We start from the raw sequence: 142,537 nt of genomic DNA, 5'->3' as shown, positions 1-142,537 counted from the left end.
GGAGACACAGAATCGGAAACAGGCTCCAGGCTCTGAGCCATCAGCCCAGAGCCCGACGCGGGGCTCGAACTCACGGACCGCGAGATCGTGACCTGGCTGAAGTCGGACGCTTCACCGACTGCGCCACCCAGGCGCCCCATATGGCTGCCATTTTTTGAAAGAAGTCCAACTGCATGCCTTTGGGACTTTGCTTTAAACACTGGGGGAAAAAAATCAACGAAATGCACCCAAGATACCCATCTTGCCAGTCACCATCCCTCTTGGTCCTGTCTGATCCCCAGGCACGTCATCATAACCCGCCGCGTGCATCACAGTGGCATCTGGTTGGTCCCTCTGCCCCTGGACTTCAAGCCCAGGATCAGGGAGAGGGAACCTTCCTCGCACTTCTGCTCTGGAAGCTTCTGGAAAGCTCTCTAGAGATTCCCAGAAGTCAGCCCAATGAATGCTGAGTCTAGAAGAACGGGGGCAGGTCTGCTTGCTCAGAGAAGGACTTCACTTTCCAGCTGAGGGTTCATCCTGATTCGGAGAATCCCCTCCTCGCCATCCGCGGAAGGTTGTTCTGGGTCTTGAGCGCCCTTCTTGTCCATTCACTCATCCATTCACCCACTCATTATTCATGGAGCGGGTTCTCTGTGCAGAGACGCACTGGGGGTACAGCCTTGCGTTCCTCCATGCACCTACTTTCTTAGAGGGAGAGGCAGACAATGTACAAGGTAAAAAATGGGTAATTTCGGGCCGTGATAAGTGCCGTGATGAACGTGAGCAGGGATGAGGTGGGGGAGGCTGGGATCCAGGTCCGAGAGGCCTGGGGAGGAGGAAGGACCGGGAAGCAGGAAAGGGCCCCAAGAGGGTTTGCTGTCAGGGAGCACAGGTGTGTCCACAGAATTTCCTTCACCAGTTGCAAAACCTGCATGTTTCCTGGCCTGGGATCGCTCCCAGGGCCGGTGGTGAGGCATGAAGAGCAGCCTACCCCACTGAGGAGGGGCTGCCTGGAGGTCCCTCTGGAGCACGAGCCCCCCTCACCCCTGCCCAGCCTGCCGGGACGCACACCGTCTCTCACGTGCAAGCCTTGGCTGGAGAGAGAGGGCAGTCCTCCCCCGAATCAAGCTCTTGGCTGGGACGCCAGTGCCGCTCGTCACTGGGGATGGGACCCGGGGGACCGGCCATCCGAGGAGGCCCTGGGCCTTTGGGAAACAAACTACCGATTTCCTTCTTTCGTCCAACCTTGGCGACATTTCGTAGGTGCAGGGCCTTCCCGGGCCGGCGTCCCTGGGGTCTCCAGGCTTGCTACTGCGCTGGGTACGACCGGTGGGAAAGTTGGTGAGGGCTGGTGCTCGGCTGCAGCTCCCAGGCCCGGCTGGGCTGCTGCCGGGGCCCCCCGAGGAGCATGTGAACCTACGAGGCCCTTGCAGAACCGTCTTAGGCTCAGAGAACGAGGCGCGGAGTGCACAGGACGGACCGACTGTTGTTCCCATCCCACAGGGGAGGAAGCAGAGGCTCACAGAGAGGGCATAGAGGCCCTGGCCGGACACCTAGCAGGCATTAGGGCTGAGCCCAGAGCCCTGGCCTGACTCTCCATACGAGTTCCCTATGGTGGCTGTGACAAAGCGCCACAGACGAGGTGGCTCAACAGAGCAGAGTTTATTCTCTTACGGTTCTTGGGGCCAGAAGTTTGAAATCAGTGTAGCTGGGCCCAAACCAAGGTGCGGTCGGGACCATTTTCCAAGCTCTAGGGGGGAGTTCTGTTCCTTGCCCGTCCAGCTTCGGGTGGCTGTCACCATTGTCTGGCTTGTGGTCACATCCCTCCCATCTTCAAGGCCAACATCTCTGCTCTGTCTTCATACTGCCTTCTCCTCTGTGTGGAAAATCCCCCTGTCTCCCTCTTATAAGAATACACGTAATTGTATTTAGGGCCTACTGAAATAATCTCCCTATCTCAAGATCACATCTGCAAAGACCCTTTCTCCTTACAACGAAACTTTGCAATTTCTGAGACTGGGACCCGATCCATTCGGGGGCGATTATCCAGCCCACCATACTCGCCCCCACCACGGAGGCTGCTGTGTCAGCAGAGAGGACCCAAAACATCTTCCAACACGACCTCGGCTTTGAGCTTAGATGGATGTTCCCAGCGGCCATCCAGTCATATTGGATTAGGGCGCACCTCCATGACCTCATTTAAAGTTAAACTTAGACCTATCTCCAAATACAGTCACATTCTGAGGTCCTGAGAGTTGGGACTTCAACATATGAATTTGAGGGGACACAATTCAGCCCATAACGTGACCTAGCCCACCCTTCCCTGTCCCGTGTGGCATTGTCCCACCAGTCCTTCAAGGCTCAATTCCGTTAGGGCGACTCCTCTGTGAGGCGTCCCTAGAATTCCTTTCCCTCAGTTGAGGTCTTCACAGCTGGGCACATGCGGGCCTGTTCTCCCCTAAAGCTCAGGGGCCCGGGCCACTTCACCTCGGCCTTACCTCCGTGCTCCTTGGCTCGGGGTCTGGCATGGAAGCCAAGCTCACTAGACATTTGCCAAACCAAATTAAATGCCAGAATCCTCTCTTCTGGACTCCAAGCTCTGAAGTCTTTCTCCTTGTGGCCCAGGGTTCTGGGTGGGCGTTCTGTCCGCACATCTCCTGGTCTCTGGTGTATCCCTGAGTACCTCCAGCTTATGCACAGATCATGGGGTATCTGAGGACTAATGGACAGGGCATTTAGAGGAACTTACCATCTTCTCTATTGCCTGCTTCCATATTGGGGGCATTCTGATTTATTGATGATTCTGCTTAACTCAGAATTAATGACCACAGTGCTTCAGTCTAGTTTTCTGAAAGAGGGGACACGGTGACGTGCCCTTATGTGGAACAAAGCACCAACCAGACCCAATCCCAACAATGTGGTGTTTCAGAAGTTTCTTTAGGGCATGACAGCCCTGCAGGGCCACGGCGATGCTCCCTGGTTATCACCAAAGCCAAGAAGAGCGGGCTTTGGTACCCGTGGTCATACCTGCCAGGCAGAATGCCTGCTGAGTCTCATTTCCCTTCAGCACTTAGACTTTCCGCCCACAGCCTTCCTCCACCTCTTCTCCCCACATTTAGGGGACAGTGACCTGGCTCCGTGCCTACATCCTGAGTGACCAGCCTCACCTCTCTGTGCCTGGAACATCTTCTAAACAGAGATCATCCAACTTGTCCTGAGGCTCTCCCGGGCTTCTTGGGAGGGCCCGATGAGCTAACACATGCAAAAGAGCTTGGAAAACAGCTGTTTGAGTACGTGATTAAAAATCATCTTGGTGGTAGGGGCGCCTGGATGGCTCAGTCGGTTGAGCGTCCGACTTCGACTCAGGTCACGATCTCAGGGTTCGAGCCCTGCGTCAGGCTCTGTGCTGATGGCTCAGAGCCTGGAGCCTGCTTTGGATTCTGTGTCTCCCTCTCTCTCTCTCTCTCTCTGCCCCTCCCCTGCTCACGCTCTGTCTCTCTCTCTCTCTCAAAAATGAATCAATGTTAAAAAAAATTTTTTTTTTAAATCGTCTTGGTTGTGAGAAAGCCCGTCATAGTCTGTGCCCACACCCCACGCACACGCAGACTGCCGCAGAGAATCCTGCCCTCTGAGCCAGGGGACCAGGCTGCAGGAAGACACATTTCAGGCTCACAGCTCTCTGTGGCCACTTGCTCTGTCCATCCCAAGACAAGGGCTGGACCAGGCAAGCAGAGACTGACCGTCACTCACCTGCGGGCCTGGATCCGAGCCCTCGGGTGAGGCTGTTTGCATGCAAGCCCGAGGACGGATGAGACATTTAAATTTTACCAGCTCTCAGTTACGGGCTTGACATAGAGAAATGGCTGCAATCCTTTTTATCAGCCCAGAGAACAGGCACTAAATGACAAAATATTAGCCAGGGCCTGGATTCACAAAGCCTCCAAGTCCTAGAGCCGCTTCTTGGAATCTGAACGGCAGGCGAGGCCAGAGACAGCGGGCTGGGCCTCGCCTTCCCGCTCCTTGTCCTGTATCTGCTGTTTCTCCCAATCAGTTTCTTCATCTGTCTGTTGATTGGTGTCAACCCCTTTTTTAAAAATTTTAATTCTTATTTATAGACTGACCTTAATAAACTCTCTTCAAGTACCACGGGTTTGTCACTGTCACGGATGAAAACGTTATTAATGGCGGGCTTGGTGACCGAGGACGACAGCTGCCCTTTAAACTCTCTGCAGCTGACCGGACCGCAGAGGCTCGTCTGGGGAGAAGGCCGCGGTCGATGGGGTCGGGGTCAGCCAAGGGGGCCCATCATTAACCAGTGCCCTTCCCATCAGTGTGTCAACCATGCCTGCAGGTGGAGCCTTCTGACCCCGTACTCAGGACCTGTCCCCAGCGCTCGAATGCATCGGAAAATCCACAGCAGTGGCCCTGGCCTACTTGTTTAAAATACAGACGGATAAACAGGAGGCGGAGGCAGCCAGTGAAGAAGAATGCATCTGATGTCATCGCCCGAGGTGGGGAGCCGTAGGAAGCAGGGGGAACAATCCGGGCCAGGCTTGGGGACGTGAGATCCCGGTCACCTAAGCCTTCTCCTGTGAGCTGCCACAGCCAGGCTGTTCTGGCCTTAAAAGAAAGAAACTCCTAGAGAAAGATTGGAGGCTTGGGTCCTGTAGCCTAGGTCAGGGCTCACGTACCCATCAGGCACAGCGCCTAGGGCCACTGGAAAGGTCTCACTTCACATCAGAAGCAGAAACAAAAAACGTTAATATAGCAGTTGAGACTATATAATAATGGGTCCAGCCTAGATTTTGTTCTCGATACCAATGCAGTCATAAAATATAATTTCAAAATATATAATACATATTTATATATTTTTATATATTTGAAAGTGTATATATAGGAAAATGGGGGAAGCATTCCACAAAGGCAACAAACCCGTAGGACCCACGAAAGTCCAAATGCAGCCACTGGTCCAAGCCCCAGGAGTTTTCAAACTACATCCGATACTCTTCCCGTATGGACAACCCGTAATCTCATTAAAAGGCATATATACCCTGGCTTTGTGCCTTGTCTTGTTACCTGAGATAAACGCTCCAAAGATGCTGGCTTGGCAGGGTGGAAAAAGATGGCATCAAACTGTAAATCAAGGCTGCTCCCTCTAGCCTAAAAATTAGACAGACGTGTCTATGCGAAGTCTGGGGCACGTTCTTAACAGGCCAGCCACCAGCCTGACTGCATGCGAAACGGGCTAAGTCCTCTCTGCTTGAAATACACATTTTTCCCCAGCCATTTAAGGCAAGTCAACAATGACTTGGCGGAGTTGTCTCACACAGCACTTACTTTCCTCTTAGGAGGGGCCGGCCCCGCTCGGTGACACGGTTTGGGTGTTAAAGACAGAGCCGAAGGGCTGAGGCGGCCAAGGCTTCCCCAAGCACATGGCCGCTGGGACGTGGGGAGTCCTCCCTGGCCAGCGGGCTCCGAGCGGCCGAGGTAAATCATGCCACGTCCCCATTAACGTCTCATGTTGTTGCAGGGTGGTAATTTTGACAGCAAAATAAGCCACAAAACTGCATATGCTATTGGGTGACATGTAATTTTAACTTCATTCAGGAGCAAGACTTTTGAGACATTGTTACCTGCGGGAGCAAGCAATAAAACAAGGATGTACGGGAATGTGTCAAATAGAGGACCTTCCTAAATTACGCCGGGAGGCACAGATTAATACATTTAATATATTCTGGTCATGAGTGAAGTGCTCGTAGCAGAACAACTGCTCCTTCAGCGATATCATTCACGGGAATGAACTACAGTCACACTGACAGCCTGGAAAAATGCCCCCACTTTTCAAACTGTACAAATGGTGGTTGGACACAGTAACTCAAAACTGGACACTTCATTTCAAGTTTAAAGCTAGTGGCCCAGCCACAAACTATTACTCCATCTTCTTTATTTGTGGTCCATGGTTTTGTACTCTTTAAGAATCAAATAAATACTGGTGTAATGGTTAGCAACTGCCAGTTGAACGAAAAATACTGCTAAATTCACCAATAAGTCTTTTTTCCACACACACAAATTTATGCCCCAAGAACAGAGCCCATTCCTGCCACGGGGTCTGGATAGTTTTTTAATGTAGAGGGAGACTCACTTTAGTGATAAGAGTTTAAACCTGAACTCCTTTTTCCTTTCCTCTCGCTCATAGATCTAGCGCTGGGAACAGAGGGAGGTACACAATCAATATATGTAAGTGGAGGCACGTTAACTCGACCATTCGCGGCTCGGCCTGGGCAGCCAGGGCTCCTGCCCCCCCACCCCGCCATATCCAGTGCCACTTGGCTTCTAGAATTCAAATCGATGCTGGGAATCTTCCAGAGAGGATGGCATCCTGGGCGTCCACAATGCACTGAGTCCTGGCCAGCGTCAACATTTAAAAAAAAATTTTTTTTTAACATTGATTCATTTTTGAGAGAGAGACAGAGACAGAGCGTGAATAGGGGAGGGGCAGAGGGAGAGGGAGACACAGAATCCGAAGCAGGCTCCAGGCTCCGAGCTGTCAGCGCAGAGCTCGACGCAGGGCTGGAACTCACAAACTGTGAGATGATGACCTGAGCTGAAGTTGGACGCTCAACCGACTGAGCCACCCAGGCACCCCCAGCGTCAACATTTGACATTACTGCTGTTTTTCAGAAGGTCTTTTTATTTATTTTTGTTTTGTTTTAAAAATATCTCCTGTTTTTCAGAAGGTCTTTTTATTTTTTTGTTTTAAAAACAGCTTTATTGAGATATAATTCACGTAGCATACAATTCACCCATTTAAAGTGTGCAATTCAATGGGTTTTAAATTTTTTTAAATGTTTATTTATTTTTGAGAGAGAGAGAAAGAGAGAGAGACAGAGCACGAGTGGGGGAGGAGCAGAGAGAGAGGGAGACACAGAATCGGAAGCAGGCTCCAGGCTCTGAGCCATCAGCACAGAGCCCGATGCAGGGCTTGAACTCACAAACCGGGAGATCACGACCTGAGCTGAAGCTGGATGCTCAACCAACTGAGCCACCCAGGCGCCCCCAATTCAATGGCTTTTAATACCACTGCAGATATGCACAGCCATCCCCACAGTCCATTTTAAAACATTTTATCACCCCCCCCCAAAACACATGGGCTGTCACTCCCCAGTTCCCCTTAACCCTCAGCCCTAGGAAGCCACGAATCTACTTTTTGTCTCTGAAGATTTGCAGGTTCCAGATACTTCACATGAACGGAATCAAACAATATGTGGTCCTTTGTGACTGGCTTCTTTCACTTAGCATAATCTTCTCAAGGTTCACCTATGTTGTAGCGTTTATCAGTAGTTTGTTCCTTTTCATGGCTGAATAATATTCCATCGCACCGATAGACCACATTGTGTTCACCCATTCATTAGCTGATGGACCAGAATGCCCCCCAAGCTTCCCCCCTCAAGCCCTCATAGCAGGCCTACTATGTGCCAAATATGTAGAGCGCAGCACAGCCTGTGTTTATCCATGGCTTTGAGTTCTTGAGATATACGCGAGCACTACACCAAGGGCCATTAGCTCCTGGTTTGTTGACAGATGGAGACGCAGAGGCAGAAAGCCAAACAAACCGCCTAATCATCTTACCTGGGGCATAGCTCTGAATGTGGCCTTCTGTTCAAGGATCTTTCTTCCGCACATGATTGGTACATCCCCCGTGGGGGCAGCCCAGGGCCCCGGGAAATGTCAACTCCTCTTGGTGCAGGAGGGAAGGAGCTGGGCTCCATTTTCTTCAGGAAGGCAGCCTCAGGGGTCCCTGAAAAGATAATGCAGGGTGAAAAAGCTGCAGAATGCACAGATGTGGGGTTCAGCAGGGCTCCTGTGAATCCCCACCCATGGGTGAGCGGTTGGCTGTGACTTAGTTACCCTTCTAAGGGTAGAAATCACATCGGGAGGCTGAGTAAGACCAGAAAGGGCTGGTTCCAACAAGGAAGCCAAAGCAGGGATTTGGGTACTGTGGTCCTCGCTTCTCCGCGTGCCCTACAGGGGGAGCTGAGGAATTGTGCCCTGGGCAGAGACTGTCCATTCTCCCCTTTGTCCTCAATGGCAAAAAAACCTGATTAGATCCAGGCATCAGTATGACAGCTCAAAGACTACTTTTCCCAGCCTTCTCTTTGCGAGACTTGGGCAGTGAGAAAACACAAAAGTTAGGCAAGGACCACCCAAAATAAATTTTCATTATGAAAATTTTCCAGCATAAAGAAAGGTAGAGGGGGGTGCCTGGCTGGCTCAGTCAGTGGAGCGTGCAACTCTTGATCTTGGGATGGTGAGTTCGAGCCCCACGCTGGGTATAGGGATCACTTAGCAAAATATCCTAAAATCTATGACCAAAAAAAAAAAAAAGAGAAAAGAAAGGTAGAGGTACTAGGATAATGGGCACCCATACATACCCATCACCCAGATTCAACAGTTGTTAACAGTTTGCTTATTTGCTTCTTTTATCCCCCCAGAGTAATTAATTACAGACACAATGACACTTTACATGTAAATATTTTAGGATGCATCTCCAGAAAAGAAGGACATTTTCTTATATATCCACAATACCCTTCATACCTAGTAAAATAAACAATGACTCCTTGTTATCGTCAAAGAATCAGCCCATATTTAAGTTAGGATATCCATTTAAAAGTGGCTGACTCCAGGGGCGCCTGGGTGGCTCAGTCTGTTAAGCGTGTGACTTTGGCTCAGGTCACGATCTCACAGTTTGTGGGTTCGAGCCCTGCTTCGGGCTCTGTGCTCACAGCTGGGGGCCTGGCGCCTGCTTCAGATTCTGTGTCTCCCTTCCCTCTTTGCCCCTCCCCTGCTCACTCTGTCTCTCAAAAATAAATAAACATTAAAAAAAAAAAAAAAAAAAAAGAGGCTGACTCCGATGGGAGACAGGTGTTCTTTAGATCTTTCTCCCTTTATCCTTCTGCTTTCCTAAATCGCAAACATGGAGGCTGGTGCTCCAGCAACCATCTTGTGACTCTGAGGTCAACTGGAGGACAAAACCAGAGAGCAGTACAGTAAAGCGGAAAGAGGGAAGGGTGGGCTGCCAGATTAGCAAAACTGAAACGAAACAACAAAAACAAGCAAGCAGATCCACAAGCAAAAACCCACACAATACCAGTTTAATTGCATTTCAGCTAAACCGTAAATAATTAGTTGAGTATAAGTATGTCTCATGCCACATTTGGGACATCCTTATATCTAAAAATGATTCATTATTTATCTGAGATTCAAATCTAAGTGGGCGTTCTGCATTTTGTATAGCTACCTTGCAATGGACTTGGGTTCTTGGTGCCTGCAGGCCTGCAAAGCACTGTCTACCTTCTTGCCCTCCCCCCAGATCTAAGTAATTCATTTAATGAGCTCTGTTTAAGCACCTAAGATGTGCCAGGTCTCAGGCAAAAGCCTGTGTGGACACTGTCAAATGTGTCCATGAGATTCACAGTGTAGTGCGTGATACAGAAATTAATCCAGGTACCGGTGAGACGAACAATAAAAAGCAAGAGTAGGTTCTCTCCACCCCCATACTCATCCATCCCCATCACTCCCAGGTCCCTGAACTCTGGTTTGTTTCCCACCTCTGGCTTCTGCCCCTCATCCTGGGATGTTCTCATCCCGTACATCTGCTCCTTTCGCTTTTTCCATTCATTCCTTCATTCCGCAAACTCCGGTTAAGCACATGCTGTGCCACATCCCAGGGCACGGAAGGCCCTGCCCTCCAGGGGCTTACAGCCTGACTGCCCATCGCCAAAGTCTTCCTGCCAGCGCGGAGGCAGGACTGTGATGATGGTGGTACAGGCACAGGGAGCGGAGGAGAAGGCAAGCCCACGATAGCCTGGGGTTTGGAGGAACACATAAAAGCTCGCCAAGCAAGTGCCATGTGATTGCAGCTGTGAATGGAAGGGAAATTGCATGACGTCAACCGTCAACCAAGCAGATGAGACAGCCCCCGCCCTGTGACTGGCCCCCGCCAAGGCCCCTCCTTTTCTCCCCACGGGGAGCAGGCCAGATCCAGGGAGGTTTCCAGGTCCCTCCAGGGCTGACAGATCCCTGTGAGGGAGCCAGATGGCATCTGTCTGCCTCTGGTTACACCGCAGTCACATCCCGAACCTGCTTGGGCAGACGCCCGAACTTGGGCGTGTGAGTCACATGGTTCAGTGTCCTCGGCCATAACTTAATACTTTGCAAAATGAGGGGGCGCCTGGGTGGCTCAGTCAGTTAAGCCTCCGACTTTGGCTCGGGTCACCATCTCCTGGTTCCTGGGTTTGAGCCCCACATCAGGTTCTGTGCTGACAGCTCAGAGCCTGGACCCTGCTTTGGACTCTGTGTCTCCCTCTTTCTCTGCCCCTCCCCTGCTCGCCCTCTGTCTCTCTCTGTCTCTGTCGCTCTCAAAAATAATAAACATTAAAAAAATTTTTTTTAAATACACATTCTCCAGTCCCCTCTGCCATTTTTGCAGCCTTCCAGGTCAAGGCTGGTTCAACCATGGTTAGCCATGATCTGGTTCAACCATCTATTTAACTGATGAATAAACCAAACTGCAAAGAGGGAAAAAAAAAATTTTTCCCAAGGTCACACCCAGCTCAGCTCTGCTGGAGCCCAGTTTCCCTGTCGTCTTGGCCCACACAGGTCCTTCCTATGCAGTCGATGACAGAAATTACACCCAGTGAGAGTTATAAATAACACCTTGCAACCAACTGTTTGGGGCACCCCATCGATGGTCAAATCCCCTGACACACAGCCAGCCCTCCCTCAGCGTGGTGGTTACCCAGAAGCACCATAGGATGCGCATTGTGGCTCCAGGAGCTGGCTGACCTTAGGAGAAGCAGACAGTGGGGGCATCCTGGAGACCCCGCTTTGGGGGGCATGGGGGGAGGCCTCTCCCAGCCTTATCTTCCTTTTCTTCCCCCAGGGACTCTGTCCTCCAACCCAGCTCGTGGCTTTGAGCAGAGGCAAACACAAGGAGGGAGCCAGGGCCAGATCTCCTGCTGAGTTAAGGGGGAGGCTGCCTAGAGGGAGCGAATTTGGGATTGCAGTCTCCTAGGGATAGAGTATTCAGTTGCCATGGGATTGCCATGGGAACAATGGCAGACTATGGGAGTGGGGGGTGGGCAGGTTTGGGGCTGGGTCTCCGGGTTAAGGGGAAAGGTGAGGGCAAGGTAGGAAAAGATTTTCTGGGAGGGAAGCCAGAAAATCAGGGTTTAGAAGACCTCTAAAGACCTGCTCTGACAACCCCTGATTGACTGATGAGGCCAGAGACGACCAGCAACCCACAGACGGCACACAGCAGAGAGGCCAGGCGTCCCAACTCCAAAGCCAGAGCTCCTCGCTCGCCCCTGTCTCGTCTGGGTGAGCCCGGAGCCCTCAGTAAACACCAGCACCCCCAGAGGTAGATGTGACCTACACGGCAGGCTGAGGATGCTCTGGAGTCCCACGATGTGGCCAGTGGAGACGAGCACGTCTTCTCAGGAGTGTGGGGCATTACCCTTCATGGACTCAAAGGTCAGGTGCTGGTTCCACCTTGCCGCGGGTGATGAAGAGCACAGAAGACAGATGGAGGCTGTTCCCACTCACAGTATGCTAATTCCGCTAACCAGTGGACCAGGAAATGGCTGGTCATTTGCACCGCCATCAAGACTCGGAGATGCTGCCTCAAAGCTCCCTTGTCTTTAACGCTGTCCCCCTGTTGAGGGTCCTCAGAAACAGTTGTTCCAGCCTGTCTCCAGGGGTGCGGGCAGCAGGAGGGACGGGACAGGTGACCGATGTATGGACCTTCGAGGGGACCCTTCTTGCTCTCAGGCTGCCCTGCGCCCCGGCACCTCCACCTCTGCCCCTGTGCTCACTGGGTCCCCCTCCCAGGGCTGTGGCCGGGACTAGGATTCTGGCAGGCTGCCCCCAGGGCCATCAGTCTCCTGGAAAAGAACAGAATTGCTGTCGTGGTGAAGTAAGGGCCATCTCTGCGCTGTCTGCCTGCTCTCAGCCCAGTGCTGGCCCTTTTCCATTGCTCCTGGGGTGGCAGGGGAGGGTGGGGCCAGAAGGCTGCCTGTTGTTTGCAGAGCGGTTTTCAGGTTGTGTAAGGTGCCTGAGGCCAAGGCCGAGCCTCTGTGGCTACCCTTCAATCCCTCGTAAGTCCAAGCCTCGTAGCCCCAGCGCTGTGCACTTGAGTCCAGTCCGGCTGGGCTCCTTCCCCTCTGACCACAGTCACAGAGATTTGTGCTGACAGGTGCCATGGGAGGCCATCCAGACTGGGGAAGCCTTCCCTGCCGGGATAGCACAGACCTGGAGAGCCCGCCCCACCCGGCCCCGGAGTGAAATCTCAGGGGTACCATTTCCTCCGTGTGAGAGTGTTTCCCCATCACTCCGGGCAGAGGTAGGTAAAGAAAGGAGCTGCGCAGCTCTGAGCTCCTCATATTGGAACGTATGCCTTTTGTCCTAGGGATCCCGAGATATCACCTGGGCCGCACAAGGTCCACGTCATTCTAGGAACATTGGTGCTCGACAGAGGTAATGTAATAAAACCGGGAACTCCTTTCTTAGCAAATGGTGATGAGAAAAGAGGCTTGATGTAGAATTAGCCTTAAAACTTAACTTTGTCTTACCACTTAAAATTTGTATTATGACTTATTCAAACAAACATATCTTGCTTTTTTTTTTTTTTTTTTAATTAAGGATATAATTGCATCTATAATCTTGGCCTGAGAGAAGAATGAAGCGAATGTTGATTTGGGGAAGCACGCTTTTCAGCACAAAACTGTGTGATGGCTCACTCTGTGGGCCACTCTGGGCGGGTGATTCTCACAGCACAGTCTTACAGAGGGTCATTTTTGTGAAATTATCCGGAGGCGCCATACATCTTCATGAGCGCACGTCTTAATCCCCGGCACTCAGATCGTTCTCTCCGGGGTGTCTGCTGTGCCCACGCCCTTGCCCGTGTTTCTCTTCAAATTAAGAATGGCTAGATCCTCCTTCGCCAAGAGCTTTGCACACGAACGCTTCCCCGGCACCATTTTCACGACACCATGAAATCTGCAAGGTTGGTGCAATTTGCAGTTTCCCTTTGTAATCGATTTATTCCTTGCAATCGATAGATGCGGGTTTGCACAGGTGAGCAAAGATGGACGCTGGAGCTCCGCAGGAAGGGACATGCGGTGCTGGTGGGCACGACTTTTACGGATGGTGAGTTCCTTGGTGAACAGAGTGATGATCCCTTTCACTGCCCTAAGGAAGCCACGTGACCCAAGGACTCAGGTACCGGGTCCTAGCATAGTGATGATCTATGCGTGGTGGCTCTCCTTTTATGTATCCAGATCCTTCTCCGGACAAGACGCGGCTTCATCCTGTGTTGTCCCTGCTGGTCCTTTATGGACCATGTCTGAGACTCATCCTGATAAGGGCTCCTGACCATGCCTCTGAAAAGGGTCAGGCCAGTTCTAGACAGCAGAGCTGTAGCAAAAGAGAGCTCCACACCTAACTGGGATGGCCTCGAACTGGTTCTGGCAGTCTTGTCTTCCCTGGACAGAGCACAGGATTCCCGTCTGAGATGACACCTCCTGTACCATTTTCCCAGGGGGTAGCAGGCAGCCGGATTTAAGGACTCAAGGAGGCGATGGACAGTACTTTGGGAAACCCAAACACGAACCGAATGTTTCATTAAACACCAGTGATCTTCCAGGTTGTAAGAATATCAACAAGTAAAATTTATTGAGTGCATACTATGTGCCAGGAACTGCACTAAGCATGTCACAAGTATTACCTTAGTTAACGCTAACTGCACTTTCAGTCTTACCCCTGTTTGGCAGTTGAGGAAATAAAGGCACAGATGATTTTTTTTTTCCATGTCACACGAGTGGTAAATGGCGAATGGAGGTTTGAACCCAGACGATCCGACTCTAGAACTCATACTCCTGGCTAACATCGTGTTGGAAAGCAACTCGCCTTTTTTCTTCTGGGTCTGAAAAATGCTGGCGGGCAGAACTGAGGTGTTACGGGATTGTCCAGCCCCTCTCCCACATTTGATAAATGTGGCCTCCAACATCCATAGCAAAGTGCCATAAAAACCCAGAGCCTCCTAAACTAGTAAGCGTACATTATGTGTAGTCATGAATCCGCTTAGAAAAGTCTATGCACAAGTCGAGAAACAGTCTGTCTGTTAGGAAAGGTGACCCCAGAAAAGCTGTTGTCGCCCAGTCTCAGCAGGCATGGGAAATATTTTCTCAAAGATGCCTCATTTCTTGGAACTAATAAAATAATTAGGTTGAACATGCTTAATGCAGACTTTCCCCTACCAGCGAGCTCTTTCACAGCCACTGAAAAGTCACTTTTTGGGGGGCTCATTATCCCTCAAGATCTCGTGCTGCTCATTTGCATATGAAAGAGGAAGTTCATAAAAGCCCTTTCTTATTTTCTAACACGAGTTCAAATCAGGGGCCATTATCACCCTATAGAAAGACCCAAATGGCATATGGATCATTCTGGAGAAGGGTGAGCTCCTTTTAAGAGAATTGTTTTAGTTTTTGCAGGAAATTAATCAGAGGGATGGGCTTTGTGGAGCGGGAGCAAATCTAATCTGTCCTTTGTTCGAATTTGCCTTGCTCCAATTCCTAGCAATTGTAGACAACATGCTCTTTTGTTCGGGAGACACTTGTTACATGCATAATTAGAGACTGCAGTAGCTGTGTTTAAAGAAAAACTGTTTTCCAATGTAATGTGTGATCTTGATAATAGTATTTTCATCAAAGGTAGCAATTACATTCATTAAGCTGGGACTGGCGTGGCGGCAAGGAAATTAAGTGGAAAGTGAATAAAAAGCTCCCCTCCCCCTTTTGTTATCTCCTTCTCTTTATAAGTTGAAATGCACCATGGTGAGCTGGGACTGAGGAATACATAGTGAATATAAAAAAATAAAGTCCTCCTTAACCTTTCTGAATAATGACCCTGCAGATATCCTAGGGATGGCAACTATAGATGCACTTTTCAAATTAAAGGGCTTTATTCTACCTTAATTTCCTATGCAAGTTTTAAACGAGCTCAACATATGATTCAGGTCTTCAAAGGCTGCAGGGCTCTTTAGGATTAATTCCCTGTTCTTTGCACCCATAAATTAATAGTTTTGTGTTCTCAAAAAACCCACAACAGGGCACACATCAACCAGTTTAGGAAAGAAATAAGGCCATTTGCCTATTTTTAATTAACTATTCATTTAGGCTTCCTTGTACTTTACTTTTTAAAGATTGCTGTAAATGAAGTCCACACATTGTGTGTGTGTGGGGGGGGGAAACATAGCACAGGAAGAGAGCCCCCCCCCAGGTTCCTGAATCTCACTGTGTTGCTGTGAGAAATTTATTCTGGAAAAGACCAAAAAAAAAAAATATATATATATATATGTGTGTGTGTGTGTGTGTGTGTGTGAGTGTGTGTATGTGTGTGTGTCTCCACAGATGTTCTGTGTCCTTCCCCCCCTCCCCCGCCCCGCCCCCATTCCCGATTAAAAGTCCTGCTTGAAAAATGTCCTTGCAATGCCTCAAAGGGCTTTGATGATTTCAATTTTATTCAACAGAGCACAATGATAGCCAGACATTTCTGGGCAAAAGTAGATGGAAATATGCCACCTCCTATCAGCACCCTAGCTCTGGCCAATGTTTGACCTGAAAAGCTTTCCGAGAAAATGAAACCAGTCCACAAAAATCAATTGGGGACCCCTATTTCTTGTGATTGGACACGCACAGCTCAGCGGCAAGAATCATTATCTCTAAATTGATTGACCCAAATGTCATGCAGATCATCTTGGAGCGGAAGCCAAAGTGCTTGAACAGGCTCCGCATTTTCTGCTGGCTGCACCGCCAGATGCGGCAGTGGCCTTGATGCCTGCTCTAACCAAGCGGGTCAGGGTATTTCACCCTTGGCTAAGGGACTTGCTATAATTTGAGGGGGAAAAAAATGGGACTTCAGAAGTTTTCAACGTTACTTTCCGACCTGTTCGTTAGCAGTTGGTTTGACTTTATGAGTCAGGAGGAGCCAGGAAACTAGGCGGTAGAGTAAAAGCTAACATCTACAGAGTGGCTTACTGGATACCAGGTTCTCTGCTAAGGGGCTTGGAATACACGCATTGTATACCTTCTTCATAATGGTGAGCTGTCGAGCGCAATTTCCATTTCACAGTTCAGAAAATAAAGCACCAGAGAGGTCAACTGAGCCACCCAAGCTGTACAATTAAGTTGGGGAGCAGACAGCCACACCCCGGCAGTCTGACATCCGGGTCCAAGCCCTTGGTCATCCATTGCACCATCATGGGAGCAAAGGCCCTCACCCTTCCGGGCTCTGGTTCTCTCAAGGTGAGTAAGAGGGTAGCTGACAAGTCCCTAGCGTCCCAAGCAACAGCTTACGACTCTGAGATTTTTCAGAAGACTTTTCAGGCTATCTTGTCCCACCAGCTAGTTTGCTTTGGGGGGTCTCCTATGTAGTCTCCATTGCAGAGAGAGGATGAGGCCAGGGACCCAGGGATCACAGCGGCTGAAGATCTCAGGAAGTGGTCCAATGACAGGGGGTGGTTGGTGTGGATCCCTGTGCCCCAACACAGGTGAGCAAGAAGGAAATCACGTGTTCCTTTAGGTTTGCTTGTACAAGCTTATTGAGTCAGAGTGTTGAGGATCTCTGCGAATAATCATCCCCAATTACCCTGGACCCAGTCCCTGGCTCCTGCTAGGGGGACAAGTCCCTTGACGACAGTCGATCTCAGCTCACTACAATAGCTTAGTTACTGCAGTCTCGTGTCTATTTTGAAGCTGTGCCCTGAATGTCAGCACTGGCCATGCCTGTCTGGGGCTCTAACAGCGTGTGTGTGTGTGTGTGTGTGTGTGTGTGTGTGGCAGGGTGGGGAGAGTGCAGGGTCTCTCTTGACTTTTTCCTTTCCTCATCTGGGGCTGGGGTTGGTTGTGGAGTCGGGGAGCGAGGAGGGAGAGCAAAGAGAACTCTGCCTCCTCCGATGGCCAGGCGGGGTGCGGTCCCTCGCGGACCGCGTTGTGCCGGCTCCTTCTCTACGCACAGGATGCCGGAGTGTTGGCGACACCAAGTCCTGCTGTCAAGGACTTGCTCTCTGGGCCCTGGGGGTCTCTTGTAGCAAGAGTGGCTATATTCTACTGCTGGCTCCAACCTCTTCTGTGCATACCTCTTTGTCCTCAACATAAAGGATTCCAGAAGGATCGGGTAACACGATCTCATTTGCCTCCTGAGCCAACTCTCAGGCCTGCCGGTATGTGCAGAACCCACGTGCTTTCACTTTTTGGAACCAGGGACTCAAATTAGGGTGGTCTGGGCCTCTCTCTGGGGGTCTTTTCATCATGTCATTGCTTCCCGGGTCTTTCCTCTCCTGCTCTTATGCAAAGCATCAATCTACGGGCCAAGTAAGGCATCCACCTGTGAACAAGATGCCAGGCTGCCTTCCTTGTAAGACCCTCAACCACCTTGACTTCGGGGAAGTAAAGCACCCTCTCCTCCCTCTCAGCCTCTGCTCCTCTCACGTGGACCATGGCTCGTGGCACCTCTCTGAGGCCTGTGAGGAGGTAGGTGGTCCTACCCCTAGTGGCTTTCTGAACTTACAACATGAGGTACTTAGGTAGGCCGACCTTATCATTTATTGCCCAAACTGGGAAGCCCTTCTGAAAGTGAAAGATGGCCCTGTTGACAATTATTCTGAGGCAACAGGCATAAACGGGGACTGTCTGGGCACCTCCTTGCTTGGCTCCTCTGCTTCGTCTGGGACATGTCTGAGATCAAGGCCAGAGGGCTAGGCCTGCAATCCAGCCTCCTGGTGTCCCCTACACCATTCCCTCTGGCTCACATTCCCAGGATGCTAGTCTAGGCTACACGTAAGGCATGAAGGCCTCTCTCTCCTCTCCTGACCTGGGAAACCCCTCTTTAATTTGGGAGACATTCATCTCTCCTCAAGCCTTATCTTCCACATTGGACTTAGGTGTCTCCTCTCCTTCAAACTCTGTTTCCACCGAAAATAGGAACAGAAGTCAGGAAGGGCTGCTGCCAGCCTTGTGTGAGGCAAGGATCACAGAGCCTCCTTGCATGGGGAGAAGGGAAAGGAGAAAATACCAAAATAACACCAAAACAATCCTTGAAAATTAATCTTGCCACGCTGCTTCAAAGCCAAAAGTTCTTGGAGAACGATGATGTTTGCTTAGTCAGGCACCTCCTTCTTTGGAGGAAGCAACTGCTGCGTCCTCTAGCGCAGCCCAGACCTACGGAACTTTCCGCGATAACAGAAATGCTCTATAGCTGTGCTGCCCAATGCGGTGGCCACCAGCCAAACGTGGCCAGTGAGCGCTCTGGAACATGGCTAGTGCTCCTGAGGAATCGAATGTCACATTTTATTTATTTTTAACTAACTTAAATTGAAATGGTCACACGGGGCTAGTCAGTAGCTATCATAGTGGACAGCACGGGTCTAGAAAAATCATTGAAGAGGAGAGATAGAATCCAACTGACATTTAAAAGACTGTCATCGGCGGATAGGTGGCAAATGGGTTGGATCCTGGGAAGAGAGGAAGCTGGGAGCTAATTAGGGGATACTGTCCCCAGACTGAGATCACACCTTGGATTGGACTAAAGTGCCAGTAGGGATGGAAAGACGTACAGATGAAGAATTATTTTGGAGGCAGAACCAGCCAAGGCAGCCCACTGGCGACTGGGCTTTCCATGTGCCACTACCAAGACCACACTGGCCTCTAAACAGATCCACCCTCTGTAGGAACCCATTCTGAATCATTCATTGCGTTTCACAGAGACCCCTGACCCGGGACATGTCTTCTTTCGGTGGTGGGCACAGCTGGTTACCATATGTACAGTTTCGAACGGTGTCTCCCAAAATTCATGCCCACACTATGAGTGTGACCTTACTAGGAAATAAGACCTTTGCAAGTGTCATCAAGTGAAGATGAGGTCACACCGCATTAGGGTGGGCCCCAAATCCAATAGGGCTGGTGTCCTTAGAAGACACGGGAAATGCGGATACTTCACACGGAAGGAAGACGGCCATGTGATGATGAGGTTGAGTTGGGGCCCGTGCTGCCATGAGCCAAGGACCCCAAGGGTGACTGGCAGCCCCCGGAAGCTAGAAGAGGCAAGGAAGGATCCTCTCCTAGAGCCTCCAGAGGGTATATGAGCCCACCAACACCTTGATTTCAGACTCCCGGCCTCCAGAACTGTGAGACAACACCTTCCTGTCGTTTTCAGCCACCTCATTTGTGGTATTTTGTTCCGGCAGCTCTGGAACATAGATGCACTGGGCCAGCATCCACTCCCTGTTGCCTTCCTAGCAGATCTAGATTTTGTTTTGGTAACTACCCCTTCCCCGGTAGCCGTGGATGTCAGGGAGCCGATCTTTCCTGGGAGGGTGCTGTTGATCTGGAGACAATCCTACCTTCCTTCCAAGGGAGGATTTTGGAGTGCGCACGTGACCCGAAATTGGCCAGGAGGGTCCGAAGAGTAGTCTGTGGAGGCCATCTGTTTCCACGGCTTCTACAATGTTCTTCTCTCCTTGGACATGATTGTGTCGGTGGGTAACACCTCCAGCGGCTGCAGCCACCTAGGCCCCCGGCTCAGGATGATGTCCGGGAAGAATGGCGGAGCACAGAGATGGAAAGAGCCTAAGCCTGTTGGCCTTGGTAAGCTGTTGCTTCAACTGGCTCTGGGGCCTCGGGCCTCTGGGCTTTCCAAGCTATGTGACGTAACAGAGACAAGGCTCATTCCTCCTCCATCCAAGTGGCTTAACAAAGAACAAACCCAAAGAGAGCCGTGTTGGCAAACACCATTGGCCCCGTCCAGCTGCTTTTCCAAATGATATTTCAGCTCCTGTGGCAACTCCTGCTTGATTAGCAATGATGAGTAAAAGAAAGGGGAAACAGTTATTAAGATGCTACTCTGACCAATTCGCTCTTCCTACCTGGCCATCCATCCCATGGATGGTTTCTCAACACCTGGTCTCAGCTCTTTTGGAGGCTGGGGCAGGAGCAGTATCTTTTTTTTTTTTTTTTTTTTTTTAATTTTTTAAAATGTTTTTATTTATATTTGAGAGAGAGAGAGAGAGAGAGAGAGAGAGAGACAGGGTGCAGCGGGGGAGGGGCAGAGAGCGGGAGACACAGAATGCGAAGCAGGCTCCAGGTTCTGAGCTGTCAGCACAGAGCCCGACGCAGGGCTCAAACCCACGAACTTTGAGATCATGACCTGAGCCAAAGTCAGACGCTTCACTGACTGAGCCACCCAGGTGCCCCAGGGAGCAGGGTCTTATAAGCAAATTTATTTCTCACAGAGACTGGGAAGCCCCAGATCATGGCACAGATTCGGTGTCAGATGAGGTTCGTCTTATTGGTGTGTCCTCACATGGCCCGAAGGGTCAGGGCTCCCTCTGGGGTCCCGCTTATAAGGGCACTAATCTCATTCTTCCCCACCCCACCCAAAGGCCACACCTCCGACGCTATCACCTTGTGGGGTAGGATTTAAACGTGCGAATTTACGAGGACCAATATCAGACGGGCAAGATTCTTTCACTCGTCCCTCAAATTGGGCGATTCCACCAAAGCTTTTCATGGTTCTGGCCGGCGTCTCCCTTCTGTCCCTGGCTATCCCAAAAGTTTCTCTCATCCAGAAAAGAAAATGCATCCCCTAATTTCAGAAGACCTCACAAACCACCTTTTAATCCCTCCAACTTAGTTTGATGTATTTCTCCATCTTTTTTCCCTTACTAATAAGAGGCACCCAGAGCGCCAGGGGGGCTCAGTTGGCTAAGCGTCCCACTTGGGCTCAGGTCATGATCTCACAGTTCGTGGGTTCGAGCCCCGCCTCAGGCTCTCTGCTGTCAGCACAGAGCCCACGTTGGATCCTCTGTCTCCCTCTCTCACTGCCTCTCCCCTGCTAGTACTCTCTCTCAAAAAGAAATAAACATTAGAAAAAAAAAAAAAGGCCCTCAGTCATCCTTGGGTCTACCTGTGCTCAGCATCCTCATGAACTCAGGCTCAGTTGCAAACCTTCAGATCCTTGCCTGGACTCTCCCTCTGAACCCCCCACCCCCCACCCCCACCCCTGGGGCCATGGTACCTCCCCAGGGTCAGGACTGCTGGAGGCCTTTCCTCTGCATAGGCTTCTCCCTGCCACCCCCATCAGCACCCCCGGGGGTTCCCCAGGCTGCCTCCTTGCTGTTCTTAAGATACAGGAACCCTTTCACCCCTGCCCCTGAAAGCCAGGACCTGATGACCCCTGGCTCCCAGCCTCTTCTCAGATACTGCTCTGGGGGGAAGGAGGATTTGCTCAGGAAACAGACAAATTCACTGACTTGTTAAATCCTTCCCCTCAGAGAACAAGAATGCAGTACATTCTTGCAGAGTCGATGGTCATTTCCCAAAGTGATGAGCTTCCTCTTTCTGGCTCCTCTGTGTTCCAGTGGGCACTACCAGAACTTTCCATGAATTGGTATGGTTTCCCAACAGTTTTACGTGGTGGCTGACATGATGCGATATTCATAATTCACATGACTTTTAACTTGGATTATTTATGTGACCTACATGTAACGTGCACGGCACATGATACCCACTCGATGGTAACTGGATGCTAGATTTGTGAATGGTCTTTTTTGTAAAAAGTATTTAATAAATAGTTCAAATTTCCAAAATGAAAATGTCTTATAGCTAGAGTGTTATTTTGCTTTTTTACATCAATGATTTTAAGTACTCTAAAAATAACTTTGGAAAACGGGTAAAAATAATTTTCAAATTTTTCATTAACTTTAATTTGCATTTTTAATGAAAATACATTCCAGTTTTGTACATTATGAATAAAATTAGTTTTAAAACTCCCGTGGCTCAGGAGCATGTATATGATCTTAACAGAAATAGAACACACAAATATAAAAGTTAGAAAACACAAAAACTCGAACTAAATAAGAAAGAGAAAAGCTTCATAGAGGGGCACCTGGGTGGCTCAGTCAGTTTAGTGTTTGACTCTTGACTTTGGCTCAGATCATGATCTCACGGTTCATGGGATCAAGTCCCAAGTCAGGCTCTGCACTGTTGCCTCAGAGCCTGCTTAGGATATTCTCTCCCTCTCTCTCAGCCCCTCCCCTGCTTGCACTCTCTCAAAAAAAAAAAAAAAATCCTCATAGAGGTGATCCACTCACATTTTTAAAACTCATGGGGCGCCTGGGTGGCACAGTCGGTTAGGCGTCCGACTTCAGCCAGGTCACGATCTCGCGGTCCGTGAGTTCGAGCCCCGCGTCGGGCTCTGGGCTGATGGCTCAGAGCCTGGAGCCTGTTTCCGATTCTGTGTCTCCCTCTCTCTCTGCCCCTCCCCCGTTCATGCTCTGTCTCTCTCTGTCCCAAAAATAAATAAACGTTGAAAAAAAAAATTAAAAAAAAAAAAACATAATAATCAAGTGATCACAAACAGGACATTACACATTCTTTTTTGTTGTTTTCAGATCTAATTTTAAGTAACGTTTCCACCCAACGTGGGGCTCCAACTCACAACTCTGAAATCAAGAGTTGCACACTCTATGGACTGAGCCAGTCAAGTAAGTGCCCCTACGCGTTCTTTACTGAGTGAAGATTTCCTTACCAATCAGAACAATGAAAATGTATGTGAAAACGTTTTCAGTGGATCCACATCAAATTAACATCCCTGCAATTGTACCCCTTTTCATTAAAGATGTTATCACTGACAAAACAATAAGACTGCGGGTCGGTCCCCAGTTGAAGGCTAGCTCCAGGCTCACGAACACGCAGGACCAGCCTGTTCAACCCTCAGAGGGCATTTGCAGAGATGCTGGGGGATCCTGTGTTCTTTCCCCAGGACGTGCTGACATTGCCACAGGTCTCAGAGGAAACCCACTGACTGAAATAGTAGCAAAAATGACAGAGGAATTAGGGGCCAAAAAACCGTTAGGAGTTAAGGCCCTAGGACAATAACAGGACTACAAGAGAAATGAGTCTTGAGAGAAGTCACACAAGAGACTCAAAACTAACCAACCAACCAAAGAACCCACCCTGAGAGCACGCTCTTCCGCTGGTTGTTAACAACTATGAGGGTTTTCTCTCAAGAGATACTCCTTTCAGATGCCTGTGGAACATTCTGGCATTTGCATCATCATGTGCGACCCTTTCCCCCAAGGGGCCAGTGGTGAATGTTGCAGTCTTTGAGTCGGATTCAGGTTCTTCACCATCTATTAGTCAGAGGTGATGAAGCAACATTTTTTTTTTGAAATTTTGATTCTTCTGGAAAACTGCCCTTACGTGCTGAGGCCCAGAATGAATTCCAGGCCAAAAAAATCAGCTGGCCTGTGTCGAACATCTATACAAACTTGGGGTCCACTGAGGTCGAGAAGTGCTTTAACTCAAAGACCGCACAAATGTCGGCACCAAATGACGACCTGGTTTGTGAGAACATGACAGGTTGACAGAGCCTAATTGCTTTTTTTTCTTTTTTTGAATCTTAAACAAAACAAAACAAAAACAAAACACACCTTTCTGTATCCAGCAACTGTTTTCACATTAGTACATTTCAATCTGAGTAATTCCCAAGACTTGCCCACGGGAGAAGTACAGGGCTGTCTTAGTTTCAAAATGCTCTTTATTAAAATACGCTTAAAATGAGCTTAGCAGCAATCAATAAGCATATCCTTAGCCTTTGTCTACTTGGAAAAATCAATTGCGTTGATAAGAAGGAGTATTAATGTGCAAAGGAACTGCGCATACGTTACACAGTGATAGGTTTCTGTCATATGACCACGTGCAAAATAAAGCCACTCAACCAGATGTATTCCCTCCAGCCTCCCTGACCCTCCAAAGGTACAAAACCTTAAGACTCTGGAATTACTTGTTAGTTTACATCGCCAAGAGAGAGAGAGAAAAAAAATCCATTTCTCTCTAAGAAAAATTATTAGGTTTAAAACGCTGCATCTAAGGTAATTTATCCGTAGTTTCTTCATTAACTCTCTTGCTAATAAAGGTAAGTTTTCATTAAACAAGCCCCACCGAGCCTCCTGTTTTGGTGTGGGAGAAATGCAATGAACACATTGCCCTAAATTGCTTTTGGTTCCACAGAACTAGGAAAACAGCTGGTGCATAGCTTCTCAGTACGACATGAGGAGAGAAACAGGGTAATCTGTAATGAGCTAGTCACCTCTGAATTCAGTAGGATGAAGGGGAAGGTGTCCTGCCCCTTCCACCTGCTGCCTCTCTGGCCCTCTAAACAGGTGGGTATTTAAGGAAGGTCTGGGGTTTTGTTAGCTGGTCCTGCTATATTGGGGTGCTGGAAAGTTGAAAAGGAATGTGGACTCTGGGGCTGGAATCCCTGGAACACTCAAGTCTCAGTGTGCAATGAAAAATCCCCCGAGGGATTCTGAAACGGATTCCAGGCCCAGTGATTTGACCCGTAGAGCAGGATCTCAGGTGAGTTAGGGGCAGAAGGTCTGTGACAGGGCTGTTCCACTCTCCTGAGGACTTCATCAGTCTTTACACCATCAGTAATTACGGAAGACCGCCAAGTCTCTCCCTCCCACCCTAATCCTTCCAGGCATTTTAGACATAAATTTCCAAGACCCTGCTGGACATCCTGCCAGGGCAGATCTGAAAATAAGCATCGGACCTAATGACCAGCAAATTCTGGGGATGGCATTCCACAGTCTGCCTTTTTTGGACTCAGTTATTCTAGAGCTCAGTGAAGGCTTTGAACAGAGGACCGTAAGAGGTACAATGGTAGAATCTTGATAAATGGTAGAATTTCCATTTAAAAGAAAAGAAACCAGTAGCGTCAGCCAACAGTTGGGTGTTTTGTCAAAAACAAAACAAAACAAAACAAAACAAAACAAAAAACAAAAAACGAAGGAAGCAGAGAGCCTTAGGAAGAAGAGGGTGGCCAAAAGTATAGTTTGGAATGGATATAATAGGTTACCAATTAAAGGTAAAAAGATAGGGGCGCCTGGGTGGTGCAGTCGGTTAAGCGTCCAACTTCAGCCAGGTCACGATCTTGCGGTCTGTGAGTTCGAGCCCCGCGTCAGGCTCTGGGCTGATGGCTCAGAGCCTGGAGCCTGTTTCCGATTCTGTGTCTCCCTCTCTCTCTGCCCTCCCCTGTTCATGCTCTGTCTCTCTCTGTCCCCCCCCCCAAAAAAAATAAACGTTGAAAAAAAAATAATAAAGGTAAAAAGATAATTTTTGAGAGTATTGTTTAAGCCCACTGACAAAAGTGAATGTCCGCTAAGATGAGATTAAAGGAGCAGGCCCTGAGCTGAGGCCTATGGCCATGTGACCACCTGTCAGTGCTATGGGGCAGTGCCCCACAGGGAAGTTTTATTTTTTTAAAGACGGGAGACTTGAACGCTGTTAGAGATTGAAGGAGGGAGCCAATGGGGCCAGATAGGCTACAAATAAAATTAAGGGAATAATGACCCAAGGTCTCAGGGAACATGGTGTCTTCCTTTATTATTATTATTATTTTTTGGTGTTTTCCAAACAGACTAGCTTTGACCTTTTCCGTAGAATCTGATTTAAGAGGCAATAATTTAATCAGGGGTTGGCAAACTTTTCCCTAAGGGCCAGACGGTAAATATTTTGTGGGCAAGAGGCAAAACTGAGGATATTATGAACATATTTATATGCCATCTAAAATGTAAAAAAAAGTTTTCCTTCGCAGGTCATAAATACTAGGTTTGGAGATCTCAGGTCCGATCACATAAAATCAAACTACGACAAGAGGCAAGATGCTAACATCAAGGCCAGTGCAGGTGGCCCAGTTTGCAGCTGAGTGTGAGAAACCTCCCTGGGAAAGTCCTGCTCAGCAAAGCAAGACGTACAAGGCTTTGTGCGGGACAGCTGTTTACACTGGGCCAGTGCGACTTACCCACAGAGGCCAACCCTTCAAGGGACTAGGTTTCAGATCCCTTTCGGTCCTGTCAGCCTAGTGTCCTGTGTGGCTGGACAGAGCTGCCTACTTGGCTGTGGCTCGTTGAGAAAAGCAGAAAAGTCCGTGAAAGGTAAAATGATGCACCAAAGTGAAAATTCTCAGCAACCCTACAGGTAGCTTTATTTTCGAATCACAATTATTCTTACATTATTTAATTTAATACAAGTACTATTACACCCCATTATAAAACTTCCAACAGTATAGACGATGCCAATGACCCCCAGGGCTACCTTCTCACGTGCCAGCACAGGCCCTCGGTGCAGTTATCAGCGTGGCCACCACACTTCCCGAGCTCATTCTAAAAACTTCTATGCCTGCTTGGACTTACCGAAATAGATCTGTACCATTCTGGGCAAATATTCGAGGTTACGTGGCTCTTAAACTGCCACGTGGGATGCACAATGTGTAATTCCATCGTTTATTTATTCTCTCGCTACGTTTCTACTACTACAAACTCTGCTGTCCTAAGAGTCTGGGACGCGCCTTCTTGGCTGTCCTCCCTTAGGCACCCGACCAAGACAGCTGGGCTTCCCACGCCTCTGTCCACAATCGTAACCTGTATTTTCATGTTGTAATTAACCAAAGTTATTTAAAGCTATGGTTCCCGGGGCGCCTGGGTGGCGCAGTCGGTTAAGCGTCCGACTTCAGCCAGGTCACGATCTCGCGGTCCGTGAGTTCGAGCCCCGCGTCGGGCTCTGGGCTGATGGCTCAGAGCCTGGAGCCTGTTTCCGATTCTGTGTCTCCCTCTCTCTCTGCCCCTCCCCCGTTCATGCTCTGTCTCTCTCTGTCCCAAAAATAAATAAACGTTGAAAAAAAAAAATAAAAAAAAAAATAAAAAAAAAATAAAGCTATGGTTCCCTTTTTTGTATTCTTTTTGTTATTTACTTACTTACCATCGTGTATGGTGAAGGTTGCCTGTAAAATTTGGGTTTTTTTTTTTTTTTCCCCAGAATTTGTAGCAATTTCCTGGAGAAGGGCCGTTCTTTTGCATTTCAAAAGGACAGTCCTGCCCCCGTTGACACCAATTGTAACTTCTGCTATCCCAATCCTCTGTTATCTGTTCTTACCTTTTTCTACTAGGCTGGTTGATTTCTGAGTCAGCGCCCAGGATGATGGTTTTGTCGATGGTTTTCATTGTATTTCCATTTGTTTTGCTCTATATAGTTCCCAGTTATGTTGTTAGAGACATAAAGTTCACGACTATTGGGCCTTCTTGGTGAAATCTTCCTATTTTCTCATGGATATTCTTTACGACTATTTGTGCCTTTAATTCGGTGCTGGTACTTCTTGAAGCAGTTGCGCGGTCTTTTCCCTTCAACTTTCCTGTTTTTTGGCGTTTCTAACTGTAGGTAGCTGGGAGTTCTATTTTCCTTTTGTCCCATCTTAACATCCTTTCTTTTTCATGGGTAAGTTTAACCCATGTATACCTATTATGTTTGGCTGTACCCCTACCTTATTTTGTTTCCTACTTACCACGCTTTCTTTAAAAACAAGTAACTTGCAAAGTTAGCTTTTCCCCTTTATATTGTAGCTGTCCATACAGATAACTGCACATCAAACATCCTATACCACCACTCAGCTTTTTATCCTGCTCTCTCATTCTTCCTGTCTCAGGGAAACTTCCAGATCACTCTGGAGGGCAGGACATTTTCTGGTATTGCCTTAGTGCCCTTTTTGGTACTTTGCTCTCCTTCCAGCCACATCTCTCCATCACCCTATCCACCCCACTCCCCAGTCTTTCTCCCAAAACACACAGGCTCCCACCACCCCTAATGATTTCTTTTGCAGGCCTGCTAGCTACCTTCCCTGTTTGAAAAGATCATCCTGGCATTTTACTGGAAGCCTCCTGAAGATGAGCAAACCCGTAAGACCGGAGGAACGAATCTGGGGTGGCCTTCATCAGCCAGACTGCCTGAGTTTGAATCATTTCTGTCATGTACCAATAAGCATCTTATTGAACCTCTCCATGCCTCAGTCTCCTTGCCCGTAAAATGGGCTAACAGGAGCACCTACTGTAAAGGGTTGTTGTGAGTTAACATGTATCACGAGCACAGAATAGCAGGTGGCACATGGGAAGAGCTCAAGAGACGTTAGCGCTTAGTGTTATCATTCTAAAGGATCTAAAGAAGTACTTTTGCATAGGGTTGGGCTTGGTAGTTTCCCACTCAATCTCTGTATGAGGAGGCACCAACGAGGACAGAAAAACGACCCCTGAGATCAGCACACGTTTCACTAAGTATCTACACTCTCATCCCCGTGGGGCACTTTCGACCCTTGGACACAGTGAATGCTCAGCACAGGTCGGCATAGGAGGGAACGGGGAACAGGTAGGCTGAAACCTGCGGCTTCGGGCTATAGAAGATCACTGAGTAAAAGGCACAACGATATAAAATTTCCAGAAGTAGTACGAGAAAGCACAGGTATAAATATCAGCTAGACGAGATCTATCCTGTGAAGGTGTGCTCAAAACAGGTGACCTCTCAAACTGAAGAGTTCCTTATTTTGCTGAAAAAAAAAAAAAAGGCAAAAAGAAAAAAAAAAAAAGAAAAAAGAGTCCTCCAGTAAAATTTTCTTTAGCATCAGAATTTAAACTTGGTCTACATCGTAGGACCTCTTCTCTGAAAACGAAATTGGCTTACAGGAGAGGCAAGCTATCAGGCTGGCAAACAAAAGTGTTATGTATTTTGCAGGAAGATTACACCATTTTGTTACTTCATCTGTATGTGGAATGAACGATTTTGCTTTGTCAGAGCGGCAAAAATCTCCAGTTAACCTAGTGCCGTAGTTCTTCATTCTCCATAGAATACGGACTTTGTGACACTGAGTAGTCTGATTGACATACACCGTTCCCTTCATGAAGGATCAGCAAAATACAACAGTGAGGATAGAACTAGCACATTTGCTAACATATGTCATAAACATTAAACCAAATCATACACAATAATCTTCACATGTGACATGCCAGCTTCCACTGATGGCAGCTGGTGTCTTTGGCAGGAGATTAATGTATGTAAGTCATGACACTGATCAATCACAACACTTCTGAAACGCTCTTGGTCAGTTAAAAGAAATAAATCAACAATCATACTGAAATATAATAAGAATGAAATCCAAAATCTGCTGAACAGAGATGATGTCAGGTAGGAGGAAGAACACTGTATCGGGAGCCAGTACACTTGGATTCTTGTCTTGTTTTGTCCTTGGTGGGATGACCTTGGGCAAACATTCTGGGTCATGAATCTTTCGCGTTTAAAATGAAGAGTTGGCCTGATAGTTCTCTAAGGTCTTTCCAGGTTTATCTTTCCGTGGTTCTAAAATCTTTTGACACTGATTCATTTTCGTGTTGTAAAATGAAATCTCTAACAATACTGACTTGGCAGTTGGGTTGAGTCCGGCTCCTTCCACACAAATACTGCCAAGACGTATTTGGTGTTTGGGTTCAAGTCTGAAACTCCTGAGAGCCACGAAGGCCCAATCCTCAAACTCACAAAGAATAATGACAGCCTTCAGGAGGTGAACAAGCTCATTCTCCATTAGACACAAACTCGGGATAGACCGTTTTAAAGCCCCTAAAGTCATGGTTCTTAAGAAAAGGTATAAGGGAAGAACTACAGGGAAAACCCACGACATCCTTTTTGGTAAAAGGCAAAATAACACAATAATTCCCTAATACAAGAAGGTAGATACATTAACTAGATTACAGAATTAACTTGCAACTGGTTTTTGTGAACATGGACAAAGGTACACATCATTAGAACTTTGTCAACACTCAATATACATTCAAGGTCTGGACGTACACAGGAGTTTCTCCAATGCTGCTAATTCCAACACGAGGTTTCTTGAAGTTTCACATCTTTACAATTCCACAGGAACCAGTGGGGTGTTTTTTTTTTTTTTTTTTTTGGTACTAATGTTGGCTTCTGCATTATTTGTGAAGTCCACCTTTTACATAATCACAGAAATTAAAGACTAGACGTCTAGCCTTGTTTTAGGGCATTTCATCCATTCCCCTATTTTTTTTTTTTATCAGATTACACTGCCTTTTTGTTCCGAAAGACTGAATGAAGGAATTTCTATCATCTTCCTATTTGAAAGTCACGTAGACGTAATCTCTTTTGATCCAAGATCTGTATTTGTCTTTATTTCTTTCTGATATTTTAAAGTAATTCCTATCTCAATTGTATTTACCAATTCTGAGTATTTAACTATGATTTGCATCACAGAAATTAATCCAATTCAAGAAACATGAAGGTGCAAAAGCAAAATTACTTTAAAAATGTCAGGTTTTCTTAATAAGCATGATCCTCTCATTTATGGACTAAAATGCTTCCCATACAGCAGCAGTATGAACCCGGAAGCATTTTTCAACATCTCTGACCCATCCCACCTTTTCAGAAGAGACAAAACTCTAATCCATCTGTCATCTACTTCGCTGAGGGGACTCAGGATATGTATCCTGGCCTGGGGGAGGGGGAGGAGAGTCCTTTTCTCCTGATTGAGAATCCCCAATACTGAAGAGATGGCATCACCAGCTCTATATTTTGTAGAGCTTTGCTTTTCTGTAATTTGTATTGTGAAACAGATAGATTTTTGCCTTCCAAGATATAAAATTATTTTTATATTATTTTCCATATCACTGAATATGCTTTTTCAAACTCTACAGGCCCCTTCTAACTCATTCCTTATAAGATTTTGATATACTTCTTTACAGGGACAAGACTTCTCCCTCTTGAGAACCACTGAACCAAAACACAGCATCTGCATTACTATTCATGGTCAAGCCCAATAACTTTAAGTTTGAGGAAATACTATTCAGTTCAAATACAGAAAGAAATGATGTTGCTGAAAAACAGTGTGTGATAAAATGAATATTATAATACTGAATATATTCTGATTATTAAATCAAACTATTTAAACTTTATGCTTGAAAACTAATAGAAGGACTTGTTCTTTGTTTTTTTTAACGTTTATTTATTTATTTATTTTATTTTATTTTATTTTTTTTTAACGTTTATTTATTTTTGAGACAGAGACAGAGCATGAACGGGGGAGGGTCAGAGAGAGGGAGACACAGAATCCGAAACAGGCTCCAGGCTCTGAGCTGTCAGCACAGAGCCCGATGCGGGGCTTGAACTCACGGACCGCGAGATCATGACCTGAGCCGAAGTCGGCCGCCTAACCGACTGAGCCACCCAGGCGCCCCTAACGTTTATTTATTTTTGAGAGAGACAGAGTGCGAGCAGGGGAGGGATAAAGAGAGAGGGAGACACAGAATCGGAAGCAGGCTCCAGGCTCCGAGCTGTCAGCACAAGCCCGACCGACGCAAGGCTTGAACTCGCGAACCGCGAGATCATGACCTGAGCCAAAGTGGGACGGCCAACCGACTGAGCCACCCAGGAGCCCCGAGAAGAACTTGTTTTTAAAATGATCTGCTGAAAACATCATGAAATGCATCTTTTACGCAGCTCAATTATAGGAACAAATCGTATTGCTTTCTTTTGTTAAAATAATGTCTTCAATCATATGACCTACAGAATTATACCCTTATTTTCCACCCACTTCCATTTAGAACTAGAACTTTCAGGTCTTTCTATTTATTTAATGTTTATTTTTGAGAGAGAGAGAGAGCACGAGCTGGGGAGGAACAGAGAGAGAGGGAGACAGAGGATCCGAAGCAGGCTCTGCAATGTCAATGCAGAGCCCGATACGGGGTTCGAACTCATGACCTGAGCTGAAGTTGGACGCTTAACTAAGCCACTCAGGTGCCCCAGATTTTTCTTTTTTAAATTTTTTTTTTTTCAACGTTTATTTATTTTTGGGACAGAGAGAGACAGAGCATGAATGGGGGAGGGGCAGAGAGAGAGGGAGACACAGAATTGGAAACAGGCTCCAGGCCTATGCGGAGCTCGAACTCCCGGACCGCGAGATCGTGACCTGGCTGAAGTCGGACGCTTAACCGACTGCGCCACCCAGGCGCCCCCAGATTTTTCTTTTTTAAAAGTAACTTTCTTTTTTAGGGGCACCTGGGTGGCTCATTCAGTTAAGCTTCCAACTCCTGGTCAGTCATAGTCTCACGGTTCTTGAGATAAGAGTCCTGCATTGGGCTCTGTGCTGACAGTGAGAAGCCAGCTTGGGATTCTCTCTCTCCCTCTCTCTGCCCCTCCCCTGCCCCCCCCCTCTCTCTCTCTCTCTTTTTCCTTCAAAATATACATTTTTTTAAAACTTTTTTTTTTTAGATTTTTCTAAATACATTTTCAGTTCCTACCTAGGCTAGTAACTTAGAATTGAATCGATCAATAGAATTGCCAACTATAACAAATGTTTCTCTGATCCAAAAAATAAAGATTTAACAGGAATATAAAGCAGTCATGTCTGTACGTAATACTTCACATGCATTTCTCCAAATGCTGACAGAGTGAAACGTCTGTCTGCCCTGAAGCTGAAGTGATTTACACGTGTACAACTTTAACGACAGTTTTGGAGAAAACACAGATGCCCTTCTTCCCAAATTTGAAAAATGATTTCCTGGTGCCTAATTTATGCAGACTGGAAAGATAAAACACAAAAGATCAATCCCAAGAATCATGACTAAGGCCTTGAACAGAATACTTCAATGCCATGGAGGTTTACTTCCACAAAAAGGCACGATAGTTTAGACTTTTATACCAGCGACAAGGGGGAGAGGCCCGTCCCTGTGGACGTCAGTATTCTGTGTCAATGCACTTTGCGATGGTGTTGAGCTGGATATTTGAAGCTCCTTCGTATATTGTGCCTTAAATAAAAAGGGAGAAAAAAAAAAATTAGGAATGCACCCATAACTACGTGTCTACATTAAGACATAGCTTCTACACATTACCTCTGTATATTTGCTATAAAACTGTCACTAGTGATATCATTCAATATCCCCTGAATATGGTACTATATGACAAAGTCATTTTGCCTAAGAGATGAAAATATTCCATTTGGAAATTGGATTCTGATTCCAGAATCAGTAGTAAACGGTTGAAGTCCATTGTTCCTAATTTATCAGCGTATGAGCCTGGATTGTCACTCTGAAACAGGCAGCTTTCAAAGCTCCTTGTTTTGCTCTTCCCGCCTGGTAGTGGGGCGTCAGACGGCTCAGGCTTGATGGGGCGCTAGGCTTCTGAAATCAGAACTTAGCTTCAAAGAACGGCATTAAACGAATCAAACGTAGTAACATTTTTGGTAAGAGAAAAATGACAAGTCAGTTTGGTTGCAGTTTTGCGAAAAGGCTCTGTTGAGGCGTTTATAAAGGCAACTTGATGTCTTAAAAAATATAAATCCATGCTTCCTCTTGAAGGAAGAGGTGGGGGAGAAAAGCCCAGCCCCAGAAAAGAAGAGAGCCAATAAACACAACAGTGAAGAGATTACAATTGCCTTTGCCTAAGTACGGTAATATAAAACCAAGCATATACAGCAGGCCACACAGCTACAGAGGCAAATAAAAGAAAACAAAATAAAACGTAAAAAAATCTACCTACCAACTTTTGCATCTCGGAAGTATTTTTCCACAGGGAAATCTTTGGTGTAGCCGACTCCTCCCATCCACTCGATACACTTACTGGTTGTGAGGCCTGCAATCTGCCAAAACCAAGCAGCAAATAATATGCTGAAACCGCATAACTCATGCACCATAAACACTCCTGCGGAATATTTTAGTAACGTGGAGCCACTGCTGTCCGCCGATCGGAGTTACTTTGTAAGATCGCATTGTCTCTTCAGCCCCATTCTCTACGCCATTTTTGGCAACTCGTATTTATTCACAAAATTCCTATTTTCTTAAGAACATTAGGGTATTGTTCAGACACCTATGCACACCGACAGGTATCGTTACTCAGCAAATATATACACAAAGGGCCTTCTTTACATCACGCACTCCGCCAGCCACTGGGTAAACGATGGTTGGGGGCGGTATACAACTGCTCTTTTGGTTCCCACATCAAACCAACAATTACAGAAAGTGATCAACTCTACGAGGCAAGGAGAACTGGCTAGGGAAGCTGATGTGATGTAGAAGGAGAACAGTGTGAAGAAATTACAGCTTCGCTGAGGCCCAAAGGACGAATGAGGGGACATGTCAAGTTGAGGAACGTGTGGGAGGGTTTCAAGGGGCAAACGGGTTTATCGACCTCAAGGACCTGAGGGGAAGTGGGCTGGGGTCAGGGCAAGCTGCGAAGAGAATGGAGAGGCAGGCGGGCCTCCTGAAGGCAAGCATGTTTAATACTGTAATGGCCCCCCAATCTGTCTGCATGCTAATCCCCACAAACTAATGTTTGTTACCTTACATGACCACTGGGACCCACAGATGTGGTTAAGTTAAGGGCTTTGAGAGGGAGATGGTTCCAGACTGCCTGGGTGGGCCCAATGGCATCACAAGGGTCCTCATAAGGGAAAGACAGAGGCAGGACGGCTTGAGCCAGATTTGAACACGCTACCACTGGCTTTGAAGACAGAGGATGGGGCCACAGGTCACGGAATGTGAGCAGCCTCTAGAAGCGGGAAGAGTGAGGAAATGGATTCTCCCAGAGCTTCCGAAAGGCAGTTTTGCTGACACTTTGATTTTATCCCAGTGATACTCACTTTAGACTTGTGACCTCCAAAGCCATGACATAATAAAACTGCAGTGTTTTAGGCCACTACATTTTTGGTCATTTGTTAAAAGCGGCAATAGGAAATGAATACAAGCACTGTTCCATTTGCCGTGAGAAGCCACGAAGGTTAAGCTGGAATGGCATGGCCTCGTGAACACTAAGAAAAGGGAAGAGGGGACTGGAGGAAGCGACAAGGACCAATGGAGCAGTCGGAAGATGAGTGGAGGCATCTGGTGAAGAAATCACCCGGCTTGTTCAATAGGGAGCAGCAGAAAGGGAGGGAAATACACAAATGCAAGAAATACTCGGGGCAGAATCCTCAGCACCTGGATGATGGGCTCAAGGTGGAGACGACGGGGAAGGGGGTGGTGAGATGACGCTCAGGCATCTGACTGGTGCGATGGGTTGGGCAGGTGAAGTGGAAATTGGATCTATTAGTCTGGAACCCAGAAGGGAGGTTGAGGCAGGAGATTAAATTTGGGGGCTGAGACGTTAAGTGGCTACCGGAAGCTATGGAATGAATAAGGCATGCTGCTGAGGATGGGCCGTAGCAGCCAGTGACCGGGCAAAGTTCTCCAGCCAGTGTCCAATGGGTTAAACAGAGAAGGCAGAAGTATCAACAGAAAGCATTAAATTAAAGCAGAAACAATCTCTTCTTGTGTTTTTATTTCACATGAGCTCCCATGGCATTCACCTGGTCCCAACTGGAAGCCACGGGTGTGATGCCATCGTTCAGACTGAGGCTCACCCAGGGATTTATGGTGGGTGTTCTACCTGAACTGGGCCACTTGGTTTCCACAGAAGAGCCTGTAAAGACATCAAGACCTCGTAGAATTGAGCACTTTCCTACGCAAGGTTTGCAAGTGTGCTTTTCTGTTGCAGGAACTGGAAAGTCTACGTTATTTTACTTGAAAAACAAACCAATTATCAACACTCCTAAGTGGAAAGGTTAATACTTTTAAGTAACGGGGAGGGGAAGGTGAATTAAGTTTTGTTTGTCTTACCTCTGATGCATAGTATTTGGCCATGGACGCTTCTTTTATGAATGACTTTCCACTTTCTAAAAGCCTAGCAGTGTTGTATATTAGCAATCTCGCAGCCTCCAGCTGGGTGGCCACCTGAGCCACTTGGTGTTGGAGCCCCTGCAATATTTAGGCCCAAGTTAGAGAATTAGGACTCACAAAAACACCGCTTATCCTCAAAGTCTTGCCTGGACATGGAGTGCTGACACACTGAAAATATGCACCCCCCGCAAAGGAATTTACATTCATTTTGTAGAAATACTTTAAAATCTCCAATCTAAAAAATAATAATTAAAATATGCAATCTAAAATGAAATACATTCTTTCTCAGACAACTTTCAAAATTCATGTAATTATAAATGTCAAGACTTAAGAAATCATCACAAAATGAGGCTTAAAAATTTGACTGTTAGGGTGCCTGGGTGGCTCAGTCGGTTGAGCGTCCGACGTCATGATCTCGCTCAGGTCATGATCTCGCAGTTCGTGGGTTCGAGCTCCGCATCAGGTTCTGTGCTGACAGCTCACAGCCTGGAGCCTGCTCCAGATTCTGTGTCTCCCTCCCTCTCTGCCTCTCCCCCACTCATGCTCTGTCTCGTTCTCTCAAAAATAAATCAGTGTTAAAAAAAAATTAAAAACAAAACAAAATCTGACTGTTACATTTATTTAATAATTTAAGCCCATTGCATGATCAAAATTAAGCTTAAACTAAATCCCAGCAAAGCAAAAGCGTGAACGTATTTTTCATCTGCTTGAATTCATAAAATTTTGATTCTGCATATAGCCTCGGTGCATTAAAAAGATGCTGTTAGGGGGAACCTGGGTGGCTCAGTGGGTTGAGCATCCTACTTCGGCTCAGGTCACGATCTTGTGGTTTGTGAGTTTGAGCCCCGACTGGGGCTCGCTGCTGTTAGCCTGTCAGTGCAGATCCCGCTTCAGATCCTCTGTCGCCCTCTCTCTGCCCTCTCCTGCTTGCGCTCTCCCAACAATAAATACTTAAAATTTTTTTAAATAAATCAGTAAATCAGTAAATAAATACATAAATAAATAGATGCTGTTAGTTGCAAAGCAGTGAAAGAACAGTTGAAGCTCCCATTTTCTCTAAGTATCTTTATTAAAGTACCTCTACGGCAATATTCATGAGCAGGTACCAGTTTCTTTAGGGTTATAGACAACAGAAGACTAATTAAAAAAACAAAACAAAATAAAACACCCTGAAGAAATCACTACCACTTCAAATTTTAGAGGATGGAGGGGCACACACTCAATGTTAGTCAAGAAAAGGAGTGAGTCAGTGAGTGAGAATATGAGTATCAGCAGTTTATAGTTATAAACTATATCCTGGAAATATGGACATGGGTATGTCTATCACGAACAGAAATTTCTCATGCCCAATATCTCTGTCTGCCCAGATATGCACTAAGCACCTACTATATGCCAGGCACTGTGCTGAGCACTAAAGATGTTGCACTGAACATGGCAGTCAGAGTTCCTTGTGCTTATGACTTATATAGCCCAGCAAGGAGAACAGTTAAAAACAGTTCGAAAATACCCGATAGATTCTCCTTCTCTTTCTGTAATATTTGGTATGCACAAAAAAAATCCATTACATGTGTGTAGCTTATAAAGCATCATAATAAATTGAACACTCACTAACCTATGTGTACAGCAATTATCATTCTCCTTCTAATTTATCTTTTTACTTTATGGTGTCTTTTGAGGAAAAGAAATTTGGTAGCCAAATTCACCATTATTATTATCTTTTACAATTGGTCTTTTGGGGCCTTGTTTACAAAATAATTTCCCTACCATGAGATCATAAAGATATTCTCTATTTTCTCCTAAAACTTAAAAAAAAATTTTTTTTAACGTTTATTTATTTTTAAGAGAAAGAGAGTGCAAGCAGGGGAGGAGCAGAGAGAGAGGGAGATACAGATTCCGAAGCAGGCTCCAAGCTCTGAGCTGTCAGCACAGAGTCTGACGTGGGGCTTGAACCCACGAACTGTGAGATCACGACCTGAGCCAAAGTCAGAAACTTAACCGACTGAGCTACCCAGGCGCCCCTAAAATTTTATTTTTTATGTTACATCTTTAGTATATCAGAAATCTATTTTCCATGTATGGTGTGAGGTAGGGATCCAGTCTCATTTTTTTCCCACAAGGAAAGAATAGCCCCACTCCGTGATCTGCAATACCACTACTATCCTACATTAGGTTTCCATACGTGCCTAAGTCTATTTCTGGCCTTTCTTTTTGTTCCATCAGCCAATTTGTCTATTTCTATGCCAATATCACTATTCTAGAAATAGTTTATGGCTTGTTATGTGGACTGCAGATTCTAATTATTTTTGAAAAGCACATTCGGTTCAATTAAACCAACAGTTGCCATCTAGGTTGTCCACTCCAATGACCACATCAGGCGCCAGGAGAGGCATAAAGCTGATGCCGGCAATGTCTCTTGCCCTACAAGAACTAACGATTGCTGAATACCGGTTCCCTGACTACACTGTGAACACAGGGCCTGACATGGAGAACATATTCAATGAATCTATCCTGAACACACAACTGAGAGAAGTGAGGATGAAGAGGCCTCATCTTTACCCAAGGAGCTTGTAGTCTGGACAAGACAAAGATGTGAATGATCACATGCAAAGCAACACACAAACCATTCTAATGAGATTAAAGCAGTTAGAGAAAACTCTACCTTTAACCAAAGCATCAGATATACGTGGATAGATGTATAAAAATATATTATAAAATAATTATATATAATAAATAATGTTTTTCAAGATCAAATTTCCAAAAGTGTTTTCCAAAAGTGTTTCTAAGTGTTTTCTAATGCCACAAGAGGCATCTCTGGAAGTGCCACGATTATACCAATTAGTACACCTGACCCCGTATCCCTCCCTTACCAACTCCACAGACACAAAAATAGTTTCTGGCGTACCGAGATCTCCCTCAAATTGTCTCGTATTCTGTCCCTTTCCTTGCCATCTGTGTGGTAGCTGGTCCGAGAGAGTTCGCTAGTATAATAACATGCGAGTCAGACCAGAAGCCAAGACAGAATCTGACACATTACTAGCTGTATGTCCTTGGGAACTCAATCTCCAGATGCTTCAGCTTCCCACGTGTAAGACGCCACGACAGCACAGGCTATGGGGGGCCCTGGCCAGGACTGACATGCTCACTCAGACTTTCCAGGCCAGAACTGACTGTGCCTCGCATTTCCATGCACGTGCAATCTGTGTGTGCCCACGTAATGACAAATAATTACTACAGCACCTGAAGACAACACATCACAACAGAACTGGTAATGGAATAAGAAATTGTCCTTGGGGCTTGCTTACAAGAAGGTTTTGTGAACATGTAAAGCAATTTTTTGGGATTTTTTAGGTCAAGTGCTTAAGCGAGCTTGGTAAAGCTGTCACTCCAGGCTTTCCCGAACCCGGCAAGGCCTCAACATGGACCAGAAGATGCCACCGTCACCAACGGTCCCCTTAGCTGGGGAGCTCTGAGAAGCTACATCATTAGACCATGCCCCTATTTCCCAATACGCTTGGCTGAGAGCATCTCGTTTGTACCCACTGCAGCACGCTGTACCTTCTACAAGAAAGAAGGGTCAAAGTGTCGTGTTTTGAGGATTACCGCATGGCTCTGACCTGCGCAGGGGATTCCTAACAAGTGTTACCATTTACTGAGCGCTCGTTAGACTCAGGCAATGTGCTGAATACTCTACACATCTAGCGGATGCGAAGTCACCCTGAAGTCACCCTAGTATCATCTTTAGAGAGGAGTCATGCGACAGGCAGGCCTCAAGGACTGTTGTTCTGCCCTTGGAGAAGGTCAAGGCATTCACAGGTGTGCTCCCTGAGACCTATTCCTTCCTCCTCTCTACCTCTCCCATTAAAATCCCCCCGAGGGGACGCCCTCCACAGCTTTATGACACAGCTCTTCATTAATAGGAAGCCACGACAGTATAGCTGGCTAGAAAGAGGCTGAGAATTATGTACCTGAAAATCGAATATCCTTTTGCCAAATTGTATCCTTTCCTTTATATATGGGATAGTGTGGTCAAAGCAGCCTTGAGCCAATCCCAGCATCTGTTTAAAAAAAAAAAAAAAAAAAAAAAAGAGCAGAATTTCTTATTTTGTTGTAAGTTTAACACTTTTAATTATTTAGGGTATAAATCCCTTTTACAGGCAAATTGAATAGCTGGGGTAGGGGAAGGACTGGCGAGGTGTGTGTTAATACCTTCACCCACTGCATTTGTGGAAGTTAATTTCCAGTAACTGGGAGAAGATTCGAGAGATTTCACATACATATGAGTCTACTGAATTCTTGCAGGGTAAATCCTACGGCTTGGCTGTGCTTGTACAACCAGGTTACTTCTAAGGAAGCTTCTCCTCTAAGCTCTGATTCTCCAGGCATAAAGCAAGCCACAGAAATTTTGCTCGGAACTGGCCTCAAAGACTAGAGCAGCTCCCTCTGGTCCTTCTAGAAGGCAAGCATGGAAGGTCACTTCCTAACCTTCTATCTTCCTGTCCGTTCTGCATACGATCAGGATTAATAAGGGCTTCAGGGGAAAGGGCACTAGAACATAAAAGAGCAGTGTTTTCCAACCCTGGAGGCATATCAAGATCATTTGTGGGGCCTTGATTAAAAAAAAAAAAAAAAAGCGACATGAGGGTCTAACAACTGAATCTAAATCTTGAGAATGGAGGGGGTGAGTGGCCTAGGCATCAGCGTTTAAAAAAATTTTTTTTAATGTTTATTTATTTTTGAGAGAGACAGAGCACGAGTGGGGGAAGGGCAGAGAGAGAGACACCCACAGAATCCGAAGCAGGCTCCAGGCTGTCAGCACAGAGCCCGATGCGGGGCTTGAACTCACGAACTGGGAGATCGTGAACTGAGCCGAAATCGGCCGTTTAACCGACTGAGCCACCCAGGTGCCCCGGCATCTGCGTTTTAAAACCTTAATGGTTCACTGCAGGGCTAGAGCGAGAGCACCTGGTGAAAACACGGATTTAGGCACTTGAACAAATCAGGACGTGGTGACAATCTTAGCTGAACTGTCCCATTGCTAACTAAGCTCTGTATCAAACTATTCAAGCTTAGAAGTGGTTTCCAAATTTCAACATCAGGCAGCCACTTAAGCCACCATCTACTTATGCCAAACTATGTGGGTTTTAGAAAAAGGAAACAGGGGTGCCTGGGTGGCTCAGTTGGTCTAAGTGTCCGACTTCAGCTTTAAGTCATGATCTCACGGTTCATGGGTTCAAGCCCCATGTCAGGTTCTGTGCCGACAGCTCAGAGCCGGAGCTTCCTTTGGATTCTGTGTCTCTCCTCTCTCTGCCCCTCCCTGCTCGCACTCTGTCTCTCTCTCTCAAAAATAAACATTAAAAAAAAAAAAAAATAGAAAAAGGAAACAAATATCAATAGCAAAAGCTTTGTGGGAAATGCCCATAGACTTATTAATATTTCATTAGTGTTCACATTTTCCTTTAGCCTTTTATTTTGAATTTTCTGGTATTGTGCTAAAAATTAAAGGATCTCCCCCCCACACCAAAAAAAACACCCCCAAATTTTAGAGAGGCAGCGACCCAATGCATTTTTGGCTGAGTCAAGATGATGTCATCAAACGTTTTTTTTTTTTTTTTTTTTTAACCTAAATTTGATTTAGCCAACTGTCACCAAACTCTTAGGACTAAAATTCACAGCATGTTAATAATATCCTACACTGGGGGGTGGGAGGGAGGGGAGGGTGGGTGATGGGCATTGAGGAGGGCACCTTTTGGGATGAGCACTGGGTGTTGTATGGAAACCTATTTGACAATAAATTTCATATACTGAAAAAAAAAATAATATCCTACATTGACATGAAAATTAAAATCACCGGCTGTCAATCACAATAGGCTTTTCACCTCTGTACAGTGTTTTCACTATCATTACGGAAAAACTAAATAGTCCTCGGCTGCAGTTTTGAGGACTGATGCCTTCAGGTCTCTGTCAGATGTGACTCTTGCTCTAAAAGGCATTCACAATGCTAACCAAGAAATAATAACTACCTGACCTTAACTTTTAATTAGGTTATAAGATAACTCAGAGTAATTAGACTACAGCCCAGGCTGTGTATTTTAATGCCAGAACATCTATATTATTTATATGTCTGAGAACAAGGAGATTCAGACTATGGTTTTAACACCATATCTGACGAAGCTGAATCACAGAAAAACATTAAGAAAAACAGATATGCCAATTCTCTCATTATCTAGCTTTGTGGGAAACACGGGTTAAGTTTTGATCTAAGAATATTTTGTCAGCAAATTAACAGCAACACAAAAACCCCTAGGGTAATAGCATGACATTTACTATTCCAATAGCTAATACATGTAACATCTTCAAAACCTAAAAGCTGTCAGTTTGTAAATTTTGGATATTCACTGACTAAATGAATTCTACAAATTCTGTAAATATATTCTACAAAATGATGTATTTTTAAAAAGGCTTTATTTTTAAGTAATTTCTACACCCAGCATGGGGCTCAAACTCACGACCCCGAGATCAAGAGTCACATGCTCTACCAACTGAGCCAGCCACGTGTCCCCCAAACGACATTTATAATAAAACCCAAGACTTTATTCATGTTGCTAATCAAGAAAATAACTGAGGGGTGCCTGGATGGCTCAGTCGGTTAAGCGTCCGACTTCAGCTCAGGTCGTGATCTTGCGGTCCGTGAGTTCGGGTCCTGCGTCGGGCTCTGTGCTGACAGCTCAGAGCCTGGAGCCTGCTTCTGATTCTGTGTCTCCCCCTCTGTGACCCTCCCCCGTTCATGCTCTGTCTCTCTCTGTCTCAAAAATAAATAAAGGTTAAAAAAAATAATAAAAAGAAAATAAAAAAAAAAGAAAACTGGTATCACTTCACAGAAAAATGTAATATGTATTACAAAGGGCAAATTTGATAAAAAAAATGGAATAGTTCTCATCTTATATATCCTATTTTATTGTGGTTATTTTATTTCAAGCACTACACACAAAAAATTGCCAGATTTTCACATGCACAACACTAGGCAACATATTTTTCATTATTTATAGATTAGAGGGGCACCTGGGTGGCTTGGTTGGTTGAACGTCTGACTTTAGCTCAGGTCATGTCTCACGGTTTGAGGGTTCAAGCCCCACATCAGGCTCTGGGCTGACAGCTCAGAGCCTGGAGCCTGCTTCAGATTCTGTGTGTCCCTCTCTCTCTGCCCCTCTCCCACTCACACTCTGTCTACTTCTCTCAAAAATAAACATTAAAAAAAAGATACTATAGATTAGAGATGTTTACTACACAGACTGTTATGTATTCTTAATTTAGAAAATTTCTTCTAGCATGAACCTCAAAAATTGAAAAGATTTTTTAAAAAATGCACATTTAATTTACAATATATTTGAGAAGTGATTGATGCAGGTATCAGATAATACTTAACATTCTCAAAGCAGAAAAAGTGTCACCACTAAGCCATTGTTTGGCTCTCAGGGCGTTACGTAATTGACTAAAAGTGGGATTTTCAAGCTGGTGGTCAGACGCATTCTCCAACCTCACGGAAGGGAAGGGCGCCATCTTGTGTTCACACGCTTCCAAATATTCATCAGTTTTACTGCATTTTTTTCTTTCTACGTTTAATCAACCCACACTGTGCAAGAGTCCAACGAAATGGCCACAATGTGACTAACCTGTGCAGCAATTCCTATTCTGCCTTCATTAAGACTCCCTATGGCATACTTATAGCCATGTCCAATTTGTCCCAGGATGTTGGTTTCTGGAACCTGAAGGGAAAAATGTAGTTATTTCTCCATTTAATTTTACAGAGTTCATTTTGATTATATAGTTTTACATGCACAATACTCCCAATTCGCGTCACAGGACTCCAGCCCAGGACTTAGCAAATTCCAAGGAAACTGTCAGCTACACCCCTCTCTCCCTCTGCACCGCTTCCCACACACGGGCTCTGGGAGACACAGGACTCAAGTCTGTGCTGTTTGCTACTGCGTCCTCTAGCGTCTAGCCCAGGCGTGTGTGAAACAAATGAATGGGTCTAGAGAAAGGGTAATCTCATACAATTCCTCAATCCCAAGTGAGATTTGGGATTTTTATCTGTATGCTATAGGATGAGATACAACATTTTAGAGATCACAGAAAATAGGCAAGTGGTTTCCTAAATCAAGGGTTTCCTAAATCAAGGGTGTGAAACCTTTCTTCTGCCAAGACTATTATTCCCGTAAAAATCAACTGAGGTTGTGTGCACACAGATGCATGTGTATACCAGGGAGGGCAAAAAGGAGAGAAGAAATAAAGTGTTTATTCATCATTAAAAAAAAAAATCTAGACTAGGAACAATAAAACAAGACACTTAGCTTTATAACCCTGGGGGAGGAAGTGGGCAGAACAGGAAGAAAGGGCAAGCGGGAAAGAAGCCAGTCCGGGGGAATTAGTGAGGCTGAAACATCTATCTGTACAGTCACCCCGTGGGCACACACAACACATGGTCACTCGTGAACAGAAAAATCGAGTTGCAATAGGAGTGGTAAAAAACCCGTCACAACCTGTTCCACCTGAGTCAAGTTCTAACTAAGCATTCTGGCAATCTTCTCTTCCTCGGTTGGAACAGATTCCACTCAACGGTGGGGTGACGCCAGGTCGGTTCCCAGGCTCGCTGAGTAACATCCCCACCTTGTGGCCTTTAGTATATCCAACGCCACACACCTGTCTCGGAATGCAAGTTTATAAAGTATAAATGGCTCACAAGCATATAAATTAAAAAGTATAAACGGGTGGGGGGGGGACGCCTGGGTGGCTCAGGCGGTTAAGTATCCGACCTCAGCTCAGGTCATGATCTCACAGTTTGTGAGTATAAGCAGCGAGGAGCCTGCTTTGGATTCTCTCTCTCCCTCTCTGCCCCTCTTCTGTGTGCACGTGTGCTCTCTCTCTCAAAAAGAAGTAAACAACAACAACAAAAATTTAAGTATAAATGGGATTAATCTTCAGCATTGGCTCTGAGGCCAGCTGCTGGGGAGAAGCTTCCATCCTTTGCCTAAACTCTTGTGAAAAGTACATTTAGGGGGCGCCCCAGTGGCTCGGTTGGTTAAGCGTCCGACTCCTGTTTCGGCTCAGGTCATTATCTCATGGTTCACGGGTTCCAGCCCCACGTCAGGCTCTGCACTGCCAGTGTGGAGCCTGCTGGGGATTCTCTCTCTCCCTCTCTCTCTGCCCCTCCCCCACTCACTTGCATGCACACTCTCTCCCTCAAAATAAATAAATAAACTTAAAAAAAATGAAAATACTTTTTTACAAAATACTCTCCTATGCACACTCAACATTGTGACACTTTTCTTGCACGTCGATAATTCCGTGCACAGCTTATTTCACACCCGTCTTTCACTGGACATTCTAAGACACCCACCTTGACGTTTTCAAACGTTAATGGGCAGGTGGAAGAAGCTCTCAACCCCATTTTGTTTTCTGCTTTCCCTATGTGAAGGCCTTCAGTATCGCGATCCACTAAGAAGCAGGTAATTCCTTTATACCCCTAAAAAGATTTAAAATGCAAATAAAAAATGTTATTGCCACACTCGAACTGGGAAGATCCCTTGTTTCCAACAGTTGAAAGTTACCAGAAAATTAAAACTGAACTTTAGCATTAAATAGTAATGGGCTCAGGGGCAGCTGGGTGGCTCAGCTGGTTATGCATCTGACTCTTGGTTTTGGCTCAGGTCATGATCTCATGGTTCGTGGGATCGAGCCCTGCGTTGGCCTGACTGCACAGAGCCTGCTTGGGATTGTCTCTTTCCCTCTCTCTCTGCCCTTCCTCCACTTGTGTTCTCTCTCTCTCTCTCTTTCTGGCTCTCTCTCTCAAAATAAATTATCGTTAAAATTTTTTTTTTTTAAATATTAATGGACTCAGAATTACAACATGTGCATTAGGACACAAGAAGTTCTGGAAAGCACTAGATTCAGAGTTAAGAATGCTACAGGTTCTTTGACTTTTTCAAAAGCCATTATGGCTAGTAAAATTAAGATATGCTAAGGTATTGTATGATCACGAGAATTTCCATGTTTTAAATTTAATTTTATTAAATACTTTAAAGTTTCAAAATTTAATTCGATTAAGTGTTAGGTCAGAGAAAGAACAAAAGATAAAATGTATTGACTTTTTTGTCCTGTATCTATTTTCTAACTACACAAAATATTCTTAAAAACAAATGTACTAAGTCAGTACTTACATTCATCATTAAATAGAAACTCTGGAATCCTACAGAATGGAAGATTAGCTTCCTATATAACATACTAGGTGGCAATTAATAAATAGTCCTCCGTGTAAGTAATAATCACATCAGCCGTATTTATTCAGGAAGATCAGTAATTAAGAGGATGAAAAGAAATCAATTGTCCTAACATTTTAGTCCTGAGGAGAAGGAAGGATTTCAGACAAAGTTGTAAAAAGAAAATGCACGCAGGCAAGAGATAGAAAGAGAAAAGGTGGGGCGGGGGAGGGAAGCAATTTTGCTTCCAAACTTACAAGGTCAGAATTTATGTTTGCCATCACCAGGAAGAGCCCCGCATACTCAGCATTGGTGATCCACATCTTTGACCCATTGATGACATAATAATTTCCCTTTTTATCAGCTCTGGTCTTCAAAGCAAATGCATCGCTCCCTGCTCCAGCCTCTGAAAGGCAGAAACTTCCTATCTACATATGCAAGCAAAAAAAATTCCAAGTTAATAACTGTATATGTATTCAGTATAACAAATACTTACGGTAAAGTAAACATTTGTCAGTGAAAGCTTTAGCCACTTTTAAAAGCCTGTACTTATCAAAATAATAATGGTATCTTCACGTTACTATTTTCTAAAATACACCCTACTGGGGTGCCTAGGTGGCTCAGTCAGTTGAGCGTTGGGACTCCAGCTCAGGTCATGATCTCATGGCTCCGGGTTTGAGCCCTGTGTCGGGCTCTGTGCCGACAGCTCAGAGCCTGGAGCCTGCTTCCGATTCTGTGTCTCCCTCTCTCTGCCCCTCCCCCACTCATGCTCTGTCCCTCTCTCTCTCAGAAGTAAATGAACACTAAAAAAATTTTTTTTAAACATAAAATATACCCTACTATTTGTCGAAGACAGATTTAAAGACTTAAGCACGCATATTCAATGTTAAATTGAATGAAATTGGTTCTAATAACTGCAGTTTTCTAGACATCTCACCATAAATGAAACTACCAACAAAGGTATTACGAAAATATAATTGGGGCCAAAAAAAAAAAAAGATTTTTTTCTGTGATGATTATTCTCTGAATTGCTGAGCAGAAATGAGAGGTAGAATAGATTTTTCTAATAGCATTAATTTATGGAGCACTGCTTGACTGACGAACGGTGCCGCGCTGTGGTCTTGGATAGGAGTCAACATTGCAGCTGAAGATGTCCTAAGTTTGGAAGAGATCAGATTCATTTCAACAACTATCAACTCACTTTCTCTGTCGCAAGCTCGGTCAAATAGGTAGCCTTTTGTTCTTCTGTTCCATGTTTTCTAATCAGATTGTTAATGACAGTGTTCTGGAGGTCACACACCAAAGCCACAGATGCATCAACTTTGGCTAATTCCTCTATCGCTAGGATAGAGGAAAAAAAGGAAGCTCCTGTTCCTCCATATTTTGTTTCAATTTCAATACCCATCAACTAAAGGAAGAACAAAGAAACAGATTAAGAAAGTCAGTTTCTATATGGGAAAGTTTCTTGCAAGAACAAGTTCAAAACCAAAGTTTAACTATATAAGTTCCTAATTTTAAAATCGCATATTTCATTTTACTTTGGTATGGCTACTTCACTACGTTGTAAGTTACAAAAACTATAAAAGTATATGTAACTATATAAATTTGAAAAGGATGTAGTTATACACTAGAACTATCATTTGCTTCCTTATGGAATCTAAAACACAAAAATTGGTGAAATGTTCTGAAGGATAATGGAATGGAATAATGAGAAAGTCTCGCACACTAACGGAGGAAGGCAGTGGGTCACAATCTCTTCTGGTCAGCCGCCTCCACCTTGACTCATTCAGCCAAGATAATGACTGAATGACCATTCCTCCTGGGGGCACTGTGGCAAGTCCGGACGGTTAGTGGACATCTGGTGGTCTCTTCCTGAACCACAACAGACAAGGCAGAGGAGCCTGGTGAACATGACCAGATTCTGGCCAAGGCTTTCCAGTGACCATCTGACTGTTCAGCAGCTACTCCTAAGTCTGGAACATGAAATGTCCCCAGTCCCCTACTTCTAAGTATTCTCATTTCAGAAAGAGAATGTGTGTACGTGTAAATCAAGACCCAGAGCTATTCACAGGTAAAAGGATAATACTGCTCCTTTCCATTCTGCGCAGACACTTCTGGAATGCTGCAGCACGGTGCAGTCTGGGTTCCGGCTGCTGTGTTTAAGCTGATGGGAAGCTTAGCGGATGGGCAGGTAGAAGCACAAAGGGGGGAGACTGAGACGGTGAGAACTACAAATGATGTTCTACCAGGGAAAGCTGAAGGATTCGGGCGTGCCTGAAGTCTGAGGAGGGCGTGATAACTCATCCGATTGTAATACCTTAGAGCTGTCAGAGACGCTGCTTCTCCAAAAAAGGCACCGATTTTCCCTACTGTAAAGTATTTCCCTACAAGTACTGGAAATACCGTACTTGTCAGCTATTAACGGCAGGTGACCACAGCACGGGGACGAGAGGAGGCTGAGAACAGCCGGTGCAGGATGTGTGCAGCCAAGCAGAGCCTCCAGGTGGCTCTCCACCTATGGAAGAGCAGGCCGTGGGGCCGCAGCGAACCCAGCCAGTGAGAACTCTCTGGTGGGGAGAGTGGAGTCCAAACTGTGGAGCAAACACTAAGACTCCTCAGAGCAGCCTAGAGGTTCTGCAGACAGTGGAGACGAAGCCTGCCCAAAAAACTGGATTCACGGATGCGATCTGACCCACTGGGACTCCAGAGAAGATTCCATTTTCCCAGCCGTTTCACTGCTCTAAAGAAAGGTGGAAAAATCACTACTATGTATGGTATTAAAAAGCTGGTCTCTTTAAAACCGGGAAGAAGCCAAACTATTTAGGTTTGGCGAGAAAGGCTATTTTTCAAACAGGATCAACACACCAGATTTTAGCCAATGGCTCTGAATAGGAGCTACTAGTTCTGGGATATCCCTAGTATTCAAAATGAAAAATGAATTATTGCTTCACGCCTACGGAGAGGGAGAGATGACGAGTGAGTGCGGTGATTCTGAAAAGGTTCTCCTTGGAACCCCCATGCTGATAAACCCACAGCCTAAACAATTCTACCTTTTTTTTTTTTTCAAGTTTATTCTTTTTTTTTTAATTTTTTTTCAACGTTTATTTATTTTTGGGACAGAGAGAGACAGAGCATGAACGGGGGAGGGGCAGAGAGGGAGACACAGAATCAGAAACAGGCTCCAGGCTCCGAGCCATCAGCCCAGAGCCCGACGCGGGGCTCGAACTCACAGACCGCGAGATCGTGACCTGGCTGAAGTCGGACGCTTAACCGACTGCGCCACCCAGGCGCCCCATCAAGTTTATTCATTTTTGAGAGAGAGACAGAGATGGAGTGTGAGTGGGGGAGGGGCAGAGAGCGAGAGGGAGACAGAACCCGAAGCAGGCTCCAGGCTCCGAGCTGTCAGCACAGAGCCCGATGCAGGGCTTGAACTCACAAACTGCGAGATCATGACCTGAGCTGAAGTCGGAAGCTCAACTGACTGAGCCACCCAGGCGCCCCAAAACAATTCTACTTTTATCTGCTCTATATCCCGGGTTCCCATCAAAGGACTACGTGACTTGAAATCTGGAAATCGGTTTCCCTGGTTAATGTGGAATTCAGATGTCACCTGAACTTCTAAGTTTACCACGTACAGACAGAGGGACTCAGGTAGAATATACACTTGACTATGAAGTTTCACTAACTAAAGTTGGCTTCTTAATCTTGGGCATTACCGAGCTGGATGATTCTTTGTCACGCAGCTGTCCTGTACACAGTACGATGTTTAGCAGCATCCCTGGCCTCTATCCCACCAGCTGTCAGTGGCACCCCTAGCTGTGGCAACCAAAAACGTCTCCAGACACTGCCAAATATCTCTTGAGGGACAAAACGGCCTCTAGTTGAATACCACAGGTCCAAAGGATTCACTCTCACTTGCTTCTAAGCCCTTTACTTAAGAAGTACAGGATTTCCAATTTCAAATGTTAAATCAACCAAAAGAAAATCTTTAACTAGGACCTCAATCTAAAAGAGAACATACAGGGGCGCCTAGATGGCTCAGTCGGTTAAGCATCCGACTCTGGATTTCGGCTCAGGTCACGATTGTGTCACGGTCATGAGATCGGGCCCCGCGTCGGGCTCTCTGTGTGCTGACAGTGTGCGGCCTGCTTGGGATTCTCTCTCTTCCTCTCTCTCCTCTCCTTCTCCAATCATGCTAATAAATAAACATTTCAAAATAAATGGACGAATGAATGAGAACACAGACAATCCTGACTAGGAAATGAAGACTTCGTTATGCCATCATTAAAGTCCCTAAACTTAAAAGCATGCCTGCATTTGAATGCCGCAAAGTACAGTCTTTTTAAAGTTTGAAATGGGAAGAATTACAAAGTATGTACCCCTTGCTGAAATAATGCTTGTATTACTGATTCCTCCATTTTTGAATTTTCATCCATCGTTGAAACCAGAGGAGCAATCTGTTCCTGGGCAAATTTTTTAACTGTAGGGGAAAAAAAAACAATACTGATAACGTCTTTATTCTATTTAATAGGTTTTACTGTTTTCAAAAAAATGTTTTAAATTCATGGGAAAAAAATTGCATTCACAAACTGAGGTGCACACATCCCCCAGGCACATCACGGAATTTCACACCAGGGACCCAACTGGTGACCAGAGGGGTCCGGAGGTGAAAGTGAGCCGTCTACTCACCTGTGTTCTTAATCATCATCTCCTCCTCTGTAAACATCTGCAGAGGGGCGCAGGATGGCCCATGATCCGTTACACCGAGCAGAGCTGCTGATTGGGAAGATTTCAGGACACGGGGAGGAGTTTTCCAAGAAGACAGGCAAGTTGGGACATGTCTTCTTAGCTGTAGGAACGGTCCCCCCATGGAACAGGGAACACACACACACAAGGTAAAGAAAAGTATCTGAACATCAGTTTCTTCAGGAATGACTTTATAGCCCACTCTCCTCTCTTGCGTCACCAAAGAAGAGGAACGTGAGCTGGCGCATTTTAAAATTCACGGTCTTGGGACCCAAAACCCAAGTTGGTTTAACGTGTGTGTCCTTTGCCAGCGATGAGCTCTTCTAACTAAAGCAATTTCCCGGATGATTACCTTTTACCTTCAAGGAAACAGAACTTTCTAGGTGGAACTCATTCTTAAAATGTTGCATTCCACGGACTTCGTTAAAGGGGAAACCTGAAGACAAAAGCACTACTAGATGACCAGCGCAAAGAGCATTCTTGAGTGGGGTGGGTTGCACAGGGCAACTGAGCAGGGGTGGGGGAGGAGAGTCCCCCGCCCTGCTGGCTGCAGAAGCCAGCCTCTTGATTCCTGACGCTACTTTTGTTTTGTCAGCTTCTCATTAGTAAGAGACAATGTGGCATAAAGGTTAAGAAAATGGGCTCTATAGTCTGCAAGGACTGGACTAGTTTCAAACCTAGCATCTGGTATTTACCAGCTATGTGGTCTTGGGCAAGTGATTTCAGCCTCAGTTAAAACCTCTGAGGCTGTTTCCTTCCCGGCAAAATGTAGATAATAATCCCTTGAGTTTTGTGAGGATTCATGAGACAATCTGCATGAAGGGTTTAGCATAGCACCTGCCATATAGTAAGAGCTCAATAAACAGTGATGACTATTTCTACTCGGGCCCCTAAGAACACAGCAGTGGGGGTCCTACCAGAGGTAGTTGTGGCAGTAGTAACAGAGTTAACCCTCTGCTAAAAAAAGCAGGGCTGGCTTTTCTTGCCATTCGTGTATCTCCCTGCCGCAGTGGCCCAAATCCTTCAAACGTGCCAATTCTGCTTAAACAATGGATTTGCTCCAATTTTGTACGAAAAAGAAGTCGTCTAATTTTAAATACTTGCCACACCTTTCCAATTTTATTTTGTAGAATTCTATTGCAAGGGAAACAGATAAGGTATCAGTCTTTTCCTGAACGTAAAAACATGCTAAGTGAAAGAAGCCAGCCGCCAAAGATCACAGATTGTATGACTCTATCTACATGAAATTTCCAGAAAAGGCAAATCCACAGAGACAGAAAGGAGAGCAGTGGCTGCCTAGGGCTGGGGGGTGAGAAGGAGCAGTGGTTACAAAGGGCACGAGGACGGGCTCTTGGCTGGTTTACCTGGTAGAGCGCGTGACTCTTTATCTCAGGGTCTTGAGTTCAAGCCCCACACTGGGTGTAGAGCCTACTTAAAAAACAAAATAAGAAAGGGCACAATGATCTTTTGGCGGGTGATGGAAATGTTCTAAATTGGATTGTGGTGATGATTCTGTAACTGTAAATTTACTGATAATCATTGCGTTGTACACTTTATTTTTCCCATTTTTTTAAAGTTTGTTATTTTTCAGTAATCTCTATACCCAACGTGGGGTTCGAACCCATGACCTCGAGATCCAGCATCAGATGCTCTTCCAACTGCGCCAGCCAGGCACCCCGTTGCTCTACACACTTTCAAGGAGTGAATGTTATGGTATGTAAGTTATACTTCAATTAAGCTGCTTTAAAAAAAGAATTAGTGTGTTCCTTTTACTCAACGAGATTTAAAAATGAACGTTCTGAGCACCTGCCAATTGCCTGAGAGTGTAGGGCATAAGGGAGAGCATGATATGGCTCATGGAACAGGCCAAAAAAAAAAAAAAAAAAAAAAAAAAAGTCAAGTTTTGCAGGATTAAAAAGAAGGGTAGTAAAAAACGGGAGAGTGAGTGAGAGAGACAAGGAGAAAGAGTCACTGTGTTTGAAACCACTGTTAATCTTTCCCACATACGGGTCAATCTTTGCAATTATGTGCCCAAGTACAGATGTGCTCTGCTCTAGATTCAGGGGGGAAACACACGTTGGCCAGATGGAAGAAAAATGTGGTTCAGTTTTGTAGTTCATTTGTTTTGTTTTCAGAATCAGGAGGCAGATAGTTTAGGGCGAAGTTGCGCGGAACGTTTTCTTCCTGTTAAAAGACACAGTTGGGAGAGGAAAACTTTGGACTAGAAAGAAGGAAGGGGGGATACATGAGGTGGTGTCTTCTTCCTGATGACACAGATGAAGAATCACGGGTAAGGAGAGGGGGGTTGAGAAAGGGAGGTGCACAGGGGCTTGAGGAGGGCAGCAGAGTGCTAAGTAGGAGCAGGAGAGAGCATGATCGGTGACAGCAGGCACCAGGGACGGGCTGGGAGAAGGAATGGAATTATGGAGGTGGAAGGGTATGTTTTGCTCAGTGGTTGGGGGGGGGGGGCGCGAGTCCTGTAATGGGACCGTCAAGAGATGTTGGAATGAATGAATGAGCTGACTAATCTCCTCCACAAAATGATCATGAAACTCGCCTGTTACATTTTAAAACCTCAACACATTGCCCACCTCTCTTCTTTCTGGAAGAGATTATTTACTTCACCAGACCCCCTACAGAGTTCTTTGTGTCTCTGAGTCAATGTATCACCTTTGTACTGGAGTTGAACAGAAAGCCCACCACTGAGAAACTTAAGAAGCCAGCAGGTATGACAATAATACCCATTTTTTCCTGCTGACATAACCGTGACCCGCTTTAGTCTCAAAATTGCTACCGACAAAGTGTTCGACACATAGCAATTATTTTAGATTCACAAGACAACAGAGGCAAAGGTCCTTTACAAAGTAGGCATACAAACGTAGGAAGATGCGATAATAAAATATAGTGGCTGTGTGCTAAGGGATTGGAATCCCTTAGGAACCAAAGCATTGAACGTTATTACCTCTCCTTTTTGCCAGAAAAAAAAAAGTCCCTTTTAATATGACAGTCTTTAATAAAGGAAACATTTCCTTGCCTCGCCTTTAAACTGCACAGCCCAAGGTTTCAATGATGATTTTCGACTGTCCCCTGCCCTTCAGTGTTGACCTCAGCCTGTGAGGCTTTGGTGTCCACTCCATCAAAATGATTTTCCACAGTTATAACCCATTGTACCACATCATCACATTTTTTTGTACAGGGCAGCAATTGCTCCTTGAATGGAATAATAGTTATTTATGCCTTGCCAAATACTTTCCGTAACATGAGTCTGATCTGTTTCCTACTCGGCTGACCAGAGTTCTGTTGCCCTTAGAAGTACTGATGATCAGACCTGGGGTCTGTAGACTCCTGTGGACGGAACAATAAAGTCCATGAACTTGCATGGGGGAAATTATATCTTTATCTCACTAACCTCTAACGGAAATAAAGCATTTCCTTCAGTTATGAAACGGAGGCAACAAGTTACAAGTTATCTGTGGCTCTGTCACCAAAAGAAATTACAGATATTTTCGTATCAAATAAATTGGTGCAAATATCTTGATGCTCCTTACTACTTCAAAACTACAGAGCTGCTGCCAGATCTTAAGAAGTACGTATTACTATATCACAATTAAAAATATCTTTATGACTTTTCTCATAACTGGCTTCCTTTGTGTCTTGTGTATTTTATGTATTTTAAAACATTTTGAGAAAAGGTCCATTAAATTTCACTACGGTGCTGTGTGCCTTTCATCTATGGTGCACAAAAAGGTGAAGAACCCTTGACTGTGGAATGTTCTGGTAGATTTTTTTTTTTTTTTTTTTTTTTTTGCTAAATCCATTACATCTGTTATATATGGAACATATCCATCGTGTTCCAGCATAATGAAATATCGTTCCCAACATTTTTAGAGTGCTTCAGTTCTATGGGCTTTTACAATTCATGAAAGGTAAAAAGGAGGACACATGAGAGAAGTCTGCGAACCTGCGAAGCCCCGCTTAGGCTCTTCCCGAGGAAGTGTTCCAATGCAACGTGGAGGGCTTTGCACCTTAAATGTCTATATTAAGAGGTTCCCATCAAATGTGCCCCCAGCTCTTTTTCCCACATGTGTGCAAGAACACATGCCCTTTCCTGCTTGGATTCCATTCCAGCACCACGGAATTCACATTCCAGTGTTCTTTTCTTACTGGTAACTTCTTTCCGACAGTGAGAAACTTGGCTCTCGAGATCTAGGATGATCTACTTGTTTAAACCTAGTACACGTTTACAACAGTTTCAGAACTGCTAGCCCAGACCACCGCGAGACACAAATCTGTGCTCGCGCACAGGCCTTTTTGTCTTTGGCAATCGAAACATGGTTTCTGCGGCTTCTTTCTTCCCCGCCCCCTGTGTGGGGTGATGTGACTGTCCTGTAATAACTCTGGGACCAATTCCAACACGTGGGGGTGTTCCCCACACCAATAAGCAATTCTCCCAACCCAGAGACGGTGTCAGGCCCCACAGGTCAAGGGCTCAAGTCCCACAAGATGGCTCCTGTCCCACTTCACGCAGCAGTTGGCAAGCCCGGGCCATCCCCTGTGCTTCAGACTCACTGGCTACGGATTGCAGGTTCCTAGTACCTTGGGTTCATTAAGGTTTCTAGAGCAGCTCACAGAACTCAGAGGAACATTTTTCTTTTTTTAAATTTTTTTTTTTCAACGTTTATTTATTTTTGGGACAGAGAGAGACAGAGCATGAACGGGGGAGGGGCAGAGAGAGAGGGAGACACAGAATCGGAAACAGGCTCCAGGCTCCGAGCCGTCAGCCCAGAGCCCGACGTGGGGCTCGAACTCACGGACCGCGAGATCGTGACCTGGCTGAAGTCGGACGCTTAACCGACTGCGCCACCCAGGCGCCCCAAAGGAACATTTTTCTTACTGGGTTACTGATTTATTATCAGCCGAGCAGCCACACAGAGAGATGCACAGGGCACGGTGTGGGGAAAGGGCACACCTTTCTGTGTTCTCTACTCGGGTACCCGTCTCCTAGCACCTCCCTGTGCTCATGGACCGGAAAGCTCTCCGAGCCCTGTTCCAGTGGGTTTGTATGGAAGTTTCATTATGGAGACCAGATTGATTCAATCATTGGCCATTGGCCACTAACTCAACCTCCAGCCCCTCTTCCCTCCCAGGAGCCTGGTGGAGGGGGTGGGGGGTGTGAAACTGAAAGGCCCAACCATCTCATCACGAGAGTGGCTCCTGGGGAACCCAGCCCCCACCCTTTGCTGCAGTCTAGAAGTCATCTCATTGACAGAAACTCAAGTGCCGTGGAAGGGGGTCCAGTATGAGTAACAAGGCACCCATTTCACCTTTAAGGCTCTCAAACTGTTTCAGGAATTGCAAACAGAATCCCAATTATTTTCATGAAAGATGCTCTTTGCTCTTCTTGCCTAGGAAATTCCCAGGGTTTGGGGAGCTATGAGCCAGGAACCCTGAAGGAAGACCCGGCATGTGTTTATTATAAACCTCAGTATCACAACTTGTAATATCGTTAGATTCATTTGCCACAGCAACATTCCATCTTCCCCTTATACCCAGTTCAACTTTATTTTTTATTTGGGGGGGGGGAGAGAAAGAGAGGGCAGAGAGGGAGAATCTTAAGCAGGCAACATGTTCAGTGCGGAGCCCAACAGGGGGCTCGATCCCACGAGCCTGGAAGCATGACCTGAGCTGATATTAAGAGTCGGACATTCAACCGGCTGAGTCTCCCAGGAGCCCGGTTCAATTTTTCTTTTATACATAAGGTAAAATGTACTTAAAAATTTTTTTTCTAACATTTATTCATTTTTGAGAGACAGAGTGTGAGCAGGGGAGGGGCAGAGAGGGAGACACAGAATCTGAAGCAGGCCCCAGGCTCTGAGCTCGATGTAGGGCTCAAACTCCCAGACCGCGAGATCAGGACCTGAGCCAAAGTCGAACGCTTAACCGACTGAGCCACCCAGGTGCCCCTGGTAACATGTACTTTTTGTAGTATACAGTTCACTGGGTTTGGCCAGATGCACAGAGCTCTGCGCTCACCCCTGCCGCTCGCCGTACAGTGGTTGCATCACCCCCAAATTCCTCGCGATGTACCTCTTCTTCCCCAATCTACTGCACTGCACTTCCCATCACAACTCGAGCCAAGAGTGGCTCCAGCGGGCTACCTCTCCGCACTGGCATCCAGGGCACAGAGGACACAGACACACGTGTGGCCTCATCCAAAACTAAATTCACAGTCACCTACCTCCACTTAGGCCCTTTCCCATTCTCTGAAATGATGACATTCTCTCACCACCACCAGCCTCCCCCCCGACACGCACAAGCTCTGCCCCTCACCGTCAGCCAACGATCTCACCTTCTAGAAAAATTAATGCCAGCAAACAGTAAACACCTCAACTTCCTACCAACCAATCCACTCGGGGCCCTGCATGGGCCACCCCTCCTGTCCTTTCTTCCTCTTACAATGTAAATGCTGTCCCTCCTCTTAAGAAAGGCCCGTCCCCCTACCTCTCTCTGGATCCCACCCCTCCCCACCTTCACGGGATCCTTAGCCATCATGTTTGTCTTCTCACATTTGTCTTCTCACATTTTTCCATTTCTCCCTGCTCGAATCCACCTGGAGCACCAACCCCCCCCCCCCCCCAATCCCCTACACAGCCAGACACCGCCGGAGCACTGCCTACTTGCCCTTGGCTCCTCAGTGCCCCCACCGCTCACCGGCACCTCTCCCTGGAGGGCCTCCACCAACATCTCTATGCTCTCCAGGCTTCAACTTACTTGCTGTCAGCAGATTCAGTCCGGGTGAGCATACCCTCCTCCTTCCAAATGCTCCCCTCTCATTGTCTTTCCGTTCCTTCTGGTCAGTTTTTCCTCAGTCTCCTGTTTTAGCTTCTCTCTCACTTTGTTGGGGAAGTCTGACAAAGGCTCTCTCCTTAACCAAACATGAGTCAGCTCCTCTGAGTCCATTCCAACTAGGCCCTGACCTTGGGCGCTGTCCTTGGTCCGCTGAGTCCAGTTTTAGCAAGAATCCTGCCGGGTCAGTTTAGTGAAAACACCCACCCTCGGTATCTGATCACTACAGCATGCCTCCAGCAAGAATCCTCGCTGGCTGGCGAGTGTGACTCTACCAAGTGTCAGGGAGGGAGCATTTCTTCTAACCTTCATGGTCCTTCTAGCTGGACTAAGAATCAAACTGAGATGGGAAGGATTAACAGGAGAAAGTCCAATTGAATCCACACAGACCTGGAAATTCCAAAGACAGTCAGGCGACGTGATGCTTTTATGAGCTAAGGACGGGGTAGACATCTGAGCGTACAGAAGGGACAAGGCCATAAGCAGGAAGGGGAAAGATGTCTGGAGGTCACCCAATCATGCAGGTGAGTTTCTTAGGTAAAGAGGAATCTCCGTTAATAGCTTTCTTCCTGGTATAAGCAGGCAGGTAAGGGGGAAGTATAGAGCTTTACCTGAACCTGCCAGGTTTTGGTTGCTTTTAACTCACACTAACGTTCGTGCCAAAGTGGCCTACCTTGGGTGGTCTGCCCCTTGCCCCCACAAAAGAATCCCACTTGCCTGTAATGTTTCTTAGTGATTTTGCATCTGCTGACTCCCACTCTACTTGTCCTTGCTGTATTTGGAACTGGGCTCGATCTCCCCTCCCTACCGCAAAATCCAATGTAGGCCCTTTTTTATTCTGAAATTATTTCTTAATGTTTTTATTTATTGTTGAGAGAGAGACAAAGTCGGAGAGGGGAAGAGAGAGAGGGAGACAGGATCCAAAGCGGGCTCTGTGCTGACAGCACACAGCCTGAGGCAGGGCCTGAATTCAGGAAACTGTGAGATCATGACCAGAGCTGAAGTCAAATGCTTAACCGACTGAGCCACCCAGGCGCCCCTGCGGTAGTCCCTTCTTGAATAAAGTCTTCTTCATCATCTTTAACAAGGGTCATGAATAATTTTTCTTTAACAAAGTGGGGGGAGGGGCGCGAAGAAACTCTGTAGGTCGAGTGTAAAAACAGGTATAAGAAATCACTACCGAAGTGACAATAAAGATCAAGACACACATTAAGGCCCAGCAATTCTCTGTTAGCTCATACACATGAGGATAAGCTCGCAAGCAACGCAGTGACAGTTATAAAGGTGAAGAATTAAACATCCAATTATCTGTCAACAAAGGAATGCATAAGTTGTGGGGTACTGATTCTGAAGTGGAAAAGAATTTGCCATCACAAAATATGCCTCTCTGACCTAAGGGTTATCTTGAGCTATTTTTTTTTTTTTTCAATGTGTACTTATGATTGAGAAACAGAGAGACAGAGCACGAGCAGGGGAGGGGCAGAGAGAGAGGAAACACAGATTCCGAAGCAGGATCCAGGCTCTGAGCAAGGGGTCAGCACAGAGTCCGAGGCGGGGCTGCAACTCACAGACCGCTAGATCACGACCTGAGCCGAAGTCAGACGCCCAGCCGGCTGAGCCACCCAGGCGCCCCCCCTGAGCTGGCTCTTTTTCAGGAATAGCAGACATAAGAGAATGTCTCAAAACTGAGTAGACAAAACCCTTTTGTACGAGACATTTGGCTACATTAAAAGGGAGATCAAGTGAAAGGGTGTCTTCCTCTCTGTACCAGGAAGAGTAGGATGACTAAGTCCCTAGAAACTTATGCAGGGAAAAGGGGAGGGCTTAAATCTGCGTAACTGCCCCACTCTGGTTTACTGGTGCTTTTCCTGGCAACCTCCCACAACTGCACGTCCCTCCCTCCAACTTTTGTATTTAGCTGGTAACAGTATTTAAAGTGATGGTGGCTTGGGCCATTTCAGGGTTACTCAGTCTCCCTGGGTGTCTCCCATTTATACAGAAGGTATCCAAGTTATTAAATTTGTTTGTTTCTTCGCTTGTCTTTCCCTGTTAACCTGTCTTTTATTACACAGGGATCTCAGCCAAGAACCTATAAGGGTAGAGTGAAAAATATTTTCTCCTCCTCTATAATTCAATGGGATAGCTTACAGCAGTTAAAATGAACTAGGGAGCTACATATAGCAACATGGGTAAATCTTGGAAATGCCATACTGAGTTAAAAAAGCAATTTGCAAAAAGGATTTGTTTGGGATGATAGCATTTATGTATACTCTAAAAACACACCAAATGATAGTATATATTCTCATGGAAACACAGGGATGCAGTAAAAGTTTTAAAAACATGAACAAGAAGCATACATATCAGTGTCAGGATTATGTTCCCTCTGTGGAGAAGGTGGAAATGGCACCGTTTTTGTCAAATGTTTGTTTCACTTCTTGAAAAAACAAATGGGTGGCTCAGTCGGTTAACCAGCTGACTTTGGCTCAGGTCATGATCTCGCAGTTTGTGAGTTCGAGCCCTGTGTCGGGCCATCTGCTGTCAGCATAGAGCCTGCTTCAGATCCTCTGTCCTCTCTACCCCCCCGCCCCTGCCCCTATACTTCCCCCTCAAAGATAAACATTTATTTAAAAAAATTTTTTTAATGTTTATTTTTTGAGAGACAAAGAGCGTGAGTGGGGGAGGGGCAGAGAGAGAGGGAGACACAGAATCTGAAGCAGGCTCCAGGCTCCGAGCTGTCACCACAGAGAGGGGCTTGAACTCACAAACTGCGATATCATGACCTGAGCCAAAGAAGGATGCTGAACCGACTGAGCCACCCAGGCACCCCCAAAATAAACTTTTAAACAGATAAACAAACCTCCAAAACTATAGGAAAAGTGGGTTGTGGGTATATGGGTGCCAGTTTTCCTGCACTTTCTTGTGTATTAGAAATATTTACTGATGAAATGTTAATGTTACGACTTTTTAAAGTATGTGATGCGTAATCCATGTATGCTCTGGATTTTCGAAGTAGGCTTGCCTTTAAAATGCTACGTTCGGTTTTAGATAAATCATACTGCAGAACAACTTTATGGCTTTCTTAGGAACCTGTCAAATATAGTTGCACGTAATTAAACTAAAGAAACTGGTCAATTCTGGGAACATTCACCAACTCCACTAGGGTCGTGTTGCCCCTGAGATAGCAAAAAAAAGAGAGAGCCATACCAATGAAGACTGATTCAACGGGCTCAAGATGAAACTTGGGCTTCTGTATTTCTAGAAAGCTCCCCCAGATGATTCTCATGTGTAGCCTGGGCTGGAATCTGGTTTAACACGCATGACTTGGAAAGTAAAAACTCAACTCCTCTTAACGCAACCTTTCAAAAGCCTAACCACTCACTTGTCTATGGTAATGATCCACGAATGTGCATCCCTGCTCTCCCTGCCACGTCTGCCCCCAATGTGTTTGGCTTTAAACAGTTTTTTGTGTTGAACAATAACAAGGTTCAAAAAAGCTTTTGAACGATGCCCCATCCTCATCCAGCCCCCTTCTCGACCTCCCCCACAGATCACTGCGTCAGGGTCTGTGCTCACAGCTCAGAGCCTGGAGCCTGCTTTGGATCCTGTGTCTCCCTCTCTCTCTGCCCCTCCCCTCCCCACCTCTGTCTCTCTCTCTCTCTCAAAACAAACAAACCAACGATCATTAAAAAAAAAAAAAAAAAAAAGTGGCATGCTCTAGTGACTGAGCCAGCCAGGTACCCACTAAGTCCTTTTTGACATACAAGTCCATTAAAATCATGTAGCAATTCTACAGCTAAATAATTAGGGTGCTCACCCTGGGTAAGCAGATTTTGATGGTAACTTTCTTGTCCTTTTTGCGTTAAAAAAAAATTTAACGAAGTAAATTTAAAGATCTAACTGGCTTCATTCAATGATTCATGAATTAGGCAGCATCCCATCTAGCAAGGGGGAGTGCCACTGGGATAAATAAAAGAAAGGCTTTTAAAAGCAGAGAAAGCATTTAAAAAGAAAAGAAAGTAATTTATTAACAAGGAATGTACTGTTTAGGCAAGGTTGCCCTCCCTCCTAAGGGGAGCTGAAAGGGTCTATCAGTAAATTTCTTAGTTGGACCAAGAAATTCCAAGTTGACCTGTTAAAGGCTACATTCCTGGTTGGCTGGCGGGGGAGGGGGGGTGGGGGGTGGGGGGGTGAGGGGGGGGTGTCGAAAACTACAGTTAAGTTAGGTATGAAGTCTTGGCTTACTGCTGTGCGGCCCTTAACCTAAGCGACATCATTTTTAGCCTCTGGTTTTCTAACAGCATTGACTCAACTTCACAGACGAAGAAAGGGTAAAATAAGATTATTTTATGATATAATTAAATATGTGTAACACTAAAAGAAGGATCTTTTAACTGTCAACAAACCAGAATATCCCACTCTCCAATTCTGCTGGGAACTAAAAAGTATTTTAAAAGTAAATCAGCACAGTGAGATATAATCAGAATGGTTAAAATAAAAACCGTAACAACAATACCAGCTGATGGTAAGTGTTAGGGTCAGGCGTAAGGCAGGGTAAAGATAGGAGTCAGAGGCTAAAAAATTTTAGCAGTCAAAGGCTTTATTTGGGAACTAAGGTCTCGGGTGAGGTTCCGTGACTCTGGGAGAGAGAAAGAGAGAGAGGAGTCAGGGAAGTCGTGCCCAGGTGGGGTGGGGTGGGGTGGGGTGGGGTTTTTAAGCTGCAGCGGTTCTGGGTTTAGGTCCGGGTGGGCCTTTTTTTGCATCAGGTTGTGCTGTCGCTCGGGGATTGGTTGACCTCCAATTCGTTCTGACACGCTACCAGGGGCTTTTTGTTGGGTTGCACTGGCAAGATGGCTGTCCCCTCTACTGCGGTTCCAAGGACAGTAAGGATGAGGATAAACTGGATGTCCATACACTGCTGTTAGGAACGTGAAATGACACAGCCACTCTGGAAACCTGTTCAGCAAGTTTTTTACGATCATGCAATCACCACAACTGTGTTCTTCACTATTTACTTAAGACATGGACATTTAAGGGGGCACCTGGGTGGGCTCCTGGACTTCAGCCCAGGTCATGATCTCGCGGTTTGTGAGTTCGAGCCCCGTGTCGGGCTCTGTGCTGACGGCTTGGAGCCTGGAGCCTGCTTTGAATTCTGGTGTCTCCCTCTCTCTCTGCCCCTCCCCTGCTCATACTCTGTCTCTCTCTGCCTCTCAAAAATAAATAAATGTTTAAAAAAAATTTTTTTTAAAGAGATGAACATTTAAGTTCAAACGAAAACCTGCACACCAATGTATACAGCAGCTTTATTCATAATAGTCAACTGGAAACAACCACACTGTCTTCCATTGGATGACTGGTTAAGCACCCAATGGTATACCGCTCATGGCATGGGGACCCACTTGGAACCCCAGGGCTGGCAGAAAGATTGTTTTAATCTGAAGACATCTGAAGTTCAACAAATGCAGGAAAAACTCTTCTTGGAGGTTCCCTGATCTGGCTCAAAGCAGGAACTTTGGGGAAAGGAGGGTGCCAGAAATCCTCTCTTGGGGGAGTTTTATGGGAAGACCACCAATACTTGTAGACACAAATATTATCACCAACTTTCTTATCTCTTATCTGTTCTCCTAGAAACTCATCTGTCTTTCCTAAAAGAACCCTATTTGTTTTTCTCTTAGGATCAGTTTCTGCCCCTTTCCTTTTCCCTAAGATATGAAACCTTTAACTAACCTTTGAAAGAGCCAGCTAGTTCTTCTGTTGGCTCCCCTACTCATACGAAATAAACCTTTTCCTTGAGTTAATGTCTTCTGTCAGTTTAATTTCCAGACTCCAGCTACAGAACCCAAGAGGGCAGAGGAAAAGTTTTTCAGTCTGGAAAAATGGAATATCGCTCAGCAATAAAAGAAGCAAGCTCTCCATGTCGGCAACAGCTTGGCAATAACCTGTTAGAATCTCAGGACTATTACGCTGAATGCAAAAAGCCAATCCCAAAGGTTATAAATCGATGATTTCATTTATCTAACATTCTTGAAATGATACAAGTATACAGATGGAAAACAGAACCACTAAGTTACAGGGCCTTAAGGGATGTCCTGTGGTTAAACAAAGGTAACACAAAGGATCTTTGTGAGGATGGAAGTGTCCCGTAGCTTGGCTGTGGTTGTGGATACCCAAACATACGCGTGATTAAAACTGCACAGGACCAAATATATAAATTACATGCAAAACTGGAGATATCTGAGTAAGTGTGATGGATTGTCTCAATGTTAACATCTTGGCTGTGATACTATACTGTAGTTTTTATAAGGTGTTACCACTAGGACAAATTGGATAAAGAGTATGCAGGGGGTGCCTGGGGGCTCAGTCAGTTACTGTCTGACTCTTGATTTCAGCTCAGGTCATGATCTCAAGGTTGTAAGATCGAGCCCTACATTGGGATCTGCGATGGGCCATGGAGCCTGCTTAAGATTCTCTCTCTCTCTCTCTCTCTCTCTCTCTCTCTCTGCCCTTCCTCCCCTTGCACACACACACTCTAAAAAAAAAAAAAAAAGAAAGAAAAAAGGAGTATGTAGGATCTCTTTGTGTTACTTCTAACAACTGCATGAGAACCTACAATTATCTACTGAAAATAACATTTTAAAAAATTCTACTGCCCTCCCCCCCAAATTAAATTAAGCAAATTACTTTAAAATTAGAGAAACCAAATGTTACAGCTTTACCATGACAGAAATTCACATGGCTTATGAAGATTATGTCAACAATCTAGAAGAATTTAACGAATAGACATTTGAACATTGAACCTCTTATCATTTGTACCTGTTTCTAAAACATGTAAATTTAAGAAGTTTTCCAGCAGGAAGTAGGAGTGAAGAGGGGCAGGTCCTCCGTGCCAAGGTCTCGTGTAATGAATATGAGCTCAAGGTTAAATGCCAAGGTGTTTAATTATGCTCACTGCTTGTGAATTAACCTAATCAAAACAAGAACGGTGATTTTTGTGATGTTTGGATGCTCCTTGGGGCAGAAGGATCAACATGGTATATAAATAGTTCTGCAGGTTTATGGGACAATAGTTAACACAGAGAGGGCCCTATTATGTAATCAGCTGGTCACATTTTTCTCAGGCTCTGTGGTAGGCGGAGGGAGAATCCTTCCAAGACAGCTAGTTTCCTTTACAGCAAAATGTGAGAAGACACCGAGATAAGAGGATTTGCTTATTAATGCCACTGTGTCAATAATGGTTATAAAAAAATTCTTCAGTACAGCAGATGATGCAATGTTTCTTCTCCACTTTGTAACAACTCAAGGACTCCTGTCTTCCTCTACACAGACCTCTTAGAGAATTCCAACTAACTCCAGGATATTTATTTTAAGATCTGATTTAAATACTACATATCTCATTTTAGATTTTATTTTATTTTTTTTTTTCAACGTTTATTTATTTTGGGGACAGAGAGAGACAGAGCATGAACGGGGGAGGGGCAGAGAGAGAGGGAGACACAGAATCGGAAACAGGCTCCAGGCTCTGAGCCATCAGCCCAGAGCCTGATGCGGGGCTCGAACTCACGGACCGCGAGATCGTGACCTGGCTGAAGTCGGACGCTTAACCGACTGCGCCACCCAGGCGCCCCTCATTTTAGATTTTAAATTGATCCTTTCTTTGCCTTCCTATCCCCGAGCCAAAGCTTCTACACCAGAACCTCTTCAACCTCTGCTTGCTTTCTCCAAAAACAGCAGCTTCGGTTCCAGGCGTTCTCCAGAACTACTAAAAAGGTAACCTTTCCCTTCCATCGGTCTCCGCCTCCTCCAGTATCTAAAGGTTCCTAACAATGCCACCGCTTTCTAGAAGAATAGACAGAGACTGTCTCAGGAGAGGGTGAAATGAACCAAGACAGGGCACAGTGCTGAGAAATCAGCATAAAGGAGACCTGTTCACCTTTACATGGCCTTGGCCAGGCCAACAAGTTCTCTTTCCAAAACGGCGTCTATTTCCAAAGAAATCTAACAGGGTGGGATTATCAATGAACTTAAAAATTTTTAATTGTGCCATTAACTCGGGTCCAACACCTTATCAGGTACTGGGAATTCCCCTCCTTTTCAGGGAAACCAGGCTGGGTAGCAGAAAGAACAGTTAAACCAGAATCAAGAGACCCGACTTCCAGACCAGGAGTTGCACACTTAAAATGCCTGCAGGGGGGTGCCTGGGTGGCACAGTCGGTTAGGCGTCCGACTTCAGCCAGGTCACGATCTCGCGGTCCGTGAGTTCGAGCCCCGCATCAGGCTCTGGGCTGATGGCTCAGAGCCTGGAGCCTGTTTCCAATTCTGTGTCTCCCTCTCTCTCTGCCCCTCCCCCGTTCATGCTCTGTCTCTCTCTGTCCCAAAAATGAATAAAAACGTTGAAAAAAAAAAAATGCCTGCAGGGACAGGTGGATAATAAGAGGAGGGAAGGGAGCCTACGAACCTAAGGCAGTTCTCTAGCCTTAAACAGACCCAGTTCACACCCTGCCTCAACGTGCATTCCAGCATCTCCATAAGCTGGCCCTGAGTTCCACCTCACCTCTGCTCCCTTTGGGTTGTTTTCTTTACATAGCACGAGCTGTGCTTGTACGTTTGCACTTACTCTGAATAAAGTGTATTTGTCACAAATCGTCCCCTAAGGGATATCCTACATTAATTCTCGTCTTGACTTTGCCTGTCTTCAGCATTCGCCCCACATGGTCTGTAACGTACTCCAAAGGCTCAGACCTGTATCTGATTTTTCTGTTAGTTTCTGCTCCGATTTTTTTTGGCTAGTGGCCAGATCCCTTTCCTGCTCAGCTTCCAAAATGCTTCCAGTTAGAAGTTCAATTCACACTTTTAAAAGTCTGACGTCTAAAGCAGAATGAATCCTTTTCGTTTTGTGCAGGTCATCAAACTAACAGGTGGTAGGCAGGGTTCAAACTCCAGTGCTCTGATTCCAAGGCCTGTTTCTAGAAGCCCTAGAAAGTCCAGAAATCCTTTCTAGGATTAACTGAACACGGAATCACCTCAAAAATACGTTTTTAAAATGATCTCTTGAAAAACATCAAGGTGCCTAAACTGCTTTGGAACCACAGGTAGACTAGGTCAATTCCCCACAAACCAGGTTGCCCCAACAAAATGGACATGTTACTTCTAATGCACGTGCAGGGATAAGAGAGCCCTTCTGAGAAGGCAGGCATGGCTGAGTGCCCAAGCTGAGACCTGACTGTTGTGTGACAACAGCACCTTGAATCCCGTCCTCCCCCTCCCACCCCCCAGTTCCTCAGCTGTGAAATGAAGCCACTAAGACTTGCTTAATAGGAACAGTATACAGGGTGGTGGATGTAAGATGCTGTCCCTGGTCTATAGAAAATTCTCACTAAAATCTGGCTTTCCATTTGTCTTTGATATCAGGGACCAAAATTAGCCCTAATTTGCAATTCTCTACCCTGTGTACCACTTGCTATGACAGCAATAACACTAGATTATAGCTGACTATGTGCCTCCAAAGCTCAAAACCTTCAAAGGCCCCTCAACAACCTAAAAGATAAACTCCAAAATTCCTTAAAATTCCCCAGGCCCTTTCGTTGCTGTGTCTTCCCCAATTCTCTTTTTCCCCTAAAATCTAAACCCAGCTCCCAGAGAGGCTGTCTCTCCCCTAAGGGTCCTGTATACCGCTCCCTCCTCTGAGCCCACAGGCAGACTGTGGACCCGTTGGGATTTGTATGCTACCTATGTAGCAGATTAGTTGGATATAGTTCTAACTTCCCCACTAAAAGATACACTTCTTAAAGGTCAGTGTTCATGGTCTTTATTGTATCTGCCATACTACCCAATGTCTCACGCATGGCAATAAAAGCTGACATTTAATGACAGCTGACTCTATGCCAGGCACTATTTTAAGTGCCTCACATCCCCCTATAGATAGCTACCATTATTCTCCCCATATTACAGATCAAGAAACTAAGATCCACAGAGATTCAATAACCTGCCCAACACTGCTAGGGAGTGACAGAGCCTGTGTTCAAACCCAAGCAAACGGGTTGCAAACCCCACATTCTCAACCACTATGCTACATAGTCAACATCCCGTCAATTACATTAGCTGATTCATGCAAAAGAGTTTCAGAAATGAACAAGGACAACCAGTCACAATAAACCAACAAATCCAAACAAAAGAGATCTCTGGCATGGCTAAGGAAGAGAAGAAGGGAGTAGTAGTCACTCTGAGCAAGTCACTTGATCTATTCTGGCATTAGCCTCTGCAGCCAAAAGACTGATGAAACTAGTATTCTGGAAGATAGTTTTAAGAATTAAATGAAATGACGCAAACAGAACACCAAGAACATGTGCCTGCCACACCCCGTGTGGTCTAAAACTGTGTTGGCTCTAACACAAGAGTCAAATTGTGAAATCCTGGGAACTGTCTTTCCTAAACTACTAAACAACAATTATAAAATAGTACTAAATAGTACCGTAGAGACTTAATTTCTTTGCAACAATACACTAAGACGACTTTAGAAATCTTCTTAATGCCTCAAGTCTGTAAGACAGTCAAATAAAATTAATTATCTCTAATTACACAAGGAGAGTTCTGCCTCCGGGCATGGCACTGAAGTGGCAGCTGAACAGCCTTTACCTCCTTAGAGCAACTGCAAAGGTCTACAGCCAAGCAGATGAACACTAAGGAAGTGTTCTCACAAACAGAAATGTATCCAAGTGGGAGAGGGTTCTAGAAAGCCTACCCAAGGAAAAGCTGAATAATGGAAACATTTAATGTAATGAGAAAAACCCCACACAGTATCTTTTAAAGAATCCACAGTTTGTATCCTGGGAGGCAGGTTTCAGCTCAAGTTGAGGAAGCCGGAGGGAAATGGGCTCCCCTGAGCAGTGCTGAGCTCACCCATGGGAGATGCTCTGGCCCTGGTCATGAGATAAGGGGCTGAGGGAATTCTCTAACTGGTTGCGAAGTCTGACCAACTCTGAGGTCCCTTCCTAACCCTGGAGCAGGGCTGAGTTAGGGAAGACGGGGAAACGCACCGCTCAGAAAGAGACTATTTTTCACAATCTTTTTGGGGGTGGTGGTGAAATGTAATAATTGGGTAAAGTTGGCCTCGGAGAGGGGGCACCTCTGCAAACTGCCCCTAAGGATCCGAGGCTCAGGGCCCAAAGATTTGCAAAGGACATCTGGGAGTCACGGCACTCCGACTAAGGGCAGAATGCCTGCTCCCTCAAAGAAGCTTCGAGAACATCTCCCAGACCCCTTTTCACCAGCTGCTACTCCCGGCCCTCCTTACAGAAGCGGAGGCCGGCTCGCCCAGAGGCCTGGTGGGAGGTCGGCCCTCGGTGAAGGGTCTGAGACCGACCCGGAGGAGAGAAGGAGGCTAGGACCCGGGACGTGGAGAGGGCTCCTGGGTCCCGTTAGAAGACCCCGCCGCCGAGGCCAAGGTCGTCTCAGACCCCCAGGGCGACCGCCACCAGCGCACTCACCAGCGCGCTTCCGCGCAGCAGCCAAACCGCGGCTCCCTCCATGGGTGTTGCAGGAGATGCGACTGTGCCAATCCAGCGAAGTCCTTTCTCAGCGCCTCCGGGCCCAGGGCCGGCGCTTAGGGGCGGGGCCTGAGGGCGGGGTCAGGCCCCGCCCCCACCCCAGCACACCTCCCTGGCCCCGCCCCCTGGTGCCTACGGAACCTCAAGAGAGACACACAGCTCCCTCTCCGCCTTTGCCATAAGCCCTGCTCACGCGAGACTTCGACAAGGCTGTGGGGCGGGAAGAGAGTCGGAGACACAACAAACATGGCGGCGGCGGCGACGGTGACGAAGACGGCGGCGGCGGCGACGGTAGCGGCATTAAACAAGGCGGTGGGAGTTACTCGGTGCGGTGGTCAGGTGGTAAGTAGCAGGCTTCCGGCTCGGAAGGCGGCGACACAGCTGAGCAGGACAGTTAAGAAGGAGCGGCGGGAGACGAGAGTCGAGTTCGCAGCGGGCCGGCTGACCCCGCTCGGGACTCAGTCTCAGCGGAAGGTTGGGCGTGGTCGGTCGGTCAGCAGGGTCGCGACCCAGGGTGTTCTTGGCCCGAGTGCGGAATGTGCTGTTTCTCGGTTCCGGGAGCCCCGAGGGAGCGGCGCCTGTAGGCAGGGGCTGGTGACTCCTGGGTAGGGAGCTGCTTCTCGCTCTGACAGGTGGTCGTGCGGGGGTCTCCCCGAGGTTTGCGTCTTCACCGGGTCCCAGGGCCTGGGGGTTAGACGAGGCGCGGGACCCCTAAGTGTTCCGAATCCTTATGAGGATGCTGCCCCGACGCCAGTCCTGGGCTGCTCCTTGGGAGGACTTTTAAAACCTCTGTTATCTAATGGTCCTGCCTGGGTTAGTTTCTGCTGTTTATGCACTCTCATTTTGGGAGATGTGAGGTTTGGGGAGGGCTTTGCAGCGAAGACCCATTCAAGTTCACGCAGGCTTAAGTCTCTTAATAAATTGTCTATAGTGCGGGTAACCAAGCAGTGCAACTATTAAGTGCTCTGTAACTGAATTTGAATTGAGGTTAAACCGGTTCCAGCTACCACTGACCACGTGGCCCGTGTAGTGTCCCCTTAATGTGCTATTGGGAACCCTAATGGGAAGTGACAATTGGGAGAAGAAATAAAGGTACTTTAAATTGTGAGATCTAAGGAAAATTCGGTTTTGAAGAAACAAAACTTATTTAAAACAAAATTTTAAACATCTGGACAGTTAGTTTTAAAATCGCATTTTATTTTAATTTATGACATGCCTTCAACAGCTACTGATTAATATATTGTTGGGAAATCGTTATGGGGAATTGAGATGTTTGGTGTTTTTTTGCCCCCTAGGGGTTCAAACCGTTTCCTAGAAAACCCTACGTGTTTGGGATTGCGATAGAGAGCATAATAAAGAGGGGAATCAAGTGTTCGTTCGTTGTGGGGTGTGCTTGGAGGTTTCCTTTTTAGCCCTTTCCCACAAATGTTTCCCTAGGACTAGGGCATTATTTTTATGCAACTGTAGTTGTTCAGCAGTACTAAGCCTGACTCTGTAAGTGTACAATACTGTGCACAAATGAAATTGATAACTTGAGTTTAAGAAAATAAACAATATTGAGAATTTGCCAAAACGAAATCTTAAGAAATCCACCAGTGGGTGGAAAAAGTCAAATTAGTGCTTGTTATTCTTTGGTGGTTCTTCGTAGCTTTTGTTGAAATAAACTTGTTGCTTTGTTCTTTCATTTTCTACTAGTTTAGTTTTCTGGGAATGGTAAAATTGGCACAGGTTATTTTCTTAGCTTAAACCTGTAGATGCTAGTTAACTTTTTGTCATAAAGGTTTTGATTTGTGGTGTGCTTTTCTTTGCAGAACTCTGTATGGCTTTTCAATTTTAGTTGAAATTCCCTCCATGGCCTTTTGGAGTCCCTTGGTGTGTCTCCAGAGTAAATTTCGATTACTCTTCATTTCATCAATGTTGGAGTGGCAAGAAAAAGGAGGAACTGATTTGGGGTGAAAAGGTTAGAGTGTGTAGCTCCTGTTTTGGATATCTTCTAACTTTATGTTTTACTTTTATGTTATGTTTTCTGATTTCTCAAAGCCTTATAATGTCCCTTTTTGCTTTCAAAGAATTTGTTTTGGACGATTGTGTAATCGAAGGAAATGTGTCCTAATTATCTTTGAAGAGTCTGCGTCTCTCTCTCTCTACAAATCAGTCCTCATTTGTCAGGCTCCTTTCTCCATTGATGTGTATTCCATGGCAAAGTAAATCTTTCAGTGACTGTAATTATTAGGCCATAAAAATAAGCACATCTATTAAGCTGCAGTCACTTTTGTAGAGGCATACCTAACCACCAAATTTGGCTGTTGTATAAGTAAGTTGGTTGCTCAGTTTTCTAACCTTATGGTTAGTAACCCCCAAAGAGTAGGTGAATAATATAGATATTTCTATTCCTGTATCATGTTGTTTTCAAAAATTTCCCATAGCTAATAAAAAAATAGACTTTGGGGGGAAGGTAGGTCATAGAGAATTCTTCTGGTTCTTATGTCACTGCTGTTTCATGGTTGTGGCTGTCTTCTAATTCACATCATGATGCCTGTTTTGTTAGCTCCTGGTTAAGAGAGGGTTTATGTGTGTGCACTTGTATGTGTATCAACAACTTCCCATTTATAGTGTGAGACTGAAAAACAAATATCGGAAAACTTCATACACCAATATCAGAAACCAAGAAAGGTTGGAGAATCGTTTTAAGTTACCTGCTTAAAGGTGAGGTTTTCATGTTCTTTTGGGATCCCAAAGTTTGTTTCTTAAATGCTTCTTTCCTTCACTGGGTAGCCTCTGGCTGTTTTGTAAGAACCTTATTTTTGAGCCTCGAATGGGTAATTTGGGAGAAACTATTGGCATAAAAATGGTTAAGGTACATTCTACCCAGTTTATACAGACATGTACCTACACCCCAGGGAGTACCATACTAGACCCAACTTAACTTTAATCAGAGTAATCACAGGGGAGACACAAAAGTTTTGCCGTATCATAAGGAACGGGAATAATTCTTCCATGGTTGATATAATTAGATATCATTTAGTAGAAAGAATAGGTCAGGTTAGGAATACACCACTCAAATCTGTAATACAATTGGAGAATTCAAATATGTTTCTTTTTCTGATGACATGATCTTCCATTTTGAAATTTTGTGTAAGTTATATTTTGGCTAACAAGTCCCAAGGTGTTGAATTCATGGCTTGTGGAAAAGATACCTCCAGTAAAAACATTATAGTTTGCTGATTTCTTTTTTTTTTTTTTTTTTTAAATTTTTTTTTTCAACGTTTATTTATTTTGGGGACAGAGAGAGACAGAGCATGAACGGGGGAGGGGCAGAGAGAGAGGGAGACACAGAATCGGAAACAGGCTCCAGGCTCTGAGCCATCAGCCCAGAGCCCGACGCGGGGCTCGAACTCACGGACCGCGAGATCGTGACCTGGCTGAAGTCGGACACTTAACCGACTGCGCCACCCAGGCGCCCCGTTTGCTGATTTCTTAAAGTAGATTTTTATGGTATGTTTGGAGAGGTTTTTAAATTTATCAGTGTCTTAGGGGCATCTCCAGATTTCAGTTAATTTGTGAAGTTCTTAGATTAAATTTTCAGAGACTGATGATTATTAAAGACAGGAAGAGGGTTTGGATATGAAACCTTTATTTTCTTTTGATATTAGGAAGTGTTCCGTAGTTTCAGTTATTGTTCTTTTTCTATTTACTGTTGATTAGAAATAGTGGCTTGAGATGGAGAGAGCTGGATTTTGAACCAAAGACTCCATTCAGATTTAGGCAAGGGCCTGTCGTGTGTGTGTGTGTGTGTGTGTACACGCGCGTGCGCAAAAGAGAGAGAGAAAGTAAGAGAGGGTGTGAGAGAGATAGATGTGATATAGGTCAAGGGAGCATAAAAAATGCTTAGGGATGGAATGACACGTAATTTCTGAACCATTGCAGAAATATCAGAGGTTAAAACTCATCAATATATTTAAAACTCTAATTTAAGAACAGTTTTCTCCCCATATTTACAGTGTTGTGATCTTCCCTTTTTTCGTAGGCATTCTTTTTTTTTAAAGTCCATCATGCATTATGATTGAAAATCACACAATTTATGGCAGAGAACGCAGTGAAATTTATAATGTGACAATGTGATAATAGCCAAGACTGTCAAAATATGCCAGCCATCCTCTGTAATTAGGTTCATTTGTGTTCTTAAAACTTGAGATGCATGTATAAAAATACCATTTTCTTCTGCTTGCTTACTGGCAATCTCACGCATTTTTTTTTCTGCATGGTCACATGTTGTACCATAGCAATGTTAGGCCTTCTAATCAGGAGTTGGTAAGATTTATCTTGCTTTTTGAAGACTATCAAAGCGTATTCAGATATTTTCCAGTGGACACATCTCAGTTTTCATATGAACTGATTAGCAAGAAGTGATGCTAAGTTGTAATGTAAATACCAGGATTTCTTTCTTAATTACAACTTTTATAATTAGGACACAGACAATCTGTAGGGCCTTACCAATCCTCATCCCTTTTATTTCTTTTTTCTCTTATTGTGGGGGGCCTCTACCTCTAGGACTTTATTGAGTAGCAGTAGTAATAGCAAGCATCCTTGTCTTGTTCTTGATTCCAAAGGGAATGCAACTAAATTTTCTGTTAATTGTGATGTAGATTTTTGGAAGATACCCTATATCAACTTGAGGAATTTTAAACATTCTAAATTTGAGTGAATGATTACTCTGCTGTTTTCTTGCACCTACTGTTTGACACTCAGATATCAGTCTGATTGGTTTTTTTTTACGTGGGTAGATTGCCTTTTTTTCCTCTGAGTAGTTTTATGTTCTCTTTATCTTCTTTGAGGTTTTAAAATTTCAAAATGTGTCTGTTATTTTATTATCATAGGTTCTGTTTTGCACTCTGTGATCCCTTTCTGTCTGAAAGACATCTTTAATTTTGGAATTTCTTGATTGTTATTTTTTTGAAAGACATTTCTCTTGGCTTATCTTTTTATTTTTCTGGAACTCATTTGATTAATCTGTCTGCTGTATTTCATACCTTTTTATGTATATCTTTACACTGTTTCCCACCCGTGTGTGTTTTGTTGTCCTTTTTTCCCTTTCCCTTTTATTGAGTTATAATCTTACTACCAATTATTGTTGATCTTATTCTTTTTTTTTTTTTTTTTCAACGTTTATTTATTTTTGGGACAGAGAGAGACAGAGCATGAACGGGGGAGGGGCAGAGAGAGGGAGACACAGAATCGGAAACAGGCTCCAGGCTCTGAGCCATCAGCCCAGAGCCCGACGCGGGGCTCGAACTCACGGACCGCGAGATCGTGACCTGGCTGAAGTCGGCCGCTTAACCGACTGCGCCACCCAGGCGCCCCTGATCTTATTCTTAATAACCTTTTTCATTGGAGCTGACTGGCTCACCTTTTTTTTTTGCCCCTGATCAAAGGTTAAATTAAAAATTTTTTTTAATCTTTATTTATTTTTGAGAAAGAGAGAGACAGAGCGTGAGCAGGGGAGGAACAGAGAGAGAAGGAGACACAGAATCGGAAGCAGGCTCCAGGCTCTGAGCTGTCCGCACAGAGCCCGATGCGGGGCTCGAACGCAAGAACTGCGAGATCATGACCTGAGCCGAAGTTGGACGCTTAACCGACTGAACCACCCAGGCGCCCCTCAAAGGTTAAATTTTAAAGGACAAATGAGCAGAATCAACAATAGTCATGGAACAATTAGTAATACACTGATTAGGAAGCAGAGAGAACCAGTTTAGATAAGCATGGTAAGATGGGAAAAAGTAACTGAAACAAACTTGTTCAGAAACCAACAATGATCCTTAAGACTGAGAAAGTTGAGCCAGACTAAAGCAAATGATTTAAAGAGGTGGCCTAAGAGTAAAATAAGATATGAGTTTGGGAAATCGCAATTTGGGCTATGGGAATTAATGAGACGAGGGTAGACCATGTGTGTTTCATTGTAACTAAAGAACATATATATAAAATGATAGCTTATGATGCTCAGTTGATGAACTGAGAAAAAGGGAAAAAAAATCTGGGACAGGAAGAATTTTTTGACCTCGGGTATAACCATTTTTTTGCTGCAAAATAGCTACTGTTATCTGAGAACATGCCGTATGCTACACAGGTTGTGAGGTACTTTACGTATACATACCTGTAAAACTTAAAACAGCATTGCCAGTTGGTACTATCCCATTTTACAAAATAAGAAACTGTGGCTGAGAGAAGTTTCTGTTTAGAGTCTTCAAGCTAGTACGTTTGGCCTAATACCGTAATACTCTGTTTATCTAGAGGATAGACTTTCAGTGGCCTCAACTTTCTAGAAAACAAAAGATGTAGTAATAACAATACCTTTTAAAAACCCCTAAACATCTTCTAAGAAGGGAGGAAAAGAACTATTCACAAATGTTGCATTAAGAACAGTGAAAATTTGGTCATTTGCACATCCTTACTTGGATAGATATGTTCAGAATAAAGAACAAGTTAGATGTGAGGAGAGAGAAAGACAAGAAATACAGATATTAAATAAAAATCAGTCTGGGGCCAGTAAATAAGGGAAACCAAAAACTGCCCTGTGTCCTTCCATTAGTTCCTAAAATATCACTGCAGTATTGTATAGTACAGCATGCTACAGGAGTGACATAGTTAAGGGTTAGTCTAGATCTATTAGAGTTCTTGTTAGTTAAAACAGAAGTTTTGGTCTTAAAATATCAACCAAGCTGCTGTTAATTGGGAAATGTGCTGTCATGGAGCCTTCTCATTTCTCAACTCCACAGTTCATGCTTTGGAAAACAGATTGAAAAGTACCCAGACTAGTCCAGACATTCTTGAAGAAGAAAAACGTACTGGTGGACCTTAGTACCTGAGTTATTAAGATTTTTGTTATTAGGACTGCCTAATTATTATTAGGCAAGCAGCATGGAGATCCTCAGTGTGTCTCATCCCTGAAGTGCAGCTAGATTAGCACCAAACCATTTTGCACACCTAGGAAATTGATCTGAGGATTAACACAACAGTCTGCATAACCTGAGCCACAGAACTGGGCAGGTATGCAGTGCAGAGAGGTGAACTGGGGAAGACAAAAGCAGCGGAGGGTAGGGAGCTGTTTTTGTGGAGAGAGGACAGAGAAAGGTGGAGAGTGTGGTGCATTGGGAGAGTGCAGGAAAAACACTCCCTCGAAAGTAGCTAGAGAAAGAGAGAGGAAGAGTGAAAACACAGGGGACTGAACAAGAAATCTGTTCCCCAAAACCATTGACAGGAAGAAAGGAGAGGGTTTCAATACCACCAGGATTCTATAAACATTGGAGCACAGAGTCTGAAGTTCTGGAGCCCAGTGGCTGGTGGTGCTCTGGTGAGGAAATAGGGTGAATCCCCAGGAGCAGGCAGCAGGGTCTGAGGGGTCCGCATGCCACATGGGGAGAAATGGTTCCCCTGCTTGGAGAGCATTTGGTGAGGCCATACGGCCTTCCCACAGACAAAGGTCCCAGTGGACTCCGGAGAGCAGACACGTTTGCTGGTATTGGGACATATATGCCAGAGTGTAGTGAAACCTGATGCCAGCTGGGTATTGTGATTTGCCACAATCTCTGAATCCCTGTGGCTGCATGATCACACAAACGTTTTCTGGGGCCAGCAGGCACCTGGCCATTGTGCAGCAAGACCTTCCCCCAGAGAGTCATAGTGGGTCCAAGCCACAGGGTTCTCTCAAAGTGTGGGGTTTTGAAAAAAAAAATTTTTTTAACGTCTATTTATTTTTGAGACAGAGAGAGACACAGCATGAATGGGGGGAGGGTCAGAGAGAGAGGGAGACACAGAATCTGAAACAGGCTCCAGGCTCTGAGCTGTCAGCACAGAGCCCGACGTGGGGCTCGAACTCACGGACCGCGAGATCATGACCTGAGCCGAAGTCGGACATGTAACTGACTGAGCCACCCAGGCGCCCCAAAGTGTGGGGTTTTGAAACACAACCCCACCTGGGATCAAAACTCTGGAGGGAGGTGCCGCCTGGTAGGCGGACAGCTTGGACATGGACAGAGTAGAGGTGGGGAGTGGACGGAGGCCTGAGACAAAGGAGGGGTGCTTGATCATGGGTTGGTGAGAACATGGAGTTCCTGTGCCAGAGACTAGGGAGCTGGGTAAAGCCATTTCTATCTCCTGCACACACACATGGGCACCACACCGATCCACCTCAGTAAGCTAAGCAGCGCTACCTAGTGGAGAATGGAGCCATTACACCAAGCCCTGCCCAAATGCTCCCTCCGAGCATATCTCCTAGAACAAGTCCCTCTACCTGCTTAGTGTACAGACTATAGAGTACTTCGTAGTTTGAGTTCTAGGGGTAATTGGATGTAACTTCATTTGGATTTAATTCTGTTTGCTGGTTCATTTATTTGTTTTTCTGCTTCTGGTTTTGTGTAAATTGGTTTTTTTTTTTCATTTTCTTTTGCATGGATACAGAAAGAAAAAAATGTATTTTTCTTTTTTTTGTTTTTTTACCTTATTTTTTATTTTTAAAAATTTTTCATTCTATTTAGTTTTATTTTATTATATAAAAATTTTTTTTTAAGTTTAAAAATTTTTAGGGGTTCCTGGGTAGCTCAGTTGGTTAAGCATCCAACTTCAGCTCAGGTCGTGAACTCATGCTTCATGAGCTTGAGCCCTGTGTCGGCCTCTGTGCTGCCAGCTCAGAGCCTGGAGCCTGCTTCAGATTCTGTGTCTCCATCCATCTCTGCCCCTCCCCCACTCATGCTCTGTCTCTCTGTCTCTCCAAAATGAATAAACGTTTAAAAAAAAATCTAATAAAATATTTAGGGCTTATAAAAAATACATTTTTTAACCTTTTTCTCTTTTTTTCTTTTCTTGCCCTTTTTTATTTTTACACTATTTTATCAACCTTTCAACAAGCAGACCAAAACACACCTAGGATCAAACTTCTTTTATTTCATTTTTTTGTTTTGTTTTTAATTTTTAACTTTTATTTCATTAACTTTCTTATTCCTCCAAAATGGCAAATGAAGGAATTCACCCAAAAAGAAAGAACAGGAAGAAATGACAGGCAGGGGCTTAATCAACACAGATATAAGCAAAATGTCTAAACTAGAATTTAGAACCATGATAATAAGAATACTAGATTGGGTTGAAAAAAACATAGAATCCCTTTCTGCAGAGATAAAAGAAGTAAAATCTAGTCAGGACGAAATTAAAAATGCTGCAAGCAAAATGCAGTCTCAAATGGACGCCACGATGGCAAGGATGGAGGAAGTAGACCACAAAATTATGGAGAATAATGAAGCAGAGAAAAAAGAGGGAAACAAAGGCAAAAGAACACGATACAAGATTTAGAGAACTCAGTGACTTATTAAAAAGGAATAACATCTGAATCACAGGGGTTCCAGAAGATGAAGAGAGAGAAAAAGGGGCAGGTTTATGTGAGCAAACTATAGCAGAAAACTTTCCTAATCTGGGGAAGGACACAGAGATCAGAATCCAAGAAGCACAAAGAACTCCCATTAGATTTAGCAAAAACCGACCATCACCAAGGCGTATCATAGTCAAATTCACAAAATACACAGATGAGGAAAGAATTATGAAAGCAGCAAGGGAAAAAATTAGCCTTAACCTATAAGGGAAGACCAGTCAGGTTTGCAGCAGAGCTATCCACAGACACTTGGCAGGCCAGAAAGGAGTGGTAGGATATATTCAATGTGTTGAATTGGAAAAATATGCAGCCAAGAATTCTTTATCCTGAAAGGCTGTCATTCAAAATAGGAGAGAGAAAGAGTTTCCCAGACAAACAAAAACTAAAGGAGTTCATGACCACTAAACCAGCCCTGGAAGAAATTTTAAGGGGGAGTCTTTGAGTGGATAAAAGACGAAATGAAACAAAAAAGATTGGACACAACAAAGACTACAAAGGACCAGAGAACATCACCAGAAACAGCAACACGGTGGTACTGAATTTATTCACTACTCACTCTAAATGTCAATGGATTAAAAACTCCAATCAAAAGACATAGGGTATCACAATGGTAAGAAAACAAGTCCCATCTATATGCAGCTTAAAAGAGACCCATTTTAGAACTAAAGACACCTGCAGATTAAAAGTAAGGGGATGGAGAACCATCTATCATGCTAATGGTGTTCAAAAGAAAGCTGGAGTAGCCATACTTATATCAGAGAAACTAGATTTTAAAATAAAATAGAGACTGTAACAAGAGATGAAGAAGGGCATTATATCACAATTAAGGGGGTCTATCCACCAAAAAGATCTAACAGTTGTAAATATTTATGCCCCCAATGTGGAAGCACCCAAATATATAAATCAATTAACCACAAACATAAAGAAACTCATTGGTGATAATACCATAATAGTAGGGGACTTCAGCACCCCACTTACAACAAGGGACAGATCAGCTAAGCAGAAAATCAACAAGGAAACTAGCTTTGAATGATACACTGGACTGGATGGACTTAACAAATATATTCAGAACATTTCATCCTAAAGCAGTAGAATACACATTTTTCTTGAGTGCACCTGGAACATTCTCCAGAATAGATCACATACTGGGACACAAATAGCCCTCAACAAGTACAAAAAGATAGAGGTCATACTGTGCATATTTTTAAACCAAAATGCTATGAAACTTGAAGTCAACTACAAGAAAAATTTGGAAAGACCATAAATACTTGGAGATTAAAGAACACCCTAGTAAAGAATGAATGGGTTAACCAAGAAATTAATGAGGAAATTCAAAAGTACATGGAAACCAGTGGAGATGAAAACATGACAGCCCAAAACGTCTGGGATGCAGCAAAGGTGGTCATAAGAGGGAAGTATATAGCAATCCAGGCCTTCTCAAGGAAGGAAGAAAGGTCTCAAATATACAACCTAGCCTTCACTTACAAGAGCTGGAAAAAGAACTGCAAATAAAGCCCAAAACTAGAAGATGGGAAATAATAAAGAATAGAGCATAAATCAATAATATTGAAATTAAAAAAAAAAAACAAAACAAAACCAGTAGAACAGGTCAATGAAACCAGGAGCTGGTTCTTTGAAAGAATTAACAAAATTGATAAACCCTGGCCAGATTGTTCAAAAAGAAAAAGGAAAGGACCCAAATAAATAAAATCACAAATGAAAGAGGAGAAATCACAACTAATACTGCAGAAATGCAAACAATAATAAGAGAATATTATGAGCAATCATATGCCACCAGATTGGGCAATCTGGAAGAAATGGACAAATTCCTAGAAACATCCAAACTACCAAAACTGAAACAAGGAGTAGAAAATTTGAACAGACCTATAACTAGTAAAGAAATTGAATTAGTAATCAAAAATCTCCCAACAAACAAGAGTCCAGGGCTAGATGACTTTCCAGGGGAATTCCACCAAACATTTAAACAAGACTTAACATCTGTTCTTTTGAAGCAGTTCCAAAAAATAGAAATGGAGGGAAAACTTCCAAACTCATTCTATGAGGCCAGCATTACCTTGATTTCAAACCAAACCAGACCAAAGACCCCACTAAAAAGGAGAACTACAGACCCAATTTCCCTGATGAACATGGATGGGAAAATTCTCAATAATACTAGCAAACATGATCCAACAATACATTAAAAGAATTATTCACCATGATCGGCTGGAATTTATTCCTGGGATGCAGGGTTGGTTCAATATCCACAAATCAATCAATGTGATACATCACATTGTGATGAAAGGATAAGAACCACATGATTGTCTCAATAGATGCTGAAAAAGCATCTGACAAAATACAGCATCCTTTCTTGATAAAACCTTCCAGAAAGTAGGGATAGAAGGAAGGATCAGACTTCAAGATCATAAAAGCCATATATGAAAGACCCATCATGAATATGATTCTCAATGGGGAAAAACAGAGCTTTCCCTCTAAAGTCAAGAACACGATCTAAAGTCGATATCCACTCTCCTCACTGTTATTCAACATAGTTTTGGAAGTCCTAGCCTCAGTAATCAGAAAACACAAAAAAATAAAAGGCATACAAATTGGCAAGGCAGAAGTTAAACTAACTCTTCATAGATGGCATGACACTCTATGTGGATAACCCAAAAGACTCACCAAAAGCCTGCTGGGACTGATTCATGAGTTCAGCAATGTCGCAAGATATAAAATCAATGTGTAGAAATCGGTTGCATTTCTATACACCAATAATGGAGCAGCAGAAAGAGAAACCAAGGAATCAGTCTCATTTACAATTTCACCAAAAACCATAAAATACCTAGGGATAAACCTAACCAAGGAGGTGAAAAATGTATATGCTGAAAACTATAGAAAGCTTATGAAAGAAATGGAAAAGGACACAAAGAAATGGAAAAACATTCCATGCTCATGGATCAGAAGAACAAATATTGTTAAAATGTTGATACAACCCAAAGCAATCTACATATTCAATGCAGTCCCTATCAAAATAACACCCGCATTTCACAGAGCTAGAACATACAGTCCTAAAATTTGTATGGAACCAGAAAAGACTCCAGTTAGCCAAAGTAGTCCTGAAAAAGGAAACCAAAGCTGGAGGCATCACAATTCTGGACTTCAGGCTGTATTACAAAGCTGTAATTATCAAGACAGTATGGTACTGGCACAAAAACAGACACATAGATCACTGGAACAGAATAGAGAACCTAGAAATGGACCCACAAATGTATGGCCAACTAGTCTTTGACAAAGCAGGAAAGAATATCCAATGGAAAAAAAAGTCTCTTCAGCAAATGGTGTTGGGAAAACTGGACAGCGACATGCAGAAAATGAACCTGGACCACTATCTCACACCATACACAAAAATAAACTCAAAATGGATGAAAGACCTAAACATAAGACAGGAATCCATCAAAATCCTACAGGAGAAAACAGGCAACAACCTTTTCAACCTCAGCTGTAGCAACTCACTCAACATGTCTTTGGAGGCAAGGGAAACAAAAGCAAACATGAACTATTGGGACCTCATCAAGATAAAAAGCTTCTGCACAGTGAAGGAAACAGCAAAAGTAACCTACAGAATGGGAGAAGATATTTGCAAATGACATGTCAGATGAAGGGTTAGTATCCAAAATCTATAAAGAACCTAACCAAACTCAACACCCCAAAAACAAATAATCCAATGAAGAAATGGACAAAAGGCATAGACACTTTTCCAAAGAAGACATCCAGATGGCTAACAGACATGTGAAAAGATGCTCAACATCACTCATCGGGAAAATAAAAATCAAAACAATGGTGAGTTACCACCTCACACCTGTCAGAATGGCTAAAATTAACTCAGGCAACAACATGTTGGTGAGGATGTGGAGAAAGAGGAACCCTTTTGCACTGCTGGTGGGAATGCAGATGGGTGCAGCCACTCCAAAAGACAGTATGGAGTTCCTCAAAAAATTAAAAATAGATCTACCCCATGACCCAGCAATTGCACTACTAGGTGTTTATCCAAAGGATACAGGGGTGCTGATTCAGAGGGGCACATGCACTCCAATGTTTATAGCAGCACTATCAACAATAGCCAGAGTATGGAAAGAGCCCAAATGTCCATCAACTGAATGGATAAAGAAGATGTGGTATATATACAATGGAATCTCACTCAGCAATCAAAAAGAATGAAATCTTCCAGTTTGCAACAACGTGGATAGAACTAGAGTATATTATGCTAAATGAAGTAAGTCAGACAAATATTCAGACAAATTTCACTCATGAAATTTAAGATATAAAATAGATGAACATAAGGGAAAGGACACAAAAACAATATAAAAACAGAGACAAACCATAAGAGACTTTTAAATACAGAGAACAGTGTTGTTGGAGGAGTGTTGGGTGAGGGGATGGGCTAAGGTATTAAGGAGGACACTTGTTGGGATGAGTGCTGGGTGTTATATGTAAGTGATGAATCACTAAAAATGTGTGTGTGTGTGTGTGTGTGTGTGTGTGTGTGTGTGTGTGTGTGTATAAATACCTAATATAGTAAAACTATCAGAATATCTACTAAAAATCCCATTTAGTTAAAAAAAACTGTTTGGAGACATACATGTATTGTGTAAATCTCCATTTGGTTGAAATAACTTTTGAAATATTTAGCTCTTTGAAACATCTAAATAGCAGTCAAAGGAGGTTGTTTACATTCCCCCTGCTCCTTCCATCCTTAGAAGATTCTCTGATATATCATGCCAGGAGCGGATATCATAATTTGTGACACCTCCTAGAAAAAATTCAGAAGGAATCTAAAAAAAATTATCATGCCATTTAAGGGATGACTGAGTTCAGCAGACATGTTAGCTATAGGGGGGAGAAGAGAATTGCTGACTAGGGATGTAATGAAGAGGATCTAGCTGGTCATAAGATCATAGAGGGGGGATTATATCATGAAGGAGGAGGGGGAGGACTCGATTTCTAAACTTTTCTTCCAGCTCTTAAGATTCTATGGATTTGACGGTCCCGTCCACCACTGCAGTTTGAATCACACTGGAGTAGGTTTGTTTGTTTAGTTCTTAATGTGGTTGCCATTTGTGCTTGACGCCCTTTATTTCTTGTGCACTTTCTTGAAACTTTTCTTTTCATCAGCCAAATGCAAATATGTATGTGTAGACTCTGCCCACGCATCACTAACTTTCAAAAGAAAATAAAAATTAAATTGTTAAAAAGAAAAAGACCACGTGGTGTGTGAGCATAGACAAAAATAGACCAGTGAAACAGAATAAAGAATCCAGAAATAGAGCCACATATATATAATCACCTGATTTAGAAAGGTGATAATAGAATCTAGTGGAGAAAGGCTAGTCTATGAAATGCGTGTTGCTAGGACATCTCTTTGGGAAAAAAGTATATTTTGACTCTTCACCTCACACTATACATACACAAATTCCAGATGAAATATGAAAGGTTAAAAAAAAAAACTAGTAAAGTTTTTAGAAGAAACTACAGAAGAACATCCTCAAGTAAGATATTGGTAAGGACACAACTCTAAATGTGAAGGAAAGAAATGGGGAAGTTGGACTGTATTAAGAACTTGTGTTCATGAGGTTATCTTTAGGAAAATGAAAAGGCAAACAGAGTGAGAGAAGACGCTTGAAATCCACATATCCAATAAAGAGCTCATATCCAGAATATTACAAAGAACTCTTACCTATTAGAAAAATAAGCAAAAGACTTGAAAGCTATCACTGGGTATGAAAATAGAGGGTGTCTTCATGGCTAATTAACATAAAAAGTACACAACTTCATTAATCATCAAGGGATAGAAATTAAAACCAGTGTGATACCACCATATATGCGCTGGAATGGCTACAATGAAAAAAGCAATAAATACCTGTGTGTTGGCAGGGATGTAGAGCAAGAGAGCTCTTGTTCACTGCTGGTGAGAGTGTAAACTGGTTTAAGCACTTTGAAAAACCATTTTGCACTATCTAAAGCTGATATATGCAAACCCTGTGCCATAGCAATTTCAGAGGTCGCAGGGTCCTTGCTGGGACTCAGGGACCAGCACAGGAAGGTGTGCTGGGGTGCTACCAGGATGTGGGTGGCCTTCTGTTTCTCCATGTGGATGCTGACTTCATGGATGCATTCAGCGTATGACAATTCATTGAGCTCTACCCTTAGGATTTATGTGCTCTTCTGTGTGTATGCCGGGCTTTGAGAAAATGTTAAACTTACATATTGAGAAGTGACTAATCTTTAGATTGATTCTACTGAATGAATATCTGGCTTTCAAAGATGAGTGTTTTTAGATAGAAACAACTCATTAAATAGTTGGAATATTTAATGAGGAAAAAAATTTAGCAGAAGATATATTTAACAAGACCTTAGACATTTGCATAAAAATATTTTTACTGGAAGAAAAGACTTTTGTCTCCTAGGTGCTAGACTTCCTTATCTTGTTTTTACTAGAAAACTTTTTCATTATTTGATTTCTGAATTTGGGCCATAATTATACCTATGTGAGGATCGGTTTAGTTTGTGGTTACAAAATCTTATATGATACTTTACATGAGCATCAGATTTTTTGTTTTCTTTCTTAATTTTTTCCCTCCATTCTCATAGCATGATGGGTAGCGGCAGAGGTGGTGATTTGGATTTCTAGGGCAGGGGTTAGGGAAATTATGGCATGTAGGCCAAACCTGGCTTAAGGCCTGCCTCTATAAAGCTTTATTTTGGAACACAGCCATACTCAATTTATTCATGTTTTTTATGGCCGCTTTCAGCTATAATGACAGTTAAGTAGTTGCGACAGAAACCTTATGACCTACAAAGCCTAAAATACTTACTGTCTTGCCTTTTTATGGAAGAGGTTTACCACCCCTTGTTCTAGATCACCTTTATTTCTAGAGTATTCATCCATGTGAACCCTATGATTTGAGAGCCTTTACTGTCCAAAATGATAGTCACTAGCCATATGTAGCTATTTCAGTTTAAATTAAATAAAATTAAAAACTCAGGTCATTTGTATTCACCACACTTTAAGTACTCATCGCTGTGTGTGGCTGGTAGCAACTGTATTGGGCAATGCAGATATGTAATATGTCCATCATCCAGAAAATTCTCTCTGGCCCTGATTGAGCCACTTGGTTTTTTTTACTGTCTCCATTGATAATCCTGCTGATGTGCCTGTTTCTTTCATCTGGACTTATTTTCTCTTATTTTCTGTCTTTGTAATTTCATTCCATCCTTTAAGACTAAGTTTGAATCCTAGTTTATTTAAATATTAAATATATTAAATATTCAACATTTTCTGTATGTCTTATCTAGTTCACCAAGAAAATAGTAAGATATTGAAAGGCAGGTACTGTGTTCTTTGTAGCTTTGTTTAGTTCCTTGAACATAGTAATCTTTGTCACTGTTGTTTTAATACATATTGGATCTCACTAAATAGTGTGAAATTATTTCACTTTTTTTCCCCCTAGGCATAACGAACTGTAAACTTCAAAAAAATAAAAATAAATAAAAAAAAGAAAGAAAAAGAAAAAAGTAAAGATGGGTGAAAAGAAACCAGAGCCTTTGGACTTCGTGAAAGATTTCCAGGAATATCTGACTCAACAGACTCATCATGTGAATATGATTTCTGGATCAGTTAGTGGGGATAAAGAAGCAGAGGCTCTTCAGGGAGGTAGACTCATCTTAATACTATTAATTAATTCACTTTTCATAAATATGTTAATGTTTGTATATAGCTATGCATATGATGAAGACCACTATTGACTAATGTGAATCATTCCATCTTTACTTAGAAAGATACAGTACAATTTGTTTTCCTCTTTACATATGTCAGATTTTTGTTGAGGGAGAATGAGGCTTCCCCAAGGGCCTAACATGGTCTAGAGAGGCATTATGGTCTCATTGGAAGGTTAGGAGTTCCAAATATCCTTCCCATCTTATAAGTTCTAGTAGCTAACTGTCGACACAAGGAACCCAAGGGGGTCGAACATCAGCTTCACTACACAAAGGATTTGGCCATTAGGAAATCTGGATTAGACCAGAGACATGATGGGGGTTTCTGTTTTTTCTCTCTTAAAATGAAGAAAGTGCTGACCTGTTTACCCATTTAGACAGCAAACTGGAATAGAGAAAGCAACCCATTTGGGCCTGTTACAGACAGACTTTATCTTGTTTGCTTACCAAACACACTGGAATTTATTTCTGAACGTAGCTCAGGTGTCAACAAACCACAGCTCACGGACCCCACCTGGACTGCTAACTGTTTTTATATGACCTGCAAACTAAGAGAGATTTCTAGATTTTAAAATGGTGGGGGGTGGGGGAGGGGAACCAAAACAATACTCTAATGTGCAAATTATATGAAATTCAGACATCAGCATCGGTAAGTAACATTTGATCGAAACAGAGCTATATTTGCTTGTTGACATGTTTTCTATAGCTGTTTTTGTGCTATAACAGCAGAGTTGAGTAGTTGTGATAGAGAACATGTGGCCCATAAAGCCACAAAGTATTTACTCTCTGATCCTTATGGGAGGTTTGCTGACCCCTGATGAAGATGGTCTGTGGCCTGTAGTCTAGGGGCCAACAGCAGTGGCCAGGCATCATCTGGGAGCTTGTCAGAAGTGTAAAATGTCAGTTCCCAGTGCAGATCTACTGAATCAGTCTGTATTTTAAAAAGCTCCTCATGTGATTCATACACATGCACATTAAATCTTTGGAGTCACCGGCTCGAGAAAGAAATCAGAGAGGGGGACACAGCCTTGTCCCTCTCATGCCGTGGCACTGTTGGATATTGGGTTTTCACCGACCAGCAAGATCACTTTTCTCCTGGTGAAGCAGGGAGGAAACAGTGGAGGAGGCGGCTTGACGTGTTCACACAAATAGTACTGCTATTTCCTGGGGATGCAGTAGAAGTGCTTTGCCCATGAAGTTGCAGCACCAAAAATGTCCCTTCTGACACTTGAGTTTATAGGTTCCTGGACTGGGATCCAAGAGAAAAGGCTTGTAGTCCCCACTGCTTTCTGGTCTTCCTGATTAGGAGCACTTGCCCCTTCAGTTCCTTTATAGATACAAAGAAGTAGTCGGATCACATTAAAAACAAAGGGCCAGACCGATACCTTTTAGCTTTCAAATTCTTGCAGTTCTAACATTCAGAGGTATCAGATAGACTATCTTCCTTTATGTGCTTATTTAGAATGTTAAGATCCTAAATGCATCCCAGCCTCTAGAACATGTGCATAAACCAAGTGGAACAGTGCAAAACTCAACATTAATTGCTTTAGACTACAGTAAATAGAGTTAGGATTGGGGAGATTACCGTGACTGCCAGTTATAGTATTTGTAGAAGTGGCTAGAATCTTAAACGTGTGTAACTTTGCCATTACTCCTTACTCCCCTCTGTCTCCTCACCTGTCACATTAGGATAATACCCAGCTCTCTTCTTCAGAAGCATGTGGAGGACTGATAAAATGTATGTGTAAGTAATTTGAGATCCCCCTATAAAAGGTCCTCAAAAACAGGATACTGCTTTTGTGTGAAATTAACCTCAGTTCAGAAAGTGAAAGTCTGTAGCTTACGAGTTTAGCTTTTGTGCTAAATTAACTATCAATTTATGATTTTTTTACCACTCAAAACCAAAATGCTAAATTGAGTTGATTCTGAGATGCATAATTTCTTTTGCTATACTTTGTTTATAGCTGGAACAGATGGTGATCAAAATGGACTCGATCACCCATCTGTTGAAGTTTCTCTGGATGAAAACTCAGGAATGTTAGTAGACGGGTTTGAAAGGACCTTTGATGGGAAGCTCAAGTGTCGGTACTGCAACTATGCCAGCAAAGGAACAGCCCGGCTTATTGAACACATTAGAATCCACACAGGTAACGGAAAAACAGCTGGAGAAGGCATTTGTTTGGGGGTGGGAGAGGGGCCAAGGAAGGCAGGTTGATGCGTCCTATAAATAGTTCTAATAGTTTAACATTGATGGCTGATAACAAGGTATGGATAAATGGAGAAGTTACTCTATTTTTTCAAAACAATAGCATAATGAGAGGAAGTAAGGCCCCTTCTAGAGCTTCCCCTTCCTTAGCCATCTTTCTTCGTGTTCCAAGTAATCTCTCAACATTTATCTGCTTCTCAGGCTGGGCAGGTTAATGCTGATGGTATGTGAAGTGATAAAATGTTTTTATCTTCATCCTTAGTATGTTTCAGTTGCCGACCAGGGACAAGGCATTTGTACAGTCACAGACTACATTGCTAATCTGCAGGTCTTGCTGTAGCCACCCCACTTCCTGAGAAACCCTCCTAGCTGTGCCTGCCCTGGGCAAGCCCTGGTCACGTGTCCCAGCTGTGTGCCTGTGGTTTCTCATGCTATGTGGTGCTGACCTAGACCCCTTCTGAGGACAGGGTTTGTGGCAGGGCCCTCTTGGTGCCCACAGAGCCTAAGAGAGCAGCTGACACATAGTAAGTATTCAGTACTTAATTTGTTACATCGATGACTCCAAATCTCATATTCCAGATACTTATTTTACACTATTTCCAGCTAAGGGCACTAACTCAAATTGTCCCCTCTGGCAGCTGAAGAGGAGAAGGAGGAAGGTAGAGGTAAAGCACTGGCCATTTTGAAGGGACACTTGGCATTACTCATACTTGGACTAGGAAGCTCATTTCCATTTTGAGCTTTCTATTTAATAGAAGGACTTTTTAGAAAGGCTTTTTGTATTTTTTTTCTGAGGAAGGGGTACGTGTGAGTGTGTGTATGAATATGTATGGAGAAGTGCTCGTGTATAGGTGTGTACATGAACATACAGCTGAGGCATACTTTTGGTAAAGTCACTGTTATACAGGGTACTGTCAGTTTTGCTCCTCTTTCCCAAAATGCCAGCTGAAGCCATAACAACTTTTACATGATACTGACGAAGAGAATGGATCTCTATGTCTCAAATGGTGGCTGAAGAGTTCTTAAGCTTTATTTAAGTGTACAGGTTTCTTTGCAAAGAAATGTGAACAATTTCTAAATCTAATGAACGGACAAAACATGAAACTCTCCACAAATGAGCTACCTTTGCAGTTTCTCCCCCATTTTTCTTTTTAAACAGGTGAGAAACCTCATAGGTGTCACTTATGTCCGTTCGCATCTGCTTACGAGCGCCATCTGGAAGCCCACATGCGTTCCCATACAGGAGAAAAACCATACAAATGTGAATTATGTTCCTTCCGCTGCAGTGATCGAAGTAACCTGTCCCATCATCGAAGGCGCAAGCATAAAATGGTACCAATTAAAGGTACTAGGTCTTCCTTAAGCAGCAAGAAAATGTGGGGAGTTTTACAGAAGAAAACAAGCAATCTGGGCTATAGCAGAAGAGCACTCATCAACTTAAGTCCACCTTCCATGGTGGTTCAGAAGCCAGACTACCTTAACGACTTTACCCATGAAATCCCAAATATCCAGACCGACTCGTATGAAAGTATGGCAAAAACCGCACCAACGGGTGGCCTGCCAAGGGACCCACAAGAACTCATGGTTGACAACCCTTTAAATCAGCTCTCGACTCTGGCAGGACAGTTGTCCAGTTTACCGCCGGAGAACCAAAACCCCGCCTCCCCCGACGTGGTCCCCTGCCCCGATGAGAAGCCTTTCATGATGCAGCAGCCCTCTGCCCAAGCGGTCGTTGCCGCCGTGTCCGCGAGTATTCCTCAGAGCTCCTCCCCCACGAGCCCTGAGCCTCGGCCGCCCCACAGCCAGAGGAACTACAGTCCGGTGGCAGGTCCGAGCAGCGAACCGAGTGCCCACACCAGTACCCCCAGCCTAGGGAACAGCCAGCCGAGCACTCCGGCTCCCACGCTGCCGGTCCAGGACCCTCAGCTCCTGCACCACTGCCAGCACTGTGATATGTACTTCGCCGACAACATCCTTTACACTATTCATATGGGATGTCATGGGTATGAAAATCCTTTCCAGTGTAACATATGTGGCTGCAAATGTAAAAACAAGTATGATTTTGCCTGTCATTTTGCAAGGGGACAACATAACCAACACTGATTGAAAATAATCACATTATGCTTTCCTTGGTTTTACCTTTGTGTTTTATAGTTTTGTTTATTGTTGTTTTTGTTTTTCTGGGGGTGGGGTCATTCCTAATAAGATGTCTGCTAATTTAAAGTCTATCTACATATTTATAGAATGTAAGTTTGACGGTGGAAACAAAACTTTCTCCTTTTTTTTTCTTCTCCCCATAAAAATCTGGTGAGGGTCACTTATGTATTAGAACAGTTAGACACATTGGGGTCTATTTTCTCATTTCATTTAGACATTTGAGAATTGGAGTGCAGTCATAATCCTAACAGGTATTCATTTAAATTTCCCATATTTATGGTCCATAAAATCTTCAAAGCTTATTGCTACTCTTGGTATTTCAACATACACATTGCAGCTAGGTAATTTCTGCCATGAATCAGCATGGTAAAATTACCGCCTCTTCCAAAGTCTATTAACAGCTTATTTCAGTGTTTTCAGAGAGGAATTGCCTTTAACAACACTCTTAACTGACATGCTGTTTAGTTCACATTGCTGAAGTTGAAGCCGCGCTTTCGTTTCAACTGATAATCACAGAACTACTTTGTGTAGATTTTGTTTTCCATAAGGGGAAATGTAACAGTGCATTCCTTTCAAATTAAAGCTATAAAAACATGAGGTAAAAGTTCTGAAAAGAAATGAAACTTAAATTGAAAATGGGCTTAATATTTAAAATACCTGTTTATTCCATTTCCAGTTTAAACACCTATCTTTTTATGCTGGTTTATTGTAAAAGCCACAGGCAAATACAGGAGAGTGCTAGAAATATAAGAGGATTATCTGTAAAGATGCCTTTTTGTTTCTTTTAATTTGAACCTTTCATTTAAATTCTCCATTCTGACATCATTATTGTCAGGCGAGGTTGATAAGTAAACGGAGACTCTTGTTATTCCTTCTATTCCTTTGATGACCAAAGAGGTACAGTGGAATTCATCCATTTCAGTCCTCGGAAATGCAGTCCTTTACACACATGTACACGTGTGCGCGCACACACACACACACACACACACACACACACAGAATCTCTGAAATGTCCATTTCCTGCCCTCTGTCCATTCATCGTCCATAATTTGTGAGAAGAGGTGGTATAGTAACACATGGGAAAATGTGGTGGTGAAGTAATACTTAAAAAAATGAGAACGTGTGTGCAGAGCAAATTCTGGTTTTTCCTTCAGAATTGGCCATTTAAAAGATTTGCTGTGAATTCAAGTTGTAATGCTTATTTGCAGGTCCTGCCAGTTTTTCGTGTACAGTGACAAAACTATACGGAGACTGAATCGCCGCCTTAGTAGGAAAGGGTACAAAAAGTAGGAAAATAGAAGATGCAGTTAAATGTGGTATTTAATTTGTTTACAAAAATAAGACTTGCTAAATCTAGAATAATTTTGAATAGGAGGCTATTGTTTTTATATTGTGTAATAACTAGCTTACTCTGAAGAGGGCTTGGTCAAACAATAAAATATATTGTTACTAACTGCTGGTTTCTGTGTACTTTGCAAAAGTTTGATTTTTTAATTTGGTTCAGATCTTACAAAGTGTTACTAATTGGCTTCTTAAGGAGAATATCCTAACTACTAAGCACTTAATAAGCAAAAAAGACCTCAGCTCATCTATAGTAACTAAAAGGGAAACACAGACAGTGTATGTCCCCAGAACCCCCAAGTGCCAACTTAATGAATCTTCTGCTCTCCCTTCCAAATGCTAGAAAGCCAGTAAAAGGAGTTCTTGTGGTTTAATGTCCAATTGAAACTAATCTCAGCAGCATTGTTGAGAGAGCAGCAAGGAGTCTGTCCAAACTGTCAATAACTCTCATCCTTGTCAGATCTGAGGCTTGTGCCATCTACGATTGTATTTCTCTTGTAGCTTCACTCACTCACCGCTCAGATCCACGTTCATGCAACCATTTCCAAATCTGACTTGGCTCTAGTATTTTTTTATTGCCAGGAGAAACAGGTTGCCGTCATTTGGAAGCTTTTGCAATTCAAACGAAAGCAATACTCTGAGAAAATGAGAGATTTCATTAAAGAAAGAGGAAGGACTCTCTCATTAAAACCAGTTTATTAACTCTATACTCTGGGCCCAATAGTGACAAACACTTTTTTCTGACAACTAAAGATAGATGTTTTGAAGGTACATTTTAATTTAAACAGAGAATATCTTTTTTTTTCATAATTATAAACTAGAATTAGAAATATAATTTTCCTAGGACTTAAAAGAGCACAGTCCGTGTTCCAAAGGCGTCAGTGCTTGAGCGCTACAATTAATTCTAAATGCACTAAAGTTTTTGAATCAAATCTACCTTAGAAACTTTTTTAGTATTGTATTTTTTAAAAAGATTTAGGATTTTATTTAAATTTTCTGTGAGTTAAATTTTATACATGGAAAGATGATACTATCTTCCATTAAGTGTTGAATATGTTTCTCCCATTTTATTTTTAATCAAATATTTTATAGAAATGAGCTGCTAGGAAAAGTTGAACGTGAACTATTTATAGTACTTTGCTGTGAACAGGCAATGCTCTGAAACTAAATTTATTTTTGTTCAGTGAACATAAGTTTAGATTTTTAAAGTTCATAGATAATTTATCTCCACTAATATTTTTTTAAGAAACTGTGAAGAGATTAACAGGGAATAATTTCGTTTCAGATTTTACTAATCTAGTATATAGCTACAACTTCTTGAAATTCAAGTAAAGGCTAGACTTTTACTTTGAATATTTGCCACTGCTATTTCATTTTAGAAATAAGTGTTTGCCATTTATCTGCAGAATTGTTTGACAAAGGGGATATTCCTTTAAAAATGTTGAGATAAACTTCATTTTAAGTTTTACAAAGATATTTATCAAGTGGATGTATTATTTTTAACGAAATTCCCTGCTAAGGACTTTTTCATTAAATAATCTTATTAGAGGGATTATGATTTCTACAACTTGTTTTTGTTCATATGTACTTTGATGTAAAGAACATATTTTATATGCAAAACATAAAACCTGAGTATGGTTGCAAAACACTACATTGTTTAGGGATTCCAGAGAGCAGTTTGATGCTGAAATAACCATATCTAGTCTGTAGTTCATATTGTGAATTAAGCTTTGCTTTTGTAATACATGAATAAAAAAATAACACTTCTATTGATCTCGATTTTTCTTCTTTGAAAACTAGGGTCCAGTTAGGTTTTTAGTAATTTTCCCGTATGTAAACTGTTAATTAAAAAAAAGGGGAGGGGGGTTATGGCTACATTGGTTTGAATTTGTAGAATGCCTTACCCATGAGAAGATCTGTCACATGAGTTACAAACAAAAACAGCTCCATGTATCCACGTCTTGTCTTCTTCCTTCTCTGCCTTATTGATGAAGACTCCTGTCCCCACCAGCCCTACCCTAAGGGTTCTGGCACATAAATGAGGAAGCCTGCTGCCGATACTCAATTGTCCACGTCACATCTGACAAGCCACCAACTGAAGTAGTTTCTGTTATGACAAATGGATCTTTAGAATGGACTTTTTTTTTTTTTTTTTTAAACAAGTCTGGCAATTCACACCACTGGCCTAGAAAATATCCAGTAATGCAAAATGGTTTTATTTTGCAAACTCAACCAAAATCGGATATTTGATTGTAAGTTCAAAAGTTTTAATGCTTTGAAAAATATTTCTGGACAATATTATCTTTCTCATGATGAAAAAAAGCAATAGCGTCTGATACATTGGTGGTTTCTGGAAAGCACAGGTACTTTTTGTTTCCTTGTCTTAGGTCTTCCAAAAACTCTGCTTTGAGCTTGTTGAGTTCTTCTGCTAGAAGCTTCAAGTTGAAAGGAAGCACTCGTTCCTCTAAAATGAAAAGACATTCTCAAATTATTTGTATAAACTAAATCAGGCCAGGCTGTCTAACAACATAGGAAATTAATTTGAATACTTCTGACAAACTGATCAGATTTTGTTAATCACAGTTGAGTTGGTGTACTATGTAGACAAAAGGTCACACTGACGTGATAACAAATCTTTTAAATAACTTGGTATGAGATGCATGAGCAGAAAAGATAAGCCTGAAGGGGATTTTTTGTTGTTGTTGACAAGATGGTTGGTTTAGAATGTTCTTGAGCTAACAGGTAGTAAGGCAAAAAAGCAGGAATAGGAAATGACAGTGTGGTTGAAACTGTTGTAAATAGTCTCTAGAGCAGATGTCCAACATAGAACTTCCTACAATGATGGAAATGTCCTGGATCTGCCCTCTTCAATACAGCAGCCACTAGCCACGTGGGTAATGTGACTGAGGAACTAGATTTTTATATTAAACAGCTTTATTGAAATAAATTTGCATACTATATACCCTTTATTAATTTAGACTCCAACTCAGGGGGCACCTGGGTGGCTCAGTCGGTTAAGTGTCTGACTCCTGGTCTCAGCTCAGGTCATGATCTCGAGGTTCAGGAGATAGAGTCCCACGTTGGGCTCTGTGCCTCTAGATTTCTCCCTTCTGGATCTCTCACATGACTGAACTCAAGCAACATGTGGACTTCTGTGATGGCTTCTTTCACTTAGTCTAACATTTTCAAGGCTCATCCTGGCTCCGATGAATAATGCTGACGCAAACATTTGTGTTCACATTTTTATATGAACATACGTTTTCACTTCTCTTTCCCGGCAGTGCAATTGCTGGGTCCCGTGGTGACTACACTTACTCGCTGCGGGAACTGCTCGGTGGTTTGCCAAAGCAGCTGCACTGCTTCCCATTCCCACCAGCAGCGGACGAGGGTTCGGATTTCCCCACGTGCTCACCACCTCTTGGACTTTCTGATTCTGGCTGGCCTAGTGAGTGGGTGCAGTGGCCGCTCATGGTTTTGGTTTGCGTTTCCCTGATGACTAATGATGTCCAGTGTGTCTTCTTGTGGTTGTGGGCCACTTGTGTATCTTCCCTGGGGAAATGTCTATTCAGATCCTTTGCCCGTTTTTAAAACCGGGTTATCTTTATTATTGAGGGGTAAGAGTCCTTTATCTGTTTTGGATGCAAGTCCCTTATGAGATAGATGATTTGCGAGGATTTTCTCCTGATCTGTGGGTTGTCTTTCCATTTTCTTGGTGGTAGGAGAAATGAATTTCTAATTTCATTTAAGCATAGATCTAGATGCTACGACCATCTCCCTCACCAAAAAAAAAAAAAAGTTTTTTTTTTAATGGGTGGGAAATAAGTCAAGAGTGATTTGAGCGTAATCCTATCTCCTCCCCTTCTCTTCATTTTATACAGAAGACAAGGCAGGCAAATGATTGAGCCCCAGCTCCTGCAACTATTTGCAACTATTTTTGTTTTTATTCTAATTATGCTGCTGTTTCTGTTCCAGGCCCGTGTTTTTCAAACTCCGGATTATAACCTACAAGTGAGATGCAGGTTGCAAGCTGTGTTTATCTAAAATGGAATCAAAAAGATCATAGAAGAGCTCACCAAATGTGAGGGTTCTGTGAAACTTGTTGCTATGCACGTGTGTGTTCGTGTACTGAGCTACAGTCTCGGGTACAAGATAAAATCTGCTTCTGGATCGTGGTTAGAAAGTATGAAACACACCATATGGTTAGTGTATTGTTTCTTTTTCCAAGAAACTGTTGTAAAGGTGTTAATAATAGATGTTGTTGTAAAGGTGTTAATAATAGATGCCGATGATGCAGGGAGCATAACAGAAAACATAAACTAGAGTCAGACTTGACTCTGAACCCAGGTTGTCCACGTATCTAGTAGCTGTTCAGCCTTGGGTAAGTTACTTGATCCTCTCAGAACCTTCATTTCCCCATTTATAAAATTACACCTACCTCATGAGGCTGTCAAGACTGGAAACAGTATGTATAAGGCACTTAGCATGTAAAAGCTAAAGAAAAGGTAGGCTATTAGTTTTTAAGTCAGATTTTAAATACAGTGTAGAGTTCAATATTTAAAAGCGAAAGGAGTAATTTTTTTTAATGTTCATTTATTTTGAGACACAGAGAACGAGAGAGGGGAAGGACAGAGAGAGAGGGAAAGAGAATCCCAAGCAGGCTTTGCACCATCATCACAGAGCCTGACACGCGTCTTGATCCCATGAATCATGAGATCATGACCCGAGCCAAAATCAAGAGTTGGACGCTTAACCAACCGAACCACCCAGGCACCCCTAAAGGAGTTCTTTTATAAAACGACCACGCATGCCATCTAAGTTCAGACTGACAATCCACTGAGCTTGCTGACTGGACATGTGGCCCCTGACCACCTCTCCCCATTCCTTATTTCACCCGATTCAGTGGCCTCTTTTCTGCTCTAAGACCTACCAAATAACTTCACCTCGGGGTTTCTGCACCTGTGTCCACTGCGTGGAATGATCTATCTCCAGATATCTGCATGCTGACTCTTTCCGTTACTCATATCTCTGCTTAAATATCACCTCTGAGAAGCCTTCCTGATTACCCTTTAAAAGAAGCTCTCCCGGGTGCCTGGGTGGCTCAGTTGGTTGAGCATCCGACTTCAGCTCAGGTCATGATCTTGCGGTTTGTGAGTTCGAGCCCTGCGTTGGGGTCTGTGCTGACAGCTCAGAGCCTGAAGCCTGCTTCAGATTCTGTGGCTCCCTCTCTCCCCCTCCCCAGTCATGCTCTGTCTCTCTCTGTCTCAAAAATAAATAAAAACAAAACAAAAAAACATTAAAAAACAGTTTTTAAAAGAAGCTCTCCCATCACCCTCCACTGCCTTACCCTACTTTATTTTTCTTCAGGGCACCAGCAGAGACTCATGTATTTATCGGTCTGTCTCCTCAAAGTAATGTTCTGCTCCCTGCTGACACCCCAGTATCTAGAATAAAGCCTAGTACAGAGTAGCCACTCAACAAAAATGTACTGGATGGATGAATACCCTGTTCTGGGGGTAGAATTTTTAGCTTTATATAATCCAGTTGCATGGTGAAACTAAAAACGATGTCAACGTTGTGACGGAAAGCTAACCAACTACCCAAGGGAACAAGAACAGCAGGAGAGTTGTATCAACTAAACCCCACACGACTGCTCAACATACCTTTTGCTTCCTTCATCGTCTGAGAGACAATCCTTCGGAGCATCTGATCGGCTTGATGAAGAAGGTTGTTTGAACAAATGATTCTGTCTGCTTCCTATGCAACACAGACATCGTTACTGGAAGTTAGGTAGTTTTATAAAAGAGGTGGCTAAACTGTGATGTGTTTCTGATGAGACTACAAGGAAAGTTACGGTGGCTTTTCTGTTCCAGCTGTCCCATCTAGATGACGGGGGCTGACAATCTGTCCAATAATGGGCCCTCCGTCTACAGCGTTTGTCACTATGTGCGGTGCAAGTGCTCCTGTCCTTGTCCGTCTCAAGCTACCAACACCAACATATGTTAACAGGCTCTAATATTTCGGAAAATGTGACAGTCGGCTTTGACCAGCTGCTGCACGCGGCCACCAGGATGCCACTGCAGCCAGTTGTCATAAGTAGAGTGCTGCTGAGATGCCAAGGCGGTGACAAAGGCATTTTTCACATTTTACTCATATTTTTTTTTTACATTCAGCTCAGAAAGACCTTCCTTCAAACAGTTGTACCTTGCCATTTATACCACATCTATACTGGAAGATTTACCTTTTGTTCCACATTGTCCTCAATATATTTTACTGGATTTTCCAAAGCAGTAAGCAATAAATCGGTCAACTTCAGGCTAGAAGAGAAGGTGAGATAAAATGAATCCTTCTATCAAACATCTTTTTTAAAAAGAACCTGTGTCTGGGGCGCCTGGGTGGCGCAGTCGGTTAAGCGCCCGACTTCAGCCAGGTCACGATCTCGCGGTCCGTGAGTTCGAGCCCCGCGTCAGGCTCTGGGCTGATGGCTCAGAGCCTGGAGCCTGTTTCTGATTCTGTGTCTCCCTCTCTCTCTGCCCCTCCCCCGTTCATGCTCTGTCTCTCTCTGTCCCAAAAATAAATAAACGTTGAAAAAAAAAATTTAAAAAAAAAAAAAAAAAAAAAAAAAGAAAGAACCTGTGTTTATGAATACTGAATTGAATTCTAGAGGAATAAATGTGCTATAATCCAAAGGATCCTAAGCCAAAGGGGAAAAAAATGAAAAGATTTGCAAGCTACCTTCTACTTACAAAATCCAAATGGAGAAGCTGAAAACAAACTATAAGGCAAAAGAATTAATTTAAAAAGTATTTAAAAGGTATTAATTTTCTAAGACTCATTTCAATAAGCTTTGAAAAGAAATTCTCTCTTTTCCCTCATTAAGTGCCAAATTTTAGGCTACTATAACTCTACTTTATTTCCTAAAGAAGGGACTTCTTTCTGGCTTCTTATTTACTGGATGGGGATTAGCAAAGTTCCTCGCCGGTCAAGGGGCCATGGAGGGTTCGGGTAGAATCCATTCATTTACTACTATGTGTGTGAAACTATGTGCTATGAGTTGGGGGTACAGCAAGATCCCCACACTTTCTAAGTCCAGCAGTGATTACATCATCTCCATTAGGAGACAGATAATTAAATCAGCAAAAATGTGTAATTTCAGACAGTGACGAGTGGATAAGTGAAAACAATGAATTTTAAAAATTAGCCATTTAAAAACTGCTGGTCCCCTGTGGACAACAGTTAGGCAGGAGCTAAGAAAACGAGGGCAAAATAGCTCTAGAACTGTGCTGTCTGAGAAAATAGCCACTAGGCACATGTGGCTATTTAAGTTTACAGTAATTAAAATAAAATTTAAAATTCAGGCCGCCAGATGCACCGGCTATATTTCAAGTGCCTAACAGTCACATGTGGCCAGCAGCTACTACACTGGACAGTACAAATGTAGTACATTTCCATCATCTGCGAAAATTCCATTAGAAATGTGCGGCTGTAGAACTCTCAAGACATATATCACAAACGAAAGCATTAGCACCGCAGCCCACAGGCATCACATATACGCGGTGGTGTAACTGCAGGGGGGTCTGAGGCAAAATTAGGACTCCAGACCACTTCCACTCTCTTTCTTTCTGTGAGAAAATTACTGGGCAACCTATTTAGACTGTGCTACTGTGGCAAGAGTTTCAAAGATGTGTCCAACTCTGCATTCCCTGCTCTGATCTCTGGGAGAACATAGTCTTTTTTTTTTTTTTTTTTTAAGTTTATTTATGTATCTTGAGAGAGAGAGAGAGAGAGAGAATCTCAAGCAGGCTCTGCACTGTCAGCACAGAGCCCGATGTTGGGGCTGGAACTCCCAAGCTGTGAGATCCTGAAACCAAGGGTCAGATGCTTAACCGACTGAGCCACCCAGGCGCCCCTGGGAGAACGTAGTCTTAACAAGAGCACGTGTGCGCCAGCAAACTTGGGTTCACATCTGAGCTACCACGAGCTCGGGGACTCTGGGCAAACTAACTTTCTCACTCAGTTGCCTCTTCTCTAGAGGGGACAGAGAGCAATCTCCACGCTTGTGTAAAGGTTGACCGAGTGGACCTGGGTAAAGCCAAGGGCACAGTGCTCCCTCAGGGAGGCACCCAGCGAAGGTCAGCTTTGCGTAGGATACCTGGCTTCAGAAGAACATTCTGAACTCTCAATTGTGAGGCTGTTGTGTTCCCAAGCATTTTTCTCGGGGTTGGGCTTTTCCAGCTTTCTTCCCATCAGGTGGATGGTCTCGGCTGGCAGCGCCTGGGGTCTCTGGCCATTCCTCTGTAAACAGGTCTCCAGAGAGCAATCTAAAAAAAGCTGGCAAAAGCCTAATGAATCTGAAAGCAACGTGAAACCGTGAAATCAGTGGTGCACTATTTTTTCCAAAATGCAAAATAAACAAATCAGGCAAATTATCCCAGCTGTGGCAGGAAAACACTGAACATCTAGCTTTGAAAATTAAGTAAATCTATACTAACTTCCTGATCCAATTCAATTCTCACTAAAAGCAGTCGTGATTTTGATATGCAAACAAGTGTCTGTGTGTAAGAAAAAAAAAATGTTTTAATTACATTTCCGTGCCAGTTGGTAGACTTCGTATCTCATACTTTGATAATAAAAGTTGTCATCTAAAATCAAAAACAAAGGTCTAGAAACAGCAGTCTTCGTTAAGAGATAGCAAGACCGGGCCTCCGGTGCAGCAGAAGATATCAGATCTTGATCCTTTAAGCAGGTTATAAAATCCTCCCACATGGCTTCAGTCCTGTTGGGTGGGGTAGACATCTGACACCCGTTAATGACAGCCAACAAGAAGTATTCTAGGTACTTCAACAGTTCCTGTCGAAGCAACTTCCATTGGGATGGCTACAAAAGAGGGAAAAAATCACAATTTATATTGGGCTTTGGTCAACAGGGTGCTCCGGCTTATCGCCTTCCACCCCACGTGAACATCTCAGCTCACAGAGCCAAACCACGTGGAATTCTCTGAGCACAACTTGTTTCACCTTGCCTCCTATGTCTTCCCATATCCTGTTTCCTCTGCCCAGAAACTCCTACTCACTGAGGACAGTCCTCTGAAGTCTCCACAGACACATCCACGCAGGAGGCAGCTCAGACCCTCCCTTGCCTACGTGACATCCTGCTTTGCACAGACGGGGTCTCCACCCTAACGGGGCTTACACTATTTAGGCATTTGTTTGCACATCTCTAACTCTCTGCTCAATCAATAGTCCATGGTCTAACTGGCCTCCAGCAGACGGTCAGGCACGTAAGAGGTGCTCCAGCACAGAAAATGACTGAATGAGTAAATAAATGGAAGAATGAAAAGCTGTTACCATCCAAGAGAAATGAGCCAAAATCGACATCCTGACAAAATAAAATTGGCTTAGACAAAGCAACGCTGGTTTGCCCTTGACATGAGAAAAGTTGTGGACAGAAAAGATCTGCCGAAAGGCGCCTGGGTCAGGGTGAAAAGCCTTGAGGCTCACAACAGAGATGGAATGGGATGGGGAAAGCTAGACTGAAGGGAAGAGAATAAGTAACTGGAGAACATAGGGAATCTTGTGCCACTCAAGGACTGTGGAGAGCAGGTCCAGTCTGGAGAGAAAACATAGGAACAGGAGATAAGGGTCCCTCTCCTGCCTGTCCATGCCTTACCACATCACTGACATTACAGCACATACAACAAATACATCAGCTAAACCTACGGAGAAGGAAAACACGATCACTTCCTAAAAGGTGAGATTTCCTACTCATGGTGACTAGTTGAGTCCCACAGTCTCCGTCTACAGGGAGGAGTGGAAAAACTATAACAATAAAAGTGAGGAAATGGCCCAGTAAATACAACCATACATCTCACCAACTTTCAGCTTTCACTCAAGTGGCAAAAATACTATCATCCAACTAAATCTAGTGCTACCAGGGACTTGATACTGTAGTCATCTCACAATTAGAACAAGAACCGGACAGAATACAACAGTTGCCAGCCACCAAACGTACTATAATTTTACATATATAGAGAGTGGAATCACATCATATTCGTATTTTATTTAGACGCCTCCACCTACACACAGGTACTGAACGACAAATCTATCTCAATTTTTCAGAATCTGTCGAAGAGTATTTAGGGGGAGAACGAGATTGGGAGATATGAATCCACTCTTCCCCAGAGGTCGCACTTTTCTTGTGCTTCTCCAAGGGGATGCATCTTGCTGCACAGAGTGTGATTTGAAGGCTTAAAGAGAATCTATAAGTACCTATATGTAAGTAGGTGCCTAAACACAAGCCCATTACTTCATCTGGTGGTCACCTGAGAAACAGCCGTCTTTTCCTAATGCTGGCAGAGGCAGATTTACCGGAATTGAGTGAAGAGAGAGTTTCAGACACCAGCCCTTTCATTTGTACAGCTTTCTATTGTCATGGGAGGGAACCTAGTAATTTTGTTATTTATAATTTTGTATCCTTTATCTTAAAAAAAAAAAAAAAAAAGTTCCCAACTGTGTAAACTTGAAGACCCACAAGGATTCACCGGTGGCTGGACGTTAAACTGGCTGTGGTTTTTAAGAGATTCTGTCCCTCTCCTAAGTACGATCTTCCTAAAGGACTTTTCAAAAGCATACTTGTCTATGGGGGTGGGGGCGGGAGGGTACCATCCTGCACGCCGACAAAACCTAACGCCGTCTTAAGACTCCCTGTATGCAATACACAATCCGTACAGGCCCCAAATATACACATAAATCTCTGCGACGAATCCTTCTAAGACGGAGTCGACACATTCTACGTTAAACCAACTCCACTTCTCTCGAACTCCAGTCTCCCCCGCTCCGTCAGGGCCGCACCTCCCACACAAGGGGCAGTCCAGCATTTAGGTGGAACCCTCCTATGTCCTTCTGCGACCACAGGCTAGGCCCCGCCCCCTCCGTACTCACCAACGGCCGCGCGCTCGCCTCCTCCTGGAACGCGTCCGGCATGACGTCATCATAGGCGACCACGCCGACGGCCCAGCCCTGCTCCTGCCGTAACCGGGGGCTTAGGGCCCGCGCGAAGGTCGATTTTCCTGCCGCGGGCAGGCCGCAGAGGAGGCAGAGGCCTAGCTTCCGCGGCCCCTTGCCAAACACTCCTCTGGCGTCCTCGGCGGTCTTCATGCTGTCGCGGGAGACGGGAGGCGGCTGGGGACGTCGTCTCCGGAACCGGCCGCCCAGCGCGCACGCGCAGTCTCCCACAGCCCTGCCGCACCGCGCCGCCTGGGGCCGGGAGGGGGCACCCGGCGGGTCTTCCAATCCTGGCCCCGTGCACGGCCCGCCTGTTTGCGAGGGCTCCCGTTTGTGAGGCGAGTCCTCTGGGCTCGGCAGGCCGCGGTGATGCGTTTCCTAACCTCCGGCCATTTCCCAAAGGGTCAGAGAGGTGGCCTCAGTGTTCAGTTAGATTTGTCCTCCCCGCTGGAAACTTGCAAGCCACTAGGAATTGCGCCTCGGTCTTGCTATGACCAAGTACCCGGCCCTGGAAGATCCCGGAAGAAGCTTTGGGCGTCTTTCTCCAGCGGTCTTTGAAAGGTCAAGTGCTGGAGGTCAGCATAGCAGGCGAAGCTGACAGTCCCACGGCCGCGCTCCTCTGCCCCTCCTAAATGTGACAGGTGGCAGGGCAAAATAAATAGTTACTGTGCCCTGAGTTACAGCAAGTGCGAGGAAGTGGAGGCCGGATAGAACATCCCTAGACCTCAGTTCCAATGCTTTCATGCAGAGGACAGTAGGTATTTTCGTGTTCAAATACTAAGCTGTGGAGAGGTATAAGACAAACTCCCTGTGTGCAGATGTAGTGTAGAGAAGTTGAATTCAGATTCTAACTTACACCTTATTTTAAAGGGGTTACTTCTTGGTATGTTCAAAATGTGAACAAGTGAGGTTAGAATCCACATACAGGGGCAAAATACAATCGGTAACCCAATGTTAAATCTGGTATAAATTGACACGGCACGTGTATGTACATTTTCTTTTTTCTGTTGAAGCTGAGCCACGAGTTAAACATACTCTCAATTTCATGACATTCTGCCATTGGTCCAGTGCAAGAATGAGGAAGGAATATTATGACAGTGGGGCAGCAAGCCCAAGGTCCCCAACCGAAAGGCAGTATGGCAGTGGTTGCTGAGTTGCAGACTGCCCCAAACTCAAATATATGGTGTCAGCAATGAAGATACAGAACTTTGAGCAGAAATTTAGAAGTTCATTTATTCAGCCTAAGCAGGTAGCTGCTAGGAACTTAAAAAGTCTTGCTTAGTGACATTGGGTGGCTCTGCCCTTTAGTGCCCTCCCCTTGAACCTCCTTTCCCCTTCCCTCCCATGTCAGTTGATTTAAGGATGAAGCTAAGGGGCGCCTGGGTGGCTCAGTCCTTTATGCGTCTGACTTCAGCTCAGATCATGATCTGACAGCTTGTGAGTTCAAGCCCTGCATCAGGGTCTGTGCTGACAGCTCAGAGCCTGGAGCCTGCTTCTGATTCTGTGTCTAGCTCTTTCTCTTCCCTTTCCGCACTCACATGCTCTCAAAAATAAAAACATTAAAAACAAAACAAAAAACATAAAAAAAAAAAAAAAAGGAGAAAGCTGAGTATGCTAAGAACTTAGGGGAGGGAAAGGACCCAAACTTTCATTGCTCTGTTGGATTCTAGTACCCATAATCAGACTGATCTATTTTTGGTGTCATTGCAGTAATCACAGTGACCAAAAAGCAAGCCCATCCTCGAGAGACATCTGTGGCCCTTTTGACTCATATTCAAACACATAATCTGAAGGGGCACAGGTCACTCTTGCTTAGGATTTGTTCAAATTGACTTAAATCGCTCTTTAGTTGATTGCGACACGGGCATTGTCACTAAGTGCATCCCAATTATCATCCTTCTGTCCGTTCTGATCCTCTTAGAAGCAAGGGGGTGGGTCAGTAACCCTTCCTGCTGGAGCAGTCACTCTGCTCTGAACTTGTAGTGAGGCTGCTTGACAGACCTAACCTTGCTAGTTCTGATCTCTCAGTTCTGCCCCTCAGAGCCGCAGGCACTCCCCGACTCTTGCCTGGCCAAGGTCTCCTGACTACCACGTGGGGGGTGCCCAGCTCCGGATTCCGGTTTTCGCCTCGGCTAAGTCTTCCATGTTGGAGGCTGTTCATTCTTCTCACGAGCGCTTCCAGTTCGCTTTGCTTCAGCTGCCCGTTGCAAACATGTTAATTTGTCCTGAAGGGGAAGCTGTATTCGCCTGAGAGCAAGTGAACACAAAACAGTGTGTGACAGCTCTGGGGTTAAGTTTCCTGATTGTGAGTGAAGGGCTCAAAAGGACACTTCCAAAATCAGAGATTCCACTTTTTTTTTTTTTTTACGTTTTTATTTATTTTTGAGACAGAGACAGAGCATGAACGGGGGAGGGTCAGAGAGAGGGGGAGACACAGAATCTGAAACGGGCTCCAGGCTCTGAGCTGTCAGCACAGAGCCCGACACGGGGCTTGAGCTCACGGACTGCGAGATCGTGACCCAGGCCGAAGTCGGATGCCCAATCGACTGAGCCACCCAGGCGCCCCGAGATTCCACCTTCTGACATCCCCAGTATCTTCAGAAGCAGGTTTTCTCCTCCGGTCACTAACGCTGTTTTCTGCCAACTCAGCACTCAAGTTCTTCAGCTGCTAGAAAACTGCTAACAATCTAGCTTGCCAAAGCCCAGATTTCCTCAGTCACAGCAATAGTAATATAAAACCTCACGCCTCACCTCTTTTGCTCATTTTTCTTTACTAACTCCCAGAGCTAAGCCTTCTGGAACCCCTACAGATTTTTTACAATCTTTACCTTAACCCAAACATGGCATTGTTCACAACCTCTCCAATTTCTCACTTCTCATTGCTGAGAAGAATAAGACAAGCGAGTCCGTAGCCTGGTAGACATTTAGTAAGTGCTTGTCCCGTTAGCTGCCATCTCCTCATGGGCCTGTGAAAATGAACTTCCCTTTCTTTGCTCTCCAGTGAGGTATTTGTTCATACCCGTTTCAAAAACTCCTGTAAATTTCAGGCTGGCATAAAACTTTGTAAGCTTACTGGCTCCTCTCCGACACTATCAATATTGTTCTCAGTTGAATCATCTTCAAGTCACCAATCTTATCTCTTCATTGAGCTTTTAAAAATCCTAACAAAGGTATCTCAAAATGTGAGCCAGATACTGAAATGTTACCAGATCTTGAAGTAATTTTACAATATGTAGTGTTTTTCTGATTTCTCAAAGACTGCTCTGCCCCTGGTAGTGTGAGAGAGTCAATCATTCTACTGTGCTGACAGTGGGTACTCCGTGCCAGAAAAATCATTAATCTCAACCCTAAGAACCAGCAAAGTGTCTGAGGAAAGATCACAGGTACGAGAAGCAGTTCTGCTAAGATAATGGAGGATCTGGATGTTGTCAACCTCTAGTTCATAGGAGCAATGATGCTACACATTTCAATTTCTTGGTTTCTTAAACTTTCTAAACAACTCTTTTGGAAGAAAACAATTCCTAGAGATTTCTAATGGGCTTTCTTACTGTTTCCTTCCTACCATTGTTCTATGCTTAAAATAGTTACAAAGATGTTTAAAATGAACTCAACAGTCTAGTGAGCCATGTATTTTAACACTGAAAGTTATTCACTCAATGTTCACTTGGTACTTGTGTATCAGATACTGTGTTAAATATTAGATATCTGCACATAAATAAAGACCTCCCCTGCTGTTAAAAAAAAAAGCTAATATTTGAGGAAAGTGAGAAAAGTAAAATGTCCACAGCATGTAGAGATAAATATAACTACCAATTAAGAAAATGTACCTTGGCTGTTCATATGTATTGTATACAAAAATACAGCTATCAAAGGTAAAAATCCTACAAGGATTTTATAGTTTCCCTTTTTCCTGAAGTCCAATATTATAACTTATCCCTGTGGAGGGACATTAATAAACATACTTCAAAATTCTGTAATTATGCATAAAGATGGGTAATTTTTTAGGAAGCACACAATATTCAAAGTGGGTTGTGAGCATATTACGTAGAATATTTGATGGGTTACTTCTTCAGAAAGCGCAAGTGTCACAAAAACACAACAAAAAGTCACAAAATACATCCTACAACTCATTTAGCTCGGATGCTACTTTCCTGCATTATGAACTTATCAAAAGAAGAGTTGGTTCACCCAGATCTTAAAATTCTAGGTGAACTACCTCGGTCACTGCCGAGTTCCCAAGAATGCAGGATAAGACAATCCCATGAAATGGGTCCATTACGAAAGTTCATTTTAAGCCAGGTATTCTGAAGCTGGAGTGGATTTTTCCATAGATACCATGTTACTCATGCTGGTTACCTTTTCAATCTACTCTTTTTACTGAATTCATTCACATTAGTGTATATGGCTGTAGATACAAGCAGAACAAGTTGTTAATTTTTTTAAGTTACAAAAGTAAAACATGCAAACAAAACCTCTTTGCAGTTTTCAATAATTTAAGGGTATAAAGGGGTCCTAAATCAAAGTGTCTAAGAATCTGTTGTAAGGCGCACACAGCAACAAGACACAGTTATGTGACTCCACCTACCTCACCCCTAACCCCTCTATTTGTATTTTCAAATATTTTCCCCTAACTTTATTTTAAAATTATTCTCTTTACTAAGACTCTAGGATAGTGATGCGTGGGTAGAAGTAGGGAAGCAAGAATATCATTTAACAGTAGCGTGGGGTTCTTTTTAGAAACCATACACACTATCTCCTAATAAAACTACTATTTTCCCCATTTAGAATTTAAATGCTGTTACTAATGGAAGAATGTACAATTCTTTTTTTTTTTAATATTTATTTTTAAGACAGAGAGAGACAGAGCATGAGTGGGGATGGGGCAGAGAGAGAGGGAGACACAGAATCTGAAGCAGGCTCCAGGCTCTGAGCTGTCAGCACAGAGCCCGAAGCGGGGATTGAACTCACGAACTGTGAGATCATGACCTGAGCTGAAGTCGGACTCTCAACCGACTGAGCCACCCAGGCGCCCCTGTCCAATTCTTGACATATACTGATGACCACAACTGTGTTGTAGTCCCCAAGACAATCCTCGGGCTCAATGATTTGTTAGGACTCAGAAAAGCTGTTATACCCATGGTTACGAATCTAACATGGCTGTGAGATATAACCATGTCTTGTTCCTTTGTGTGTGCCTTATAACAGATTCTTAAACATGAAAGGATGCAGATTAAAACTAGTAAAGCAAAGGCACATAGGGTAGAATCCAGGTGAGACCAGGTGCAAGCTTCCAGTTGTCTTTTCCCAGTGGAGTTGTAACGACAGCACTTAATTCTCCCAGCAATTATGTGCAACATCATGTGCACGGTGTTGCCCACCAAGGAAGCTCCTCCGAGTCTTGGTGTCTAAGGTTTTTATTGGGGGTCAGTCAGGTAGGCATGTAGCACCCATTGACGTTAGTTACTCAGTCTTCAGCCCTTTCAAGGATCAAACTGATAGAATGTGGCCCCTCACCATAAATCCAATTGTTAGCGTAACCTCAAGATGGTGGGGTCCAAGGCCCCTAGTTAAAAGACAATTTTATCAAGCAGGACATGCCAACAGCTTAGAGGGTATTTCCAGGAGCTGGGTAAGAGCCAGGTCTTTTTTGGAATGTGCACGTTTCGAACAAGTTAACCCTTTTACTGGACAAAGCAACTTTAGTATAAGAAGATGTTACATAGTCAACAACATGGATGTGAGCACAGATTCAGCTCTAGATCACGAGCTTCCCCATCATTTTCACATTTCCTCAGAAAGGTTGAGGTCAGGCTGTATTAAAAACTTTACAGAGTACAGCAATGTTGCTAACCAGAAGAGAGGTTATAAGTGAGATGGGGTGGGAAATACCTATAAACAAGAATTGGGGGGAAAGGATAGGGAAGTCATTGTTTCTTTCCCAACTCCTTCCTTAATTACAGGCCCATATGGAGGCAGGGTGAGAGGAAGGGAATTCCTGGCAATTGTGGGACCTTGCAAGAGCCAGAAATGGAAGGAGGCACAATCCAAGTGGTACCTGTTGGGAAGGAAGAGAAGTTCCTATAACCACCTTCATGGGGAGTATACTCCTGGCTAAAAGGCAGGACATATCCAGTAATACTTAAAATTAAGATGGTCAACATTTAAACTGTTGTATTACTAAATGAATGGGTTCAGGAAAATTAATACTCCAACTCACTTTTTTTCTAAAATGTACCTTTCAGTATGCATTGGCTTATATTCTGAAAACAGACTGGAAAAATGCTCCTAAAGAGCACATTGAGTTCTTACATTTTTATAAGCTGTAATAAACTTTAAAATAGGTGAGTTAAAAATTGCATAGTTCATCCTAGTGATATTGGTGGGAATTGTATTGTATTGACATACATTTTATGATTTATTTCAAAGGGGAAAACAGGGAAAAAAGTTAGTTGCAATTCATGACAAAAGTAATTTTTCATATTAAGATTGAAATCAGTTCTGAACAACCACCACATTGGCTTTGAAGAAAAAAGCATATGACTGAATTTACTAGTTTTGCCTTTTTCGGTGTCTTAGTTTGTGATAAAGCTGTCACCCAACCTTTGCCAATTTGTCGATTCCATACAACAAACATGTGCTCAACACCTCTAGAAGGCATAAAATAATTGCTAATCTTGACAAGCCTACAGACAGAGAACACAACTATGTAAACTGATAAAGTCTGAAACTGCAGAATTATCGTATCTAACAAAGACTCTTTGCTTAATCACTCAGGATCCTGAAATCTACTCCTAGGCTCATCTGTGCACTTCCTTGTAAAATCTAGTTATAGTAACAGATCTGCCGCCAAGTCAGTTTAGCAAGAGTCCCATCCTCCAGATCTGATCACCCTTGATATTTAATCAGGTTCCTCATCTTCCACCATCCCCCAGGTGCTGACCATCCTGGCCTCTCATCGGCAAATGTTCTATTAGGCTGGTTTTAGCCAGAATTCCCCGGACCCCTGATGTTTCCTCTTCATAATTTTCCACTACAGACTCCCCACCCTGCTCCTTGCCTATAAATTCCCACTTGTCCATGATATATTCAGAATTGAGCCTGGTTTGGGCACCTGGATGGCTCAGTCGGTTGAGCACCCAACTCTTGGTTTTGGCTCAGGTCATGATTTCACGGTTCGTGCGTTTGAGCTATGTGTCAGGCTCTGTGCTGACAGTGCGAAGGCTGCTTGGGATTCTCTCTCCCTCTTTCTACCCATCCCTCATTCTCTCTCAAAATGAATAAATAAACTTAAAAAGAGAGAGAGAGAATTGAGCCTGGTTGTATATAGAGGTCTTTCTCCTATTGCAATAGTTCTAAATAAAATCTGTTTTTTACCATCCAGCTGTGGTTTTTCTTCACATACTTAAAAGGGGTAAGCATACTACAGAGAAATTAGTTTAATTCTGTAGCAAAGTGGATATCTGCTTGGTTTTGAATCATAAAGAGGACATTCCCTACTACCCAAAGAAAGGGTATTCTAGGTAGAGGGAAAAGTATGTGCAAAAGGAGGAGGCAGTATGTGGAAAGAGGCAGGCAAGAGTCACAGTACCAAGGGCTTTTTATGCCATGCTAAGCAGAAAAGGTGATGGTGACATCAAGCATCAGAAGGGGCAGAGGGCAGTGTAGAGGATGAAATGGAGGGTATGAGAATGATGGCTAGGGGTGCCTAGCTGGGTCAGTCAGTAGAGCATGCAACCCTTGATCATGAGGTCATGAGTTCAAGTCCCACATTGGGCATAGAGCTCACTTAAAAAAAAAGAGAGGGGGTGCCTGAGTGGCTCAGTTGGTTGAGTGCTTAACTTTGGCTCAGGTTATGATCTCGAGATTTGTGAGGTCAAGCCCCAAGTTGAGTTCACCACTATCAGTGGTGGAGCCCACTTCCGATACTCTGTCCCCAACCCTCTCTCTGCCCCTCCCCTGCTTGTGTTCTCTCAAAAATATATAAAACATTTAAAAAAGACAGAGAAGACTAATGACAGTAAAGAAACTCCTGGAATTGTTCAGATGAAAGCTAGTGCTTGAAAATAAGAAGCAGAGATGAAGAAAGATGAGAAAGATTTCCTTTAAGAAAATCAAGACCTGATTTTCTATTTCAAGCTTTTATTTAAATTGTAGCTAGTTAACATATATGGTAAAATTAGTTTCAGGTGTAGAATTTGGTGATTCATCACTTACATATAACACTTGTGCTCCTCACAAGTGCCCTCCGTAATACTCAGCTCCCTCCATCAACCCTGTTTGTTCTCTACAGTTAAGGGTCTCCTGGTTTGCTTTTCTTTTCTCCCCTTCCCCTATGTTCATCTGTTTTGTTTCTTAAATTCCATATATGAGTGGAATCGTATGGTATTTGTCTTTCTCTGATTTATTTCACTTAGCATAACACACTCTAGCTCCATCCACTGTCACAAATGTTAAGATTTCATTCTTTTTGATGGTTAATATTCCATTATGTATACACACACACACACACACACACACATACATATATATGTATATGTATATGTGTGTGTGTGTATGTACGTGCCACACATCTCTATCCATTCATCAGTTGATGGACATTGGACATTTGGGCTCTTTCCATACTTTGGCTATTCTTGATAATGCTGCCATAAACACTAGGGAGCATGTACCTCTTTGAATCAGTATTTTTGTGTCCTTTCGGTAAATACCTAGTAATGCAATTGCTGGGTCATAGGGTAGTTATATTTTTACTTTTTTGAGGAACTTCCATACTGTTTTCCAGAGTGGCTCCACCAGTTTGCATTTCAACCAACAGTGTAAGAGGATTTCTCTTTCTCCACATCCTTGCCAACATCTGTTTTATTCCTGTGTTAATTTTAGCCATTCTGACAGGTATGAGGTGGTATCTCATTGTGGTTTTGATTTGTATTTCCCTGATGATAAGTGATGTTGAGCATCTTTTCATGTGTCTGTTAGCCATCTGGATGTCTTCTTTGGAAAAGTATCTATTCATGTCTTCTCATTTATTTTTAATATTTATTTTGAGAAAGAGAGAAAGCACCCACATGCTTGCTGGAGTGCAGGAAGATCAGAGAGAGAGAGAGAGAGAGAGAGACAGAGACAGAGAGAGACAGAGAGACAGAATCCCAAGCAGGTTCTGTGCTGTGAGCGCAGAGTCCCACACAGGGCTTGATCTCAGGAACTCAAAACCATGACCTGAGCTGAGATCAAGAGTCAGGTGCTTAACCAACTGAGCCACCCAGGTGCCCCCTTCTGCCCATTTCTTAACTGGATTATTTATTTTGGGGGTGTTGAGTTTCATAAGTTCTTTATAGATTTTGGGTACTAACCCCTTATATGTCATTTGCACAAATCTTCTCACATTCCATAGGCTGCCTTTTAGTTTCGTTGTTTCCTTTGTTACGCAGAAGCTTTTCATCTTGATGAAGTCCCAAAAGTTCATTTTTGCTTTTGTTCCCCTTGCCTCTAGAGATGTGCCTAGTAAGAAGTTGCTACAGCTGAGGTCAAAGAGGTGCTGCTTATTGCTTTCCTCTAGGATTCCGATGGTTTTCTGTTTCACGTCTAGGGTCTTTCACCCATTTTGAATTCATTTTTTGTGTATGGTGTAAGAAAACAGTCCATTTTCACTCTTCTGCATGTTGCTGTCCAGTTTTCCCAACACCATTTGCTGAAAAGACTTTTTTCCATTCCACGGATATTCTTTCCTCCTTTGTCAAAGATTAGTTGACTATACAATTATGGGTCCATTTCTGGGTTTTCTATTCTGTTACATTTGATCTGCGTCTGTTTTTGTGCCAGTACTTTACTGTCTGGATGACTACAGCTTTGTAACAAGACCTGGTGATTTCCTGAATATATGGGAGTCTTTAGGTTTTGGCTCCTGGTCATTCAGCCTCTTTAAGGAAGTCAAAATCCAGTAGATAACATTCATTTCACTCCTTAAATTCAAGATTGGGATTTTTGAAGAAAAGCGTATTTTCCTTTAGACTGCCCAAAATGTTAACATGAGTGAAAGTTAATGTATGACCACAGGAAACAAGATATTTAGAATCAAAACACTGATGTAGACCACCTAGAATGAATCTGGAATACTGAAAAATCTTTGCAAACCAGTACCTTTACATTTAAGCACTTTTGAACTTGATGCTCCATTTGTCTATGACCTAATTTCCTTTTTGCTTTCAAAAAATGAAAAACTCACCTGCACAAGCCTTTCCAGGAAGAGGATGGGTGGAGGTGGTGGGGAGGCACTAGTTACCTTCCTATCCCATGGGGCAACTAGAAAGTTCCATCAGCTCCTTTTTCCCGGAATCAAAGCTTAAAGGGCCTTCAAGTCCCAGCTCAGATGTCACTCCACCAGCACCAGAAGGGTCCCACTTCTGTTCGGGACAGGTTTCTGCTCACAGCCACCGCCGCCCCTCTGGCCGCTTTTCACACCTCCCCTCCAGCGCCGAGGCTGGAAGGCGCCAGGTCACCCCGCCGCCATCCCGCCCTGGCGCCAGCGACTCACCGACAGGGCGACGTCCGGCCGGCGCCCCGGCTGCACTGCAGCCCGGTGACACCGTGCAAACCTCCGCCTGCTAAAGCCAAGCTGCCGGCATCCACGCACCCGCCGCCCGCGGGGACGACGTGCTGGGGGACCGCGTGGGGGTCAAAGAAACCCCAACCGCACGGCCCCACCCACCGCCCAGGGTCTGCGGTCGGCGGGAAGGCCACGGCGTCCACCGCAGGCACAGCGAGGCTCGGCAGCAGGGCCTCCAGGTCGCCTGCAGCGACGGCACCACTCCTACCTGACGATGGACTCTCCTCGAAGGACCAACCCTCCCGGGCGGCCAGACAACCGTCGTCCACACCGCCTGCTACTTCCTCGGACCAACGTCGAAAGATCCGCCTGCGTTCCCGCCAGTCTCGCCCCGCGCCTGCGCACAGCTGCTTTGGTAGGCCGAGGGGCCGTAGGAGCGCATGCTCCGTCCTTGAGCTCTTCCCCGGCAGGTTTGGAACCGCGTTGCTGAGGCTGGCTGGCGCGCGCATGCGCGTCTCCGGTACCTGGTTCTTTCCCCACTGGACAAGGAGCGGCTGGTCTTGGAATTGAAGCCTGCCGAGCCGGAAGGCGCTGTGCTTTTTCACCTCCGTCTGCTCTGGCGGAAACGCAAGCGGTGGAAGAGAGGTTCCGGGCTTGGCCTCGGCTGGCGGCTGCAGCATGGACACCCGGGCGGAGGAGGCGGGAGTGACTCGCCGCCCGATGCTGGCCTCTTCCTGGGATGCTGCCTGCGGAGCCCTGGCCCGGAGTCTCCATCTCACCCGGGCTGGTGTCGGCGCCCCGGACTTGGACTGGGAGCAGCTGCTGGCGCCGCCTGACTCGGGGTGAGCAGGGCCGGCGGGGACCGGGGCCGCGGCGCCAGGATGGTCGCGCTCCTGGGGGAGCCGGGAGGGGAGGCGGGGCCGAGCGGAGAGAGGGTGGGGGGCCCGGGGTGCGGGAAGGACCTGACTGCGGGGGCCCCGCATCTCCGCCGGGTCGCCCCCGGGGTCCGCCTCCCTCCCCCAGGCTACCCGACGGAGGCCTCTCTGTTGTCGACCCGAAGGGGCGTTAGAAAAACGAACTGTCGAGAATCCCCATCAACTTAATTATGAGAAAGAGCCGCGTTTGCCTTTTATTGCGTTCTCCTTCCCACTCTTGTGCGCACAGTAGGTGCCCAGGGAACTTTTTATGTTGAAGGAGAAGGACTGCAGAGGCTTGAATCCACAGCCGAGGAAAAAGTAGAGGGGAAAACCCCGGTGGGTGGCGTGCCCATCTCCTTGTGAATCTGTCTTGAGCGTCTGTTGGGTGCTTGGGAGGGTGCGGGGACCGCCGTGGTAAATGGGAGGGAATTAGAAGAAGTCCTGGTGGCCCAATAGGAGGGTCGTGAGCAGCGTTCAGACAGGTGCACTGTGTGATAGTTTGAACAATTCTTTTCAGCCAAGATCTGGTGATTTTGAAAAGAAGCCTCAACAGTGACCAAGATGAAAACCCCTGCTTCCTTCACCTGAGATGTGACCCTAACGGAGGTGAAGAGATCGTTTCTATTGGCATTTTAAGTTCCGCAAGAAATATGGAAGTATACTTAGGAGAGGAGTACTGTGGAACCAGTAGGGGCAAGAATGTTTGTAGTGATCTGGATAACAGGTTTGTAACTTGTTCATGCAGAAGTGTTCCCCCCAAGCAGTGTTGTTTTTCCCCAACGTTTGTGGTATTTACTGAATCTCTGACATTGAGGCCAGACACTAAGGGAGAGAAGAGAAGAACATACCAGCAGGAATAGAACTTTCTCCTTTTAAGAGATCTTGGAGATTGGGACGCCTGGGTAGCTCAGTCCGTTGAGCGTCCCACTTCAGCTCAGGTCATGATCTCACAGTTCATGAGTTCAAGTCCCGCTTCGGGCTCTGTGCTGACAGCTCAGAGCCTGGAGCCTGCCTGCTTCCGATTCTGTGTCTCCTTCTCTCTCTGCCCCCTGCCGTCCTCACACTCTGTCTCTGTCTCTCAAAACGTGAATAAATGTTAAAAAAAAAAAAATTAAAAAAATAAAAGATCTTGGAGATAGATAGTCTAGGTCACCTTTCTCAATTTTTATAAATGTGGAAATTTAGGGCTAATTTAGGGAGCTGACTAGATAGAGGGTCATACTAGGTATGTATAAACTGTGCAGACTACAGTGTAGTCCTTATTCTTCTTCTTGGCCTTTTTTCTACATGGACGTACAATGGTGTCTCTTCCAAAGATAATTGGGCAGTTAGTCTGGAACACTGCATACATTTTTCTGGAAGGAAGTCTATTGTAAGTAGCAGACAGGCCCAAGACGGTGCCTCCCCAGCCTATATAACCCACAATTCAGCCTGTTATACTTTGCTATTTCTCTAGGTTTTTTTTTTAAAGACTTATTTTTATGTTTGGTGAGAGAGAGAGCATGTGAGTGGGGGAGAAGGGCAAAGGGAGAGAAAGAGGAGAAGAGAGTGAGAGAATCTTAAGCAGGCTTCATGCTCAGCAGGGAGCCTGATGTGGGGCTTGATTCCACGACTCTGGGCCAAAATCAAGTTTGGTGGCTCAAGCAACATTGGCCCCCAGGGTCCCTGATTTTTCTCTAGGTTCTTCTACAAAGATTCTACCCTAATTGAATCTCAGGATTTAAGTAATGGCTTAGAAACAACTAAAACAAATTTTTTTTAAATTCGAGTATAGTTGACGTGCAATGTTACATTCGTTTCAGGTATACAGCATAGTGATTCATCATCTTTATAGATTATGCTGTGCTCACAAGTGTAACTACCATCTGTTACCGTACAGTATCGTTGACTATATTCCCTACACTGTACCTTTTATTTCCATAATTTATTCATTCTGTAACTGGAATCCTGTATCTCCTATGCCCTTCCATCCATTTTGCCCATTCCTCTGGCAACCATCAGTTTGTGTTCTGTGTTTATAGGTCTGATTCTGCTTATTTTTTTTTTTTTTTTGCTTATTCATTTGAAACAATTTGTTTTTAAGTTTATTGAAAATCATAAAGTAAAAGTAACTTCAATTTTATTTTTAGTGAGCACGAAATTATTTTCTACAAAAAATATTTAAAATTGGAGTCTTCCAGCCATGCTTGTAAAATAAAGGTAAGTCATCACTAAATTTTAACTAACTTGCCAACTGCAAATGTGTTTGTGTAATTTGTGCTTCTTTTCTGGTTGGTTTCGTAATATGCTTCATCTACCTTTGTTCCTGGTTGTCTTTCTATGAAAATATGGTGTCATGATAACTGCAAGCAGTTTTGGTTTCATTATATCAAGAAAGGTGGAAGGGAATTAGAGAAGTTTAGAGAAGAGCATCCAAAAATCAGGGATTTGGAGTGATGTCTTAAGTATGAAAAATACAGAAGTGAAAACTAGAGCCTAGAAAAGGTACCAAACCGGAGTACGTAGGTCCAGGATATGAATTCTGCTTTGTTGACTAGTTAAGTGACCCTCGGCAAATCTCTTTCTTTGGAAGTACCTCATCGATGAATTAGAGGACCTAAACGGCACCTGGGTGGCTCAGTTGATTAAGTGTCTGACTTGATTTTGACTCCTGTCATGATCTCATGGTGTGTGGAATTGAGCCCCAAGCCGGACTCTGCACTGACAGCACAGAGCCTGCTTGGTATTCTCTCTCTTCTTCTCTGTCTGCCCCTCTGCCTGCTCACCCATGTGTGTTCTCTCTCTCTCTCTTTCCTCTCTCTCTCTCTCTCTCTTTCTCTGTCTCTCAAAAATAAATAAGTAGGGATACCTTAGGAGACTCAGTTGGTTATGCATCCAACTTTGGCTCATGATCTCACAGTTCGTGATTTTGAGCCCCACGTCGGGCTCTGTGCTGACAGCTCAGAGTCTGGAGCCTGCTTTGGTTGGATTCTGTGTCTCCCTCTCTTTCTGGCCCTCCCCCACTTGCACACTCTCTCTCTCTCTCTCAAAAGTAATAAACATTAAAAAAACTTTTTTAAATAAATAAAAATTAGAGGACTAAAAAAAGCCCTCCTTGATATTACATGAATGTTCAGCATTATCATTCCTGATAGCTAAAAGCTTACAAAGAAAACAACCCAACTATCTGTCACCTAGTGAATGTAATGAAAATATGGTATAGTATACCCACACAATGGGAAAGTATTTAGTCATAAAAAGCATTGAATTACTGAAACATACTACAGACGTGGGTGAACCTTGAAACATTATACTGTGTGAAAGAATTTGGGGCCATATACTGTGTGATTCCATAAGTATATATATACATATATGTGTGTGTATATATATATATATATATATACACACATATGTGTATTTGTGTGATTTTATAAATCTATATATATATAGATTTGTGTGATTCCATAAATCTATCTATATATATATATTTGTGTGATTCCATAAATATATATATAGATTTGTGTGATTCTATAAATATATATATATATTTGTGTGATTCCATAAATATATATGTATATATATTTGTGTGATTCCTTAAATATATATATATGTGCGTGATTCCATAAATATATATATATGTGCGTGATTCCATAAATATATATATATGTGATCCCATAAATATATATATATATATTTGTGTGATTCCATAAATATATATGTATATTTGATTCCATATATATATATATATGTGTGATTCCATATATATATATATATATATATGGAATATATATGTATATATGCATATATATATATATGGAATATATATGTATGTGTATATATATAAGGTCTGGAATAGGCTAATGCATAGAGACTAAAGATTAGTTGTTGGCTAGGGTTGGGGGACTTGGTGGGATGGGAAGTGACTGGCAGTGGGTAAAGGGCTACTTTTTGGAGTGATGTTCTAAAATTGCAAAGGTTACACAACTCTATGAATATACTAAAATCCACTGAATTGTACGCTTTAACTCGATTGTTTAGCATGTAGATTATATCTCTATAAAGATACTTAAAATAAATTTTTTTTTAACGTTTATTTTTGAGAGAGAGTGCGCGTGCGAGTTGGGGAGGGGCAGAGAGAGAGGGAGACACAGAATCCGAAGCAGGCTCCAGGCTCTGAGCTGTCAGCACAGAGCCTGATGCGAGGCACGGATTTGTGAACCATGAGATCATGACCTGAGCTGAAGTCAGATGCTTAATGACTGAGCCATGAAGGCCCCCTGTGTTTTTAAATTTTTTTAAAAAGGAAATAAACACTTGCAATCTTTTTGTCTCCACATTACTTTATACAGGGTTACAAGACTTTAGAATAAGACAAAATAAGTAATTTCATTATCTGCTGGTGGCAAATTAACAGAACTGATTATTCCAAGATATTGTTTTATTTAGTATATATTAACAACTTTCAGATTTATTTAAAGTGATTCCTTCTTTTTTTTTTTTTTTTTTAATTTTTTTTTTTCAACGTTTTTTATTTATTTTTGGGACAGAGAGAGACAGAGCATGAACGGGGGAGGGGCAGAGAGAGAGGGAGACACAGAATCGGAAACAGGCTCCAGGCTCCGAGCCATCAACCCAGAGCCCGACGCGGGGCTCGAACTCACGGACCGTGAGATCGTGACCTGGCTGAAGTCGGAGGCTTAACCGACTGCGCCACCCAGGCGCCCCATCCTTCATTCAAGTATTTGAATGCCTGCTGATGTTAGATACTGTGTGAGGCATGTAGGAATTAGCAGTAATATAATGAATGACTGCCCTTATGTTGCTTACATTCTAGTGTAATGACATAGATTATAAGCCAACTCAATGAGTAAAATGTGTCCCAATGAGGGTGAAAAAGCAGAAAAGGGATAGTAGGGAGGTTAGAGGGTAGGTGTAGAAATTTAATGGGGAGATTCCTTGATTGTTGAGGACAGTCCACCTCTTTGCTGCCACACTCAAAGTTCTTGGATCATGGGTCTGGTTTGACTTGTGTTTTTATGTTACATGTGGTTTTGTGTGTGTCTCTGAAGGTAAGTGCTTTTTGTAACTGTTCTTTGGAAACTCTGTGGGAGTGCAAAGGCTAGGTTGATTTAGAGAGATCCTACACCTACTAGAGCTTATTCTGGAGCAATAACATATGAAAGTTAATGGTTCCTGATGCATATTTTTGAGCACTTACTCAGTGGTAGGTACTGGGAACTTTAACACCTAATCTTCCTAACAACCATGTGAAATCATTGTTATTACCCTCCCTCATTTTATTCCTGATTCAGGTTTTCGCCTTTTCCCAAGGTCACACAGGCTCTAAGTAGAGTCATCATTGAACCCAGTTCTGTCTGATTCTGTTTCCTTTCCACGTGCTACTGTGTTGTCCATATCACACATAAAATGTCTTTTGGTTCAGAAACATGGATGAAATGAGGCAGCATAAAGTGTTGAGCAGGACGCTACTAGAGAAGCCAGAAGGGCTGTGTTCCAAGCTTGGCTCTTACTAATTTGGGTAGCCCTTTGACAAGTCAGAAAATCACCCCTGACCTCATCATTTTTGTGTGTGAACTAGCAGGTTATGTTAAGCCATTTTAACTTTCCCTTATAATTCTAAATTCTAAGAGACTGACTTATTTTTAGGATTTCAGTAAATACTTTGGAAGTGCTTTTGTATTAAATAGTATTATAGCTAGCTGTGCTATGTTAAATTCTCAGATTGGCATAGTTTATTTTTATTCGTTAATTTAAGTGAATGGAACTTTATTATAGTCTCTTTTGGCTATTCTGTATATTTTTTCAGTTTGAAATGATACCTTTTTTTTTTTTTAATGTTTATTTATTTTTGAGAGAGAGAATGGGAGAGGGGCAGAAAGAGAGAGAGAGAGGGGATCTGAGGCAGGCTCCATGGTGACAACAGAAAGCCGGATGCGGGGCTTGAACTCATAAACCGTGAGATCATGACCTGAGGTGAAGTTGGATGCTTACCCTGAGCCACCCAGACACCCCTCAAATGATACTGGTTTATATAAATAGTTCCTATGAGCCTGATAATAAATTAGAAGTGCTGACCACTACAATTTTCAGGAAAACTTTAAAAAATGAAAATGTATTTAATGTTTTGTTTTCTTAAATACATTACTGTTGCTAGTTTATGTTAAAAAGTCACCTTGAATAGTGATTATTGTTTAATATCATTATTTTCTGGAACGTCTTTGTTTTGTAACAGTTGCTCTCCTTTGGTGAAAAGCAGTGTGTGTTCATCAGTAAAGTTGTGGTACACATGAGGCGGGTTTCAGCCAGTTCGTCAACAAGTTCTCCTGCTCTAGGATCAAGGATAGACCTCCGGAGGGTCCAGACTATCATGGAGTCCATGGGGTCAAAGTTGTCACCTGGAGCTCAGCAACTGATGGATATGGTTAGATTTCAGCAGCAGGTAGGTAGAAATGGATTCTCTCCAGATAACCGTTAAAAATTTCAAAAAGGTGGCTTTTTTAAGGACATGTATTGACTTGGTTTTTTCTTTGAAAAAGATTGATTTAATGTTTTGAAAAGATATTGATTTAATGCATACCTTTATTTACTTTTGTAAAATAACATTTTATAGACTTACCCTCTTCCAAAATATTTTTGTTACATATCTTCACAGTTTTCCATGAATTTACTCATTCATTCAGCAAATATTTATTAAGCACCCTCTCAGTGAATGAGGCAGTGTTTTGAGCACTTTAGAAAGTTCAAAGATTAGTCTGTAGCCTATCTTTAAGGATCTTTATAGTCTCATTTTTTCTAGGCCTTTAGAAAAGAAGGAGGGGACCAGGCAAGTAAATTTGGAGGGATGCAGTTTGAGAGAGAAAATAACATGGATTAACTCTTCAGCGCTAGAAGGAACGGGATATAGCTAGGAAATGGATAGAAGTTCACTTCTCTGGGGTGAGGAAGTGGTAGGGGGAGTTGGGCTTGGGGCCGGATCATAGGGGGCTTTGAATGCTGTCTTAAAAGTTCATAGGTGGTTTTGCCTATGTTTTGGGAAATTCGAACCCAGAGTTATACATAAGAGGAATGAGAGGGTACAGTGAATCAGTAGGATGTGGGACCCCAAGGGGAGCAGCTGCCTGTTCCTGCCCTCATCCAGGTGGGAATTAAGGAGGGTCTGAAATTGGACATATAACCTGATGCTGGGTTGTGAGTTGCTAAGGTGACGGTGCCGTCAGGGCTTGACAGCTAACTTGATATTGGTGTCGCTGGAGAAAGATAAAAGAGTTAAAAGTGAAATTGAGTTTTGAAGATGGGGCTCCCAACAGTATAAATGGAACCCAAGGGAGGAGGCTACTTGGGAGAAAGGAAGTTTGATTTGGGGAGTATTGAGTCATGGATGTGAATCCAACAGTGCCTGTGGCGGGAAGCAGAAGGGAGGTTTGCGAGGGGCACCCCAGCAGAGGGTGGGGAAGGAAATGAAGGGAGAGCCAGAGCAAGGAAGAAGGGTCCATGAGGAGTAGCTGTGTTTGGGAAGGACACAGGGAGAGGGAAAAGGAATAGGAGAGCGGAAGACCAGCGGTGTGACCGAGTAGCAGCAGGAAAGACCTGATGTCAGGAGACCTGATGGCAGGTTCTGGTGCTGACATTTGTACTTGTGCGATTGGTGTTGCTTCATCTTTTTGACATAAGTTTCCCCAGGTTCAAAATCTAAGTGATAATACTGCTAAGATCATAGGATTCATGGGAAAGTTTAAAACAAATAGTATAATAAACAACTTGTGCGTTTCTCGTGAGATTTACCAATAGTAATTTATTTATTTTTTTAAAGTTTATTTATTTGGAGAGAGAGACAGAGAGAGAGTGCAGCTGGGGGAGGGGCAGAGAGAGAGGGAGACAGGGGATCCGAAGCGGGTTCCATGCTGACAGCATAGATCCCAGTGCAGGGCTCGAACCCATGAGCCATGAGATCATGACCTGAGCCAAAGTCGGACGCTTAACTGACTGAGCCAGCGAGGCTTCTCAACCAATATTCATTTAGTACAGGTGTCACCGACACAATGGGAAGAAAGGGAGACTAGGAAAGTTGACGGTGATCACATGAACCTTGGAAAGGAGGGGTTCAAAAAAATACCAGGTTCATACTTTTTTTTCTCCTGTACCGTTATCTCACCTTGATGCCGCAGGAAGTCTCTGACTGGGCCTCCTGCTCCACCACAGTCCATGCTCCACAGGGCAAGCAGAATAATCTCAAAGGGTAAATCAGACTCGTCCTTCCCCCTGTGTAAAGCCCTCTGACTTCTTCTCTCATACTCAGAATTAACCCAGATTCTTTACCTTGGCATCTAAGATCTGGGCCTTCTTGGACTCCTTAACCTCATCTCCTTCCTACCAAATCTTGGACACCTTGCTCCAGACATGCTGATGTGTGTATTCCTCAGGTACTCAGATGTGTTCGGGACCTTTGCACTCTTAACTTTTCTCTTTCTCCAGAAGCCCTTTCCCCAGACCTTGGCAAATCTGGCTTTTTCTTTTTATTAAGATACCAGCTTAAATGTTACATCCTTATTAAGACCTTCCCCAACTACCAGTTTAAAATAGCCTTTTCCAGGGCACCTGGGTGGCTCAGTCAGTTAAGCGTCTGACTCTTGATTTTGGCTCAGGTCATGACCTCATGGTTCGTGAGTTCAAGCCCCACATCGGGCTCCGTGCTGAGAGCATGAAGTCTGCTTGGGATTCTCTCCCTCTCTCTCCGCTTCTTCCCCGTGCGTGTACACTCTCCCTCCCTCTCTCTCTCTTTCAAAATGAGTAAAAATTAAACTGAAAACTAAATAATTAAAATAGCTTTTTCCTCCAAATCTGTATCATATTTTCATCAGAGCCTTCCTGATCATTTTGTTGTTATTTATATATTGGTCTATCTCATTAAAATGTAAGCTTCATGTGAACAGGGACCTGGTCTGTCTTGATTAAGGCTTCAGAGAAGTATACGATATATAGGATTTGGATTATCAACTGAGTACTCCTTAGAGATCTTCAGGGGGTCGGTTTGAATAACCATGAGGTGGAAACCAGATTTTGAGGGATTAGGCACTAAATGGGGGTAGTTGGAATGTTGACATCCCAGGGTAATATGGGTTTGTTTCAAGAATGGTAGAGATAAGGAACTTGCCTGTATCAGAATTCCTTGTGATATTTATAAAATACAGATTACTGGCTGTCGCCAGTGACCTGAAACTCTGAAGGTGGTTTCCAGGAATCAGTATTTCAAGCAGGCATCCCCCGGTGAGTCTTACACATAGTATATTTTAAAAACAAATGATTGAGGACAAGGATCCTATGGAGACAGAGATTGAAAATGTAAAAACAAGAAGAAATTTTTTTGTGTGTGCAAGACTTTGGAAACATCAGAGAGGGTTAAGGAATTAAAATCAGCTCATGGACCAATTTTTATGTTTTAAAAACTTAGCTTTGGAAAAAGGGATTACATGGATAATAGATATTTTTTGGCCATGTCTTTAAGTTTTCTTTAATTCCAAAGATACATGTTTTCTTTGCCTTGAATTTCAATCTGTTCAGAAGTAAATTAAGTAAGGCAAACCATAAGAAACTCTTAAATACAGAGAACAAACTGAGAGTGGATGGGAGTGGGGGAAAGGGGAAAATGGGTAATGGGCATTGAGGAGGGCACTTGTTGGGATGAGCACTGGGTGTTGTAGGTAAGCGATGAACCACGTGAATCTACCCCAAAAACCAACAGCACACTTTACACACTGTATTTTAGCCAATTGGACAATAATTTATATTATTAAACAAAAAGTGCATTAAGTAAATCATAAAAGTGCTTTCCCAGCTCTCATTCTGTTCCCTGCCTGGTGTGTATCCTGGAGTTTTCTGTACTTGTAGAAATACGTGCACGTCCTTCCATCCAACACACATGCTGTGCCCTCCCCCCTCCCCCCACTAAATCATTGTATATGAGGACATTTGGGGAAGACAAAAAGTGATCCAGTTAAATCTTCTTTTAAACATGCTAATAAAAGGCTTCTTCCAAGTGAGGAGGCTCTATTTATGGGATGATTCTTACATGATATACCTGGATTTCTAGGATTGCATATTATTAACAAACCAGAGTCTATGGAATGTCTCCCGGGAAAATGTCATGTAAGCTATTGTCATGTATCAACTATTTGTTGAGTATAAAGTAGGGATATTTTGGGGCTCCTGGCTGGCTTAGCTGGTAGAGCCATGCGACTCTCGATCTCAGGTTATAAGCTCAAGCCCCATGTTAGGTGTAGAGATGACTTAAAAATAAAATCTTAAAAAATAAATAAATGAAGTAGGGATGTTTCATGACCAAAACTATTCCTTCTATGGAAGTTGTATAACCGCACACACCTTCCTACATTAATTTGGGCAGGGCCTGTCCTGAAGGGGAAAGAAACAACCTGGGAAGCTTTGTTAGGAGTCCTATGCCTCTCCCTGCTTCACCTGGGCTATGGGGTTGCTTGTGTTCTTGAACGTTTTATTAAAGTCGTATTTTATTTCATTACATTTGAAGTTCAAATTTGCTGGCTTTGATTTGTTTTTGCTTTACCGTTTGGAAAAATTGAATGGGATACTATATCAAAGTGCCCTAGCATGTAGTTTTCATTTAATGTTATCTGAGTGAAAGGGTGTGCCCCGTTTTCTCGAAGAACAAATTCAGGTGTGCAAGATTTACACGATTTACTTTTTTCACCTTTGAAATACGAATATCTTTTTTTCTTGCTTTTTCAAGGTGATAACTAAAGTTAGTCAATCCTTTCAGATATCTGACCGGATATTCAGAGATAAACAACTTTTCACAAGCCTGGAGGCTTGTGCATATATGAAGTTATGTATACACAATAGTTTTTTACATATTCATATATACGTATAGACATAATTCTACGTGAATGCTTTCATGTTCTTTTAGGCTACTCTGTAACTGTTTTCCATGTAACATGACATGGATCTATTGTTAGAAATTATTTCATACATATCCCTCTGCCTGCTTTAAAAAATTTTTTTTAATGTTTATTTCTGAGAGAGAGAGAGAGAGAGAAAGAGAGAGAGAGAGAGAGAGAGAGAGAGAGAGCATGAGCAGGGGAGGGGCAGAGAGAGAGGGAGACACAGAATCCAAAGCAGGCTCCAGGCTCTGAGATGTCAGCACAGAGCCCGACGCGGGGCTCAAACTCCTGAACCATGAGATCGTGACCTGAGCTGAAGTTGGGACACTTAACCGACTGAGCCACCCAGGCACCCCCTTCTGCCTGCTTTTAAAAGGGCTTGTTGTACCTTGTAAGGCCAATGTACAAGAAAATTAAGAATTCAGTGAAATCAAACGACAGGCAATAGAATAGCCACTAGCACTTAAAGTTTGTTTGTTTATTGCACTGCCACATAGACTTACCTCTGAATTCCTTGATAGTTAATACAAAGAGGAAAGGGAAATCACCTAAAGAGCTTTTATTTGAAAAAAATATGAATTTTTATAATCAATGAATTTCTTATAATCAAAATTTGATATATCAGAAAAGAAAACCTTGCATAGCAAATACCTTATTAACATTTGGATTTTTATAATTAACATTTCTACCAAAGTAATTGTCATATGCAGTTTTGACGTTGATTTCACTGCTGTTTATGTAGACTTTTCAATTTTCTGTCATTAAGGTATTTTTGCTCTGTTATACTGCTACCAAAAATCATTTAGCTTTGTCATCATGATTGAGTAAAGCTCGTTTCCACCAGAGGAGAGTTGTTTACTTTAAAAATTTTGTATAGAATTACATACGTAATTTATATATATACATTTGTATAATTGTATGCTATATATATAATATGTATGTAATTCTATACAAAATATAGAAAAATTATATTGCATATAATTACATGCAATTATATAAAACTTACACATAATTTGTATATATAATATGCATGTAGTTATATAACATAATTGTATACCGTTCATCTTCTTGGAATAATTTAATTTAAGGCTTATTCAAAACTTGGATTCAATAGAAGAACACATTTCTTTCTAGAGTATTTCTTCACTTCAGTAACAGAAGTTCTGTGGAGACTCCCCTACTCCTACACCACCATCTTCTCTGGCTTTCATTATTCCCCTTTCCTGCATTGTTTATCCCTAAGTATTTATCACTGTCTCTGTCCACATGATATATTGTCTTCCTTTCTCCCTTCCTTCCTTCCATTGTTTCCTACTCCCTTATAGGTTCCACATGTCAGTGATTTTCATTGGTTTTGTTCACTGTCTCATTTCCTATGCCTGAAACACAAAGTCAATTTCTGGTAAATATTTGTTGACTGAATTGAGATTGGGGTTGGCATGATCCAGGAATCATTTTTTTAGAATATCTGGAAGATGTATATACTGAGTTTCTTTAGCTAACCTTAATAATACTTTTCTCAGTCTCTTTCACTGGGTATTGAGCAACAGTAAGTATGAGATGATACCCCCGATAAGAGTGTGTAATAGAGTTCTGTATTTTGAATTTCGGATAGAGCCCTAAAACTTACGAGTCAAGTCCGCTAGAAGTAGTTCTGCTCTTCTCTTGAGGAAGAATCCAAGAGTGCGGCACAAACAGGCCCTGTCTGGGAGATCATGTAACCTCATCACAGAAGTGAGCCAGGATCTTGTCATGAAATAATATAGCACCAGTTCAGTTGAGGCCGCAAATCATTAAGGCAGACATAGCCAAAAAGTTTGCTCATTTTAGTCATTGTAGACGTCACAAATGTACCGATGGAACATCATCAGTACCTCAGAGCATGTAAGCTATCTGGCGTGTCTTTTGTGGTAAGCTAGTAGTAGATTTCCTTAGGTTAGCTTATTATATGTGAAACTTGATGGATGATACTCAATTCTAAGAAAATTATCAATTATCGTGACTCAGTTGAGTAGTATATTTTATTACCATAAATTAAGGAGGCCTTTGTAGCGGAGACGTGAGTGTTAATGCAGTTTTACCAAGCATGCTAATATTTAATATTTCCTTTAGGGAAAAACTACAGAGAAATCATTAAAAGCTTGGACTGTGGAGTTAGGTGGCCCAGGTTCTGCCACTTAACTAGTTGTGTTACCGTAGACAAGTAGCCTTTAGCCTGGGTCTCCTCCACTCAATATGGGGGTAGTAATCGTAGCTTGCTTCGTGTGGACGTTTTGAGGGTCAAATGAAAGAATGCACGTTGCCTGCCTCACAGTCATTACCCCCAAAGTTAGCTGTCATGACTGTTAACAGAGACGTGTATTTCTTTACCTTGCTCAGAATCGTATTCCCATTGGCGAGCAGCTTCAGTCGGTTTTGGGAAATCCTGGCTACAGACGTGGGATTGACCTGCAGTCATCATCTACTTCGGGGGCCTTAGACAAGTCCCCGTCCACACCTTTTCCTTTCAGAACCGGCTTGACCTCTGGAAACGTGACTGAAGACTTGAAAGCTTGCACCGATCAAAGTCTGCAGCCACCCGGTGGCGGAAAGGCTACGAGCCTCCAAGAGTATAAAACTGTGTCACCAAGCCATGTTCTTCTTGAGAACGACCTCAAAAATGCAGTTTCTTCTCTCCTACCAAAGAAAGCAAGTGACAACTCGAATATACCTAACTCTGACTTGCTGCCTTTTCTCCAGAGTTTATGTAGTCAAGTTAGCCATCTCCGCGTGGGACGTAACACCAAGTGGCAGGAAACCGTCCCTAAGGCTGGTGAAGACATTGCTGGTGTTGCGTAAGTATTTAAGACAAGTGTGATTTAGATTTCATAGGTGGAAGAATCAGTTGGAGGAAAACATTCGTTTCACTAACTACTGCCTGAAAATGTTTCCCGAGGTCATTTTAGCAGCTTCTGCATTTTACACATTAACATACTTATAGGGAATAAATATTCTGTAGGGGAGAATGGATTACTTTTAAAGAGGTGTCTAAAGCTGAAGATGTTGATCACTTCTTAGGCATTTTATGGAAGGGGCACAAGCATCAAATAAGGGTTGGAGTAGAAAGTTATCTGTAAAAATGGGGAGGAGCCGTGGAAACCATAATATAAACATTTGTGCCTGATTATAATCACTGAGTCATTATAGTAGATTTTCTTTGTAGATCTTGTTTGCCATAGGCTAATTTTAGTCTGGTCATCAATGACATTTTTAAGCTTATAATCGTTTATAGTGTACAGACCCTTATCTGCTGACCTCATAATTCTAATTTTTTTGCAGCCTTGGTGTGATTAATGGGTGGCTAAGTATTTGGTATGTTTCCCCATCCTTCATGTTGATGTAATGTGTCAGGATATTGCACTAGACTGAAATTCATGACTCCGGTCATAGTTCTGGCTTAACTCTTTTGCCTTACCGGTTAAATCTTGTGGCTTAGATTTTTTTCACATGTAAAATGAGGTAGTTTTATTGGTTGAAATTTTCTTAAAGTCTCCAATAGCATTGAAATTTGAGGAGTTTAGCAAGTTATTGGAAAAAAGGTATGGTTTTCAGTAAGGATATTTATTACTTAGTAATATTTTTTAGTAAGGATTCTCGGTAAGGAGAAAAACCATTATTCTTTAGTTGTTGATAGATTACATCAGTGAACTCTAGTTGGTATGTGATGTGGCTAAACAAACAAAATCAAACAAAGCAAACCAAAAGAAATTAAGTTGAGATTAAAAACTGCTCTGGGGCCAGGTGAGATTGAATGTCTCCATTCCTCTCAGCTCTGTCAATGCGAAATGAGCTAACCTTTTTCAAAATTTTATAGAGAAAGGAAAAGAATTTTCTTGGATGCCAAGTTAGGATAGTTGCGGGGGTTATGTAGTCTTCACAAAGAAGAGAGTGTTCTGGGAAGGAACATTTGGTGCAGGGTGATAGATGTGTTTTTACATAAAAAGTTACAAATCATCGTAATGAAGGACATTCCAGAAAATTATGGACTTTATATTTTTAGTATATGCGCGACTGTATGACTTTATTTAAGTGTTTATTTATTTTTGAGAGAGAGAGACACAGAGTGTGAGTGGGGGAGGGGCAGAGAGAGAGAGGGAGACACAGATCTTGAAACAGGCTCTGAGCTGTCAGCACAGAGCCTGATGCAGGGCTTGAACTCCAGAACGGTGAGATCATGATCTAGGCTGAAGTCGGACACCCAACCAGTTGAGCCACTCACTGTTCCCCAGTGTCAGGAGTGTTAAACAACTTGCTGATTCCAGACCTTTTATAAAGATTTCTTCTTTGAGGGTAGAAATTCTCTTCATTTTTATATTCTCATTTCAGTTGTATGCTTACGTGGTTAAAGAATTAAAGATTCAGAATACACTCAGGGTTGTGGTTGCCTGTTCCATGTTTATTTTTGGAACCTGGAAATACGTTGTACGAAGAGAGCACAGCTATGGAGGCAGATTTCGGCAATGTGTGTTGGCTGCTTGTTTTAGTAGAGTTTGGTTGCTTTTGTGATGACATCAGGAATCATTGTTATATTGTGTGTGTGTGTTTTAATTTATTTGTAGCACGGAAGAGCAGCCTGTGTGCTCCTACTTGGAAAAGGTCCTTACTAAAAATATGGAACTGATGGAAAAGAAGCTTGTGGATTACATTGATCAGCGGATACATAAACTGCAGAAGCACATAGATACAAAGATGGCTTTGTTAATGGACGTGCTGCAGAGTCCCTGCCCCCCACCCGCCGGGATGGCCCTCCGACAGTGGGACTCTGGGGAAAGACTTTCAAACGGAGAAAGATAAGTGCTCGACACGGACCGTGCGCTACAGATATTTATTACGTATTTATTAGAAAGCCAAAACCCCACAAGTTCAAAGCAAGTATTTAATGGCATTTGAGGATCACCATCTTACGTGCGGTGACCTCAGTGTTCATTTTAGCTCTACTTGTTACTGTGCATCCGGTACTGGGCGCTAAGATTTAACAACACGATAGGGTTATAAATTATTTTTGTTTACAGTCTTGTTCACTCTGACAGAAATGTATGTGTGTTTCTGGCTTCAATGTTGAAACATGCTAAGGATTTTTAATGCAATCCATGAGTCTGTGTTGTATAATGTTTTTGATAGAAGTACATTTTTTATTTATAATAGGGCTTATTTTATGGTCTTAGTATGAAAAAGAATGCTTAGAGTATTTGATTTTTCTTTTTCTAATTGATTGTTCATGGAAAATTAGATACCTAAGACTTAAAAGCCTTTCATTCAGATCACTGATTGGGTGGTGTTTACGCTCGGATAACGGCTGAGGCATTGTGTTTGGCATGCGTACGTATGCACCGGGGCCGTTATTATCTGTTTCAATAAAGCGTAGCAGTAGGTAGAAAGTGAACATCAGAACCGGCCTGTTCCTTGTTGGGATTATTACTTTAGACTTAGCGTTTGAGGTAAATTGAGAGAAGTCATCCTGTTTGCTCTCAGTAAACCCAGAAAGTGTACAGTCCCCTCCTTTCCTGAGCAGATACAGGTTCTTGCCAGAGGCCTTCTCTCGTGTGTTTCCGGTGTGAAGCACTGAGGTCTGCCTTGAAGGAAGAAAGCGTGTGAATCAAGGGGGCTGCGGTTCTCTCTGGCAGACGTATGATAACTATCGTATGTGTGTTCAGGAGTGATCTAGTTGCCCTTAAAAATAAACCTATCCACTTTGGAAATTACTTGTCTCAAGGAAACAGTAAAGTTTTATTTTCAGTGAATCTTTGCCGAAAATGTTTTATGTTTATGGAAACGGGGTATTTCACACTCATTCAGTGTTTTGGTGAATTTACTCTTTGGAATAAGGGCTAATTTAGGGGCACCTGGGTGGCTCAGGCGGTTAAACGTCCAACTTGATTTCGACTCAGGTCATGATCTCAGGGCCATGAGATCCAGCCCCACTTCCAAGAAGCCACACTAGGCGTGGAGCCTGCTTAAGATTCTCTCCCTCCCTCTCCTTTTGCGCCTCTCCCTACTCGTGATCTCTGTAGAAAAAACAAAAAAAGGGCTAATTTAGATAACGCTACTCATTTTTATATACTACAGAGGTAATACAGCATGTGGAACACGCTCTGACTGTAGTCACAGGAGAATTTGCATATCACTTTTTCTAGTCTTTTCTGATTTGTGGGACATTCACAACACGTATAGCTATATGATCCTACTTCCTTTGACATTCGGGAGAAACATGTCTCACTAGGAAAGTGGTCCGCTGCTCACATTAGCATCACACTTTACAAAGTAGTAAAACACCTGTTCTCATCGAAACCTCTCCACCATTAACAGCCACCATCACCACCGTTCTTGTCAACCACGCAGCATCCACTGTCTCTTCACAAGTGCTCAGGGAACTGAACTGCTTTGCCAGCGATCCTGTAGTCAGGGGGGAGGTGGGACTCGGGTCCAGAACTCCTTTCCTTCCCGTCTCCATCTCTCCTGTTCCTCGTGCCCCAGTGCGAACCGTGGGGTGGGATCTCCTTATTTAGAATTCATCCCCTTTACATTTGGAACCCAAGGCTGTAGAAACGGGAAGTCACTCTTCTTCCACGGCCGCCTCGCTCACGGTAAGGGACATGTAGCATCTCCCCAGACGCCCCTTCCTTCCCTCACATCCCCCAGTCTTCATCCCTAAGGACGGTCCGTGCCCTGCATGGACAGGGCAGACCCGAATGATTCATTGTCCTCTGCCCATGCTGACAGGGTCTCTCCGGATGGCCCCCGAATCCTGACACAGTTGCAAGATGGCTTAGAGGGAACACCGCGAGGGTAGACAAACCTGAATTCTTCCACCGTAGCCCCTTCCCTGCTGCGTAACTTGGGCTGAGCTATTCAGGATTTCACCTCACTCTCCCTTCTGCAAATGGGGATATCACAGCCTTCGTCATCTGAACAGGGAGCACCGGCACAGGCCTGGCACACAGAAGCGTCTAAGACGGGCAATGTTCGTCTCCCCTCCCTCGCTCTTGCCCTGCTGCCGTCCTCTCTTTCTCGACACATCAGGGATAATGTATGTGATTCTTAATTAATAGCCCTTGAATTCTGGGAAATATGGAAGCGCCCCTTCTTTTTTATTTCCTTCAGGGCCAGACAGAAGTGAATTCCAACTTCCCTGGCGAAGGGCCACGAGTCTCAAAGTGTGGTACCTTGACCGCACCAGCAGCACCTGGGAAGTTGTTACCCGTGCACGTTCTCGGGCCCCGGCCACCCCCGTCCGGGTCAGAATCTGGGCCCAGGGTCCCACAGCCGTGCTTTTGCAAAACCCTCCCGCGCTTCTGAGACTCTCCGGTTTAGAACCACGGGCAGAGGGGGAGCGTAGGGGCGCTGGAGCAAGGGTGCCGGGATCCGGTCCCTCTGCTGCCTGTATCGGTCCGTGACTCTGGGCACGTGAAGTGACTTCTCTGGGATTTCTTACCCGCCGAGTGGGGATTAGATCGCATCCACCCCAGAGGGCTGTTGAGAGGACTGATTAACTGGGAAGTTCTCACGAAGCCCTGAGAGAGTCTGGTAGGGCAGCGCCCCGTCCTCAGCTTGGCCTCGCACTGCCATAACCTGGGCACTTCTAGAAAACGCTTGTGGGTGTATATTTATTTCAAAATAAAAAATTGGTGGGGGGGTTGCATAGGAGGCTCAGTTGGCTGAGCATCTGACTTTTGATTTCAGCTCAGGTCATGGTCTCATGGTTCATGAGATTGAGCCCCTCCTTGGGCTCTGTGCTGACAGCACAGAGATGCTTGGGATTCTTTCTCTGCCCCTCCCCTGCTCATTTGTACTCTCTTCTCTCTCTCTCTCTCTTTCTCTCAAACATTTAAAAAAGTGAAAATAAAAAATTTAAAATAAAAACAGCACTGGTACCTGGTTCCCTCCCCACCACCCCCGGAATATTGAGCTAACTGCACAGTGTTCAGCCTGTGCATCTGGGATTTGGGAAACTCCCCTGCTGAGTGATGCACAGCAAAGTCTGGAACTGCCAAGTTTAGTGTTTCAGGGCCTAGAATCTGGAACTAGACTAGCCGGGTACTAATGCTGATCATTCCACTTACTATGTGACCTGAGACAAGTTCTCAGCCTCCATGTGAGCCAGTCGGGGAGCACAGTCCGGTCAGGGGCTGTCAGCCATTCCCATCGTCAGCTGGGTTGTGGGTTTTCCTACCACAACTTCTGGGCGCAGCTGACATCTTTCCACAGAGATTTGTCAGTATGGCCAGAGCCTTCAGCCATCCTTTTTAGAAGACCAAAGTCTCTACTTGAAGCAGGAAAGGTGAGTCTGATGCTTTCATGTTCTGGTCTTTCAAGTGTCCAGGTACAGTCCTCGTGGCATTGAGTTTCAGGACCAGGGCTTTGTGGGTCTTCACCTCCTGCCTCGGATCCCCATACGGCTGTGTAGCTTAATACTTAACTGTTTTGTAGGTGTTATTTTAAAGATGTGATTGACAAATAAAAATTGTGTGTATTTAAGGTTGTGCAACATGATGTTTTGATATATCTATATATTGTGAAATGATTACCCAACTCAAGCAAATTAACATATCACCTCAAATAGTTCCCATTAAACACTTGATATCTATGTATTTACACATTTCAAGTAAACAGTATAGACATCTGTAGCCATCATGCTCTACATTAGGAATCTAGAACTTATCTTGTAGTTAGTACCCATTAAGTACTTATCTTGAAAATTAGTACCCTTTAACCAACGTCTCTTATTTCCCCTACACCTACTCCCTGGTAACCACCATTCTACTCTGTTACAATAAGTTCAAGTTTTTTTGAGATTCCACATGTAAGTGAGATCATGCATTTGTAATTCTGTGTCTGGCTTATTTCACTTAGCATAACATCACCCAGGTTTATCCATGTTACTGCAAATGGCAGGTTTTCTTTTTTTTTTTTTTTTTTTAATTTTAATTCCATATAGTTAACATACAGCATTACATTAGTTTCAGATGTACCAATGTAGTATTTAGCAACTCTGCATACTACTCTGTGCTCCTTAAAGGATTTCCTTTTTTAAGGCTGAATAATAAACTCAAAATGGATTAAGGACCTAAATGTGAGATCTGAAACCATAATAATCCTAGAAGAGAGCATAGGCAGTAACTTCTCTGACATCTGCCATAGAAACATTTTCGTAGGTATGTTTCCTAAGGAAAAGGAAACAAGGGCAAAAATAAACTATTAAGACTACATCAAAATGAAAAGGTTTTGTACAGCAAAGGAAACAACCAACAAAACTATGGAACCTATGGAATGAGAGAAGATATTTGCAAATGACATACTGATAAGGGGTTAGTATCCAAAATATATGAAGAACTTATGAAGAGGCATAGTCAGGTTGCTTAGTAGGTTAAGCATCCGACTCTTGATCTCAGCTCAGGTCTTGATCTCAGGGTCAAGAGCCTTGTGTTGGGCTCTGCACTAGGCATGAAGCCTACCTAAAAAATAAAAAAGATCTTATTCAACTCAACACCAAAAAAACCCCCAAACAATCCAATTTTAAAATGGCCAGAAGATATGAACATACATTTCTCCAAAGAAGACATATAGATGGACAACAGACTCATGAAAAGATGCTCGACATCACCCATCATCAGGGAAATGCAAATCAAACCCACAATGAGGTATCACCTCACTCCTGTCAGAATGGCTAAAATCAAAATGACCAGAAATAACAAGTGTTGGTGAGGATGTGGAGAAAAAGGAACCCTCGTGCACTGTCGGTGGGATTGTAAATCAGTGCAGCCACTGTAGAAAACCGTATGGAGGTTCCTCAAAGAATTGAAAATGGAACTACCAAAGGATCCAATAATTCCACTTCTGGGAATATATCTGAAGGAAACAAAAATACTATGTTGAAGAGAATCTGCCCTCCCATGTTCATAACAGCACTGTTTACAATAGCCAAGACACGGAAACGACATAAGCGGTCATCGATGGATGAATAGATGTACACGCGCGTGCACACACACACACGCACACACAATTCAGCCTTAAAAAGGAAATCCTGCTGTATGTGACATGAATGAACCTTGAGGCCATTATATTAAGTGAAGTAAGTCGAACAGAAAGACAAATACTCTATAATCTCACTTATATGTGAAGAGGGAAGAGAAGGGGGAGAGGAAGGGGGAAGGGAACGGGAGGGAAAGGAAGAGGGAAAGGGAAGGGAAGGAGGGAGGAAGAAAGGAAAGAAAGAAAAGGAAAGAAAAGAGAAGAAAGAAAAAGAAAGGGAAGGAGGGAGGGAGGGAGGAAGGAAAGAAGGAAGGGAAGGAAGGAAGGAAGGAAGGAAGGAAGGAAGGAAGGAAGGAAGGAAGGACTGAACTTCAAGAAAAAGTCATTGGATTCATGGGTACCAGTGGTGGGAGTGAGGGGAGGGGGAATTGGAGGAAGGTGGTCCAAAGGTACAAACTCACAGTTATAAGATAAATAGGTGTTAGGGATGCAATGTACAACACCATGACTCTGGTTAACACTGTCATATATACCATATACCATATGGTATATATGAAAGTTACTAAGAGGGTAAATTTAAGAGTTCTTATCACAAGGAAAAAAAACCTTTTTTTTTTTGCATCTATATGAGATGATGGATGTTAACTTATCGTAATCATTTCACCATATATGTAAGTCAAATCCTTACGCTGTCCATCCTAAACTTGTACACAGTATTGTATCTCAGTTACAGCAATGAAACTAGAAAGAACCCAACTCTTAGTTTCACTGATCTTTTCTGGTCTCCATTTTATTATTTCTGCTCTGATTTTGCTACATCCTTCCTTCTGCTCTCTTTGGGTTTGGCCTGTTTTTCTCTATTTTTTTTAAATGTTTTTATTTTATTTTTGAGAGAGAGAGAGACAGAGGTGGGGAGGGGAGGGGCAGAGAGAGAGGGAGACACAGAATCCGAAGCAGCCTCCAGGCTCTGAGCCGTCAGCACAGAGCCTGACAAGGGGCTCGAACTCATGAACGGCGAGACCATGACCTGAGCTGAAGTCGGACGCTCAACCGACTGAGCCACCGAGGCACCCCTCTCTTTCTCGTTTCTTAAGATGTAAAGGTAAGCTCTTTATCTGAGAGCTTTCTTCTTTCATAATGAAGCCATTTATCACTGTAAACCTCCCTAGTAGGACTGCCTTTTGTTGCATCCCATAAATTTTGATATATTTTGTTTCCATTTTTATTTATTTCAAGGTATTTTTTTACTTGCCATTTGGATTTTTTCTTTGACCAATGGCTTGTTCAGGATTGTGTTTTTTAATTTCCATAGTTCTGTGAATTTTTCAGTTTTCCTTTATTATAGATTTCTAATTTCGTGCCATTGTGGCCAGAAATTCCATGTGACTTTAGCCTTTTTTAATTTGTTAAGACTTGTTCTGTGACCGAGCATATGATGTGTCCTGAGGAATCTTCAATGTGTGGTTGAGAACAATGTGTATCTGCTTCTCTTGGATGGAATGTTCTGTATGTGTTGGTAAGGTCCATTTGGTCTAAAGCGTAGTTCAGTTCTAACGTTTCCTTAGTAATTTTCTGTCTGGATGATTTATCCATTGTTGAAAGTGAGGTATTAAATTCTCCTACTATTCTTGTATGGTAGTCTGTTTCTCCAGATCTGTTAGTATTTGCTTTATATGTTTGGTGCTTTGATGTTGGGTGCATATATATTCACAATTATTATATCCTCTTGAAGAATTAACTGATTTTTTCATTGTGATGACCTTCTTGTCTCTGTTACAGTTTTTGACTTAAAATCTATTTTGTCTGATATAATTAAAGTTACCCCTACTCTCTTCTTGAATGTTCTTGTCTAGCTGTGGTATCAGGGTCATGCTGACCTCCTAAAATGAGTTTGGAAGTGTTCTTTCCTCTTCTGTTTTTTGGAAGTGTTTGGGAAGTACTGATATTAATTCTTTAAAGATAAGTTTTTAGAAGTAAAACACTTGGTAGAATCATGCTTTTTATATTTATATATATATTGTCACATCATCTAGAATAAACTGGTACCAATTTAGTACCCCCTGAAATATATATGAGTACTATTTTTCCATGTTGAGAGCAACAGAAGGTTTTAAAACTAAAAATCTCTGGCAGGTGCCTCTTAATATATCCCTGTGTTGATTGAAAAACTGGTTCAAGTTTCTTACCTTCAGACCGGGTCCAGTTGAACTCTGCCAAACACGGCACGATGAAAAGGGCCAAGGGGACAAGCCTGCTCACAGCCTCCATCTCTGTCAGGGGAAAAACGGCCCAGAGGGCTAGCAGGCTTTTATACTTCTCGGTGTTTCATAACCGGCTGGCTTCATGAGCCCTCTGGCCACCTTCAGGGAAATGTGTCAGTGTGACCAGCCAAGGACTAAATTTATGTGGGAATGGAGCAGCTGTGTGACTGGTGAATTATCAGCAATCCCCAACTTGAGTGTTCCCTCTCCGGCTCATTCCTGGAAAGCTTACAGAAAGTTCCCAGCTAAAAACTTCCTCGCAGGGGATCTCCAGCCCCCGGCCCGCAGCAGGCACTGAGTAATTCATCACGGCACCGGGTTAGAGTTGAGCCTTCGCCCTGTTATTTGTTCAGATCACGAAGCAGGTAGCACTGCTGATATCGAAAGCCTTCACTGCTCCTCTCTAAAAATGAACGCCTTTGGATTCTAAAGGATCAGCCAGGCGAGGCAGTTAGTGTGGCACCCGGGCATACTCTGGTTCCAGCTGTGTTGCCAGATGCCTGCCAGGGTGCTGACAGCAAGGAGAGCGATGACACAGGATGAGGAGGAAAAAGAAAGTGTGGGTCCAGATTCAATTGCCAGGAATTTTAAACCATTATGTCCAGAGGGCCGGAAGTCGGGGAATTAAAGTCCCTTAAGTACTATTTTGCAGACGATAGAGAGGAATCCTGGTGTCCTTGAACAAGTGTATGAGAGTGTAGAGTTGCCCTCCTTTCTTTCCTTCCTCCCTCCCTTCCCCTTCCTTCCTTCCTTCCTTCCTTCCTTCCTTCCTTCCTTCCTTCCTTCCTTCTCCTTCCCTCCCTCCCTTCCTTCCTTCTTTCTCCTTCCCTCCCTCCCCTCCTTCCCTCCTTCTTTCCCTCCCTCCCTCCCCCTTCCTTCTCCCTCCCTTCCTTCCTTTTTTCCTTCCTTCTTTCCTTCCTTCCTTCCTTCTTCCTCCCTCCCTCCCTCCCTCCCTTCCTTCCTTCTTCCTCCCTCCCTCCCTCCCTCTCTTCCTTCTTCATTCCTCCCTTCCTCCCTTCCTTCCTTCCTTCCTTCCTTCCTTCCTTCCTTCCTTCCTTCTCCCTCCCTCCCTTCTTCCTTCCTTCCTTCCTTCCTTCCTTCCTTCCTTCCTTCTCCCTCCCTCCCTTCTTCCTTCCTTCCTTCCTTCTCCCTCCCTCCTTCCCTACCTTCCTCCCTTCCTTCCTTTCTTTTTTTCTCTCAACAGATATCCATTAGCTAATAGTTTAGGTTTTGAGAATGCTGAATTGAACATGAGAGACACAGCCCTACCTTCATGGAACTCATATTCTAAGTGGGGGAGACAAAAACAAATGAAAAATTCAAATAGTGAGAGGTGTTCTGAGTATAATAAAGCAGGACGAGGGGTTAGAGAGTGACTGCCTCAGTGGGGGTGGGGCGGGGCAATATTAGAGTGGCCAGGGAGTGCATGTTGAAGATGAAATCTGAGCAAACACAGAGATAAGGGGGAGGCTGTCATGTGTGATCTGGGCTGGAGGGGTACATGAAGGCAAAAGAAAGGGCAAGTGCAAAGGCCCCGAGGAAGCAGCAAGTAGCTTACTTAACACGTCCACAAAATAAGGGCGGTCCGGCCAGTGTGGTGGGTGTCACTGAAGGGAAGGCGATGGCAGGGAAGGTAAGGAGAGGCAGATAATGAGGAAAAGGTGAAGGACCTGTAGGTCAGATAAGGAGTTTGGATTTTATTCTCAGTTCAGTTGGAACTGGCTGAGCAGGAGAAAGATGTGACTAGTTTTTACAGAATTTTCTGTGGAGGTAGGCAGAGACCGGATATTCTAGGTGGAAACCCTTTCTGGTTGCCCTCAACCCTCTGTGATGTCCTGACTGTCCTGCAGCCCAGAACCCATCACTGGGCTCTAGGATGTTGGGGTTCTTGGGGAGGACACAAGCCTATACTGTGACTCAAGGGGAGCCATTCCTAGCGAGGTCCCTGGACTAAGCATTTGGCCTCACACCGGTGCCATAGCAGCAAGACCAGCACCTGTGACATGGGGCAGTGGTGCTCCCAAGGAGCTTGGACACTCAACCAGGTCCTGTCAGCTCAGAGACTTCTGGGGCCGGCCACATACCAGGTGGGGAGTGGTGTCCTGGTGTGGGAGCGAGCAGGGGGCATGCCTATGTGGTGAGGACCCATCTGGTCACTAGAGGCTGCTTACCCTCAGCTGTGTCCACAGATCCTCACTCCCACCCCCACCCCTGGCCTTTCTTACCACACCTCTCCCTCTCTCTTACGGATGTGATCTCCTAGCTCCCTGAACTGCCATCACCGCGTGTGAGAGCCTTAGGGTCCCTCCTCCGGGAGGGGAGAGGGACACTGGCAGAGGGAAAAACACACGAATTCCTTCCCCAGAAGAGGAGGCAAATATTTGAGTGATGTTGATTATTTTCCTGATATCCCGTAACTGAAATACTGTACTGTGAAATTAAATACCAGTTACAGAGCACCTGGGTGGCTCCGGCGGTTGAGAGCTCGGCTCAGGTCATGATCCAGGGTCATGGGATCGAGCCCCGCGTCAGGCTCTGCCCTGAGCATGGAGCCTGCTTCAGATTCTCTCCGCCCCTCTCCCCTGCTTGCGCTCTCTCGCTCGAAAATAAACAGTAATTAAGAAATAATAATAAAATAAAGTAGATTCTTAAAAAAGATTTTAACTACGACTTAAATACTGACTCGAAGACAATACATGTTATATGAAATGGGAATGAGAGAGGAAAGAAAACAAGGACATTTGCTCGATATGTGTATATTATGTATGTGTATACATACGTCCGTAAGTGTATGTGTATACACACCAGTGTATTCATAACAAGTAAGGAGGAAATAATCATAATTACAGTCCTTGTTTCTATAATTGGTCCCATGGTGGTAGCAGGTAGTCATAACTGCTCGTTCTGTATCCCCTCTGCTTTCATCAAGAACCTCAGCTGGTTGTGATTCTTTACCCCGCAGACTGCCACACACTTTCATTCCCGAAGGATCTAGGCCATGAGTCATCCTGGCTGGATGGGGTTGTTGTAGTTTGCCATCAGCCTTAATCACGGAGCCTCGTATTATGAAGAGGGGCCCTGAAGGATCTCCCTCTTCTCACACGTAGTCCTCACCTCCACTGTGGAGTCTGGTTTCTCCTTGGAAGTTTGGATCAGTCACCCCAGCCAGCCCCCCGTTGACTCCCTTCTTGGCCTGTTGAGTCCAAGACACGAGGAGCCCGTGGTGGCAGTCCTGAGTTCCAGGTCAGGGGGATCACTGTCATGTCTCCCAGTAGAAGCGCTCCTTCCTTGGAGCTAAGGCCTCCGGTTAGGCCAGCAGAGCAAAACAGTTGTGGGAGCAGGAGACACAATTTATTTTGCTAGGGGTAACTAACGGCGCCAGAGGGAATGGTGAGTGGCGCCACTCCCATTTCCGGCCCTTGATTCCTGAACTGGGAATCCTGACTCTACGAGAAATGGTACCACAGACTGGCTGTCCAGATTCAGAGCATCCACAGCCTTCTGGAGAACCTTGCCCCGGATCTGCAAGGTATGGCCACCTGGCTGGTGCTGTTAATTGAGACTTCCAAAGGCCACTCCACCAGCCCGTGAAGCCAGCTGCTTCAGCGCGGCGGAGAAAATGCACCACAGAAGCCGCAGATGTGGCCTGCATGAGCGCTGTCCCTGGGAAGGAGCCAGGCCACGGGCCTACTTCCTTTGGAACTGACCGCCTCATGTCCTGGGCCCCACAATGCCCAACGTGACTTGATTGCTCTATTTGATAAATCCTGGAGGGTGTGGTGCTCTGTGGGCTTTCTCTTTTCAGAGGTGTTTCTGAGCACCCGAGAGCGGGAACTGTGTCTTACAAGTGTGTTATAAGTGCCTAACAGAAAGGCTGGAATCTCTTAGGTGTCACGGACAATGAGCCCCAGATGAATTTTGTCAATCTGGTAATAGCTTCGCTCGCCCAAACCTCTCAATTCAAACACAGCAGTAAACTCAAGACACAAGAGCAAACCCTGTGTTAAATTCTTTCAATCACTATTAAGAATATTTTGGGGCACCTGGGTGGCTCAGTTGGTTGAGCATCCGACTTTGGCTTAGGTCATGATCTCACGGTGAGTTCGAGCCCCACGTCGGGCTCTGTGCTGACAGCTCGGAGCCTGGAGCCTGCTTCAGATTCTGTGTCTCCCTCTCTCTCTGTCCCTCCCTGCTCGTGCTGTCTCAAAAACAAAGAATATTTTAACATGGCTCTTTCAATCACCCACATTCAGGTACTGACCTCACTACCATCGGTGTGTTTGGTTGGAAGTATCTTTCTGAGTTCCAGTGGAGATAGTGGCTCAAACCACTTTGTAACTGAAGCGGAAACTACACTCAGGGAGCAGAAGTGACTTCCGTTCTCCACTGCAAGTCAGGGCAGATCAGAACCCAGGGCCTGGCTCTGTGACCTCGCTCACTTCACCCAGACCCAAGTCCAGTTGTCTCCACCACCTAACCTCTGTGAGCCCTCAGAAAGGTTCTCGTTTCCCATTCCGGTCCCTCTGGCTCTGTGAGCTAGAATGCTCTGGCTCTGTGCCGGAAAGCCTGCAAAGAAATTCAGCTGCAGGCAGTTTAGGGAGAGGCTGGGTTTTTTTTGTTTTGCATTTTATGTCCTAAAAGTACCTTCCCAGCAATTCACGTTTAATGATACCTGGGAGTGTTGGCAGTGATGAAGTTTGGAGATGTAACAGAGGCTTGGGTTCAGAATTAGCGAGTTGAACTTTCATGCAGGCTACAGGGGCTTGTTTTCTCTGTAGCAAATTCTTTGTAAGTCATACCCACAAGGACTTTCACCCACATCACTTCTTTTGCCGAGTGTGCCCATCCTGTGACTAACCCCTGATGCCTGCAAGGTGGCAGAAAGTGGCCTGGAGCCCAGACTACCGGGAGTAAGCCTGTGAGCCCGCCTTGGCCCAGGTTCTATCCCTGTGCCTCATCCGTGGCTCCTGCTCTGCCCCCAGG

General features: G+C 43.9%; 4 protein-coding genes and 1 long non-coding RNA gene across 14 annotated transcripts; 2 read left to right on the top strand and 3 right to left on the bottom strand.

Moving 5' to 3' along the window:
• Window positions 1-32,571: 32,571 nt before the first annotated feature.
• On the bottom strand, window positions 32,572-69,251 carry ACADSB (acyl-CoA dehydrogenase short/branched chain). Of its 3 annotated transcripts, none has more exons than XM_045439766.1 (11): window positions 68,967-69,251; window positions 50,584-50,743; window positions 50,274-50,374; window positions 47,096-47,302; window positions 46,152-46,322; window positions 45,036-45,161; window positions 43,309-43,401; window positions 39,604-39,693; window positions 35,579-35,716; window positions 33,465-33,564; window positions 32,572-32,734 (listed from the first exon to the last, which is right to left on the bottom strand). In XM_045439766.1, exons 1-11 carry the CDS (start codon window positions 69,006-69,008, stop codon window positions 32,664-32,666), a joined length of 1,299 nt encoding a protein of 432 aa, XP_045295722.1. In that variant the 5' UTR covers window positions 69,009-69,251; the 3' UTR covers window positions 32,572-32,663. The 3 variants fall into 3 exon arrangements, with proteins under 3 accessions (XP_045295722.1, XP_045295723.1, XP_045295725.1); XM_045439767.1 differs by lacking the exon at window positions 68,967-69,251 and adding an exon at window positions 57,352-57,621; XM_045439769.1 differs by lacking the exon at window positions 68,967-69,251 and adding an exon at window positions 57,412-57,613.
• A 3-nt stretch (window positions 69,252-69,254) lies between these two features.
• Window positions 69,255-93,688, top strand: IKZF5 (IKAROS family zinc finger 5). 4 transcript variants are annotated; one of them, XM_045439770.1, is made up of 5 exons: window positions 69,255-69,368; window positions 70,838-70,986; window positions 85,947-86,149; window positions 88,176-88,358; window positions 89,577-93,688. In XM_045439770.1, exons 3-5 carry the CDS (start codon window positions 86,017-86,019, stop codon window positions 90,518-90,520), a joined length of 1,260 nt encoding a protein of 419 aa, XP_045295726.1. In that variant the 5' UTR covers window positions 69,255-69,368; window positions 70,838-70,986; window positions 85,947-86,016; the 3' UTR covers window positions 90,521-93,688. The 4 variants fall into 4 exon arrangements, with proteins under 4 accessions (XP_045295726.1, XP_045295728.1, XP_045295727.1 ...); XM_045439771.1 differs by lacking the exon at window positions 69,255-69,368 and adding an exon at window positions 69,511-69,631; XM_045439772.1 differs by lacking the exon at window positions 70,838-70,986 and having other exon boundaries at window positions 69,257-69,368.
• A 422-nt stretch (window positions 93,689-94,110) lies between these two features.
• Window positions 94,111-113,373, bottom strand: PSTK (phosphoseryl-tRNA kinase). Of its 4 annotated transcripts, XM_045439777.1 has the most exons (7): window positions 113,138-113,373; window positions 102,853-103,543; window positions 100,498-100,789; window positions 100,065-100,263; window positions 98,154-98,229; window positions 97,576-97,669; window positions 97,133-97,171 (listed from the first exon to the last, which is right to left on the bottom strand). In XM_045439777.1, the coding sequence occupies exons 2-7, from the start codon at window positions 103,066-103,068 to the stop codon at window positions 97,155-97,157; spliced, it is 894 nt and encodes a 297-aa protein (XP_045295733.1). In that variant the 5' UTR covers window positions 103,069-103,543; window positions 113,138-113,373; the 3' UTR covers window positions 97,133-97,154. The 4 variants fall into 4 exon arrangements, with proteins under 4 accessions (XP_045295730.1, XP_045295731.1, XP_045295732.1 ...); XM_045439774.1 differs by lacking the exons at window positions 97,133-97,171; window positions 113,138-113,373 and adding an exon at window positions 94,111-94,379; XM_045439775.1 differs by lacking the exons at window positions 97,133-97,171; window positions 102,853-103,543; window positions 113,138-113,373 and adding exons at window positions 94,111-94,379; window positions 102,640-102,845.
• A 500-nt stretch (window positions 113,374-113,873) lies between these two features.
• LOC123577453 (ATPase PAAT-like) lies at window positions 113,874-131,065 on the top strand. Its single transcript, XM_045439765.1, has 6 exons — window positions 113,874-114,300; window positions 114,893-115,099; window positions 116,505-116,574; window positions 120,608-120,814; window positions 127,665-128,119; window positions 129,884-131,065. The coding sequence occupies exons 1-6, from the start codon at window positions 114,137-114,139 to the stop codon at window positions 130,116-130,118; spliced, it is 1,338 nt and encodes a 445-aa protein (XP_045295721.1). The 5' UTR covers window positions 113,874-114,136; the 3' UTR covers window positions 130,119-131,065.
• LOC123577457 lies at window positions 130,706-138,359 on the bottom strand. Of its 2 annotated transcripts, none has more exons than XR_006701852.1 (3): window positions 137,480-138,359; window positions 133,385-133,740; window positions 130,706-130,893 (listed from the first exon to the last, which is right to left on the bottom strand). It is a non-coding gene; the product is annotated as an uncharacterized LOC123577457 (long non-coding RNA). The 2 variants fall into 2 exon arrangements; XR_006701851.1 differs by lacking the exon at window positions 137,480-138,359 and adding an exon at window positions 134,621-134,736.
• Between the last annotated feature and the right edge of the window lie 4,178 nt (window positions 138,360-142,537).

Source organism: Leopardus geoffroyi, chromosome D2, assembly GCF_018350155.1.
Source record: "Leopardus geoffroyi isolate Oge1 chromosome D2, O.geoffroyi_Oge1_pat1.0, whole genome shotgun sequence".
Lineage (NCBI taxonomy): Eukaryota > Metazoa > Chordata > Mammalia > Carnivora > Felidae > Leopardus > Leopardus geoffroyi.
The sequence above is the reverse complement of the archived record's forward strand: the minus strand, read 5'-3'. Positions and strand labels throughout refer to the sequence as shown.

What these genes read in the sequence shown, in the direction of transcription:
- ACADSB (XM_045439766.1), bottom strand. Translation starts at nt 69,008, where the DNA reads ATGGAGGGAGCCGCGGTTTGGCTGCTGCGCGGAAGCGCGCTG. An exon ending in TAACGTTTGAAAACGTCAAG is followed by an intron (nt 43,402 to 45,035) that starts GTGGGTGTCTTA and finishes TTTTCCCTTCAG; the next exon opens with GTTCCAGAAACCAACATCCT. An exon ending in CCAAATACTATGCATCAGAG is followed by an intron (nt 33,565 to 35,578) that starts GTAAGACAAACA and finishes TGGTTTTGGCAG; the next exon opens with ATTGCAGGCCTCACAACCAG.
- IKZF5 (XM_045439770.1), top strand. Translation starts at nt 86,017, where the DNA reads ATGGGTGAAAAGAAACCAGAGCCTTTGGACTTCGTGAAAGATTTCCAG. An exon ending in AGCAGAGGCTCTTCAGGGAG is followed by an intron (nt 86,150 to 88,175) that starts GTAGACTCATCT and finishes CTTTGTTTATAG; the next exon opens with CTGGAACAGATGGTGATCAA. An exon ending in ACACATTAGAATCCACACAG is followed by an intron (nt 88,359 to 89,576) that starts GTAACGGAAAAA and finishes CTTTTTAAACAG; the next exon opens with GTGAGAAACCTCATAGGTGT.
- PSTK (XM_045439774.1), bottom strand. Translation starts at nt 103,068, where the DNA reads ATGAAGACCGCCGAGGACGCCAGAGGAGTGTTTGGCAAGGGGCCGCGG. An exon ending in AGGCGAGCGCGCGGCCGTTG is followed by an intron (nt 100,790 to 102,852) that starts GTGAGTACGGAG and finishes CCTCTTTTGTAG; the next exon opens with CCATCCCAATGGAAGTTGCT. An exon ending in CTACCAACTGGCACGGAAAT is followed by an intron (nt 100,264 to 100,497) that starts GTAATTAAAACA and finishes CGTTGCTTTCAG; the next exon opens with ATTCATTAGGCTTTTGCCAG.
- LOC123577453 (XM_045439765.1), top strand. Translation starts at nt 114,137, where the DNA reads ATGGACACCCGGGCGGAGGAGGCGGGAGTGACTCGCCGCCCGATGCTG. An exon ending in TGTAGTGATCTGGATAACAG is followed by an intron (nt 115,100 to 116,504) that starts GTTTGTAACTTG and finishes TTTTATTTTTAG; the next exon opens with TGAGCACGAAATTATTTTCT. An exon ending in TGGTTAGATTTCAGCAGCAG is followed by an intron (nt 120,815 to 127,664) that starts GTAGGTAGAAAT and finishes TACCTTGCTCAG; the next exon opens with AATCGTATTCCCATTGGCGA.